At 43.9% G+C, this 144,179-nt stretch overlaps 2 protein-coding genes and 4 pseudogenes across 10 annotated transcripts; 3 read left to right on the plus strand and 3 right to left on the minus strand.

The window, feature by feature from the left end:
- The first annotated feature begins 32,740 nt into the window (after positions 1-32,740).
- LOC142423948 (26S proteasome regulatory subunit 6A pseudogene) lies at positions 32,741-33,959 on the plus strand (annotated as a pseudogene).
- A 6,592-nt stretch (positions 33,960-40,551) lies between these two features.
- Positions 40,552-75,993, plus strand: NFE2L2 (NFE2 like bZIP transcription factor 2). 3 transcript variants are annotated; one of them, XM_075528850.1, is made up of 5 exons: positions 40,552-40,729; positions 71,816-72,082; positions 72,955-73,047; positions 73,647-73,838; positions 74,251-75,993. In XM_075528850.1, the coding sequence occupies exons 1-5, from the start codon at positions 40,685-40,687 to the stop codon at positions 75,475-75,477; spliced, it is 1,824 nt and encodes a 607-aa protein (XP_075384965.1). In that variant the 5' UTR covers positions 40,552-40,684; the 3' UTR covers positions 75,478-75,993. The 3 variants fall into 3 exon arrangements, with proteins under 3 accessions (XP_075384965.1, XP_075384966.1, XP_075384967.1); XM_075528851.1 differs by lacking the exon at positions 40,552-40,729 and adding an exon at positions 41,689-41,837; XM_075528852.1 differs by lacking the exons at positions 40,552-40,729; positions 72,955-73,047.
- On the minus strand, positions 63,802-63,978 carry LOC142425033 (U2 spliceosomal RNA; annotated as a pseudogene).
- On the plus strand, positions 64,046-70,017 carry LOC142423784 (pterin-4-alpha-carbinolamine dehydratase pseudogene; annotated as a pseudogene).
- Positions 64,165-64,242, minus strand: LOC142425053 (U2 spliceosomal RNA; annotated as a pseudogene).
- On the minus strand, positions 74,610-90,971 carry HNRNPA3 (heterogeneous nuclear ribonucleoprotein A3). 7 transcript variants are annotated; one of them, XR_012779344.1, is made up of 13 exons: positions 90,794-90,952; positions 88,731-88,853; positions 88,497-88,643; positions 88,208-88,418; positions 87,808-87,897; positions 87,623-87,718; positions 87,450-87,530; positions 86,292-86,432; positions 85,141-85,266; positions 84,987-85,056; positions 82,332-84,892; positions 82,173-82,246; positions 74,610-78,942 (listed from the first exon to the last, which is right to left on the minus strand). XR_012779344.1 is itself a non-coding variant. In XM_075528853.1 (11 exons), the coding sequence occupies exons 1-10, from the start codon at positions 90,863-90,865 to the stop codon at positions 85,004-85,006; spliced, it is 1,140 nt and encodes a 379-aa protein (XP_075384968.1). In that variant the 5' UTR covers positions 90,866-90,952; the 3' UTR covers positions 74,610-82,246; positions 84,987-85,003. The 7 variants fall into 7 exon arrangements, 1 of the variants encoding a protein (XP_075384968.1); XR_012779343.1 differs by having other exon boundaries at positions 74,610-82,031; XR_012779347.1 differs by having other exon boundaries at positions 74,610-82,246; positions 90,860-90,971.
- Positions 90,972-144,179: the final 53,208 nt, after the last annotated feature.

Raw genomic sequence — 144,179 nt, forward strand, 5'->3', positions numbered from 1 at the left:
AAAAGCTAGCCTTCTCTTTGATGGGTAAAAGTAGAGGAAACCTCCCTAAAGTTAGAAATAAGACAGGGGTGCTTATCATTATTATTTAAAATTGGGCTAAAGATATTAGCAGTCACAATTTAACATGATAAAAATTAAAGTACAAAAAAGGATAGGAAGAAACTAGTTTTGTTATTTACAGGTAGTAAGATTGTATGCCTTTACACATAACAAAGTCAATGAAAAAGCTACTATAAAAAATAAATTCAGTATTCGGTAGAAAAATTAAGTTATGGAAGCTAATAGATCTCATATATAAAAACAATGACCTATGTGGTAAAGGTTTTGTAAAAATTTGGCTGGACCAGAATTCTCAGTAGTTTGACAGTTGAGGACTCCCCCATATTGTGATCTCACATGATGTAATTATCTCCTTGATGGGATCTGCCGTGAGCCAAGTAGTTTCCCAGGCCATAGCCCTGATCTCTCTTTAAGGGTGTGCTCCACTTGGTATTTAAGTCGTCGGTGAAGAACTTCACACGTCTTGCTGCCCTGGATTTCGCACCTGTCACATCCACATTGTGTTCTTGAGCCAACTGCCTGCCTTATTGCCTGCTGGCCTGCAGAACCTGCAGACCTTGGACCCATTTGATGATGCCAGCCACAGACCTGCTATACTGACACCTACAAGCCCATGGTGTTCCTGCTCTGTCTTCCTGCTTCCTGATCTGTTGGCTCCAGAAGCTGCCACCAGACCAATAGTTCCATAAAAACCTCCTTCTTAACATCTGATCCATGGACTCCAATCAGACCAGACTTACCCACGCCTACAACTGTGTGATCCATTTCTTTTTATATAAACTTCTTTCTTTATATGCCATATAACTGTCACATACCTATATATCTGTCACTGGGTTTTGCTTCTCTAGAGAGACTACTCTAGCATAAGCCATTGGAAGATATAGGAGGAAAAGCTTTTATTTAAAGTAGTAATCAAAAACAATTGTTAAAAAATGTACAAGCCTTAAATAATAAAATGCAACATTTTAAAAACTAAAAGACATAACCTGAATTGGAAGATTTTAAATTGCTAAAATGTCACTTCTACCTAAATTAATTTAAAATTTAAATGCAATACCAACCAAAACACCAATATTTTATTCTTTTGAACTTCACAAAACAATTTCAATTTTATATTCAGGTTGAAGAAGACTAACCAGAAATTTCTGGAAAGAAAAGAAACATGTATGTGTATGGGAGGAACTGGGATGGTTAGCTCAATCAGATATTAAAATGAATTTTAAAATCTCAATTACTAAAATATTATGGTTCTGGTCTGAAGAAAAATGAGGTTGCTGTCTGCAAGGCACATAATACTTAAACTATCCAACTTTGACAAAAAGGAGAAAATCATGAGAGCAGTTAGGGAAAAACAAGCAATCACATATAAAGGTTCCCAAATAAGAATATACTCAGACACGTCAGCAGAGACTATGAAGAAGAGGAGAAAGTGGAGTAACATATTCCAAAAATTGAAGGAAAATAATGCAAACCCAAGAATACTCTATCCAGCCAAATTATTTTTCAAGATAGATGGAGAAGTAAGAATCTTCCCAGACACGGAAAAACTTAAAGAATATGTTAGAAGAAACCCAGCCCTACAAAAGATCCTTGCCGACCCAGTATGGGCAGAAGAAACAGCACTCACCAAGCAAAAATAAGAGACTGCCACATAGGAACAACCCCACCCAGAGGACAAAAAAGAGAAAATAGCCCCCAAGATAGCATTGGTTTAAGGATGGAAAGAAGTCAAGAATGAAACACACACGTGCGCGCACACACACAAGCACAACACACTGATAAGAAAGGGATAGGAAAATATCCAACACAAAAGGTATAAGATGATATCACAGAGTCCAGAGATGGAGATAATAACCCTGAATGTCAATAGACTGAACTCAGGCATTAAAAGACTGAGGCTAGCAGACTGGCTTAGAAAACACAGCACATCAATCTGCTGCCTACCGGAGACACATCTCAAGGCTACAGACAAAAATAGACTGAGAATCAAAGGCTGGAGAAAAGTATACCAAGCAAACAGTAATTCAAAAATAGCAGGGGTTGCAATTCTAGTCTCAGATAAAATTGACCTCAAAGTGCAAACCATAAAAAGAGATAAGGAGGGACACTATATAATATTCAAGTGAAAGGTAGACAAAGAACCACTAATCATTTAAAGCATACATTCCCTGAATGAGAGACTCACTGAATACATCAACCAAACACTCCAAAAGATGAACAAGGAAATCATAGCCTCAAAAATTATAGTAGGTGACTTCAATATATGGCTCTCTGAGAAAAATAGATCACAGGGAAAGAAGCTCAACAAGGAGGCTAGAGATCTAAACTTTACAATTAGACAATTGGACCTGATAGATATTTACAGAGCTTTTCATCCAAATACAAAAAAATTCACATTCTTTTTAAGCCTACATGGCATACATTCAAAGATAGACCACATGCTGGGGCATAAGGTGAATCTGCATAAATTTAAGCTCATTGATATCATACAGACCTCTCTTTCTGACCACTGTGCTATAGGGCTGGAAATCAACAAAAGGGAGATGAAGAAGCAAAAGCAAACAATTGGAGGATGAATAATTCTCTATTGAAAAAGGAGTGCGTACTGACCCAGATCAAAGATGAAATTAGGAAATTTCTAGAAACCAATGAGAATCAGAACACAACCTACCAAAACTTATGGGACACAGCAAAGGCACTTATCAAAGGAAGTTTCATAGCAATACATGCACACCTGAGGAGAGACTCATGATTGATATGCTGGCACAAAATTTACAACACCTAGAACAGAGTCAGCAGGACAATCCTACTAATAGCAAAAGAAAAGAAATCATTAAAATCAGGGCTGAGATTCAGGAGAGGAAAAATAAGAAAACTATGGGGGAAATTAATGCTACTAAAAGTTGGTTCTTTGAAAGGATTAACAGAATCAACAGACCCCTGGCAAACCTAACCAAAGAAAGGAGGGAACAAAATTCAATAGCAAGGATGAGGGACGAAGGAGGGGACATTACAACAGACCCTAATGAAATCAAAAGGATAATTGCACAGTACTACGAAGGATTGTACTCCAATGATTTCAGCAACTTGGAAGACATGGACAAATTCTTGGATAAACAATCCCTCCTTAGACTATCCCCAATGGACATAAAAAATCTCAACAGACCCATAGCAATAGAAGAAATAGACAAGGTTATCAAGGGATTGCCAACAAAAACATCCCCTAAACCAGATGGCTTCACAGAAGAATTCTATCAAGCATTCAGGGAAGAACAGACACAAATCCTACACAAATTCTTCCAGAACATAGAAAACGGCGGCAAACTCCCAAGCTTCTATGAAGCTAGTATAACTCTGATACCAAAACCAGGCAAGGATCCCACAAGAATCGAGAACTACAGACCAATATCCCTAAAGAACATCGATGCACAAATCCTTAACAAAATACTGGCCAATAGCATACCAAAGTATATAAAACAGATAATTCACCATGACCAAGTGGGAATCATACCAGGGATGCAGAGATGGTTCAACATACAAAGGACCATCAGTATCATTTGCCACATTGACTTGAAAAACTATAAGAGCCACATGATGACATCAATAGATGCGGAAAAAGCATTCGACAACATCCATCCTGTTTGAGACACTCGAGAAGATAGGAATGGAAGGAAAATTCCTCAAGATAATACAACTTATATATGCAAAACCAACAGCTAACGTGGTAGTCAATGGACAAAACATGAACACAATCCCACTGAAAAAGGGCACCAGACAAGGATGCCCTTTGTCCCCACTCTTATTAACATTGTACTGAAGGTTTTAGCTAACAGCATAACGCAAAGAAAAGACATCAAAGGTATTCGCCTGGGGAAGGAAGAGGTGAAACTATTGTTATTTGCAGATGATATGATTTTATATATGGAAAATCCCAAAAGCTCCACAAGAGGAATACTGGAAGCAGGAATATGGCAGAGTGGCAGGATACAAGATCAACAAACAGAAGTCCATCGGACTGCAATGCTCATCAGATAAGGACCACAGAAGAGGAGATAAAAAAGGTGGTACCCTTCACAATGTCCAAGCACAAATTGAAATATCCAGGGATATACCTGACTAAAAAAAGGAAAGAGTTGTATGAGGAAAATTATAGAACACTATTATAAGAAACCAAGAGTGACCTCAAAGATATCAGTTCTGTCCAAGGCACTATATAAGTTCAATGCCATCACGATACGAATACTGCCATCATTCTTTAAATAATTGGAAAAACTGATTACCAACTTCATATGGAGAGGGAAGAAAGACAGAATTAGCAGAGAACTCCTCAAGAAGAAGGACAAAGTGGGTGGGTTTTCTCTACCTGACTTTAGCACATATTATATGGTCACAGTTGTCAAAACAGTGTGGTCCTGGTATAATGACAGATATTCAGACCAATGGAAAAGAACTGAAACCCCAGAAATAAAAACATCAGCATACGGGCAACTGGTTTTTGATAAGGGCCCAAAAATATCAAATGGAAAGCAGCTGCTCTCTTCAATAAATAGTGCTGGAAAAATTGGATATCTACCTGCAGAAAAATGAAGCAAGACCCTTAACTCACTACATGCACAAGAATAAACTCAAGGTAGATCATAGACCTTGAGGTAAAACCCTAAATAATTTGGGCCACTAATGAGGAAATTGGTACAAACCTTAGAACTTTGGCACAGGGAATACATAAACTATCTAAAAAAGGGAAGGATACAAATACAGAGCAGTCGCAACCAGACAAGCGGAATATACTGAAGATAAATCACCTGTGTACATTGAAAGAATTCGCCAAGAGAGTAATAAGAGAACCCACCAACTGGATAAACATCTTTAGTAATGACACATCAGACAAAGGCCTTATTACTAAAATCTACAAAACTCTGCTAGCTTCCAAAAAGGAAAAAAAAACCTAATTTCCCACTATGGAGGTGGGCAAAGGACCTGAACAGAAGTTTCACAAGGGCAGAAATCCAGATGGCTAGTAAACATATGAGAAAATGTTCCCGATCATTAGCCATAAGAGAAATGCAAATTAAAACAATAATGAGATACCACCTAACACCCTCAAAGATAGCCCAATTCAAAAAATCAGAAAGCAACAAGTGTTGGAGGGGCTGTGGTGAGATAGAAACTCTCATCCACTGCTGGTGGACCTGTAGGTATATACGTACAGCCCCTATGGAAATCTATTTGGCGATGTCTAAAACAGATAGAAATTGAGCTACCATATGATCAAGAAATTCCCCTATTGGGCATACACCCAGAGGCAAGAAACAAACCAAGGCCAGACATCTGTGCCCCAATGTTCATCGTGTCACAGTCCACAATTGCAAGGCGTTGAAACAACCCAAATTTCCATCAATAGATGAATGTATTAAAAAAAAAAAACCTGTGGTACATATATAAAATGGAGTACTACACATCCCTAAAAAGCAGTGATGAAAGCATGAAGCACATCACCACATGGGAAGAACTGGAGGAAATTATGCTAAACAAAGTCAACCAAGCACAAAAGGACAAGTACACCATGAGTCCGCTGAGGTAAGCTTTAAAAAAAAAAGAAAGAAAAAGGGCCCAGGGAAAAAAACTACTATTTACAAACATTCCTGGGGTAAGGTCCAGGTAGCATGGCAGGGGCCAGGCCAAATCTCAAGATACATATGGTAGCCAACTGAAAAGGGGGGGGGGTGCAGAAATGGGTAGCGGGGAACGGGGCACTAACCCACTGAAGGGGGGGGTATTGTTTATATCATCACAAGAGGGACCAGACTTCAACCCGGTGTTCCAAGATGTGAATGCAACCTGCTGGCATGAAGCAGAGAACCAGTAAAGAGGTCTGAGGGTCCAGCCCTAATCCCAACTATGTGGACAGCCGCCCTTCCCCCAGAGGAATTTACTTCAGAGGACAGCACTGTAGCTACAGCTCAGGGAGAGGGACATGTTTGATCAGAGCACACAGGAGGAAATGAAGGGGGAGGAAGAGAGATTGGAGCACATCCTGACGCGCCAAGCCTTGAGGATGACATTCCTGGTCAGAGCAGCCAATGCATGGAGAGGACCATATGGTGGGCCTCACTATGAGACATGACATCCCTCACTGGTACATACCCCTACAGGGGACAACACTGGAGATCCAGTGTGGGAATTGTGCCCCATTTGACCCCACTACACTGAGGCAAAACACTAAAGGCGTGCAACAGAACAGCTAGGGGAGCAGAGTTAGGAAGTCCTGAGGGAATACCAAAAATAGTCTTTGGGGTCAGGGCATGGCACCCCATCTGACTCCACCAGAAAACACTCCTAAAAGTCAACAAACGAAATTATTTACAGGCTTTTCTCTTTTTTTGTCATTGGTTTTTGTTGTTTTGCTTCCATTTCTTGCATTGTTTTGCTCTATGTTGTTTTTTGTGTGCATATTATTATCTATGCAGTTCTATCTAGACAAGATAGGCGGGATAAACAATCTGGAGGAGAAAACAATGGGACTGACGGTTCAGGGGGACTGGGAGAAGGGGAGGCAGGGGAAAGGAAGGGGGTATTAACAAACCCAGGGACAAGGGAACAACAACTGATCAAAAATCGGTGATGAGGAGGATATAGGAGGCCTGGTAAGGCTTGATCAAGGGCAAAGTAACCAAGAGGAATTACTGAAACCCAAATGAAGGCTGAGCATGATAGTGGAACAAGAGGAAAGTAAAAGGAAATAGAGGCAAGAACTAGGAGGCAAAGGACATTTATAGAGGTCTAAATACAAGCATGTACACATGCAAATATATTTATATTTGAGGATGGGGAAATAGATATATGTGCATATATTTATAGGTTTAGTATTAAGGTAGCAGAAGGACATTGGGTTTCCATTCAAGTACTCCCTCAATGCAAGAACACTTTGTTCTATTAATCTGGCATTTCATGATGCTCACCTTCCCAACACAATCATTGAAGACAAAGTGGTTAAGAAAGCTCATGGTACCTGGCTATCAAAATATATAGCATCTGGGTCTTAAAGGCTTGAAGGTAAACAAGCGGCCATCTAGTTGAAAGCAATAAAGCCCACATGGAAGAAGCACACCAGCCTGTGTGATCACAAGGTATCAAAGGGATCAGTTATCAGGCATCAAAGTACAAAAAATTCATTTCATTATGAATGAGGGGGAATGCAGAGTGGGGACCCAAAGCCCCTCTGAGGGCAACTGGACATCCTTTACAAAGGGTTCACAGGGAGGAGATGAGCCAGTCAGGGTGCAGTGTAGCAACGATGAAACATACAACTTTTCTCTAGTTCTTTAATGCTTCCTCCCCCTCCCCCACTATCATGATCCCAATTCTACCTTACAAAGTCTGGCTAGACCAGAGGATGTACACTAGTACAGATAATCACTGGAAAAACAGGGCATCCAGGACAGATGAACCCCTCAGGACCAGTGCTGAGAGTGGTTTATACCAGGAGGGTGGAGAGAAGGTGGGGTATGAAGGGGGAACCGATCACAAGGATCAAAATATAACCTCCTCCCTGGAGGATGGACAACAGAAAAGTGGGTGAATGGAGATGTCTGGCAGAGTAAGATATGATAAAATAATAATAATTTTTAAATGATCAAGGGCTCATGAGGGAGGGGATGGGGAGGCAGGGGGAAAATGAAGAGCTGATACCAAGGGCACAAGTAGAAAGCAAATGTTTTGAGAATGATGAGGGCAACAAATGTACAAATTTGCTTGACATATGGATGGATGGATTGTGATAAGAGTTGTACGAGCCCCCAACAAAATGATTTTTTTAAAAAAGAAAGAAAAAGAACATTCTGCTATTGACCTAAATACATAAGAACTTATGACAAAAGTTTCAAAGCAAATCAGTAGGAAAAATGAAGAATGTTCAATAAATTGTGTAGGGATAACTTAATAGCAACCTGGAATAAACATAGATATATATGTCACATTTTATACAAACACAAACTATAGGAACATAATGGAAAATTAAATCAAGTGAAATTATTAGAAGAAAGCACAGAGCAATCTCTTTATAATCTGGAAAGGTGTTTGTAAATGTAACTTAAAATCCAGGAGTCAGTTCTTAAATTGATGAATTCAAGAACATAAAAACAAGAAAATTACAAGTGGTAAAAAAAATCATTGTAATCAAAATTAAAAGACAAATGATAAACCAGGAAAAAAAAGTATTTTCAACTCACAGATAAAGGACTAATATCCCTAATAAATAAATACTTCTGGAAATAGATTAAACTATTTAAAAATCAATAGCCAATAGAGAAATTGGCAATAGTTATAAATAAACAAATCGCAATTCACAGAAGAGTTTACAAACATTTGAAAAGATACACAACTTCACACAGCATAAAAGAAGTACAAATTAAAGCTATGGTGATATATTATTTTTCACACATCAGATTTTAAAACATCCAGAGGAATCATGGTCTTAGACTGCATTCTTTAGAGAAAGGAAATCAGTGAGCTTATACATGTATATACAGAGATTTTTCTCAAGGAAATGGTTCACCCTGTTGTAGAGGCAGGCAAATTCCAAGTCTGTGCGTCAGGTATCAGGCTTGGAAGAACTCAACACCCACGAGTCAGAAGGTGCACCGCTGACTGGGGAGCTGAATGAGGCCAAGGTCACTAGGTATGAGCTGAATGAGGCCAAGGTCACTAGGTATAAAGGCAGGCTTCTGACTCTCAGGCTGCAGAAGCTAATGCTTCCCCGGGCTGGAGGTCAGACAATGACAAGTCAGAGACAGTATCCAGGTCTAGGAAAAGGAGAGCTTTGCCAATATGTCCATAATTTATATTGGAAGTGAGCCACACCCCTGAGAAAACTCCCTTTTAATTGGCTGGCTGCTCACCGCAGACATTGTCATATAGATAGATGACTATATTCTTTTTATTTCTTTATTTATTCATTCATCCATCCATCCATTCATTCGTTTATTTATTTTTAATGTTCTTTTTGTTGCATTCATTTATTTATTATTTTAAAAAATCATTTTATTAGGGGCTCATACATAACAATCCATACATACATGAATTGTGGAAAGCACATTTGTACATTCATTGCCCTCATCATTCTCAAGACATTTGCTCTCCACCTAAGCCGCTGGCATCAGCTCCTCAATTTTTCCCCTCGCTTCCCACTCCCTCATGAACCCTTGATAATTTATAAATTATTGTTTTTTCATATCTTACACTCTCCGACGTCTCCCTTCACCCACTTTTCTGTTGTCTGTCCCCCAGGGAGGAGGTCACATGTAGATCCTTGTAATCGGTTCCCACCTTCCATCCCACCCTCCCTCCACCCTCCCAGTATCGCCACTCACACCACTGGTCCTGAAGGGATCATCCGCCCTCGATTCCCTGTGTTTCCAGGTCCTATCTGTACCAGTGTACATCCTCTGCTCTAGCCAGATTTGTAAGGTAGAATTGGGATCACGATAGTGCGGGGGGGTAGGGGGTGGCGAGGAAGTATTTAGGAACTAGAGGAAAGTTGTATGTTTCTCATTGCTACTTCGGACCCTGACTGGCTCATCTCCCTGAGACCCATCTGTAAGGAGATGTCCAGTGGCCTACAAATGGGCTTTGGGTCTCCACTTCGCACTCACCCCTTCATTCACAATTATATGATTTTTTTGTTCTTTGATGCCTGATACCTGATTCCTTCAGCACCTTGTGATCTCACAGGCTGGTGTGCCTCTTCCATGTGGGCTTTGTTGCTTCTGAGCTAGATGGCTGCTTGTTTACCTTCAAGCCTTTAAGGTGCCAGACACTATATCTTTGGATAGCCAGTCAGCATCAGCTTTCTTCACCACATTTGCTTATACACCCATTTGTCTTCAGCGATCATATCAGGGAGGTGAGCACACAATTATAAGATTTTTTGTTCTTTGATGCCTGATAACTGATTCTTCGGCACCTCATGATCACGCAGGCTGGTGTGCTTCTTCCATGTGGGTTTTGTTGCTTCTGAGCTAGATGGCCACTTGTTTACCTTTTAGGACCCAGACACTATATATTTTGATAGCCAGGCACCATCAGTTTTCTTCACCACATTTGCTTATTCACCTGCTTTGTCTTCAGTGATTGTGTCGGGAAGGTGAGCATCATAAAACTCCAATTTAATAGAACAAAGTATTCTTGCATTGAGGGAGTACTTGGGTGGAGGCCCAATGAGATGACTACATTCTATTAGATCTCATCATGGGAGTAACCATCTCATAATTGCCAAACTGCTGAGAACATGACCCAGCACAATTGGCACACAATCTTAACCACAACAATGTATATCATCTTTATTTATATAGAGCTCTCTCTAGATTATATCATTAATTTTGTATGACTGTAAATTAGTGTAATTTCATGTAAGATAATTTGGTGAGATCCATAAATCTTAGAAATGCACTTATCTTTTGACCCAGTAACTCTCTTCAGCAAGTGTATCACTTGTCATGTTAAAGGTCCTAGACCCAAGGTTACTCACTGCAGCGCAGCAAGACTGAAAGCAACCCAATGTCCTTCAGTAGGAGGTTGGTTAAAACATCACGATCCATAAAACAGAATATGATACAGAATCATAAAAGACAGAGACTGAGTGTGCTGTCTCTGTATTATAATGGTATAGAAAAGCTTCCAAGATATTTAATGCACAGACTATATATTAGTACATACATGCGAGAAATCAGACCAAACCTATTTCCATCATATCAATTCCCATTCATAGCAACCCTGTAGGACAGAGTAGAACTGCTCCACACGGTTTCCAAGACTATAAATCTTAACAGCCTCATGCTTCTCCCTTGAAGCAACTGTTGAAGTTGAACCAGTTACTTCACAGTTAGCAGCCAAATACTTAACCCACTGCACAACCAGAGCTGCTGTACATACATATACCTGCTGCCATCAAATCAATTCCAACTCAAAGCAAGCCTTTATAGGATTTTCAAGCCTGTAAATCTTTTTTTTAATCATTTTATTCGAAGTTCTTACAGCTCTAATAACATTTCATACATCAATTGTATCAAGCTTATTTGTACATATGTTGCCATTTTCATTTTCTATACATTTACTTTCTATTTGAGCCCTAAGGCTGTAAATCTTAACCTGAACAGATAACCTCATCTTTCACTCTTGGAGCAGCTAGTGACTTTGAATTGTAGTGGTTATGCATTAGACTTCAATCCATGCGACCAGCGGTTGGAAACTCCCAGCAGCTCCTCAGGAGAAAAGACTGGGCTTTCTACTCCCATAAATAGCTACAGTCTCCCACAGGGGGTCACTTCGAGTTAGCATTGACCAGATAACAGCAAGAGACCTCCTTGCTATGAGTCGGCACCTGACAGTGAAAACAACCTTTTTGCTCCCAGCCTAACACCTCACAACACACCACTAGAGTTCTTTGTACCTAAGAAGCAACCAGGAAATACTGCACAAGCAACCAGGAAATAATGCACGAGAAACCAGAAACAGTAGCTTGTAGGCAAAGGGAGGAGAGTGGTCTGGTCTAGGTGAATGGGAGCCAACCATGGGATAGAAACTTTTTACCTTTTAGAATTTAAAAATGACAAGTATTCCCATGGATATATGTATGTATTGTGATGAGTTGTTCGAGCACCCGGTAAAATGATTTTTTTTAAAGACAGGCTCTAATTATGTATATGAATGATTAGATTCAAATATTAATTTTTATTTACTTACTCAATGTTAATTTTAATTAAAAAGTACTCCAGTATTCTTTTAAAAATAATTTTATTGGAGGCTTATACAAATCTTATCACAATCCATATATCCATCCATTGGGTCAAGCACATTTGTATATTTGTTACCATAATTATTCTCAAAATGTTTTCTTTCTACTTGAGTCCTTGGCATCAGCTCCTCTATTTAAATTTTTTTAAAAAATCAAACAACACATAAATATATAAAGCACAAAATGGATGTTTTCTACTTCTAAATCTACCACCCAGTGATAACCAAAGTGAACTGCCTGCTGTATATCTTACGGGATTTAATCACTGAGAAACAGATAGGACACTCCCACCCCCCAGGCAGGAAGGGTGTGTTTTCTTGATCCCTGCATTCAAGCTTCTCTGGCAGCGCCAAATTCACTTAGGCCAGAGATAACAGGCTGAGATAAATATTTTGATATTCTGCAGGCTTACCAGTGAGCTTCTTGGCCTCCACAGCACACCAAATCCTAGGAGAATTTGACTATAGGTAAAATTGGAAGTGGAAAATCATTCTAAGCGAGGTAATCACTTCAAAGTGTATGGTAGAGGCTATTAGCCTTGATGCATGAAATGGCGTGGATCTGAAACGAAAACATTCACATTTCAACGATGAAAGGTTTCTGTGGTCTACACATTCTTGGCAGGGATGCCACAGAAACCAGCCAGCAAGGGCTCCTAAGTTACAAACCAGAAAACTTGCAGCAGACATTAAACATAATTCCTTATTTCTTACAGCCATTATTAAAAATTGTCAGAGACATTTTCTAAAGAGAGGGTGGCTTTAAGCCAGTGCAAGAAAGCAATGAAGAACACAGCTTTCCCCCGGATCCTGGATGCTTCCTCCCCCCAACTACCATGATCCGAATTCTACCTTGCAGGGCTGGATAGGACAGAGGCTGTACACTGGTGCATATGAGGGTTGGAGGTACAGGGAATCCAGGGTGGATGATACCTTCAGGACCAAGGGTGTGAGGGACGATGCTGGGAGAGTGGAGGGTGAGTGGGTTGGAAAGGGGGAACTGATTACAAGGATCCACATGTGACCTCTTCCCTGGGAGAGGGACAGCAGAGAAGGGGGGAAGGGAGACTCCGGATAGGGCAAGATATGACAAAACAACGATGTATAAATTACCAAGGGCATATGAGGGAGGGGGGAATGGGGAGGGAGGAGGGGGAAAAAAAGAGGACCTGATGCAAGGGGCTTAAGTGGAGAGCAAATGCCTTGAGAATGATTGGGGCAGGGAATGTATGGATGTGCTTTATACAATTGATGTATGTATATGTATGGATTGTGGTAAGAGTTGTATGAGTCCCTAATAAAATGTAAAAGAAGAAAAGAGAAAAAAATGATTAGGGCAAAGACTGTACAGATGTGCTTTATACAATTGATGTATATATATATATATATGAACTGTGAAAAGAATTGTATGAGCCCCAATAAATTGTTAAAATTTAAAAAAAAGAGTTGTATGAGCCCCTAATAAAACGTTTTTAAAAAAAAAAAAAAAGAAAGCAAACCTGACATTGCAAAGACACTCTCATGGTCATGTTCCTTGGCCTCTGAAAATTCCTTGGCAGGTAGAAAACATATGAAAAATATCTATTCACAAAAGAAAAACACATACAAAATTAAACACACAGTCTTTCATTTCTGCCTAAGTGCCAAGGTCTCTTGCCAAACCAAAAATTTTAAAAATACATGTATCCTATGACAGCACAACACAACAGCACTTGCACAAAAACATACATAAAATCAAATAAACAGCCTCTCCAATTCTTTAAAGGTATAAGGGCTCACACAAACTACAATGGATTTTCTAAATATATGTGCCCTATTACAACACCAAAAAACAGTGTTTATACAAGGGTCCCCCTTTCCTGCCATGTCCTGATATAAGCAGTTTATCATCATGGAAGAGACTTTAGAAATCAACAAGTTTACTCATGTAATCATTCACCCTTTAACAAACATTTTATCAAATATCTCCATCTCAAAGATTAAGTAAAAATCAAGATGGCTTAAGAAGATGACAAACACGGCGTCCGGCCTTGAGGAGCTTAAATCTAAACTAAGCCCCTTATTTTATTTATTTACATGTTTTTAGCCTCCAAAAGACTTCATTTGGTGCTGAGCCTAGCTCTGATGGAACACACACACACAAGAAGTGATGGATTTTTTAAGTGGGTCTAATTTCCAAAGCGTGTCCATTTAAGACTCAATCTAATAAAGACCCTGAAATCCAAATTACTCCAAATTCTTTACAGCGCAGAATGATATGCAATTCACTCCGCTGGGCTTCTATGGGCTTAAGAACCAAACACAAAGCAGCTGGGCCTTTCTGACAATGAGCTGATGCACTTAACAACAACAACAAAGGCACTATAAATGGAGCAAACAGGTCTCTACTCTTCTCAGTGAACACGTGTCCAGAAGGAGAATGAAATGGAGTCTCTGGGAAAGAGGATCTTCCTGGGACAAATATGACGCGGCGTGTCCCAAAACAGCATGACAGTTCCGGGCACACAGCAAGCCTGTATGCCCTACACCTGAATATGGCCGCCACCACGACACACCCTCCCTCATGAGAGATGCAACGCCAAATGCCACAACATTTTTTATCACTTCATTTCTCAAAATGCAAAAGGCAGCAAGTGGATTCCGACTCAGGAGTCCTATGGAGCTCCGTAGGACCTGCAGGTTTCTGATTTCCCGAAAATCTTTGCGGGAGCAGAAAGCTTCATCATTCCCCAGTGAAGCCGTCATTGGGCACAGACGGCTGACCCTGCAGTTAGCAGCCCAGCGCAACCCACGGCCAACCCCCCCTCGCCCCCCGCCCCCGGGCACTTAACTTAGGGCTGGAAACGCCTAACAACAACCGTCATCTGCCTGCATCCCTCATTGAATCAGAAGTGCTTTTTTTTTTTTTTTTTTTTTTTTTTTTTGCGGAGTATAAATTTCAATTCAGTCAGTGCTTTTTTAATGAAATGATTTAAAGTTGTGGCAAATGACCGGATCAGGTAGAAATTCCCAAAGCTGGGAAAGTTCTTCTTCTACTGGTCCAGGCTCTCCCCTTTGTTACAGTGCTGTCACCAAAAGGTATGTGGAGACGGAGGCGTGTGTGTGTGTGTGTGTGTGTGTGTGTGTGTGTGCAAGTTCTTTGTGACCAAGCTTTGGCAAAAGTCAATCAATGAAAGAACACTATAAAGGTAAAGCCATTTTTGTGAGCAACCTCTTCCAATTGCAGATGTGGGGGTGGGGAATAAAAGAGGCATGTGCGCGTGAAAGGGGGGAACCCCTGTGCAAAGCTTTGGTTCCTAAACTGCAGGTGCTCCCCTTCAGACTGTCCATGAAGAACCGCGCAAGACCCTTATTCAGATGGGAAGAAGAAAAAGTGTCCATTTTCACTTACGTGTATCAAAAGATTTCATCTAAAGAGTAAAAAGAGAACCCACAGGCTGGGAAAGAAATTTTCGTAAGGACACATTGGACAAGGGACTAACCTAAATCTACAGAACACTTCAAGTCCTCAGCAAGGATGCATAACCCAATTAAAACCTGGGCAGAGGATGTGAACAGACTGTTCACCAACGAGGACCGTCAGGGTGCCAACAAACTGATGAAGAAATGCTTGAGGTCACTAGTCATCCCAGAGGTGTGATCAAAACAACCACAAGGTACCGTCTCCCCCCAGCATTGAAAGTCAAGTTCAGATAAGCAGAAAACAACAAATGCTGAAGAGGATGTGAGGAAATTAGAACCCACATACACTGCTGCTGGGACTGGGAAACTATTCAAGCACTGTGCAAAGTTATACAGAGTTTCCTTTAATAACTGCGAATAGAAATACCACATGACCTAGCCATCCCTTTCCTGGGCATATATCCTGAAGCAATAAGATCCATCGCACAAACAGATACAATCAGCACTGCTCATAATAATGAGAAGATGGGGGAACTGATAACAAGGATTCCCATAGAACCCCCCCCCCCCGTGGGGGACAGACAGCAGAAAAGTGGGTGAAAGGACATGTAGGACAGTGTAAGACATAACAAAATAATAATAATTTATAAATTATCCAGGGTTCGTGAGGGAAGGGGGGAGGGAGGGGAGAAAACGAGGAGCTGACACCAAGAGCTCAAGTAGAAAGAACATGTTTTGAGAATGATGATGGCAACAAACGTACAAATGTGCTTGACACATGGATCGATAGATGAATTGTGATAAGAGTTGTATGAGCCCCCGATAAAATGATTTTTTCTAAATGAGAAGACGGAGACAACCTAGATGCCAATCTGTGAAAGAGAGGATAACTGAACTTAGGTGCAGACGCACAACGGAATCCTGTGCGACAATAAAGAACAACGATGAGTCTGTGACACTCCTTATGGCATCGATGAGCCTGACATTACGCTAAACTTAGTGAATCACAAAAGGGAAAAGGTTGTATAAGATCACTGCTATAAAAAAAATCAAGAAAAGGTTTGCCGACTAGAAGAAACAAACAGGTTTTGGTGGTTACTGGGGCTGAGAGGGGAAGGGAAGGGAGGGGGAGCGACAGGCTAAAAAGGATGGACAGGTGTTGACTTGGATGAACGGGAAGGCAAGACCAACAAAGAGGTGAGCACAAAATGGTAGACATGGGGCAAGACATTGAGAGGCTTAAGGAGCTGTTGAGTATAAAGCTGGTGAGCTGCTCTGTAAACCTTCGCCTAATTCACAATAAAAAACAGTTAGAAGAGAGAAGACACGGAGCCTGAACACTTTGGAGCCGGCGCTCCTAGATGTGTCTTCTGCCCGAGACTCTTGCACCTCTTCAGCCCAAAGCAAGGGCCCACCTGACTTAAGCTCTCCCGAGATGACCGAGCAGCTTGACCATGACCTGGAGACCATTGAGGACAAAGCAGAATCCACCCTCGCCAACTTTACCAATCACCCCTCAGCCCTGCAGGGCAAGCCAGCAGACAAATCAGCAAGAAATAGCCCCAGTGATGGCTGCAAATATTTTAAAATAATGGAAGTCTCCCACAAATTTTTGAAGCCCCCTTGTATATCTATCACATGACTTTTGCCTGTTCAATTATTTACAGGTTTAAGCCTTATTGGCAGCAATTAAAAGAATGTTTGCAAGCGTACTATTCTATGATCCATGTAGCTTTTCCATCCCCGCTATCCTCCATCCCCACTTTCTATATACTGACCCTGGAAGCCACTCTGAACCTTTGACATCTACAAAAAAAGTTCAGAAGAGAGCGTCTACTTTGACATTTGACAGTTTATATCCTTCCTAACAGGAAGGCCTTGAAGGAGAATGTGGGGGCTAGAGGAACACATGTTTGTCTTCAGGAGTCAAACCTGTTTGCCTTGTATAGAAAGGCTACCTTCCGTGAGGGTCAGGTGCAAGCGCTGGCTGTTGTTGCTGATGGGTGACAATGAGTCCTAACAACTCCATGTCAAAACACTGCCTGGTCCTGAGCATCCTTACAATTCTTCTTGTGTGAACATGTTGTGGTGGTCATTGTGCCATCTGTCATGAAGAAGGCCTTTCTCTTTTCACTCCCCCTCCACGTTACCAAGCACAGTGTCCTTCTCCAGGAAATGGTCCCTCCTGATAACATTCCCAAAGTATGCGAGACAAAGCCTCGCCATCGTTGCTTCTAAGGATCATCCGACTGTACTTCTTCCAAGACAGACCCGCATTCACTAGAGCCCCAGCACTATTACAGAGAGCCAGCGCTAGAAGACCACAACTGAGCTCAGTTGGAGAAGAGGAAGCCACTTTCCAATGATCCCCAAGTCAGAAGCCCTAGCCCCCAGTTCTTCCCCAACACCACCATTCTCATCAGCGACTCATCTCTTGCTAGCAGGGAGCACACCAAATCCTAAGGCCCTCCCCGCCCCTCCTCTTCTTTCTCTGCTGAGCTTCCAGTCGTGCAGAAGCTGAGGTCTGGATAGAAAATGTTATCTTCCCACATCCATTATGTATGTGAACATTAAGAAGAAATAAAAACGTCCAACAAGGTTTCCTCATGGCTCATGGACCACAGAACCTCTGGAGATATAGCTGAATCCAAACATAACTGAAGATAAATAACAGGCCCTCCATTGGGTTCCAACCAAAATGGTACAATCATGTCTCTTCCCCTGGGCCGCGGGATGCAGTGCTGGCCTAATCAGAGAAGTCATTAGCAACCGCACATCCTCTGCTAAGCCCGTCCCCCTGACGCAAAGTCACTTCAAGAGGAGCACCAGTAGATGGAGTGCTGGCCGCCCACGAAAAGCTCCCACTCCGTGTCATGCTGAGTACTGATGTAAGACTATGAATGGACATAATAAAGGAACTCTGTCTCTGGACCCGCAAGAAGGCAGTGATGGCTCTCCAGATCTGGAAGTGACAGAGACAGGCATGAGTTGACGGGCTGATGAGGTAACTCTTTGGGAAGTAGATCGCCAGGCCTTTCTTCCTGGGTAGACATGAACTACCAACCTTTAGTTCGTGGCTTTCACATTTATTTGCTTTGTTTTGTTTGGGTCCATAGTTGCAGAGGCTCCCGCTCATCATGTTGACAAGTACCTGTCCATACATTATGCCAGCTGTCCTCGCATCAACTGCCAAATGACTGGATGCTCTTAGTTTCAGGCATTACAATACTCTGGAAGTAAAATGATCAATCACGGGTAGTCCATCACATTTCCTCACCATTATTCCTCATCCTTATATTACAGCCTTGCTTTCTGGTAAATTGAAGTGTTGTGCTCTGCATATTTTGAATCTTTAAAGACATTGTACTATTCAATTTTATATTATTTTTATGCATTTATAAGTACCAGGTTTTCCTTTTTTTAACTACATTGGTGTGATTTGTCCGCCTCACAAACTCTCTCCTCTACTTCCGGGCTTTCACGAAATGTGGCTATCACGTCCTACAGGACATTGTTTGTTCTGAGGAGGGAACAGATTTTTACAATCAGGAACATGATCTTCACAAAAGAGATCATTTAGATAGAGTCCCAGGATAACATCTGGCAGTGATTAGCAGTTAGCTTTAAAGACTTGGGACCAAGGAGTCAGACCATAACATCTGAATAAGGTTTCTTAGAATGACGTGCTTCACTTGTGAGGCACTAGAAATCAGACACAAATTTTGAGAAGCCCTTATAATTTCCTTTCTATGTATTTATAGATTTGGGCTAACAGTGGAAGGATAGTAAGCAGCAGGCAAGAAAGGAAAACAAATGCATGAATATCTTAAATTGAATGCTGATGAGAAAATGTGGCCCAATTTACATAACTCCTTCATATCCCAACAGCAGAAACGTATGCCTTATCTTTCAAATTAAGCCGTACACATAAATGACACTGAGCAGAGATGATAGTATAGATCATGGTCCCTACAATGTTTAGCAGTTCAGAACCCATTTGTAACTTTCTCAGAACCGATCTTGGCCTAGTGAAAAAAATAAAGGGTTTAGAATCAACTAGGATCTCACCCAAGTTCTGTCAGGAAACTCCAGCCATGTTTCTGAATCATGAAGCTGTGTTTCAGAATCACTGGACTCGGCTCCGTTATCTCTAAAGCAGCTTCTGTACAGACTGATAATGACATCAATGTAGTACCTGGGAATCGAACTTTGCACAATAAACTCGTCTCGCACACTGCACACTCACACACTACCACACTTTGATTTAACTTCTTAATAAAGCAAAGGAGTGTGTATTAGCATTAGCTGACCTTCCCACTGAAGAGGGCATTTGAAAAGACATATTTAAATGCTGACTTTACAGTAGTCACTTCCCCAGGAGGCTGGATGGAGCAAACTTTAACAATAAATGTCTCCTAATGGAGAAGTCGATAATACAGGAGGGGGTGGGGAGGACACTTCCTCTATCTTAGAAGTCAGTAAACATGAAGCATATCCACTATTTAGTACTTTGCCTATAGAACATCACTGTCCTTCCTCCTCAGGCTAGTTAGTTAATAGATTGTTAAAACCAATTTGATTAAAGGCATTTATGATAACAAGTAGGGAGAGGAATCAGGAGAAAAATTAAGCAGGTAACGATTGTTCTAACTTTACATCTGCATCGCCTCAAGGTTTTGCTTTTGTTTCCAATCATGAGGGCCACATCAGATCTGAAAGAAGGATCCTTCTAATGCACGCCTTTACACTCAGCCACTTCTGTTGCCGATAAGCATCTGAAAAGGACTGATCTGAGCAATGGTGCTCTACGTAACCAGTAGTGAATTCTGTGGCTAGGTTAGCAAATATTTCTACGCGGAGTTGGTTAGTCTGAAAGCGCTATAAGCGCAATATGTAAAGACACGTCTGTCGGCTGTTGTACTGTGGTGGCTTGCGTGGCGCTGTGATGCCGGAAGCTGAACATTTGAAACAGCAGGCACATCTGTCTGAGAGGGGTGTAGGTGCCTAAGGAATGGTGCACAGGGGTCCTGGTCCTCACAGTGGTTACTTTGTGGCCCTCAATATTGTGAGAGTCCCTAATGGAGAAGGCACGAGAGGTGCCCTCCTATGACCATCCCAAAGTTGCTTGGATGATAGACCTCTGTACCACAGCCCCAAGATGACCCTAGTGTTTAGACAAAGACCTATGGAGCTATTTAGACAAAGCACCCCACCAGGCCTGTCAGGAGAACTATCAAGGATGCTGTGGCAGTTATGTATATCCAGTCAACTTGTGAAGGAGTGGAGTCTAACCTATCAATCAGTCCATAGCTAATGAGGCCTCCATGTGGGTATGGCCTACTCCTGAGGATTCTGAGAACTCCTGTATTCTTCCCTGGAGGCAGAAGTCTCTCTCTGCTTCCTCTCCCTGTGAGACATTCCTGCTGACAAGCCACATGGAACTACATGCTCATAGAGCCAGAGCCATGGAGCTGGAGAAGCCACGTGGAGACCCATACCAGTGCTGAGATGCTTTCACCACCACTGGATCTACAAGACTTTCCAACCACTGGCCTGGGATCTTCCTGCATTTGGCATCATTGCATGTGCTGTGTGAGTCTGACGAGGAATTTATAGACTGGTATCAGACATATGGGCTAAGATTGGACTTAGAGACTTGATCTGAACTGGGCTGGGATGTTTTCTTAATATACAATTACTCTTTGATATAAAGCTCTTTCTTATACACATGAGTGTCTGTGAATTTGTTTCTCTAGTCAACCCAGACGAACAGATCTGATGCAGCTGTGTCAAAGAAAGCCTTGATTTCCTACAAGCCATTTGCATCACTGATAGAGACCTGAAGTCAGAGAAGGTTCTGGTGACAAGTAGTGAGCCAGTCAAACTGGCCCACTTGGACCTGGTCAGGATCTATAGTTACCAGATGGCATTTACACCTGTAGTGGTTACCCTTTGGTAACCTCGCTCCCAAAGTTCTTCTGCAATGTGCATGTGCTACTCCTGTTGACCTGTACAGTGTTGGCTATAACTCTGCAGAGATGTTTCCTTGGAAGCTTCTCTGGTGTGGAAATTCTGCAGCTGTCCAGTAAGACAAAAATTCTTATCTGATCAGGATGCTCCCAGAGGATGACTGGCCCCAGAGATGTGTCCCTAACCCAGGAGCACCCCAGCCCCCCAAGGGCCTGCCCAGTGCAGTCTGTGGTGCCTGCCGTGGAGGAGACTGGAACACAGCAGCTGCTGGAAATGCATGTCTTCTGGGCCCTGCAGCCCTCCTATCCACAGGAGGGGGTTAGGAGGGGGCCATGGAGTGGCTGGCTGGCACAGGACCAAGAGAGCAGAGGAACGCTGCCATTTCCCTTCCTCTGGACACTGGAGTGGAGAGACCTCCTCCTTGCTGGTGAGGCAATCCCTGCCTTCGCCTCAGCTTCACCTCCCGGCTCTGTAGACCCCCACCCGCCCTCACCTTTTGACAGAGATACTGTGCTGCTTTCACCATACCCCTTGGACGGCCACCCCGCCTTTGGAGACATAGTCATCTCGCCCCCCTGTTTCCCTACCTTAAGGGGGATGCCTTGCTACTCCTCCTACCAACCTACCTTGATCTAATGGGTTCCTTAACAGAAAAAGGAAAAGGGAAACACAACAAAAGAAACACAAAACACACAAAGGGAAAACTCACTTGTTCATAGGTGGATAGACTTATTTCTGGGTTCTCCGTTCTGTTCCTCTGGCCTTTTCATCTGTCAAGTTTCTGGACATTCTGATTTCTGTCCCTGCATGGTGGTGCTTTGGGTTAAGCATTGGGCTACTAACTGGAAGGTTAGGGATTCAAATCCACCAGCTGAAAGTTGTCTGCTCCTGCAAAGACTTGCCGTCTGAGAAACGCTCTGCAGAGTCCCTGCAGCTGAAATCCTCTCTCGGGGCAGTCAGGTTTGCTTTGTGGCGTATTTTGAGATTAGGGAATGTGAAGCTTTCTACTTTGTTCTTCGGTGTTGCTGTGGCTGTCTGGGGCCTCTTTCCATACAAAGTTGGCAATTGGTTTTCCTATTGCAGTTAGGAATACGGCTGGACTTTTTCTCAGCATTGCATCCTATCAGTAGATAACTTTGGGAATCCTAATATTTTCATGTTAATTCCTCTGATGCATGAGCATGGAATGCCCTCTCGTTTGTGTCGGTCGCCTTCAGTCTTCTATAGTTGCTTTGTTAATTGCCAATATATTCGTCTTTTTACATCCCTGGTGAGGTTTTTTCCTAGGTATTATTTTATCTTCTGAGATGCTATTATAAATGGAATTACTCCCTGATTTCCTTTCTGAAGTGATCCTGTTAGTGTGAAGGAACCCAACTGATGTTTGTGTGCTGATCCTCTAGCCTACAATGGCATTGGATCCTTCCATCTGTGGCTGTTTTGTAAATGAATAAGTTGTCTAGATGTATTTGGCAAAATCTGTCTTGGAAGTAGTATAGCCAGAATGCTCCTTAGAAACACGGCTGGCAAGATTTCGTCCCATGTAATCTGGTTACGTCCTTAGAGAGAGGCCGGTCCCTGGAAAAGGACAGCCTTCTTGATAAGTAAAGGTTCAGTGAGGAAGCGGAAGAGGAAGATGCTCAACGAGATGGATTGGCACCGTGGCTGCACCAATGGGCTCCAACAAAATGATTGTAATGGCGGTGCAGGACGAGGTAGCTTCCTTCTGTCACACAGAGGGTCGCCCTTAGCCACACCAACTTGAAAGCCTCTAACAACAACTTCTTGGCAAAACAGGTCTACTCAGATTTTCTAGCTAGCCCTCACACTTTCTATCAAAACAAACAAACCCACCATGCAAAGCAACTTAACTCCACTTATTAACTTCAGAGTCAGAATAGCATGCTCAGCTAATTACTGACTGCTTGACCTTAGATTAAATTACTTATCCTCTGTAGGCGTCCATTTCCTTATCTATAAAGGTGAGTAATATTGAAAACTATGCTATTGGTTTTCTGAGAGGAGTAAATGAAAGCATTCATTGAAAGTACATGCTCTCTAGTGAGCATTCAATAAATATTTTGGGTTTTGTGCTGTTATTCATATGTCTAATGTGTAACAGAAGACCACCTAGTGGTGCAAACAGTAAGTGCTTGACTATTAACAAAAGGTCATGGGTTGGAACACACCTAGAGGCTCTGTGGGAGAAAGACCTGGTGATATTCTCCCGTAAAGGTTACAGTGAAAGAAACCTTATGGGGCAGGTCTATTTTATCTTACAATGTCACTGGGAAAATAGCATGGCAGCCACACCTGACCTGCTCTGGATTCAGTAGGGAGAAGGAGAATCCAATTCCAAGCCAACTCAAGACCAGTTTCCAGTAGGCAGAGACCAGATGGGCCTCTGCCTTCCAACTCCCTTTACCCTGTCCTGGCATCTACCATCCCTTCCACCCTGCAGAACTCCTCTGCTGAGTTTGACAGTTCACTGCACTGGCCCAAAACACAGAGCTCCCAGACAAGATCACAGTTATGAGGGTTTATTGGGGAAGATCATAGGTTCCCATAAGTCAGGGTCAGAAAACATTAAGAATACAGTCCTTTGGTCCGCAGTGCCTCTTCTCAGCCATGCAGGCAAGCATGGTCCTTGACCTCTCAGCCACAAGGTGCCCTGGCCTCTGCCCTGCTCCGGTAAGTGTTACAACGTTCTGTTGGCCGCAGAGCATCCCATCCTACAAGGCAGGATTCTGCTTATTCCATGGGCTGGGAAGCCCACCGCTGGGTCTCGGTGGTCTCAGTGTGGCTCCTCTGCTCCATGGGCCACTTCAGGCAGAGATCACACATGCGCTCGGCTAGTGGCTCTTCTTTCTGGATGGTCTTGGGAGTCTCTGTTCCTGTGTCTGAGACGGATCACTCTTCCACCCAGCAAAATGCAAAGCTAGCCAATCTCCTGAGTCAGAGTCTTCCACACCTAGTTTACGTGCTCCCAGGCGGTCATTTGTTGGGAGTCACAGAGGATATGGATAGGAGCCATCCCAAGTAATTTCAGCTCACTACAATTGCTGTGAGTCGAAAGTGACTCACCTCCATGGCAAACAAGCGCACCAAATGTTTTATATAAAAAAGCATCGGAACACTAGTGTTAGACTAGTAAGCACACAATAAATGTTGGGAAAAAAGATAAGTGAATTCAGTTACCATCACAAACTTGAAGTTTTATAAATGCTAAAGAATGAAATACTCTCCTGCTAGCTCTCAAGAGCCTGGAAATGTGATGAACCGGCGCTTAAATGTTGAAGGACAACTCTGGATGGGTTCTTGAGAAAGTCAGAGACTTATCCTCTACTGTTAAAATTATGCTTCTGTTTGATTTTTTTTTTTTTTTGGTGAGAGGGGAACATTACCAGAGGAATTTAACTTATTGGAAGAAGCATGGACCATAAAATACCTTATAGAATGTTTAGTACCATTGATAACTAATTCTTAGACCCTTTCATTAAAATGAAAAATATGAAGCTCAGTTAAAAAGAATTGCTACGAGCCCATAGACACCTTCCTTAAACAAAGCTATCAAAACATGAAGCGATCACTCCTCAGCATAGCCTCCCTCTAGCTCTCACCATTCCCGAAGTAGCATTCCATCTCTCGCCCCTTCCTTGGGGAACTCTGCTCCCCTTGATTTACACCTCATCAAAACGGCCATTTGGATGTCCTTGGCGGACTAGATTCATGCTCGTTCGAAATGTTCTCTGAGGCTTTGGAACCAAAAGAGGTCCAAAGAGGCAAAATAAGGACCGCAGGGTGGATGGAGTAAGTTGTCCCGACAACATTGTCATAGCAGAGTCCCCAGCTCTTGCTACCCTGGGGAAAGGAGCAGATGCATCCCTCAGTCCAACTTTCCTGGGCTTTTTTTCCCCACCAATGCATTTTTCAATTTTCCTAGGATTTCTTCATAATGTGATCATCTGTGTTCTTGGAAAAACTCTACTGAGATTACCCCACTTAGGAGTCCCTGAAACAGTTGCCATAACCTGCTGAGCTGACCTCGCTGTCACTATTTCGACGGGCCCTCTTTCTCTTAAGAACCCTAAAGAGACTAGGACAAGTGTATTGCTGAGAGAACATGTCCGTACCATCCATCTGTTGAAGAGACGTGTTAAAACAGATTTATTTAGAACCTTAGTAGCAATACTTTTTAAAAAATCATTTTATTGGGGGCTCTTACAGCTCATATAACATGCCATACCTCAATTGTATCAAACCTATTTCTACAAATGTTGCCATCATCATATTCTAAACATTTACTTTCTATTTGAGCTCTTGGTTCAGCTTCTCTTTTGTCCCCTTCCTTTCCCCACCTCCCTCCATGAATTATAAATTATTACTGTTTTCATATGTTACACTAACCCCTGTCCCCCTTCATCCACATTTCTGTTGTTCATCCCCCTGGGGGAGGTGGGGTGTTATGCATCGATTGTTCAATTGGTTCCCGCTTCCTCCCCTCCTCCCCTGACCTTCCCCCTACCCTCCTGGTATCACTACTGTGATAGTTAAGGTTCATTGTAACAACCTGGCAGATAAACACATGTGGGATTAATTGAAGGGTGGAGAGTGAAATGACTCAGTGAGCCTCGCCTTTCTTGTTCTCGGGTCTCTTGTTCTCTGATGGTGGGACCCGTGTGCGGCTGCCTTAGCTAGTTCTTTGCCTCAGTTGGCAAGGCTCACTTCCTGTGAGACATCCCTGAGGAGAAGCCACATGGACCTACCCTGGTGCAGCCCTGGGTGCTGGAGCAGCCGCGAGCAGCCATGTGGAGACCATTGCCAGCGCTGAGATGCTTACACACTCACAGATTCGGCTTTCCTCCTGCAGTCGGCAACATTGTGTGTGTTTTGTGAGATGGAGAAGGACTTTGTAGATCGGTGTCGGACATATGAGCTAATGTCGGACTTATAGACTTGGACTGGACTAGGTTGGGATGTTTTCTTAATGTATACTTACCTGTTATATAAAACACTCATATACCTATGAGTTTCTGTGGATTTGTTTCTCTAGTCTACCCACACTAACTCAACTACTCACAATTCTGCTCCTGAGGGGTTTATCATCTGACCTGTATTCTGTATGCCCTGAGCGCTTATCTGTACCCGTGTACATGCTCCATTCTAGCCAGAACTGAAAGGCAGGATTGGGGTCATGATAGTGGGGGGGTGAGGAAACTTAAATGAACTAGAGGAATATCGTGTGTTTCATTGGTGCTATAGAGCGCCTTGGTTGACTCATTCGTCTCTTCCTTGTGATCCTTCTGTGAGGGGATGTCCCATTGTCTACAGATGGGTTTGGGGGTCTCTGCTCCAACCCCCCTTGTTCTCAGCAATATGTTGGGGGGGGGTGGTTTGGGGTCTTCAGGTGCCTGTTACCTGATCCCGTCGACACATCATGATCACAACCGGTTGGCTGGTTGCTTCTTCCATGTGTGCTTGTTGCTTCTCTGCTAGATGGCCGCCTGTTTAACTTCAAGCCTTTAAGACCCCAGACACTCTATCTTGACATACCCTTGTATAACTCTGCCAGGAGATGAAAGGCCAGAGTTGTAAATAGCCCGTGTCATTTCATTTTTCCGGTCTTTATCGTGCGTTGGTTTTGTTGTTGTTGGTTTGACAGCTTCACAGGACTGGAAAACCCTGCATTGCAAACATGGGGTCAGCATGAATCAGAATGCACTCGACAGCCACTAACAACAGGAACCATGAGATATAATTTACATACTATTCACACACAGAATCGACATCCATTCAACACATAGCCACAGATATATGCAACTGTACCACAGTCCATTTGAGAACGTTTCCCTCACTTCATCCAGAAGTCCTGTACCTTTGACCTGTCATTCTCCTGGTCCTTCACCCCTCCCCCCTCCCCACAGCCCTGACAAATCAGGGGTCTACTTGCCATTTAGAGTTTTCCATGTTCTGGACATTCTATATAAACAGGATCAGAAGATATGTGGTTTTTTGTGACAGGCTTCTTTTAATTAGCATGATGTTTTCAAAGTTCATCCACGTTGTAGCTTTTATTAGTACTTCACTTATTTTTATGGCCAAATAATTATCTTGACATACCATGTCTTGCTGATCCACTCATCAGTTGGTAGGCATATCTGGGTGGTTCCCACACCTTTGGGTTCTTATGACAAATGCCGGCATAACACTTTGAAATTCTGACACGCAGAAACCTTGTTCTCATATTTGTTTTGTAAGCTTTCTCTCTAGTGAAAAATATGTTATCATTCTGTCCATGGGGAATTAATTAAACAGAATGTGGAAAAATGTAAACCTCAGGGGGTTTCGCTACTCACAGTAAATACAGCACAGGCCAGGGGACTCTGCAGATGCCTGACCTCGAGTGGGCTGAACCTGAGCTTTGGAACTGATCTTTTTTAAAAAAAAAATAATTTTATTCAGAGCACTTACAGATGTCATTACAATCCAGAGTTCCATTGGCTCAAGCCTAATTGTACAATAGCTGCCATCATAATTTTCAATACATGTTCTTTTCTTCTTGAATGCCTTCATATCAGACCCCTTTATCCCCTCCCTCCCCCACCCTACCCCCCTTGATCCCTCAATATATTATGCATTATTATTATTAGGCTACTTGGGGGGGGGGTCATAACTTCCACCATCCCACTTACCTAATTACCTAAAATTCGGATGTTTGTTCCCTTTAAGTAGAGTTACAGTCATTTTTGCTATCAGTTCCCCCTTCCCCCATGACCTTTTCTGATATTTTTCTTTGTTTTTTAAAAATCATTTTATTGGGGCTCGCTCTTATATCTCTTATAACATTCCATATATGTTGTATCAAGCATATATGTATATATGTTGACATCATCATTTTCTAAACATCTACTTTCTATTTGAGCCCTTGGTATTAGCTCCTCTTTTTTCCCCTCCTTTCCCAACTCCAACCTTATGACCCCTTGATAAATTATATATTATTATTATTGTTTTCATATCATACACCGACCGCTGTCTTCCTTCACCCATGTTTCTGTTGCTCATGCCCCTGGGGGGAATTATGCATCATTCATTGCATTTGGTTGCCCCTTCCTCCCCTTCTCCTCCCACTTCTCCCCAACAATAATTTTCCTAAACTTGAAATGAGTTACTTAACTGTTATAGTTCTCTGAATTATGTTTTGTAGTCTCTGATTTATGACATTGGGCCTAATTCTATCATCTTAATTTCTAGAAAATGTTTACAAAATATATTCAATAATTATCATTAATAAACTGGATCATTAATCTCCTCCAAAAATTAATGTGCTAACACATGAATCAAATCTGTGCCTGAACCTTAAGGTCTGGCCTAATGCTATATTTGTCTCCAAAAGTTTTCAAAATTGTTATGTTTAACAATCATACCAGGAATCAGGAAATGTTACTCTATTCCTAGTTCTGCCATTAACTAGCTCTTGATCTTTGGTCATGACTCCATTGATCAGTTTCCTCAAATACAAAGCTAGATCAGGGAGGAAGAACGTTTGGTGGTGCTACCACTCCCCTCACTCTTTGTGCAGGGCAGGCATTATTAATCGAGCACGAACAATCTTTCTATCAAGTTGGGCAGGTGCCTCTGACTATTTCTTGCAAAGTATTGTATGTAGGCAGGTACTATCAATCACTCAGAGTTGGCAATCACAGTAAAGCCTATTTTTCCTCTCTGGGTCAGAAAAGCTATAAGGGTTCTTTTAAAACTAAATTTAAAATTCTAAATGAAAAGGGAAAATTGAGAGTCCTCCAAAGAGGGAATATTAGAAGAGAACTCCCTGGGAAAATCCTACCTCCCGACGGTTATAGTCTCTGTGGACAAGGCTCTCCCATTCCTTCCCATCTGCTTTTCACTTCCCCCGAGTGGAAAGATTTTGTTTGTTGTTTCTAATAGAAAAACCCCTACTCTAAAAATGTGAACAACACAGCAAAATACAAAGATGAAAGGGGAAATGATCCATTTCTCGCCCTGAATTACTAGAATGTTAGAACACAGACTGGTGGTCCAGACCCAGGAGCCTCTCCACAGAAGAAAACGAAGCTGCCTGCTCCCATAAAGATGTGCAGCCTCCAAGACCTAAGTTGGGGGCTGTGAGTTGAAAATGACTTGCTGGCAGTGGGTTTGGGGGTTTTGTTATTAATGCTTGTTAACTGGCCTTGCAGACATGGGTCCAGGCAGAAGTGATGTCCTGACCCCTCACAGCAATGTGAGATACTGGCATTCATGTCTTAGCACTTAGGGACTACAATTCGTAGGTGGCTATAAAATGCGCTGGTAACATTCAGTCTTCCTCGGAGGTTTCCTATCCTGCTCCTAGTCTTTTCTTTGTAAAGAACAGAGTGAAGGAGAAAGGGTCTTTGCACTCTTCTCCCAGCCGCGTGCCAGGTCAGATGGTGGGCTCATCCTCGAGGCTCCACTCGGGTCAGGTGGCTGCAGGACGGAAAGGTTTGCACAGCTGCCTTTAGAAGTCCACTTGACGGTGAAATGGAGAAAAGCAATCGCTCCTTCCTCCCCCCCCCCCAGCTCCCCACTTTCCCTCTTAGTACACAAATGATGTCTATTCATTTAGGAAAACACAGGCCAGCAAAACCGAGGAAAATCCATCATCAGTCATCCAACCAGTTCGAATAACTGTGGTCCCATTTTGAAAGATGTACTTTCAGTCTTTTGGGCTATGTTTATATATTTATGTAGACATACAACACACAATTCAGAACCGTTTGTACAAATCTGTTTTTCCCCTTTTACTCGTTGCATAGCTGCTGCTACAAGGCACACTAGTACTATTTCCCTGCACAGGTGCAGCGTGGCTTTGTGAAGGTGCATCTCTTTAATAGAAGCCGTTTGCATAATGAGTTATACACACCGGAGATCCAAGGTTATGGGTGCATTTTGAAATTACTACACCGATTATTTTGAACACCACTGAATGGGAGTTCAGTTTATCCACTGGCCTGGATCCTCCTCAAGTTCAAATCCCCTCAGCAGATACTCAGCAAGTACTATATGTAACTTATATAAATGAGGTCATTCTAGGGTCAGAACCTCTGTGTCATTTATACCTCCGACTTAATTGGTGAAGTATCTGTGCTCTTTAATTGTATGTTGATAAAGAAGATGTTTCTTCATCCTGCAAATAATGGTATGGGGTGGGCTGGGGTGAGGTGATTCAGAGGTAGAATGCTCTCCTTCCATGCAGGATGCCTTGGCCAGTCCCAGCCAAGACACCTCGTGGGCAACCTCTACCTACTGTCAGAGACTTGTGTGATCTTAGGATGCAGAGCAACTTACAGCGGAGCTTCCAGACTAAGATAGATGAGGAAGAAACATCTGGCAGTCTAATTCCAAAAATCAGTTGATGAAAACCCCATGGATCCAAACTTCTGCTCTACAACTGACCGATCAAGGGGATGACAGGAGACCTGGTAGCGTTCCACCCCATTGTAAAAGAGGTGCCCATGAGTCAGAGAGCCTATGTGATGGCAGCAGCTAGCAATAGCACGTACTGATAGGGGCACTGATGCATGTGTGATGGAGCAATCTGCTTTGTATGCAGCAATAAAGATAGTATCCTCATTTCCGGGGAGGTCAAGTAGCTGCTGAGTTTCTCAAGAAGTGCTGTCGCTGTCTAAGTGCTCCCAGTCATCATCAACAACCACGAACAGCCAGGAGAAACTTGCCTTTGATATTCTGTGTACATATACGATGCTGCAGGCCCTGGTGGTGCCATGGGTTAAGTGCTGGGCTGCTCACTGCAAGAGGGAGAAAGACAAGGCTAGCTGCTCCGATGAGGCTTTCCTTGTTCACTGCCATCGAGTCCATCCCACTCACTGCAACACGGTAGGACAGGTTAGACCTGCCCCTGTGGGTTTCCAAGACCAACTCTTCATGGGCATAGCAAGGCTCATCTTTCACTCACAGAGCGGCTGGTGGTTTTGAACTGCTTACCTTATGGAGCAATTCTACTCAGTCCTATAGGATCACTCTGAGTCAGAATCAACTCTATGATAGGGGGTTAATGTATATGCTACTTTGGTTATCTATTACTGTGAAACAACTCCAAAATTTAGTAGTTGACAAGTTTATTATGCTTTCTTACATTTGGGGAATGACTGGGTTCAGTCAGGCAATCTTTCACAAGTCTTGCTTGCTTGTAGCCTCTCTGATGTTGCCATCAGATAGCAGCAGGGGCTGGAGTCCTCTGGTAAGTGTGACTACCAGTAGGAGGTCTGGAAAGTTCAAGGTTGTTTCTTTTTCCACTATATAGTGCCTTGATTCATGCAGCCTCTTTCTCCTCTGGGAATTGCTTATTCTAGCGTTTCTTTCATAGCCTCTCCCTACCCATGACGTAATGAAACTCTTACTTGAGGGCTGACTTTCAAGAGTGGGACCCTGAAAGTTGCTAGACTTTTTTAAGGTGGAAGAGCAGACCCAGCACAAGGTCACTTCTGGCCTCCTTCTAGGGCATTGGTTGGTGTTGATACGTGCTGTGGATCTGGTCTGAGCTCATAGCAACCCTGGATCCAACAGAATGGAATGTTGCTCAGTCCACTGCTGTGCTCACAGTCGTTGCTATATTTGAACCCATTGGGGCAGCCACTGTGTCAATCATCTGCCTAAGAGTCTTTTTCTTTTTTGCTGCCCTCCATTTCAGCAAACATGATGTCCTTTCCCAAGGACTGGTCTCTCCACAGTATGTTAGATGAAGTCTCTCCACCTTCACTTCTCAGGAGCATCTTGGCTGTGCTTCTTTCAAGAAAGATTTGTTTGTTTTTCTGACAGTTGATGGTATAGTCCATGTATTTTACTGACACCATAACTCAAATGCATCAGTTCTTTGTGTTTCCTTAATCATTGTCCAGTTTCCCCAGGTGTACATATTGGGCAATTAAAAAGATTCACTCAAACTCATTGCCACTGAATTGATTCCGGGTCATAGCAACCCTTTAGGGCAGGGTGGCCTGCGCTTGTGGGTTTCTGGGATTGAAACTCTTTCCTGAAGTAGATAGCCTCATCTTCCTTCCTCAGACTGGCTGGTGGTTTTGAATTGCTGACCTTGCGCTTAGCAGCACAATGTATAACCCACTCTACCACCAAGGCTCCTTTGAAAACACTCCTTCCTCTCACTGCCATCAAGTTGATGCCAACTCATAGCAACTGATGCCAACTCATAGCAGCTCAATAGACTCTATAGAACAGGGTAGACATGGCCCTGGGGGGTTGGGAGACTGTAACTGTTTACCGAAGTAGAAAGCCTGGTCTTTCTCCCTCAGAGCCATTGATGGTTTTGAATGGCTGACCTTGAAGTTAGCAGCCCAACAAGTAACCACTATGATACCCGAGCTCCTAGTTTGAAAATAATGAGGGGGGCATTCTTCGGTTGTCGTCTCTCTCGAGTGAATCTGATGCCGGAACTCAAGGATGCGGTGACTCAGCAGGAGAAAATGGCGATCGTGAGGTGCTCACAATGTCCACAGAGGAGATCATTAAGCGCACATAACTGCTGGACAGTCAGATCAAGATCATGAAAAGCGAGGTGCTGCAAGTCACACATGAGCTGCAGGCCGTGAAGGACAAGATCAAAGAGAACAGTGAGAAGATCAAAGTGAACAAGACCCTGCCGTACCTGGCCTCCAAGGTCATCGAGCTGCTCGATGTTGATCCCAGTGACCAAGAAGAGGATGGTGCCAGTATCGACCTGGACTCTCAGAGGAAGGGCAAGTGTGCAGTGACTAACACCTCTACCCGGAAGACATACTTCCTGCCTGTGATTGGGTTACTGGATGCCGAAAAACGGAAACCCAGAGACCTGTTGGGTGTGAACAAAGACTCCTATCTAATCCTGGAGACTGACTACTGAGTGGGCAGTGACTCAAGAGTGAAGGCCATGGAGGTGGGCAAGCGGCCCACAGAGCAGTACAGTGACATCGGGGCCTGGACAAGCAGATCCAGAAGCTGATGGGGGCCATCGTCCTGCCAATGCACCACAAGGAGAAGTTTGAGAACTTGGGGATAGCCAGCCTCCAAAGGAGGTGCTGATATATGGGCCCCCTAGCACCAGGAAGATGCTGCTGGCCAGGGTGTGCGCTGCACAAACGAAGGCCACCTTCCTCAAGCTCGCTGGCCCCCAGCTGGTGCAGATGTTCATCAGGGACAGCGCCAAGCTGATGCAGGATGCCTTTGCGCTGGCCAAGGAGAAGAAGCTGTCCATCATCTTCATGGACGAGCTGGACGCCATTGGCACTAAGCGCTTTGACAGTGAGAAGGCCGGGGACCGGGAGGTGCAGAGGACGATGCTGGAGCTCCTGAACCAGCTAGATGGCTTCCAGCCCAACACTCCAGCCAAGGTTATTGCAGCCACCAACAGGGTGGACATCCTGGACCCCATCCTGCTGCACTCAGGCTGCCTAGACCACAAGACTGAGTTCCCGATGCCCAATGAGGAAGCCTGGGCCAGGATCATGCAGATCCACTACCGCAAGATGAACGTCAGTCCCAATGTGAACTATGAGGAGCTGGCCCGCTGCACAGACGACTTCAATGGGGCCAAGTGCAAGGCCGTCTGTGTGAAGGTGGGTATGATGGTGCTGCGCAGGGGCTCCAGGGAGCTCACCCACGAGGACTACATGGAGGGCATCCTGGAGGTGCAGGTCAAGAAGAAAGCCAACCTGCAGTACTACACCTAGCAGCTGCCAAGCCACTCCCCAGCCTGCAAACCAAGTAATAAAGATGGCTTCCGGTCCCCGCCCCCCCCCACACCCCCAAAAAAGAAAACACTAAGGGGATTCAAAACAGTTTATGGAAAAATGGAATTAACATATAATGGATTTTTTTCCCCCCATGAACTTTGAAGTCCTCTCTTCTATAGCTTGGATCAGGCATACCTTAGTCTTCAAAGTGACATCATTGCTTTCAAACACCTTAACGGGCTCTTTTGCAATAGATTTGATTTCTTGGTGACTGTTCCCATGGGCATTGATTATGGAGTCAACCAAAATTAATTTCTTGCCAATTTCCGTATTTTCCTCACTTCCCATGATGCTGTTTTAGGTCCAGTTGTGAGGATTGTTACTTCCTTTACTTTGCGGTGTGATCCAGACCAAAGGCGTGCTCTTTGATCATCAATGAATGCTTCAAGCCCTCTTCACTTTTACCAAGCAAGGTGTGTCATCTGCATGTTGAAGGCTGCTAATGAATCTACCTTTGATCAATCCTGATGTCTCATTCTTCTTCATATAATCCAGCTTCTGAATCATTGCTCAGCATCCAGATGGAATACGTGTGGTGAAATGATACTGCACTGATACACACCTCCGTGCATCACCCCCTTGTTCTGTTTGAATGGCTGCATCTTGGTATGCATATAGGTTCGGAATAAACACAATTAAGAGCCCTAGTATTCACATTCTTCTATATTTATCCATAATTTTGCTATGATCCACACAGTCAAAAGCCTTTGCAGAGTTAATGAAACACAGGTAGACATCTTCCTGAGATTCCTTGCTTTTAGTCAAGATCCAACTGACATCAGCAATGATATCTCTTGTTTTGTGTCCTATTCAGAACCCAACTTGAATTTTTGGCAGTTTTCTTTTGGTGTATCGGTTTAACCATCTTTTCTTTATTCTCAACAGATCTTGTCATGTGTGTGTTATTAATGATATTGACTGATAATTTCAGCATTCTGTTGGATCATCTTTTCTCAGAATGGGCAGGAATATAGATCCCTTCCAGTTGGTTAGCCAAGTAACTGTTTTCCAAATTTCTCAGCACAGACTACCTTTAGTTCTGCATCCTCGCATATGTCACAGGACCAACATGATGTAGCGTTGTGGGGAACCACACACATGTATCATAACCAAGAAGATCTTATTGGATGCCATCTTTGGAAACTCCATATGCTTCAACTAAGTTCAACAAAGTAGAGTTTCAAGTGTAATTGCAAGAGATTCTATGTCTCTAGCTCAAATACGGAGAATATCCTATGGAAATTGAGAAGTGGGAGGAAGGAAGTCTCAAGGTGTTGAAGGATGTTGAAACAGTTGCACCCACATTTTAAATATATATATGAATACATTATATACACTCTATGTGCGAGCGCACACACATATGCATATGTCTCGGTTTGAACTAGACTGAACTGGTTCAAATCATTCATTAGGGCAGGGAAAAGGAGGGGAAATAAATGGATGAAAGCATCACCATTATCCATTACCCTTTGTGTACTCAGAAATCTTACTTGATAGACAATGATGATGGCAACAAATGTACAATTATATGCTTGATACCATTGATGTATGGAATGTTATCAGAGCTGTAAGAACTCCCGTTCAGATGACCTTTTTAAAAAAGACAACTCTCACCTGAGGAGCATTCTGGAGAAATGGATTGCAATTCTGGCCCAGTTGAAACAGATAGGGAGAGCTGTCTTCTCAAAGACAGCAAAGAATTTAGACATCCATTGGATGTAAATGACTAAGGGAACAATAAAGTAGGGGACTAGGAGGGGCGGCCATAGAAAGAGCTCCACGGTTCCTGGCAGAGGAGAATAACCTCTCTTCTTTCCTGTCCCCTTGGAGTTTCTTGGCCTGTAATATCTGTGCTCCACGGCACAATGTGTATGTTTTGAGGGCAGGGCAAGGCCCTGGGTTCTCAAATGAAGATAATCTCATCTTAGCGTCTACAAAGCTGGGACCCTCTTGGAAATGGGTGACCTAAGACTGAGTTTCCCTTTCCTTGCGTTGAACAACACTGTTCAGTGCCAACCATCTTTCCCTTAGTGTTTATACTTCTTGAACATGTTCCAACTCTTATCACATTGTTCTCCTCCCTTTGAAAATATGTACTCTGCAGGTGCATGAAATAATACACTAGCAAATTCAGGTTTTGAAAAGTAAAGATTATTTCATTCAGTCTAAACTCAATGGGAATTTTCTTGCTTAACAAGGATATACCAAATACTCGATAAACTCCTTGCAGGCAACAACCGTGTCATGTAAAAGACTTTTGTTATTCCTGTGTCCTGGATGCTTTTGTTACTCCCATGTCCTGGATGTAGTAGTTTTAATAAGTAACTTGAATTTTTTTCTTTCATGTTTTGAGATTTAAAAAAAATTTTAAGGTATGCACCTTTTTGGCATTTTCTTTTTTAAAAAATCATTGTATTACGGGCTCTTACAACTCTGATCACAATCCATCTATCCATCCGTTGTGTCAAGTACATTTGTACATTTGTTGCCATCATCATTCTCAAAACATTTGCTTTCTACTTGAGTCCTTGGAATTAACTTCTCATTTTCTCCCCCCTCCCCCCCCCAATGAACCCTTAATAATTTATAATTTTTTTAATGTCTTACACTGAGTGATGTCTTCCTTCACCCACTTTTCTGTTGTCCATCCCCCTGGGAGGCAATTATAGGTAGATCATTGTAATTGGTTTCCCCTATCTCCCCACCTTCCCCTTACCCTCCTAGTATCGATACTCTCAATCTTGGTCCTGAGGGGATCGTATGTCCTGGATTCCCTGTGTTTCCAGCTCTTATCTGTACTAGTGTACATTCTCTGGTCTAGCCAGATTTCTAAGGTAGAATTTGGGTCATGACAGCGGGTGGGGGGTGGGGGGAGGCGGTAGGAAGCATTAAAGAACTAGGGGAAAGCTGTATGTTTCATCAGTGGTACACTGCACCCTGACTGACTTGTCTCCTCCCCGAAACCCTTCTATAAGGGGATGTCCAGTTGTGAATTATTAACAATATTCTTGTGTTTCCTGCTCATTTTCTTCTTCTTATTTTCCTTTTTCCTTTCCTTTTTTAAAATTATCTGACACACAATTTCATTTCACTATTATGTCTCTGCAGGTTCCATGTCAGGTTCTTTGTGAATGATTTCTCCAAAGCCTGCTTGCAGTGTGCAGATCATTTTGCCAGCTTTTCGCATCCCAGCTGAAAGGGTTTAATTTAGGTTGAAGACACTGGCTTGAGCTATAATTAATTAATTTAGGCTTCAGTATCTCAAGTAGTTGGAGATATTAATTTACAGGTAAATTCTGGGAGTGTCAAATTACACAACTGAAAGAAAACAAGTGCTTTTCAGTTTATTGGGCACTGGTATGCTGTCATCAGGCTTTCTTTTTCTTTTTCTCAGTCAGGGTTTTCAATCTATCTATTTATATATTTGTCTATTTTCTAAGCTTTTATTTGCTGAAAAATTTCAAAGGTAGAGAAAAGTTGAGAATCAGATACTGAACTTCCACCAGTAGCTCACTATTGATTGTGCTGATCTTTAGCACACTATCTACTTTTATGCCCCCAACTGAGTTGTCTTGAAGTTAATACCAGATAATATCTTTTTGTTTCTAAATATTTTTCAATTTGGATTTCTAAATGAAGAGGGTTTTTTGTTTCTTTTAGGAACTGTATTTCTACTTTTGGGGGGGCAGCTTTTAGAATTTTATTTTTGTCTTTTAAGTTCTTAGATTTCTTTTTTTTTTTAATCATTTTATTGGGAGCTCGTACAGCTCTTAACACAATCCATACACCCATTCATTGTGTCAAGCACATTTGTACATATGTTGCCATTATCATTTCCAAGACATTTTCTACTTGAGCTCTTGGTATCAGCTCCTCTTTTTTTGCCTCCCTCCACCCACCCCCACCCCATGAACCCTTGATAATTTATAAATTATTTTTATTTTCCTATTTTACACAGGCAGCTGTCTCCCTTCACCCACGCTCCTGTTGTATGTCCCCCTGGCACGGGCGGAGGAGGGCTTGAATGTCACAGTAAAACCACAATAACACTCTTTCACCTGGTTTGGAGTAATTTCAAGAAGCTAGAAAGTGACAGACAGGTTTGTTAAAGAGTCAGACAGGTTGTTAATACATCAACGGGGCAAAAACAAAATATTCCACTATCTCCTTTTAAATCGTGCACGTTTCATAATATTGTTGATTTAAATACTAGGAGATTCCTGTGGGCAATGATTTTTGAGTAACTGTTTTTGTGTTTGTTCATTTGTTTTTATTTTAAAAGTGAATATCTTTCCTAACAAGTACCACAACCGAGTTTTTTTCGGAAACAGAAACTCATTTTCTCACGGTTTAGGAGACTAATATTCTGAATTGGAGGTGCTTGGCTGGAGGTCGAGACCGTCAGCTCTGTGGAAAGGTTCCCTGCCCTTTGGCTTCTAGTCCTGGGCGATCTTCATGCGGCTTGGCATCTCTCTTGGCATTCCTCTTTCCCCATCTCTTCTCTCATTTGTTTGTTTAATCTCTTTTAGAGCTCAAACAATATTTCCTCAAAAGACACGTACACCAAACCTGTTTCCTGTGTCCTTGAGTGAAACCTGGCTGTAGTGACCCTAGAGAAAGAGCAGAGTGTGCTGAGACTCTGTATGGAAGCAAACTGCCACACCGTTCTCCCAGGACTGGACCAGCAACCATCTGCTTTAACCACTGCACCAGTAGGGTTCCTCAAGCTCAGGTAGGTTTAGAGGTGGGAGATACAATGTAACACATTTAGAGGTGAGGATTTACAACACATATTTGGGGGAGATACAATGTAATCCAAACACATATTTGGGGGAGATACAATGTAATACAATGTAATCCAAATTCAATTTGGAGGAGATACAATGTAATCTCAAATATTTGAGAGTAAGTCAAAAAATATTGGTACTAGAGTCTCAATTCATATATGCACAACTTGGCTGCGGACAAGTTCTCTTCATCAGCGTCTTTGGAAGGTGTTTTAAGAAAATGGAAAAGGCCAGGCGTTGCATGGAGGACTTTTTTAATTTTTTTGGTATAGCAACAATTAGGGGTACCCTCTAGACTCTCCTTAGGAAGCCTGGTCCCTTCAGACTCCTTTTTACTCCCCAACTTCAAAAAAAAAAACAAGCACGAACATTAAAAGAAACATGATTTCAGTCCCTTAAGGATATCAAAATTGTCTTTTGACATGGCACAAATGTAAGAATAGAATTCTTCCTGAGAAGGTTAACAAAACCCACTGTCACTGAGTCAGTTCTGACTCAGGCTGTAAATCTTTACAGGAGCAGAAAACCTTGTCTGTCTCCCTTGGTGGGGCGGGTGGGCTCACGGAGCCGCACTTGCTGTGAACAATCCCACGTGTCACCCGCTGCATCTCCAGGGCTGCTGTGGGAAGGGTCAGAGAGATGCTCACGCCGCCTTCAGACAGACCTAGAAGGTGATCTTAAGAAACAACAGCTTCACGTTTTTTTATATTTTTGCCTAGTAAAGGTTTCTATGTTTTTGTAACAATACTTTTTAAATTACTCTCATAAATACATTGTAGATTTAATGGATACATAAAATAATAAAATATGTTCATGATTCTGCAGCTATTAATATTTTGGTGGTTCTCCTTTTATATTTTTCTTGTCACTTAAAAAAAAGGCCTATCACTCCTGAATTGTTTTGTGCCTTTTTTTTTTAACTATGTGGTGAATACACTTTTTTTAAAAGGCTTTTAAATATTATGGTCTGTCACAGTCACAAGACTCCCTCTGTGGTGAGGTGTGAAGAGAAACCTTTTGGGGACATGAAAGGTTAGGGTGGGCACAATACTGACCACTTTGCAAGCCCACGAGACTTCTCCTTTTGACCTTGGCCATGTGACCCCAACAGGCGTGGGCGTAAGGGGAGGGCGTTTCGGGTGACGGTGAGCACGAGGTCCCGGCGCGGCTCCCCTGACCCCGGGCAGGAACCACTCGGCCCAGCTCCGTCGGGAACGGAGGGCCAGAGAGCAAGTTCGCGGTGCGCACGGGCTGCGCTCCAGCCTCTTACCCCTCTGCCCCCCCTACCCCGAGCTGGCGCCGCCATGGGGCGGCGAGTGCGATAAAGCGGGACAAGGTTCTGCAACTTCAGACCCGGGAGGCGCAACTCCCCTACCCGCGCCTCTGCCTGGTCTCCGGGCGTGTTTGTTCCGAGTGTTTAAACTGTGTCCAAACGCCCGTGCCCGCACGACCTTCGCCAAACAACTCTTGATCTCTCGGGTGCGGAGCGCCGGTTTGCCTTGCGGGCGAGAGCAACCCGGGCGCGGGCACCGGGGAGCGGCTCGCAGTCCTCCCTCCCCCCGTGCCCCGGTCGGGACCCCGGTCCTCGGCCCTCGCCCACCCGCGGGCCGCCGGCTTCTTGCGTCACCCGGGCGGGGGTGGGGGTTTTCGGAGGTGCCCGCGCGGCCGGCGGGGTAGGAAGGGCCCGCGCCTCGCCCCGCCCTCGGAGGGCGGGAGGCGGAGCGGGGCCGGAGCGCGGCGGGCACTCGGGCCGTGTCGCCCAGCAGCCGAGCGCTCGAGGTCCGGGAGGAGCCGCCGCCAGTGCCGCCCTGTCCGCGCTCGGGCAGCCGGGACGGGCCGCCGTCGGGGAGCCCAGCGCGCCGTCCTCAGCTCAGCATGATGGACCTGGAGCTGCCGTTACCGGGACTGCAGTCCCAGCAGGTGCTGTCCCGGTGCTGGGGACGCGCGGGGCGCCGGGACGAGGGCAGGGTGGCAAGGGGACCGCGGCCGCGAAGGACCGTCGGTGGCCGGCGCCGGAACTGCAGCGGCCGGGAACTGGAGCCGCTGCGCTTGCGCTGGGGGCCCGGCGGGGGGGGGGTGTCGGGGACCCCGGGGGCCACGCGACAACTGCGTGCCCAGGGCCCCCGAGGGCCACAGCGGGACGGGGTTCGAAGCCCCCCCGGCCCCCGGCGCGCCGGACCCGCCACGCCTCTGCCTGCACCCCGCCCGGGAGCTGGACGCGGAGCCCCAGGCGGCCGGGGGCCTGAGGGCCTGGGAGGCGGCGGGGCAGGAGGCCGATCGCGGCGGTCGGAGCCGGGCGGCCCGGTCCTTCCGCTACGGCGCAGCCTCCCCGCCCCAGAGTTGCCCAAAATGTGCCTAGTCACAGGGGCCGCTTTCGGGGGAGCTGAGGTCGTCCCCGGCTGCGACCCAGAGCCTGCCTCGGCCGCTGCCCGCCGCCCGGGATCCTAGGACCTAAGCGGGCCGGGGGACCCGGGCCCCTGCGCGGCGCCCTCACCCCACCGGGCTGTCTCGGGGTGCCGCTTCGCCGGCCCGGCCCAGTCGTCCGTCCCTCCACCCCCTCTGGGGGCCCGGAGCTAGCACGCCCACCCCCGGGGCGGGAGCGGTCTGGCGGTGCCCGTCGCGTGCGGAGCCCCGACGTGTGGCGGCCCGGCCGCGGGAGAGGGTGGGCTGGGGGCCGCGGGGCAGGCGGGCAGCCCCTCGCGGGCCGTGGGAGTGCGGGCTGTGGACTGGGCCGTGGGAACCGCGCCGCGGTGCCTCCTGCTAGCGCTCGCCGCGTGCGTGCTCCCCACCCACTTCGGGCTCCGTGACAGCCAGTGGCCGGTTGGCTGTCACGGCGGCCCTCAGTTGGCCCTTTCCTGCTTTATAGCGTGCAAACCTCTTCGCTCCGGGGCCAAGGGACAAGTTGGAGCTGTTGATCTGTTGCGCAATTGTTCTTTTTCCCCAGAGCGGCTTTGTCTTTGGATTTAGCGTTTCAGACTTGCAATTCCAAAATGTGTAAGGCAGGATATTCGGCTCTGTGCTGCCCAGGGTAAGATCGCGAGTGTAGATTAGAATTTCTATAGCTTTGGTGGTGCCACACAGTTCTCTGATTCCAGATATTTATTCCCCTCGTGTGCTTTGTGTGTGTATATAGATTTCTCCTTTTCTATTTGAGAATTTGCCTCAATTTCTAAGTATGTTGCCTTCTCTTTTTTTGCTAGGGCAGAAAGTGGGACACTTGTATTTCTTAATGTTTTGTTCACAGCTCTGTCAATTGTCATAAAAGGAAAAAAGTTTCTATTTAAACTTCAAGGGAGTTTTTAAGGGCACATGTATATTTACAGATTGTTTCTTTTCTTGTGATTGAAATAAATATTTGATTCAAAGAAAGGTGTTACGGGATAGGCTGGTCAATGTGTTATGTTTGTAAATATGATGTCTTAGGCAGATCCTGGGTATCTAATGTAAGCTTATATGTCATTGACGCTGTGTTGTTATTTATTGTGCTGTTTTTTGCTTTAAGGTGTTTTGTCTTGAATTTCCCCCAGTGGTGACTGGGTTTGTATCCTCCCGGTTCCCACCAGTATGAAAGAGTGAATTCCTCTTTCCGACTGAGATGCTGTTCAAGCGTAATCTATTGGAATACTTCTTTGCTCCAAAGGCTCTATGAGCTAATGGACTTTAGTTCTCCTAAATACAGGAGTGGTGTCTAACGCCTTCTCTTAATTAAAAAATTCCCTTTATTGTGAACATTCCATATACAAACTGTACAGAGTATTGTGCTGCTTTCTCCGTGGTGACTTTTACAATTATGGCGGATACAATTGCTGCATTTCCATTCTTGTTATTGGGAAGAGTGCATGTTTGAAGACTATGACAAGACAATGGAGTAACTTCCTAATGGATTTCATGTTTATTACTTTGACATAAATCATGTTCAGTGATTGTAGTCCCAAGAGATTTGAACTGAATTGAAAGTGGATTCTGAGCATTTGTCAATGAAAACTCCAGCTGGGAAACTCTTGGGGGCATGGTCTTTCACTCTGCAGAGAGGAGGTGTTGATGACCAGGGCTTCCCAACCCATCTGGTACTCTTCTTACAAGTTCTTTTGAAGATGAGAGATGAAGTTGATGTTGAATTAGAGTGACAAAAAATTTTTTAAGTCTAAACATGAAGAGAAAAAGAAAATTGGCCTCTCCTGTCCTGAACGAATGTTAAGCAAAGAGCAACTTGGCTTTTGAGATATGTGAAAAAAATCTCGTGAGAGTGTCAAAGCAGCATGTGATATAGGCTATGTTGAGCCTACAGGTCTTGTTGAATCAAAAAAAAAATACCTTAGCCAGTTTGAAATCATCCTTTCTCGCTAACTTGAGTTCTTATAAACAATACTTGGAAAAAAACATACCTGTTTGTCTTTAGGATTGCCAGGAAGAGTTGAAAGTCAAATTTATATTTCTTAATATTTTATTTTTTATTCAAGATGAGTTGTTGAGTTAAACTTTTTAAAGAAGGTTTTGTATGAGTAATCTTTAATTTCTCCATGAACTTGGGTTAACATTTCAGTGCAGACTCTCGAGTATAGAAAGAATTTGGCACAAAGATGATAATAGATAAAGTCATCATGGGGCACTTCCCTGTCTGCCAGGCAGTGCGGCAATTGTTTCACATTCATAATTTCACAGTGACCCCATGGTGAAGAAGGAGCTAGAGAGAGGGAGAGGCCAGGATTCCTACCTAAAGTGACTCAAACATTGAGTGACAGAGGTAGTGTTTAAACATGGCCAGTCTATCTCTGTAGGCTTTTAATCATTTCCGAACTGGGCCATGCCTATTGCTACAGAAACAAACACACTGAACCGAGTCAGTAGCAACCCTATAGGACAGAATAGAACTGCCCCTGTGGGTTTCTGAAACTGTAAATCTTTATCAGAGCAGAAAGCCTCATCTTTTGCTCTAGGAGCAACTGGTGGTTTTGAACTGCTGACGTTACAGTTAGCAGCCCAAGGCATAACCCACTACACTACCAGGCCTCCTGCCTTGTTGTCAGGCACTGTCAAGTTAATTCCAACTCAGGGGGCATCCTAGGCTGGCATCATGATGGGAGCAGGTCGCCGGGTCATTTTTTCCCCTTGGAGCTGCTGGTGGGCTGGAACAAGCGATCTTTTGGTAAGTAGCCGAGCACTCAACCACAGGGTCACCAAGGCTCCCTCATCCTTGGAGAGTGGATAAACCCAGAAAACCTGGTGGGAGAGGAGACAAGAATGAAAAGATAAATGTCCTCACTTTTTCCCATTCCAAGGCATTTGGTAACTATGCATGTGATTGGCGGAGATGGACCATATGAGATAAACTGAGAGCAAACACAGCCCGGCAATGGAGTGATCACATGTGGCCCTTTTAAGGCAGACAGAAAAGCCTAAATGGGTTTAGTTGTGAAAGGCAAGGCCACTTCTTAATATAATAATAGTTGGGTTGTCTTTTGTTTGTTTTTTAATTTGTGGAATTTCAGCAGTGCTTATGATAATGCTTCCCAGGTTTTAGGGCCCACTTTTCTTTTCATTAAATCTCCTGGTGGCAGGATATTGTGTGTCTGTGTTTGCCTTGGTTAGTTGGTGTACTCTCCTGTCCCATTGGATCTTTGTGTATTTTTAATTTAAAGTAGTCGTCCAAGGTCAGGTAGGAGGTAAGAGCACGCGGAAGAGCAGGACAAACTATGCCAATCCATTGCCGTCAGGTTGATTGTGGCTCACGGCAGCTCTGTGTCTTCCAAAGAAGACTTTTTTTTAGGGGGGGGAGGGGTTATTTTCTTGTTTTAATCGTAACAAAGTTACAAAAATTTACCTCCTATTCAATAAATTTCTTATTTAACATTTTAGTCACCAGATTCTTTCCCAGAAGAAGACTTCTTGACTGTCATTCTTGTGGAAGGAATCCTTGGGTCTTGTGCATGGTTATGCACTGGACAATTACCCCAAACTCACCCAAACGCATCACAGAAGAATAGGCTGGCAGTCTACTTCAGAAAGGCCACAGCCCCAAAAACCCCAGGAAGCAGTTCTACTCTGTACACAGGGGGTCAACTCACAACATCAAACTTTATGGATGGCCAGGCCTTTTCTTTTGCAGCACAGCTAGGTGGGGTCCGACGGTCAACCTATAGGTGAGTAGGCGAGCACAAACAGGTTAACCAGGTTGAAGGGAAGTGGGTGGGATGGGAAGAATAAGTTGACTATCGCTAGCAGCAAGCTGTTGGCTCAAATGGACCACTAATCCCCTATTTGGGCACTTTGTGAATGGGAACCAGGGTAAGGACTAGAGCATGTCTAATTGAGGATAACCCAGGGCTTTGAAAATGGTACATATCAAAATTACATGTATTTTATTTCCTAGATTTTATTGCTAAACAACTTGTCTTCGGTACTATTGCTTTATTGGTCTAAGATTGCTTTGGGAGTTTTCAAATCCAATGGACGAGTTGCCTGGGTAAATCCAGGCTATTTAAATCTTCGTAAGTGCCTCACCTGGCTGCTTCTGCAAGCTTGTTGATACTTCTTGCACACCAGGGTGGAGGAGGAGAGTTACGTTGAATGTAGTATGTAACCTGTTCTTTTCATCGTTGGTGGTAGACATGTATGTGTAAGTTTGTCTTGATATCAAGAATAGGGTTTATATTTTGATAATCTCATATCTAGGAGTTAGGGAAATTTTCAGCGCCATCTGCTTTTTTTTTAGATTATTTTATTCGGGGTTTTTACAACTCGTGTTACAATCCATACACCAATTGTACTGAACGTATTAGTACATATACTCCATCGTTCTTTTCTACACATTTGCTTTCCATTGAACCTTTGGGATCAGCTCCTCTTTTTTTTATCTACTACCCCCCCCCACCACCAACCTGCTTCTTAACATAAGCTCCAGTAAACATTTAAACATTTACTAAAAGGGGTCTTTGGTTTAGAATATGACTTCTTCGCTTCATAATAGTTTCTTTTGTAGAAACAAAAGCAAAAGTATGTTTAAGAATATCATTTATATTCCCATTTGGTATTAGAAATACAAGGGGGCTTCAGAAAGTTCATGGAGCTTTCATTTTAATTCTGTTTTTCCACCAAGTGTTTGAAGCCCCCCTCATAAATGCATGATATTACATTAGCCTCCCTGTTTTACATTACCCCTCTCCCCGCCCCCACCCCCCTGCAACAGAACAGGAGACTTGGTATGAGACTGCTAAAGAGAAGTCCTATCCCACCTAAAATTGGATTTGGTGTGTGTCAGCTATTGTCACAATAACAATTAATATTAAGAATATTTGTAGCTATAAGAGTGGGAAGTATAAAAAAAAACAAAAAAAAGAGTGGGAAGTATAATTAAGTGACATTTTCAAGGTGTGTGTACTACAGTATCTGTGCTTTGAAGTCTGATCTTTGAGTGTGTGTGTGTGTGTGTGTGTGTGTGTGTGTGTGTGTGAGTTCATTTGGCTCAGACTCTGGTTTGAATAGAGAAAAGACTCGTGGAGACAAACACCGCATCAGAGGCTCTAGAGACCCAAGTTCGCTGTAAAGGCCCCGTTGAGAAGTGGCTCCCCGAGTCATCGCGCCCCCAGCACACGTGTACTCGAAGGATCAGAAGTTCCTTCTTTCCACAGGCTGGGAAATCGAGACGTGCGGGTGGTAGTGTCCACAGCACGCTGCTGCCCAAGCCAAACTCCCCTTTGCTTTTTCACGGCAGAGAAGAATCACAAAAAGAAAAATACGAGATCACTTTACTGCCTCTTTCTGAGCTTATAGATTTTATGTTTTGTATTACTTTGGGGTCAATTTCTTTAGTTGCCTTTAAACTCTTTATTGATACAAATTAGTATTAGACCATTTGTTCACCCCCAAAAGAAACTTAATACCCCCAACCCTCAGCCCAAGACAGCTATAAATCTACTTTCTCTCTCTAGAGCTGTCTGTCCAGGACATTTTACAGAAATGGCAACATGTTATCTCTTGTGACTGACACAACCCGTCTTTCCCCTAACGTCCTGCTTTCCTGCGTCTTCTGTGTAGTACAATGGTAGCCAGTGCTCCTTAGAAGCAAGGATGGCAAGACTCCCCTCCTGTGCTTTGGACATGTCGGAAGGGACCCATCCCTGGAAAAGGACGGTAAGTTTGGTACAGTGGAGGGCCAGCAAAAGACGAAGGCTGGCAAGATGGATGGGGCATAGTGGCCAAAGCAATGGGCTCAAGTATCCCAGCAATGGCGAGGATGGCAGTGTTTATTATGTTGTACATAGGGGGTGCTATGAGTTGGAACCAATGAGATGTCACTGAATAGCAGCCGCAGGAGCCTGTGTAGGACTTATTACAATATAGCCTGAAAAATTCAGAACCTGTGCGAGACAGGAACTTGGGCGAGAAGGAAGGTGCAAATCTTTTCCACCACAATGAGCTGTAGAAACGTGGCCCTGTCACAATCAGACTATGTGGGAGCCCGGAGAATGCAGGCAGCCCTGCTGCCTGCCTTTCCCTCTCCCAGGCCGCACTGTGTGCTTTAGTAACACCTGGTGGGGATGGTTTACCAGAACCCGGTTAAGGAAGTGCCTTTATGTTTGATCACTGACCTTTACATCTTTATGATTAACACCTAAATCTGTGTTTTAAGGTGCCAGGCGTATGCTTGAAATTCAATAAATACAACTTGAGCTCCTTAATCCCTTGTGGAGATAGGTTTGATAACTGTGTGTCCCAAAGGCTTCTCCCAGAATGAGTCAGAATTTCCCCCGTGTTTTGTCAGGAATGTAGGCTGATCATGTGCGATCTAGAGTGCTCGGGGATGGCACGAAAGAGGCAGGTGTGACAGAATGTTCTACATAGGGGTGCATGACACTTGTTCCCCCGTGACCAACCATGATTTCCAAGGAGGGAAGGCCTACAGGCCAGGAGAGGAGACTGCCCAGGGCCCTGCACGGACTTCCCAGGACTTTTTGCACATTCCCTGCATTCCCAGGGCTCATTTTTCGCCATTAAAAAGCAAAAGCAATAAGACCTCTTGCCATTCCAACCCCTCCCCGCCTCGGCAGACACAGGAGGACTAGCCCCATGGGGTTTTCAAGGCTCTCCTCTGTAAGGAAGCAGATTGCAGTGTTTTCTTCCTGGAACACATAAGGGGGTCAGACCACTGACCTTTCACTAAGCAGCAGAGCACCTCACCGTTGCGCCACCCAAATCAAACCGAACTGCCAGTTGCTCGCTCAGCTCCTCCCCATAGCACCCCACAGGAAGGACAGAACTGCCCCCCTAAGGTTGCCAAGGCTGATTTGCATGTAAGCAGACTGGCAGCCTTTCCCTCAGCTTTATGGGACGGCTTTGAGTTGGCATCGACTGCTTGGCAGGGAGTTTGTAAGAGGGACAGAGACGTGGTAGTGTGGGGAAGGGGTCTGAAAGCCACAGTGAGCTACCAGCACAGTCAGAGCTGGTGGGCCTGGATCCAGGTGTGGAGCCCTCTTTAAGAGGTCTTCAGAGCCCTTGCACAGGACGGGGATTTGTCTTAGAGACCCGCCCCAGTCCTGCTTTGGAGGGTGGAAATGCAGAGTTGCAGCCTGGGATGCGTACATCCACAGGGGGAATGAGATGGCGGTGATCAGTTGGGTCTGATTTTCCCCGGAACATTTGATAGTTACAGATTCCTTTTAGTTAATGGAGCTGACATAGATACTCCTAGACTCATTCAATAATAATGTCATCCCAGGAATTCTTCCACAGGTGGAGATGTATGTAAATGAGGCCCTCTCCTCATCTTAAATTTCCAATTTAAAAAAGCATTCCCGCACAGAACTGATCGCAATGATGGACACATCACTGCACCCCATACCCCACCCTGAGGGGGACGAACAAGAAATCATGGGGGAAGGAAGACAGCAGTGTAAGATATGAAAATAATAATAATCTGACATTTATCAAGGGGTTATGATGGCAAGAGAGGGGGAGGGATGGAGGAAAAGAGCCGATTCCAAGGGCTCAAATAGAAAGTAAATGTTTTGAAAATGATGATGGCAATATATGCACAAATGTGCTTGAAACAATTGATGTACGGATTGTTATAAGAGCTGTAAGAGCCCCCAGTAAAATGATTTATTTAATAAAAAGTATTCTCACAATTGGTAGGTCCTGTGCATCCCACCAGCTGCCTCTTGGGATGGCAGGATAGAGTTGGATTAGATCCTTAGCCTTCTCGGAGGAAACCACCAATGTCTTCTCATTGATCCTGATTAAATCAAGCCTATCTCCCCAGAGAGATGCGGGTAGAAGTGACTCCCCTAGATAAAAGCTCATTCATCCCTTCCTTTTGCCCCTGCCTGGTTGACTCTCAGAAGCCTGGGCTTAGGGAGCACACAGCTCTTGCCCTGTGCTCTGAATTTTCCAAAGTTCACCTGATAGCAGTACAATTGTGCTAGAAAGCTTCCTGATGATTGCGTGTGCCAAAGATAAAAAACGGAGTCAGAGGAAACAATCAGTCTTGCGTTTCCGCTCCTGCTACCCACCTACTTCTTAAGTTGTGCAGAACCAGCCCTCTGGTCTTCGACGACTTCTAAATACAAACAGAACTGTTAGTTTTAGTGGGAAGAAGAGGGAACAGAAACGTGGCAGCTACTAAAAGCCTGCTCTATCGTACTGGACCCTAGCCATACCCTTGCTTGATCTTGACAGTCTGTGGAGACTAAAGCTATCATCTCCTTTACCCCATTCACGGAGGTTAAATAACCCTACCAGAGCCATACTACTGGCACGTGCAGAACGGATAACCTTTAAATGTCTGTAAGCCCTATTTTCTCCCTTCCCCCCACCCTTTGCGCCTCCCTTCCTTCTTCCTTTCCCAGTGACTGTGAGCATTTTACTGGGTGTGAAAGGAAGAGGGGCGCCTTGCAAAATGACTACATGGGGCTCCTTGCTCCAGGCAGAGAGGGCACCTAGTGTGGAGGAGGGGTCCACCCGACAGGATAGTTGGCACGCTGGCCCTGCCTTGCCTGTGGAACATCCTCATGCCCCGGTCTTATTGGCAGCCAGAATGCTCCGCATCCCAGTATCATTCCAAACGCCCCCAGTGGCGGTGCCAGCCCGGTGAACCATTGTGCTGCATTGATTCTTAGGGACAATTTGAAGAATCAAATGTTCCAGGGAAAATCAGACCCAACTGATCACCGCCATCTCATTCCCTCTGTGGATGTACGCAGCCCAGGCTGCAACTCTGCATTTCCGCCCTCCAAGGCAGGACTGGGGCGGGTCTCTAAGACAAATCCAGGATATTGCTGTGGGCCCTGTTCTTTGTGAGGAGGCCCACCATCTCCCCAGATGGCAGCTTGTTCACATCTTTTATTCTAAACTGAAAGTGGGTAACGAAAGACAACATTGAAATTGACAAAAGTGCTAGAAACCAGAAGGGCTTGCTCTATTTTGTTTACTCAAGTCAAAGGATCCAGGCCAATGCTCTTATCACTTACTGGGATGCAGTTGTCACTGGGATTTACCATTTCTCAGATATCCAATTGGAAGGAATTGGGTATAAAAGTTAAGTTAATCTTCATTTTTGGTTTGGTTTTTAAATTTTCAGGGAGACAGAATTAAATAGCTACTTGCTATACCTCTATACCCCTCTGCATCTTCACAATCTTTCCTATGGGGTACTTTTGGACCAGGTCTCCAAACTAGGGTGAAAGAATAAAGGAAGCTGAAGAGGCTGAGACACTATGGTGCACTAGCGTAACATTTTAGGGAAAAGGTCTAGAAAATAGAGCGAAAGTAAGATTGCCTACTTTCTTGTCCCCCCCCCCCATTTTTGACCATTAATTTAAAGGAAATAACTAATAATTTCTAAGAAAATCACTGTAATTCAGCATTTATATTGCTTGATTGCTGTAATATCCAGATGGCAAAATTCTTAAAAGGCAATGTAAGATATTGTCACGTTGTTATCGTTCGGTGCCTTCAAGTTCATTTCGACTTACAGTGATCTTATACAGAACAAAACCCTTCTTGGCGCTGCACCATCCTGAAAAGTGTTGCTAAATTTTAGCCCACAGTTGCAGCCACGGTGCCAATCCATCCCCTTAGGTTCTTCCTCGTTTCCTATGCCCCTCCACTTTACCAAGCACAATGTCCTGCTTAAGGGACTGGTCTCTCCTGACAACATGACCAAAGGACATGAGATAAAGTCTTCCATCCCCATCTCCAAGGAGCACTCTGATTGTACTTCTTCCAAGACAGATTTGTTTGTTTGTCTGGAAGTTCTTGGTTGCTTTCAATATTATTCATTGACATCATCATTCAAATGTTTTTGGTGTTTAAAAAAATCATTTTATTGGGGGCTCGTACAATTCATATCACAATCCATCCATCCATCCATTGCGTCAAGCACATTTGTGCATTTGTTGCCCCCATCATTCTCAAAACATTTTCTTTCTACTTGAGCCCTTGGTATCAACTCCTCATTTTTCCCCTCCCTACCCTCCCTCTCTCACGAACCCTTGATAATTTATAAATTATTATTATTTTTTCATATCTTACACTGACCAATGTCTCCCTTCACCCACTTTTCTGTCGTCCATCCCCCTGGGAGGGGGTTATATGTAGATCATTGTGATCAGTTTCTCCCTTATCCCCCTACCAACCCCTTATCCTCCCGGTATCGCCACTCTTACCACTGGTCCTAAGGGGTTCATCTGTCCTGGATTCCCTGTGTTTCCAGTTCCTATCTGGACCAGTGTACATCCTATGGTCTAGCTGAATTTGTAAGGTAGAATTGGGATCATGATAGTAGAGGGAAGGAAGCATTTAGGAACTAGAGAAAAGTTGTATGTTTCATTGTTGCTACACTGCACCCTGACTGGCTTGTGTCCTCCCCGAGACCCTTCTGTTAAGGGGATGTCCAGTTGTCTACAGATGGGCTTTGGGTCTCCGCTCTGCTCTCCCATGGATTCACAATGATATGATTTTTTTATTCTGATGATGCCTGATACCTGATCCTATCGACACCTCATGATCACACAGGCTGGTGTGCTTCTTCCGTGTTATTCAAGTGTTATGAATCCTCCTCTAGTCTTCCATATTCATTGTCTAACTTTTACATGCATAGGAGGTGATTGAAATCACCATGGCTTGAGCCAGGCGCGTCATAGTCCTCAAAATGATATTCTTGCTCTGCAACATTTTAAAAGGGCTTGTGAGGCCCATTTGCTCAATGCAGTGCATCGTGTGATTTCCTGACAGCTGCTTCCCTGGGCATTGATGGTATAACCACGTAATAGTAACTCTTTGACAATGTCATTCTTTTATATTTAATTTATCATTAAGTTGCTTATGGTCCAGTTGTGGGTATGTTTGTTTCCTTTACATTGAGCTGCAACCCAGAGGGAAGGCTGGAGTCCGTGATCTCCATCAGTAGGACCTTCAAGTCCTCTTCCCTTTCAGCGGGCAAGGTTGTGTGTGCTCTACGTATCAGGTGGTTCGTGAGCCTCTCTCCAGTCCCGCTGCCCCGTTCTTCCTGTAGTTCGGCTGCTCAGGTTATTTGCTAGCACAGAGACTGGATAAATGGTGGAAGGAGGTAACCCTGACACACACCTTTCCCGTTTTTAAAGCGTGCGGTCTTCCCTTGTTCCGTTAGAGCAGCTCCTCGTAGTCTGTGTACAGGTCCCACAGGAGCACAACGAATTCTTCGGAAAGTGCTCACCGTGCTATTCGTGACGTGTTATTATCTGCACATCTTGAATGATTTGCATAGTAATAGAACACAGGTAAATATCTAGTAGCCTGTGCTTTAAGGCAAGGTACATCTGATATCAGCAATGATATATGCCTTGTTCTGAATCTGATTTGCATTTCTGGACGCTTCCTGCTAATGTACTGCTGCAACTATTTTACCTCACTCTTTCAACAATTCAATTTCTGCTAACCTGAAGGTGGGCATGCATTTGGAGTCCTTAAGATAAAGTATTGTCTTTATAGTCTAGTACTCAAAGATTAATTTTTAAGTATTGTTACTGTGAGTGAGGTTAAATAAATTTCTTTAAAAATAAGTAAATAAATAATTTCCTTATGAGTAGTTGAAGCATATGTGATGTAAAACATATATTTTTATATTTAAGTAATTAGACCTCTTTAACCCCACTCACCTGAGATAAACAATGACGAATTTGAACTCTGAGCCTATATACTCTGTACTTATTCATCCAGCAAATATTTATTAGGTATTGATCGAAGATAGGGAGCTTTTAAGATATAAGGATGCTGTGATCTCCCAGGTCAGCAGTACAAGTGCCGTTCTCCTTGAAGGATAGTTATTTTTCAGGTTTGCTTTCCCCTCATGAGCCAATTCTCTAGTTCTTTGGAGGCCATGTTTCATGGTGTCATAGTAACTGCTAACCATCAGGGCTGCTAACCATCAGGTCAGATGTTCAAAACCACCAGCTGCTCTGAGGGAGAAAGATGAGATTTTCTCCATTATCCAGGGGCAGTTACACCCTCAACTGTAGGGCCCCTGTGAGTCAGACTCGACTCAATGGCAGCAAGTTCTGAATTTTGTGTTCACACCTGTCTGTGCTGCAGATGCGATTCCTGTAGGCCTCGAGGTTCCCAAACTTGCTTGGCCTACTGCCTCTTTTCCAGGAAAAACCAACAGCTCAGTGCCTCCCTGACTTTTAAAAACGTTGATGAAGTATAGGTACCTGCATTTGCAGCTCCCTGGATTGTTGCAGCGCCTGCCCAGAGAGCGGTGTCACCCAGTTAGGGAGCTGCTCAGTGGTTGTTGTGATTTGCCCTCACGGTAGACTCCGATACATTGCCCTAGGTCTTTCCTCCAGCACAATCACTGAGCGATTCAAACTGCTAACCATTGAGCCACCAGGACTGCTTCTCCAAGAGGGAAAGTGCTACATTTTATAATTTTTGTAAGACTGATGCTTACTTTCTAACCCAAACCCAAACCCATTGTTTAGAGCTGATTCTGACTCCGAGCCTGCGCTCCCAGGGTTCCTGCTTACTTGGCAGGGGCTCAGTACCTGTGAGAAGGTGGCGTAGTCCTTCGCAGGGAGCTCGGTGTTTAATAGAGAAGATGCCTCAGAAGATGGGCCTCGTGATTTGCTTCCAGAAGACCCTGTGGAGCAAGCAAATGCCCTCTGCACACATGGGGCTTCGGCTGGTTTGAATCAACTAACGCGCGCACGTGTGTGCGTGCGTGCGTGTGGGTCAGTAGCGCTGAAAGGTGGAGTTGGGGCTGATCCCAGAGGATCTTAGTTCCTGCTCAGGGTTTCAAGTTAAACAACCCCACACACCACCACTGCGCCGATTCCAACTCTTAGTGATCTGGGACAGAGTAGAACTTGAGGGCTTCTAAGACGATGCATCTGTACGGGAGCAGAAAGCATCATCTTTCACTTGGAGCGGTAAGTGAGGTTCAGTCTCCAACCTTGTGGTTAGCCGCCCGGCACCACTGGGGCTCCTTAAGGTGACAGGGCATCTGGAAGCCACGGGAGTTTGGGGAAAGGGATATATATGCCAGGCGCTGTAGGAAGCCCTTGCAGGGGTGAGGGGGAAGAGAGATAAGTTAGTTGGTGGCAGGGAGGCGGGGAGGGGGCGCCTGCTGTGTGGGGAGGGATGAGTCTTACGCCTAGTGGTTTGATAATTGGCAGATTATTTATCTTAATTTTATTGAAAGATTTTATTGGAGACTCTTACAGCTCTTTCCTTTGCTCTCCTGTGAGCTTTGCTTGCTAATGGGGGAGGGGGGGCGGCAATCTTATGGTGCTGCCAATGGCAGCTGCCATCTCTCCCCAGTTCCCGAGTGCCAGGGCTTGGCCAAACGCTCTCCTCCCACACAGTGCTTACTCTGGGCGGTGATCTGGGCCGTGAAGTGAGGCTCAGGGCCCCTGCTTGCTGGTGAAGAACGGCCTCCTGGCGAAGCTAAGCTGGTAGCTGGGCAGGGAGTTGATCTCCATTTCATCATCTTTGGAATGTGAGGAGCAAACTCATGTCACAAGGTTGCTGGAATTAAATTTTATCAAGAACAGTACCCGGTCAACAAAAGATAGCTGTTGTCATTACTATCGTAGGCATAGCTCTTGTTTTTCAGGCCGTGTGTGGATGGATGTGTGGGGAGCTAGGTCTATGGCCTACTGGAGAGGAAAAACAAATGCCTGCCTTGAATTCCAACTAAACACTCATGCCTGGTTTTGCTTTCCTTGCTGTGAGCTTCACATGCTCTGTGGCCTTCTCTGTGCATGTCCCTGGCCTTCCATGAGGGTTTGATGGTCAAGACTGAAGCTCCTTATGACAGAAAGCTGACCCGCAGTGGGGCCAGAAAAGTCCCACAGCCGGGAGCCAACAAAGGGAACAGGCCGGAGGCTTGGTATTGGGACAGCAGGAGCTTGAGGAGAGGGAGTGCAGTCATGGAGGGTAAACTGCAAACATGAGTGGAGTTGGCCCCGAATGGCCTTGGCTTTTGCCCATCTGTTAGTCTGTGAAGGCTCCCACAGGTCCCTTGTGTGGTGACTGCACTTGGAAAACGTGGCCTTCAAAGGCAGAGTGATGAAGGGACCCTTCAGGGGGTGTCGGGGTTGAACGAGTTCGCGTTCACTCCCCTTTCACATTGCCCTGCACGTGTCGACCCGTGTAGTCAGCAGGCCCAAACCCAACCAAGCTCGACTCTAGCAACCCTATAGGACAGGGTAGAACTGCTCCTTGCAGTTCTGGCCACAGGAATAGAAAGCCCCGTACGGGCAGCTGCTGGTTTTGAACTGGTGACCTTGAATACTGCAGCCGGACAGGTAACCACTATGCCACCAGGACTCCCGTCAGACTCACAAGCTTAAAAATAAATGTTAAACTCTCCGTCGCCCTGTCTCTTTTCACAGCTACACTCCAATACTGTATGTTCTTAGTCACCATTTATGGCTCTTGACTACTTGAAATAGGACTAGTGTGGTTGAGAAATGGAATTTTTTATTTTAATGAGTTTTGACTTAAATTTAAAAATTGAACAAGTTAAAATAGTTCTCTGATAAATAAAAAAATTATTATTTGGATAGGACCAAACTTCAGCTATCAAATTGTATAACATGCTACTGTACTGTATGTTAATGTGTCTGTCAATTCTAATATCTTACTAATAATTTTTAGGTTGATTGCATGTTAAAATCGTGATCTTTGGGCTATGTTGGGTTAAATAAATGTATTATTAAAATAAATGTCAGCTGTCCTTTTTTCCCCCAAGATGAGACTATTTAAAATTACCAAATGTGACTCACATTAGGTTTCTATTGAAGAGTCCTGTTTTAGAGTACCTGTGTGCTCAATTAACTGAAATTTGTCAATTAAAAATGATGTGTTTCCAGGCTCATACTTTAAACTTCCTAGCGTCAGAGACAGATACTTTAGGGGTGACCTCACCTAACCTCAAGCTTTTGCAGGTGAAGAAACTGAGGTAAAAGTTACTGCAAAACATTACAACCTCAAATGGGGAGCTGATACCAGGGGCTCAAGTGGGAAGAGAATGCTTTGAAAATGATCATGGCGGCATATGTGCAAATGTGCTCGACACATTGGAGGAATGTAGGATTGTGATAAGAGATGTAAGAGCCCCCAATAAAAGTATTTAAAAACAAAAAACCAATCTGACCTCATCCCAAGGTCCTTCATCGTCCGTCACTTGGGACCCTGCTTTTGCCTGGCACTGGGAATGCAGCGGGCAACAGGGATTAAAGAACTCACGCTTCCACCGCACTCACACGGAAGAAAATGCCTTTCACAAGAAATGCTCTCAGGTGGAAAGAAAAGAGTGTGGTGCTCGGTGTATGACATGCATGAGCGCTCCTTCCGAGAGGGTTCCCACATGAGTCTCTTCCAAACAAAACATGTTTCAACATGTCCCTGCAGTCAGTGGATGGCTGCCGATAGGTTCTCTCCGCGAGACAAAGAGTCCGATTCCAACTGTGGCCCTGAGGGAGTCTGTGGGCCAGTTCCGAAGGTCATCAGGACTGCCTGTGGCATCCCGAAGGGATAATCCTGATCATTTTTCTCAAAGGACGAAGGCCATCATGGGGAGGTGAAATTTGTAGAACACGTTCCCCAAACTCGAAAAACATTGAGAAGGATCATGATTTCAGTCCCTCCTTCAACAATGCCAGAACTGCTGGTTTGACCTGGTGTAAACCAGCGAGCACAGACTTTGCCAGAGACGAGTTAGGAAGCTCTGCATTCACGGGGGGGGGGGGGGGGGGGGGGGGGGGGGGGAGGTGAGGTGAGGGGGGGCAGGCATAGCAGGCATAGACATAGACATGGAGGGGATGTTGAGAAGCAGTAGCTGCACATTGTTATGTTTTAGGTTAATAAAGATTTCTGTGATTGCAATGCTTTTTTAAACTTGTTCTTGTATTTTTGTTGGGCAGTGAAATAATACTTTCTTGGGAAATCGTAATAAGGAAAAATACTCCCACGCTCTGTGTGCGCATTTACTTCGGAAAACTCTATTCAGCTGGCTTTCATATTGTAAGAAGTGCTTTACTCAAAGGCAGATGTCTCAAACCAGCCCCACAGTATCTGTCCTTGAGAACAGCACAGAGCAATTGAGTCCGTGTGTGTATCATTTAGGGTTCGTGTGTGTATTATTTAGGTAGGCCGTCTGGGAACATTCAGGCCTGTTTGGGGTATTATTTTCTTGTTAGTGTAGCAAAACTGATCTAATAAAGACGCACGCCAATTCTAGTGAACACCCAGAATTGTTATTTATTTTGTGAAGGTTTAGGGTGGGGTGGGTGCAGCATTAGGATTAGGCTGGCTGCGTTTACTTTTTCTTTTAAAAGTTTACCTTGTGCCTTAGAGATAGTGAGCTTGTTGACTGTCTGTTGTGCTTAAAGTGCTCAGCTCTTGAGCCCTCGGTGCCCCTGCCAGTGTTGTGCCAGCTCCTCAGGCGAGGCCTGAAGGCACAAACCAGGTGAGGCTGGCTGGCTGAAGCTGGGTGTGGTCGGTTAAAGAAATCCTGTGTGCTGAACAACTGGCGCTTGTGGATGTGAAGTTTATTTTCTTTCTTAGCTTTCCACTGTACAGTTAAAAGATACTGAGAGGGGCCCACTATTGAAAGACTTCCTGGACATAATAGACAAGACTTTGTACAAACAGTACGTGTTTATTGAGTGGGAGCCAGAGCCTTTTTAATTTTACCGAAACAGTGCAAAGGGGAAAAGCTAACCTCCCAAATCAAACCAAAAGCACATCCAACCTAACACAGCACCAGTGTATTGTGTGCCCACAGTTGTATACCATGGTGGCGCGATGCTGAGACACCAAATGTCGCTTCTGGCCAAGGAGCTTGGCGACGCCACTCCCTGCTCGGGTGCATGCGTGCCGACTGTGTAATGGCTCACTGCAAACACATTCGGACTGCTAACTCCGCATTTGGCTGTTTAATTTTTAATTTTGGTAAAAGTGAAGATTCCCCTTCCGTTTACTTTCAGTGAGACAAACAGATCCTACTGCAGGTCTTCACAAAAGCAGAGGGAAGCTGGGATATCTCTCCATAGCAGCGGTTTTCATCCTGCCCTGTCCCACGTCTCCCTTCACCCCCTTTTCTGTTGTCCGTCCCCCAGGGAGGGGGTTATATGTAGATCCCTGTGATTGGTTCGCCCTCTCTACCACACCTTCCCCGTACCCTCCTGGTATCATTATTGGTCCTGAGGGGTTTATCTGTCCTGGATTCCCTGTGTTTCCAGCTCTTATCTGTACCAGTGTACATCCTCTGGTCTAGTCAGATTTGTAAGGTAGAACTGGGATCATGATAGTGGGGAGTGGAGGGAAAGCATTAAAGAACTAGAGGAAAGTGGTATGTTTCATTGTTGCTACACTGCACCCTGACTGGCTCATCTCCTCCCCATGACCCTTCTGTAAGGGGATGTCAATTTGCCTACAGATGTGCTTTGGGTATCCACTCCGCACATCCCCTCATTCACAATGATATGATTTTTTGTTCTTTGATGTCTGGTACCTGATCCTATCGACACCTCATGATCACACAGGCTGATGTGCTTCTTCCACGTGGGCTTTGTTGCTTCTCAGCTAGATGGCCGCTTGTTTATCTTCAAACCTTTAAGACCCCAGATGCTATGTATTTTGATAGACAGGCACCATCAGTTTTCTTCACCACATTTGCTTATGCACCCACTTTGTCTTCAGCGGTCGTGTTGGGAAGGTGAGCATCATGGAATGCCAGTTTAATAGAACAAAATATTCTTGCATTGAGGGAATAGTTGGAAGCCACTCTTTTAATTGATCCTTTCTGTCTGGATTACAGTAATAAATCTGAAAATTCATCCCCAATTACAATTCATTCCGTAAAGTCTTCGTCATTAGCTGTGAGCTTGCTTAAAAGACTGATGAAAATTCCAGCTCTTTGACCTAAGAGGTCTTCCCACAGCAGCTTTGGCACGCATTGAGCCAAAGCTTGCTGAAGCCAGATGTTCACTTGAAATTGGAACTACCAACCCATGTAGCTACTGTCTCCTTCCACCAGCCTGGATTTCAGCCATGGTTTCTTCATCCATCAAGGTGGATCATCTTCCCTCTCTTGGTTATCTTTGACAACATCCTGACCTTCCTGGTAAATGTGACCTCTCTCTCTCTCTCTCAAAACTGGCCTTTAACATGGGGGAATCATTCCTGTAAATTCATTGCAAAGCTTCAGTGATTGGGAAAATCGCTACTTAACTTTTGTTGACCTCAAAATCTTTTTAATCCAATGGCACAAAAAAAGTGTCCCCCCCCCCTTTTTTAACATACCCCTTTTATTATGTGGGTGGGAGAATGGTGGAGCTTCCTAGTCTCATAAAGAGTGACAGTCTCAGAAGCCCCTGGGGACTGTCCTACCCTGTCTCCTAGCGTCACTGTAAGTTGGCTCAAATCTTTGGCAGTGAGGATTTTTGTTTTTATTTTTAGTTTGGTTTTTTTTTTTAGTTTTTTTTTTATATGGACAGATAGACTAATGATCAATTTTGGGCACTAGGTACATTAATAATCTTTGTCTTGACCAGTACCTTGCTAAATACCATACTAGAAAAACAAAACTTTAGACCTTAGTAATTTATTTTTTAAATTTATTTGTTTTTCAAGTTTACCAAGTTTTATTCTCAGAATTAATGAAGGCCTATGCCCTTCTCTTCAGCTTAGAAATTGAGAGAGAAGTTATTTGTCTAAGATAGATTATATTACTTTCCTCTATTTGATATAAAATTATATGCCATCTCTTCACAGAAGATATTTTAAATACATTTCAAATTATTGCTAGGAGATAGAATTATAATAGGACAACTTGTGGTCATCAATGGTGTTTATAGTAATAATGAAAACATTTTCATGCCCAAATCTTAGTTCAGAAAAATATTATTGAAGTCTTCTGTTTTCTTTCTTTTTAAAAAAAAAAAAAAAGAACAATGCAGCAACTACACTTTTCTATGTAAAAGGATACCTACCCCTGTGTGTTCTATATCAGGCTCTTGATTCATGCTAACTTAGTAGTTTATTTTTAACACAACTTTTGGAATCATCATATATATGAATAGGATCTACATTTACAAAGAAAAACTAAATGTTTTAGACAGCCTCACTCTCTATATATGCATATGGAATATGTAAACATATAAACATACAGATATCCAATATGTAAACATATAAACATACGAATGAGCCCTACAGGTGCAGTGATGAAAGCAAACAGTCTGTGGTTCACACTCACCCTCCACCCGCAGAGAAAGATGCGGCACTCTGCTGCTGTAAAGACTTACCGCCTTGGAAACCCTCTGGGGCAGTTGCTACTCTGTTCTCTCTGGGGTCTGTGAGTCTGAATTCACTGGGCATCAATGAGTTTTGGCCTCTAAATATATGTACTTAAAATTCATCACCACCACCATGAGCACACAAGGTCTTTGAGTAGCCTAACAAGCAACATATTGTACTTAACTCAGCCCCCAATTCTGGATAACTGTCCTGATCCCATTTTTTGTTTGTTTTTTAAAGCTAAGCGTAGGTGGTTACGTCTGAAGAGGCCTTGAAGAATTAACTTAAAAAATATCTTTCATAAATGCAGTATATCACCTTTGGAGTGGGTAAAGGTCCACTCAGGGAGTTGACAGAAGTGGCTGTGTAGAACCCCTGCTGTGGAAACACATCCCCTTCATTGGGAAGGGTGCACCTGAAGGGGGAGGAGCCTTGGAAATTGGTCAGCAGGATTACTTAATAACAAAATATATAACTGAGAGCCACCTGGCGAGTGTACAGGCCATTAATTTAAGTTAGATGATTTAAGTATATAAGATAAAATCGGTTAGGTAGTTAAATTCATTACTCCTTCAGAAGGCTCTGTTGGTTTGCGGGGTGGAGGTGTCTCTCTTTTCCTGTGGGATCATTCTAAACACCTATTCTTAGAGGCGAGGCATTCCTTTGAGCACAGCAGCCCGAGCTGAACACCTGCCTGGGCTGCTCAGAAGAGTAAGAGACTAGGAAGAGCATATCCTACAGCCTGCTTGTCAAACCGAACCTAGCCCTTGCATCCGTCCACTGAGGTCTGGCAGCAGCATTCTGCACAAACAAAGAAAGCCCCACACACACACACCAAAAAACAAACAAACAAAAATGATTCTATTGGAAACCAGCTATAAAACCTCATGGAAAAGCCACAGCAATGTACTTTTTATATCCAATGGAGTCCTATACTGATCAGAGCTGTAGGGTCCATGGGTAAGGCTTGCCAATGAAATTCTCATAGGACAGCCCTCGCTAACCTGGAAGAATGAGTTGGTGCATTGTTGTGATAGGAAAAATGAAAAATAAAAGTTCCTTGGTGCAATTTTCCTGGCCTTTTTCTCACTAATGCAGTTTTCAATTTCTTAAAACTTCTTCCTAGTAAGCGCCCACAATGTCTTATGTCCTTTGAGACAATCTATTCAGATTACCTTTGGGGATTCCCCCAAACAGTTGCCACCACCTTCTGAGCTGACCTGCCTGCCTTGCATTCAACGAGTCTAGCAGATCCCCTCAGAGTGGCCCTTTAGTAGGTAGGTACCCTGACAACACTAGACAAGTGAGTGGCATCTCTACAAGCCTCAGATGATCGCAGAGGCATGTCTGAACATGTTTGGTTTGGAATGAAGTGGTATAAGTATGACCCCTGACCCTCAGTGGCAATACTTTTTGACCTAGCTCTGTCTATGTTTCTTAAGAAAATAAATAATCCGCGTCACTGCTCTATTCACTTTCCAATTTTGCTGTAGCTTTGCATCATGCCCCGCAGTTTACAGACCAGCAGCCGCGGGGGTGAGAGTCCAGCAAAGTGGCTGGATCATATTTCTTAGACTGAGTCACTGCGGAGAAACATGTCTGTAAACAGGAAACACCTCGTGAAAATGTCTGTCCATCGTAGCAGGCCAGAATACGAGGAAATGGAACCACTTTCTAGCTGGAAGATCGGAAGGGTACAAGGATCGTTCCGCAAGCTAGGGAACAGGCAGTTTGTGGTCTAGAGTCTTAACTTTCCATAGTTCTCCTGCTGTGGTGTGTTTAAGAACTGTTTTTAAATTTTACTATTACTGGAGATGGAAAAAAAAGCCTTTGTAAGATTTCTCTTGAAAGAGAACTTGGATTCATGGTGACTCAAAAAAGAAACTAGTTCACTGCGATCAGGTTGATTTTGACTCAAACCAGCCCTGTGGGGCTGAGCAGAGCGCCCCTCTGGGTTTCTGAGAGAGAAAATCGCTATGGGAGGAGAAAACCCTGTCTTTCTCCCAAAATAGTGGTTAGAGCTACTTATAAGGAGCCCTGCTGCCCCATGGGATAAGCCAAGGGCTGCTAACCATGAGGTCAGCAGTTCAAAGCCACCAGCCACTCACTGCACAGGGTAATGGGCTGGCTTTTCATTCTTCTTGGTTTGGGTGGGTTTTTGTTTGTTTTTTACTGCCTATTATAGGAGTTTCTGTTGATACAAACAGCAGGTTGCTAGACGAGTTATTTGCACAGAAGTAAAGCCGCAACGTGTAGACTTGGCTAAGATGTTTCTGAGCACCTGTAAGGCCATGGGGATGGCGTCGGACCCCCATTAACTTCACGATGGGAAGGCAAATCAGAGTTAACACTTCTCAATTCTACTACCAGCCCTCCCCTCCCAGGGCACTGTAGCCACTGCTGCTCCTGCTTTGCTTGCAGGGAGCACCCTGGACTCAAAGACTGTGCTGAGGGCTATCGTGCTCTGGTTAGGACAGCCTCTTCTCTGCTGTGTCCACAGCCAAACCTCTTTGGCCCATAGTTCTTTGGCCTGACCCCTCTCTGCTAAGGCGATGTTACAAAACTAATTTAGCTCTGCCAATTAAGGGCCCAGAGACACCCCACTCTGCCATAGGCCTCAGCCCCAACGCACTCAGTTCTGGCTTAGAGAGTTAGCAAACCTAGCTTCTCTGAGCCAGTGCCTGAAGGAACCCTACCCAGAGAGTAAGCCCCAAAGCAGGCCGCTGCACTTGCTCTGTGGCCCGGGAAACTGCTCTTCTGTCGTTTGCTCTGCCGCTGCCGCCGCCACTGTTCTGTCGGAGTCATCGTTCTGTCTCCTGGACCTAGGAGGGCCTGTGTGCAGGGTCTGCGCATCCAGAGGGCAAACCGCACTCCTCGGTCCCCTTTCATGATGGTACCGAGACCCTCACCCTCCTGCTTCTCAAATGGCTCATTTCATACCTAGCAAGGTGACAAAACTGACCAATCTCCACAGTAGTGTACCACATTTTAAAAATAAAAGTGTTATTTATCAGAGGAAAACAGTGACTTAGGAAAAGGACCGCACCCGTATAAACACTGGATGAGCTAGGTTGTGTGTCACCCACTCCTCTGCAGTTCGAAAAAAGACTGTTTCTAAATTATGGAGTCTTTCTTAATTGTTGTAGGACGTTTTGTAATTATTTTCATGTAATACATTGCAAATGTTGGTGAAGGTAATTATGTGTTTTTGTTTTTTTTTGTGCACCGTTCCTGGAAGTACTGCAATACCAGGCCGATGCATGGAGTGGACGGAGCAAGCTCCTATTCCATCTCCTAATTCCAAAAATCCATTCAATATATTGTCCTCGGATAGAGGACGTATCAGATATTAAACTGATAAGAACAGATACTACACTTTTTTTTTCTGATCTTTTTTTTTTTTTTTTAGTATTTGTTTTAATTTTTTTTTTCTCTTTTCTTCTTTTACATTTTATTAGGGACTCATACAACTCTTACCACAATCCATACATATACATACATCAATTGTATAAAGCACATCCATACATTCCCTGCCCCAATCATTCTCAAGGCATTTGCTCTCCACTTAAGCCCCTTGCATCAGGTCCTCTTTTTTTTCCCCTCCTCCCTCCCCCCAGATACTACACTTGATCTTAGCCAATAGGCCGAGAAGCAATAAAGGTAATTATGTTTTGACTGCTTGGGGGAAAGTATTTTTGAAATGTGTTAAAAAGTTACCAAAAAACAAAAACCACCTCACTGCCATCAAGTCCATGCTGCCTCATGATGTCCCTATGGCACAGGGGAGCTGCCCCTGTGGGTTGCTGAGACTGTTACTGGGTTTTTCTGTTTTGTTTTTTTTAAATCGTTTTATTAGGGGCTCATACAACTCTTATCACAGTCCATACATACATCAATTGTGTAAAGCACATTTGAGTGTACCATATTTTTATGACCACAGTTAACCCGGTGAACAATCACTCACAACATTGTCCCACAATCTATCAGCATCACCCCCACCTTCTCTTTCCTAGACTCAGCAAGAAACGTCGTTTGGTGGGAGTTATAAAGACTATAGCTAGAGGGGCCATATGGAGTCATTCACGGCACCACAGGACCTTTCCTCGCCAACATTTTATGATTTCAAACTTTTAAAAAATATTTTATTAGGGACTCATACAACTCTTATCACAATCCATTCATATACATACATCAATTGTATAAAGCACATCTGTACATTCTTTGCCCTCATCATTTTCTTTGTTTACATTTTATTAGGGGCTCATACAACTCTTATCACAATCCACACATGCACATACATCAATTGTATAAAGCACATCCGTACATTCTTTGTCCTAATCACTCTCAAAGCATTTGCTCTCCACTTAAGCCCTCTGCATCAGGTCCTCTTTTTTTCCCTCTCCCTCCCCACTCCCCCCTCCCTCGATTTCAAACTTTTAATTACTCGTTTCAGTTACTGTCCAACTTGCTTTCTTTAGATATGTCATTAGGAGAGGTCAAGCACTAGAAGAGGCGTCATCTTTGATGATGAAGAGACAGACCACAGGCGGTGAGAGAGCCTCGGGAGAGAGAGACACTAGCTCGATGCTGACGGCTTTGTGGACGAGCCAGGCAGAGTTTCCTTCTGCTTAAGTCAGCTGGCTGTGAGTCGGATTCACGACGATGTCATGATGATTGTGTTTGTGATCGAGAGTTAGCAAGGTGGTCCATTGGATCCAAAGTGTTTCGGTGCGGGAGAACTTTCAAGAATGATCTGACATCTGTCCCGTTAAGAGGGAACGGCCGACGTTGTTTTGTGTACCTTTCTGTATGGGAACTAGGAAAGAAGCCAGGCAGTGTGAAGGTGGAGTATAATTGTAATCAGCGGGACGTATTTTAAAAGCACACCTGCTTGGACTCATTGTTGGACTCATTGTTCTTTATTTAGCAAGGATGGTGGCTGCAAAGGAGAACCTTGTGAATCAAGGAGGGCGGAGTTTGTGGTTCTGTCAACTCTTCAAACTTCAAACACACCCTCAGTTGCTTTTATAGGCTCTGCCAACTTTTACTTTGATTTATACTCATTCAGACAGTGGGAACCAATTCATGTACCATCCAGTTTTTTAAAAAGATCTGGGCAGCTTCTATGAAATAAATTAAATGAGGCTTAGCTTTTAGGTGAATATTATCATCACCTGCGCGTAATATAAGACTAAAATTAATTAAAGGAAAACATTACCAGACTCTGAGTGTTCGTGATGGAAGAGAGGGCCTCAGGGGGGATAAATGATAAAAATGACTTACTGCTTCCTTAATGGGAATAACTGACTAGAAGAAGGAATAATTTGAGGCACTGTCTTACCTAAACACTGTAAAATTAGAAGTATCAGTTTTCATTATGTTTGCAAGTTGAGTCATCTGCGCTCTGTACCGTATTTTGAGAACTAGTTGGTAAAATGTTATCCATAGGAGGAAACCTCCTATCCTCTGCCATTACTCGTGGGGCAAAGTATGGAAAGGAAGAAGGAAGTTACAGATCTCATGACCATAAGACCTCCCCTCCCCCCCCCGCCCCTTTTCAAATGCTTTCCCCAAGCCTCAGTTTACTAAGGAGCTTTAACTCAGAGTCCTGGATTCTGTTGTTGCTGCTCCATCTTCCTGTATCTTTTTGGCTCATCTCAACATGTTAAAGTGCTACTTTGTTGAAGGAACTAAAAACTGTCCTTCAAAAGACATCTATAATACGGATTCCATGTTCCAGGTCTTCTTTTTTTTATTTATCCTGGTACAGAGATGTTTATTTTAGAGCGGTATGCGCTAATAACCCAACATCAGATTTCCCACAAAATGTGTAACAGATTACCCAGATGGCAAATGATGATATATACATTTTAAACATGAATCTTCCCATCAGCCAGATGGTGATTTAACACAAATTGTTGAACATTTATGTTTCTTATTAAACCACCTTCTTTTGTGTAAGCCTGGCTAGCAGTGTAATATGGAACACACTCCGGAATCAGTGAAGAACAAAGGCAACACCTCCCCACCCCCTACTAACTGGCAGTGGGCCTTGGCTCCACAGGAAGGCACAGAGAGCCAGTGCTTGCCCTGCCCTCAAGAAGCAAGTTCCCTCGTCTCAAAGAAAGAGCTTCTGGGACGATGTGAAACCCCACTGCTCTGCTCGGTTCTCCCTGTGCAGACCCTCCTGACCAGACAGGGTAGCACTGCCCCATAGCATTTCCAAGGTGCCCGTGGGAGCAAGATGAGGCTGTCTGCACCCACGAAGATTTTCAGTCTCAGCAATCTTGTATCACTCTGAACCAGAATTGACTTGATGGCAGCAAGCTATTTGGATTTTCTAGAGAGTGAGTGTCCTTGGGTGGTACTAATAGTTACCCTCCCTAGCTGCTAACTGAAATGTTGAAGATCCGAGGCTACTCAGTCACCTTGATCAACTTCAGACAAATCAGCCACTGGTTACTGATTTTTCTAAAGTAGATCAAGGTAACTCTAGACAGCCTCAAACCAATAAAATGAGCTGGAATTAACTTAACTGAAACTGGTACTTAAAGGGAGAGAAACTAGAATTCAATGGCATTTGGTAGATATGACAGCATTAATTACCTCTTCCATTTCTTGGTCAGATAGCACCATTGTGGTGAAAAATGTATGTGGAGGGCACTAGTTCTGTAGTTTCTAATTTCACTGAAAAGAAGTGCCCTCAGTGGTAAAATAAGCACAATAACATCTATCTTTACATCGTTGCTTTCAGGATCAGTTTGCATACATAAAGTACAGAGAGCAGTACTTGCAGAAAAGCAGCTTTGAATAGATACTGGCTTAAAAACGATCTTCATGTGTGCCTTAGGCAGTCTGAAGGTGATCGGGTGACTGCGTGAAGGCTAGCTACACCATGCACACCCACTCCTCACTGGCATGGTGTACTTCCAAAGAACAGGTCACTACAGGAAAATGGGTTTCATGCAAAAATGGATGGTGGCCACATCAGATTACAAAATGGAAGACAACTGCATCATTGCATGACTGCCAGATTTCAGTATTACATAACTCCCCAATTATCACATTCCATAACTGACAACCCACTGAGAATCACAGCCCAGCCAAGTGGACGCTTAACCTTCACTAACCGTCACAGTCAGCATGACACTTGCCTCACGCCTCAGCATTCCATTACTACCTGACAAAGGCTGTTAGGGTAGAAAATAGATTTGTCACTATGTTGTAAATGCAAGATGTCAGATAACAAGGTAGTCGATGAGTGAGAAGGTGCACTGTATTCTCCCAGCCCACCATGTTGAACCCCTTGGACAGGGTTTCACAGCATGGAAGAGGTCAACACCAACGTTGAGTCGAGCATCCAGGGGGCTCTCAACCCTTCCAGCAAGCTGTGCTGAGTGGCCTGGTTCTGCTTTGTTGGGTAAAAATAGTTTGACTGCTCATTGGAGCAACAACTGGTATTATTTTTACCCTTGAGAGGGTGTGCAGAGCTCTACATATACTGGACGGGCCAGCACTGTCAGCCACAGGGGAGCAGAGATGAAGCTTTGAATCTGTGCCCATTGTAGCCATTGGCCTTCAGATTCCAAATCCCATTCCCCTGCCTCTTGATCTTTCCAGAACCTCAATTTCCTCTGATTAGTTGTAAGATAGATGGCTTGTTCAATGAAAAGCAAAATGGATTGAATGACGTCCCCATACCTGCAGATGTAACACCATTCGGCACAGGATACCTGCTATGTTAATGAGGCCATTATCAGTGTGTAGAGTGTTGTAGCTTAATCACCTTTGACCTTTAAAAAGAGCAGATCCGGAGAGTAAAAAAGTAGGTCAAATGGGAAGGTAGATGTCACATTATATGTAGATTTCCAAGGAACATAGACAGAAGCTGGAAAGAGATCTTCCCCTCAAGCCACTACCTTGAATTCAGACTTCCAGCCTCACAAACTATGAGAGAGGGGGCAGCCCCAGCGAGCCGCTGGCCCTTGTCCCACCGTGCTCCGACATGGCCGGGAAAGCACACAGGCTGAGTGCCGAGGAGAGGGACCAGCTGCTGCCAAACCTGAGGGCTGTGGGCTGGAATGAACTGGAAGGTCACGATGCCATCTTCAAGCAGTTCCACTTCAAAGACTTCAGTAGGGCTTTTGGGTTCATGACCAGGGTGGCCCTGCAGGCGGAGAAACTGAACCACCATCCTCAATGGTTTAACGTGCACCACAAGGTCCACATCACGCTGAGCACCAATGAGTGTGCAGGCCTCTCGGAGCGGGACATAAACCTGGCCAGCTTCATTGAACAAGTGACAGTGACCATGACATAGGGCCTGCCCCTCCTTTTCATTCCTCAGGGAAGAGGGGGCAGCTGGGGCGCCCTGGGTCCTGCCGAGTCACCTCACCCAGTCCATGTTGCTGTGCTGCCCATTGCGGGTGGGTCCTTGCTGTGCAAAGACCTCCTTCGCTGCCAGCCCCCTCTGCCACTCCCTAGTTTCCTCCCTGGGGGCCTGTTAGTACCGATTTGAAAAAGCTCTTCCCATTCTTTGCAACTCCAGCAAGTCCTGCCTTTCTTGCTCAGCTCGGCCGGTCTAAATCATTTCCCAAGAAGCTGTGATGGGATGGGGATGGGGCATGGTCTTATCTAGGAACTAAGGCCCAAGCCAAGTGACAAAACCCTGCGCTTTCCTGCCCCCCCCAAAAAGTTAGTGTCACTCCCAAAAAAACCCCACAAGAGATTGTTTCTGTTCATTAAAGCCATCTACTTGTATTTGTTTGAACTTTTTAATCATTTTATTGGGGGCTCATACAACTCATCACAATCCACACATAGTGTCAAGCACTACTGTACATTTGTCATCCTTTATCATTTTCAAAACATTTGTTTTCCACATAAACCCCTGTCATCAGCTCATTTTCCCGCCTCCTTCCCCACTCCCCCATCCCTCATGAACCCTTAATTCATAAATTATTTTGTCATATCTTATACTGTCCATGTCTCCCTTCACCCACTTTTCTATTGTCCGTCCCCCAGGGAGGAGGTTATATGTAGATCTCTGTAATCAGTTCCCCCTTTCTACCCCACCCTCCCTGTATCGCCACTCTCACCACTGGTCCTGAAGGGATCCATCCTGGATTCCATTTCCAGTTCCTATGTGTACCAATGTACATTCTCTGGTCAAACCAGATTTGTAAGGTAGAATTAGGATCATGATAGTGGGGCTTTGGGACGGGGGTGGAGGGACAAAGTATTTAGGAACTAAAGTTGCTACACTGCACCGACTGGCTGGTCTCATCCCCGTGACCCTTCCATAAGGGGATGTCCAGTTGCCTACAGATGGGCTTTGGGTCCCCACTCCACCTCATTCATAATGATTTTTTGTTCTTTGATGCCTGATACCTGACCTCGTGATCACCCGGGCTGGTGTGCCTCTTCCATGTGGGCTTTGTTGCTTCCAAGCTAGATGGCCACTTGTTTACCTTCAAGTCTTTAAGACCCCAGATGCTATATCTTTTGATAGACGGGCACCATCAGCTTTCTTTACATTTGCTCATGCACCATCCATCTGCCTTCAGTGATCGTATTGGGAGGTGAGCACACTTAAGATTTTTTGTTCTTTGATGCCTAATAACTGATTCAATTTGTGACATTTCTTATAGCTTCTCTAGATAAGACATAAATTAATTTGAATTTCCTACCATTGTATAAGGCACCCTAGTGGATTACCACTGGGTTGCTAACTTCAAAGCCAGCAGTTCAAAACCACCACTCTGTAAAAGATGAGGCTTTCTAATTCTGTAACGATTTAATCTTGGAAATCCACAAAGGTTCTGTTCTATCCTATAGGGTTTGCTATGAAGCAGAATTGATTTGATGGTAGTGAGTTTGAGTTTCCTTGGATGACTCTTTAGATTTTAAATTTTGTAGGAAAATTTTGAGTGTTTAGGGAAACGTGGATTTGATACCTACCCTGGTTATGTAATCCAAAATTCTCATCTTTAATTAAATCAAAATTAACCATTCCCCCCTTAGAAAAATCTCATATCTTAGAATATCAATTATCTATAATCAGTCCTTCCCTAGAACATTTCTTTAAGGGAGGTCATTTATGATTTCTGAGGAATGAGCTTGGTAATTCAGGAATGAGGCCCCTCCTCCAGGTCCTGATAGTTACCACTTGTCACACTTGAGTTTTTGGGTTTTTTTTTGGGGGGGGGGGATTGTGAGCCAGAATTTCTCGTTGCTGTCTTGCTTTCCTTGAGAGCTAAAAAGCAAGTCAAGAGGAAACTGCCTTAATAATGGAGCCACATAGTAGTAAGAAATGAGGTAATTTATCCAATGTAAAATAATGGCTTTATTCTATAATGGCAGGATTGAGTTTAACATAGAGATCTTAGCCAATGTAAACTAGGTACTTGCCAAATTGGTGTAGACATAAAGTTTGTCTATTCAATCCTGTCTCCAACCTGCATTTCTGGCAATAAATCAATGGTGTCGAGTGCTCACTCTCAGTACTCAAGTACAAGGTTTTCATTCACTTAAATGTGCAACTTTGGTTTCTTTGCTCTTTAGTGACTATCACCCACCCATAAGGGTAGTGGTGGCTGCATCAATGGGCTCAAACAAGAATTGAGAGGATGGCAGCGCTCATTCTGCTGTGCATGCTATGAATGAGTCAGCACCGACTCAATGGCACTTCAAAGTTTGTGACCAGGTTTAGACATGGACAGAGGAGTCACAACAGCAACTTCACCTAGTCATTAGCAAACCAAGTAGTGAGTGATAAACTGGATGGCTGTTTTTGCCTTTTCTTCTTTTAATAAACTGATTCATCAAATCACATGGCATCTTCTTAGAACATTGGATTTATGGTCCCATTCAGGCTTTATTTGTAAATTCCCCCCACCCCTTACCCCCATCAACAGTGGCATACTGGGGGGAAAGCTCACTGCCATCAAGTTGATTCTGACTCATGGTGATCCTATCCTATAGGACAGGGTAGAACTGCCCCTGTGGGTTTCCAAGTCTGCAACTCTTTATGGAAGTAGAAAACCTCATCTTTCTCCCTCGGAGCAGTTGATGGCTTTCAACCACTGTCCTCAGGATTCGCAGCCCAATGCGTCATCCTGGCACCACCATCGCTCCTATCAGTGGCAGTGTGTGGATTAATTTCTGTATCTGGCCCTTGATAACCATTGACCGTGATCTTTCTCCTCTTTTTGTGTGTCTTCAACATAGGACATGGATTTGATTGATATACTTTGGAGACAAGATATAGATCTTGGGGTAAGCCGTGAGGTATTCGACTTCAGTCAACGTCGCAAGGAATACGAGCTGGAAAAACAGAAAAAACTTGAAAAGGAAAGACAAGAACAACTCCAAAAGGAACAAGAAAAGGCATTCTTCGCTCAGCTACAACTAGATGAAGAGACAGGTGAATTCATCCCGATTCAGCCAGCCCAACACATCCAGTCAGAAACCAGTGGATCAGCCACCTACTCCCAGGTACAGAGGACTCAGTTCTTGGAAAAACCTATGGCGGGATTTTGGGGAAAGATATTATCAAAGGAATTACACATCAGGACTTGAGGCCCAGCTTGGCCTCTTAAACTTTGTCAGCTTCCCAATCTCAGCCTCCAGATCAGTTTATCACCTCCTGGGGCCACTTGCCTCATGGAGTCATTGTGGGAATTGGGAGGACATAAAATATGTATGAGCAAGCTTGTGAACCGTAGGAATGGAAGGACCAAGTGGTGGCTACGATAGTGAATGGCAGCTGGAAAGCTAGGATAAACCAAGCCAAGCCCAACTCACTGCCACCAAGTCTGTTCCAACTCATAGCAATTCTGGGAGAGAGAGAACTGCCCTGTGTGTTTCTAAGACTGCAAATCGGTACGGGAGTGAAAAGCCCCACCTTTCTGTGACAGAGGAGTTGGTGGGTTCAAACTGCTGGCCTTGCAGTTACCAACCCAATGTGTAACCCATTATGCCACCAGGACTCCTTAGAACTAGTGATAGAGATTACTTATGGTACAATGCTCCAGGCACTCGACGTAGGAGTGCAACTGATTCAACATAATCAACTATATGAATTCCGTACATTTTCCCCATTGTACCGCCAGATGAGCAGTCAAACCTCAGATAGGTTAAAAATGCCTAGGACACTCCAACAGTTGAGGCAAGGGTAGGCATGGCAGCTAGGATTTGAACCCCAGGTCTTCTGGTGTTAGTCTGTGCTCCAAATTACTACTGTACTTCATGGGTTTGTGAAGTCATTTGCTGCGCTACCTTGTAAGCTTTTTGTGCTCGCCAATCATGAACCTCTCGCTTGGCAGTAGTGCGTTTAACGTTCTTCTCCGTGTGCCTCTCTTACCCAGGTTGCTACTCACAACCCCAAACCAGATGCTTTGTACTTCGATGACTGCATGCAGCTTTTGGCAGAGACATTCCCGCTTGTAGATAACGATGAGGTATACAACATGGTTCACTGTGAACCTAGAATGAAATCTAACAGGCCCAATGTAGGTTCCATCTCTCCAGTTTTAAAAAAAAAAATGAAGGGGGTGGGGGAAACCTTATTTTCAAGGAAGCTTTTTGTCAGGGGAACCTTGCAGTTAAGACAAAAAAACAACCACCCTACACACAAAACTCAAAACCTTTACTAGTTCCTAGGCAGAAACATGGGTCAGCATAACCATGAACACATTTGTTGCAGGCACTTACATTTTTAGGCGAGTAAAGAGCAAGCTTGGTAATAAACCAATCCTTGTTCAATAAACCGATTGTCAAAACCTTATTCTAGTTATTAGACTGATTTATGTCAAATCCTGACATACTAGCATAAGCTTACCTTCAAATGCAGACTGAATCAAGTAATTTGGTAAGGACTAAATTTGGAGTCAGTAGGTAAAAATAAATTGTTTCCCGAGGCAGAAATAGGGGCCCTAAGTGTCAGTGAGTTCTGTAGATTGAAGCTGCTACCAGGTGAAGGAACCATGGTATTGCTGTGTTCACCTCACTGTTGGTAGCAGACTCAGGTAGACTGCTGACTCTTATTTGTCACTTTTAGGTTTCTTCAGCTCCATTTCAATCACTTGTTCCTGATATTCCCAGTCACGTGGAGAGTCCAGTCTTCATTGCTCCTAGTCAAACTCAGTCACCAGAAACACCTGTCCTTCAGACAACCCTTCCCCATTTAGACAACATGCTGCAGGATGTTGATCAGGTTTGGGAGGAGCTGCTATCCATTCCAGAATTACAGGTAACTAAGGTCTAATATAACGCCTTAGACTCTATTTTATACTGTCTGTAGTCATTCATTATTTATCTGGCTCCTGCTAACAGAAAGAATTGAAGGGTATTTTAAAGTTAGTCATGAGGGTGGCCCAGGATCTTACTGTGAACTTTTGTAAGTCAAATGGACGAGATATGTTGGGGATGGATCAGGTTATAAGCCTTAAGTCTGATCTAGGAACTCTGAAAATACATAGGCTTAGGTATAAAATTATAGACCAGCTTGGAGAGAAGGGGTTGGGATGGGGTGGGGTGGGGCTGGGGCTGGAGGTGGGGAGTTTGCCTGAACTCACAGTAGCTATGGATTATCAGCTATTAAATGGTTTAAAACCACCAAGTCTTGGTATAGTTACTGTACTCTGAATTTCTTTTTCATGCAGTGTCTTAATATTCAAAATGACAAGCTAGTTGAGACCAGCACAGTTGCAAGCCCAGAAACGGAACTGACAGAAATTGACAATTATCATTTTTTCCCATCGATCCCTTCAGTGGAAAAAGTAGGTGACAGCAGTCCACATTTTGTCAATGTTTTTGAAGATTTCTTTGGCAGCGTCCTACCTGCAGATGACCCCAACCAGCTGACCGTGAACTCATTAAATTCAAACACCACCACAATAAATTCTGATTTTGGTGATGAATTTTATTCTGCTTTCATAGCAGAGCCGAGTACCAGCAACAGCATGCCCCCCTCTGCCTCTTTAAGCCAGTCACTCTCTGAACTTCTAAGTGGGCCCATTGATGTTTCTGACCTGTCACTCTGTAAAGCTTTCAACCCAAACCACTCTGAAAGCACAGCAGAATTCAACGATTCTGACTCTGGCATTTCATCGAACACAAGTCCCAGCATGGCATCACCGGAACACTCAGTGGAATCTTCCACCTATGCAGATACACCTCTCGGCTTCAGTGATTCTGAAATGGAAGAGAGAGAGAGGACCCCAGACAGTGACAAGCAGAACGCTCCTAACACACAGCCGGGGCAGTTTTCTGGGGAAACAGCCCAAGCCCTGTCACCCTCGCCAGGGCACAGTGCTTCAGTGCTTGAGACCCAGGGGGAAAACACCCCCCAAAAAGAATTGCCTATAAGCCCTGGACGTCGAAAAGCCCCATTCACAAAAGACAAACACTCAAACTGCCTGGAGACCCATCTCACAAGAGATGAGCTGAAGGCAAAAGCTCTCCATATTCCATTCCCTGTAGAACAAATCATCAACCTCCCTGTGGATGACTTCAATGAAATGATGTCCAAAGAGCAATTCAATGAAGCTCAACTTGCATTAATTCGAGACATACGTAGGAGGGGTAAGAATAAAGTGGCTGCTCAGAATTGCAGGAAAAGAAAACTGGAAAATATAGTTGAACTAGAGCAAGATTTGGATCACTTAAAAGATGAAAAGGAAAAATTGCTTAAAGAAAAAGGAGAAAATGACAAAAGCCTCCACCTGCTGAAGAAACAGCTCAGCACCTTGTACTTGGAGGTGTTCAGCATGCTCCGGGATGAAGACGGGAAGCCGTACTCCCCCAGTGAGTACTCGCTGCAGCAAACTCGGGATGGCAACGTATTCCTCGTCCCCAAAAGTAAGAAGCCAGATGTTAAGAAAAAGTAGATATGGGAGGATGTGACCTTTTCGGAGCTGGTGGGTTTCTTGTTTTTGTTTTGTACTGTTATATTAAAAGCTCCTACTGTGATGTGAAATGCAGAAATACACTTTTAAAGTAACTCTATGCAAGATTATAGCCAAAACTAGTATAGGCAATATAAAACTGTCATAAGCATTAAAATAAAAGTTTCCAGTAGGTTGAATCAGTAGTTTCACTTTAACTGCAAACTTAAAGTTTCTTATTAAACCCTTTGGGCTATTCTCTGTATACGTGTAAATACTAGAAAACTTTATTTATACTATTCCTATCTCATTTGTTACATTCGTAGATTTGTATGGTGATAAGGTATCTCTATCTGGCAAAGAGAAAATTGTTGCAAACCTAACCACTGTATACTTTTTATAAATACTATATGAACACAAAAAATGATTTTTATATTAAATTGTTTAGCTCTGGCAAAACAAACACCCCATCATTTTAAAAGCTGGTTACTAATAAAGGGATATTATGACTGAATTTAATTTTTATTCATGCATTTTCTACATTAAATACATTTAACAGTTAAGACTGTTTACGTTTCCATCAGGTTTACTTGAAAATATAAACATTTTATACTAAACGTATGGTGCCATTGATGTAAGCAGACATGTCTTACAAGAACATGGTATACCTTGATAAGAACACATTCAAGAGATTCGTGTGTTGGGCACAATGGACAAAACAGAAATGGCTGCCTTCAGGGAATAGACATGTGATGTCGGAGGCGAGGGGACAACACACACACTAGTGGAATACAAGAGGATTGAGAAGGCCGATGGAAATCCTACAACTTAAATTAGGGTTGTAAATAGAATAGTAAGCACTATTGTGAGCACTGCAGACAGAATACAGCAAGTACAGAGGTTCTGCGTCCTGTTAGACATGACTACAAAGAATACGGACACGAAGTGGGTGCATAAGCAAATGTGAAGCTGGATGATGCCTGACTATCAAAAGACATAGCATCTGGAGTCTTAAAGGTTTGAAGGTAAACAAATGGCCATGTAGCTGAGAAGCAACAAAGGCCACATGGAAGAAGCACACCAGCCTATGTGATCATGAGGTGTTGAAGGGATCAGTTATCAGGCATCAAAGAACAAAAATCATTGAGGAGGGGCAGTGTGAAGAACCCAAAGGGTCGTGAGGGGGGAGACAAGCCAGTCAGGGTGCAAATGTAGCAGATGAAACATACTTTGCTCTAGTTCTTAAAATGCTTCCTTCCCGCCCCCACCCTGGCTATCATGATCCCAATTCTACCTTACAAATCTGGCTAAACCAGAGGATGTACACTGGTACTGATAGCAACGGAAAAAACTGGGAACCCAGGGCAAATGAACCCTTCTGGATCAGTGGGGAGTGACGATACTGGGAGGGTAGAGGGAAGGTGAGGTAGGAAATGGGGAACCGATCACAAGGATCTACATATAACCCCCTGAGGAATGGATACCAGAAAAGTGGGTGAAGATGCTGGACAGTATGAGACATGACAAAATAATTTGTAACTAAGGGTTGATGGTGGGGGGGGGGGGGGAGATGAAAGGGGGCAGGGAAAATTGAGCTGATATCAAGGGCTCAAGTTGAAAGCAAGTGTTTCTGAGCAACAAATGTACAAATGGTGACAAAGTGGATGTATGTATGGATTGTGTTAAGTTGTACGAGACCCCAATTAATTTTTAAAACAGATGCTAATGTAGATTTATCAAACTCAAATCAAAATCATTTGCAACTCAGTGACCCTGGGTAATTGCCGAGTATCTTTATGGAACAGCCAGCCTCCTTTCCCCAGCAGAGCAATTGGTGGGTTTGAGCCACCAGCCTTAGCCCACTGCCTAACCCAGCAGTGGTTCCTCTTGAAAATAAAAGCACAAAACAGAGTCAATGCAGAAGCAAGCAAAGGTGTAGAAAGCCGCCTTTCCTTCACCCTAGCTGATAAGGGAGATCAGGGCCAGGGCAGGGGATGAGTGCCTTAGGAGTCTGTGGACTTGCCAGGTGTCCCAAGTCAACTTTCAATTTACAGCAACCCCAGGTGACCATACTAGGCAGGAGTTCCTAAACTGCCTTCCCTAAGGTCGAGTGGGAGTGTACAGGTAATGGAAATGTTTTCAAGTTCCCTGATTTATGTGGAAAATAACCGCCATTGAATTGACTCACAAGACCCTTTTGTACTCCCCCACAATTTCAAAGGTGGTAAACTTTTTATTTAAATCATTTTTATTAGGGGCTCATATAATTTTCACAACCCGACATACATCATTTGTGCCCAGCACATTCGTACATGTTGCCATCATCATTCTCAAAACACCTTTCTACTTGAGCCATTGGTGGTAATGCTCCCAACACACACAATTCCCCCTTGATCATGTGATTAGCCATTGCATTTGTAACCCAAAAGGTAAAAACTTGAAGACCAATTGGGTGGCGTCATAGCCAATGAAATGGCAGCTCGTACCAGGTGGTAGCAGATATGGTGAGATGGCACTGTGTTCGGAGTATTCCAACATTTAAAGTGCTGAAATAAGATTTGATTGAGGGAGGGATCCCTGGTGGCATATTGGGTAGCGCTACTAACCAAAAGGTCTGCAGTATGCAGAAAGGAATAGTTTTCTACTCCTGTGAAGATTCACCACCTCAGAAACGCAGTTCTCTTATGGTCACAATGAATAGGCATCAACTCAATGGCAGAGTAGATCAAGGTGGTTCAAGTAAAAAGGCTTCTGCACCTAACTCCAGCAAGCACATTACACAGTAACCAAATCTTCACTGACGGCCAGAAAGGGGCTCCTCCCAAGTTGCCATTTAACCAATACATGCTCAATGTGCCTCTTCAGACCTGGCCATAATCCAGCATCAAGCACCTTTTCAGTCTCCAAGTCTCCCATTCCAGTCATCCTGTTACTCAAATATATAGAAAACTAATCTGGATTTTCAACATTGTGTCACTGAAGATCAGGACTTTGTCCATACCAACACTAAGGGTGTGAACCTAGTTAGGAGCCACACAGGATTTCAGGAGCCTACAATATTGTTGAAAATCAGCATGTAACTATTTAAGCAATCACATAAACATCTGCAGGCTTAGTGATGCAAATGTTTCCTTTCACTTCTTGCCATGGAGTCCCTCTGCTCCTATAGGACAGAGCAGAACTTCCCCTGCAAATCTGACAAGCTTTTGCGCAGAACACTTCCTCGAACAGCTTGGATAGTTTTGACTGACCTTGTGGTTAGCAGCCTGAAGTATCACCCACAAGGACCCTGTCTGTAACACTGAGTACTACTAACTGTACTGAATTGGTGATCTATTTCTAACTCAAGTCAAACTTTTTGTAAAAGAATTTGACTCAAAAGTTCTTAAGTGTTAGATCCAGGGATTGAAGCATGAAGATTCTGCATCCTGAGTACTTCTGGTGAAGAATTTTCTTCTCTGCAGGTTGCTGGAATGAACAGGTCCTTGAATCATTACTTTCCCAATTGAAAAACAATTCCCAACTGCTCACCCTTGGGCAGAAACTGGGATCTTAGGTCTCACACACACAAAAAAACCCCAACCCTTATCAGCTACATTCTCTGGAGCACTTGAAACCAGCTGTCTTTAAGAAGGGTGGGGATGAGCACTTGAAGCAATTCCCAATTTGTTGCAATGCCCATTCTAAAAAGGGTGTTTTGACTTTTATGATACTTGAATTTTGCTTCCTGTTTATGTAGTCCATTTCCTTAAATGTCTTTGCAAAGTCCGTACGTCCCTATTTCTAACTTGGGAAGAGGACCACACCACTGTAAGTACCATCAGGACTCCAGAAAATACCTCATTTCACTTTACAATACACACAATTTACATTGCTGCTTAATAAGACTTCAGAACTAGAAAACTTTCAGGAAAGGAACCTTAACATTTAACGGAAATTGGCCTAAGGATAAATGGTATTCAATCTGATCAACTTCAATAATAACACTGCAAATTATCCCAACATTAATTTTTGTATTAAGTCCACTGGTGTTCAATCGACATGGGGAACTGCATAATATTAAAACGTTGCTCAGCCACTCTCATTGAAGGGCATTGTTTGAAAAGCGCTACTTTGTATTTTATGCATAGAACTACTGCCACAGGAAGCCTGGCATGTAGGAACCCAATAAACTTGCTAAAGATTCTTAAAACTTGTACTTAATTTCATAATGAAATTAAGCAAAACCCATACCACATATGTGCATATACTCAATTGGGGAAAAAATTGGGAAATCAAGCTTTTTAACTACTCCCTAGTAAATATTGACATAAAAATTTAGCCCACCTCTCATCACCGAGTACTGACAAATGACAACCTATATTCATTCTCACCCCTAGCTACTAGAAACACCTGAGAATTCCCTCACCTTTGTAAACAGTGGCTGTGTAGAAATGAACGCAATAGAGCTTATTTCAAAATTTTAAAGAATTTCAAGGCTATCATTCTTGCCCCAAACACCTACTCATTTCTATACAACAGTGGTTCTCAACCTTCCTAATGCTGCCAACCCCCCCCCCCTTTCATACAGGTTCATGCTGTAGTGACTCCAACTACAAACATCGTCATTGCTACTTCCAAACTTTGCTACCGCTATGAATTGGGTAACCCAGTGACAGGGTTGTTGGCTCTCCCAAAGGGTCACGACCCGTAGGTTGAGAATAGCTGCTTTGGAATGAGATTTCTGGAATAGTATGGCTAACATCTATTCTTTCACTTTTAACTGCAACCACATGAATGCACTTCATTGCACTTAAAACTTGGAAAACACTCACATGAGCATGACTTAACATTTCAAATATTCTGTCAACCTATGTAAAAGGTGCAAACTTTTTGCAACGAGGAAAAGCTTGAGCTCTCTGCCCATGACGGGAACATGCGGTAGTTTGTTGCCCAGCTTCTAATGCTTTCGTTCTGATACAAAGGTAAATTGTTCTTTGGTGGAAAGTAGCCTTGCTCTTCAACTTCATTACTGCTAACGTTTGGAGACTCTTGTATTTAAACTACCAACATGGCTTTAATTCACTTGAAAAATGGGCCCAATTTACCTTATAAGCTACTGCCTCTCCCCACCTTTGGACTGACGTTCAATTTGTCTTAAGAATAGTTAATTTTTTAAGTCTCGACACTACTTCTACCATCTGGCATATTCAACCTTCTTCACCAATTCACTCAGTAGCCTACTCTTTTAAGATTATCAAGCAAATCATTTTCTCTAGAAGACAGGACTCAATTCCTTTTATGCAACAAATTTTGTTTTTAAAGTTTAAACCTTTAAAAATTTTTCAAGTTTGATAATGCACATTATCCTTCCATCCATGTTGACCTATACTATCCTAACAAATCCTCACTCAGAAATTGTTATCCATTCACTTGTAGTGTACTTTATACTAATACCGAAATTGTTTACATTGTAAAGCAAAACATTTATAAAATTTTAATGAAAACTTCCCTGTAAACATTTCCATTATACTACAAATGAACATTTGAATCCATTAGACCTTTGAAATCTTAAAAAGGCAGACACCAAAGTTTTAAACGGCATTTAACCATGTAAACAATCCTTAACTAACCTTTATTAGCATACTTACTCAGTAACATGACATTTTCTCCAACTCTAGATCAGTAGAAATGTCTCAAATTATATATATTTCCAAATGTTTAGAGCCTTACAAAGTGGTCCTAATCAGCACATATCAACATTTAGGACTAGACTGAATTCTAAAGCTGTAACTTTATAAACTTTATTCATTTAAAACACCACCCCCGTTTTCCCTATTTGCTGTTGCAACTGAAGGAATATTAAGAGGTAAGATTTTTCAGAAATGACAATGGAAGTCCATTTATGCATAATAATTTTATTCTAGAAAGGATGGGAAAAGCACCTTTGAACCTTAAAGGAAAATGACATACGCTGCACTGTCATGTAGTTAACTTTTTCCACATGGTGATGTGAAGTGCTATTTTCAAACAGAAATGTTATTTTCTGAGAATACACGCCATGGTAAACTATCTGCGTTTATGTAGGTATACTTGACTTGATTCAGAAACTAAGTATTTTCAAGCATTGCGCTCCCTGCCCCCAGTGTTAAACTCTTAGTGATTTGTCATGTTTAGCAAAAGTGGACCTTATGAAAATATGCAATCAACCTGAGTAATATTTATCCTTTTTTAAAATGAAACATTAGTGTAATTAGGTTTCACGGGTTCTCTTGTTAAAAATTCACCACTTAAATTTATAACCAAAGGCACACACATGAAATGAGGCCACCTGACTGATGACCATGTACATAGACGAACAATTTCAAGTTCTCCCTCAAGATGTTATCCTACAATTGGGATTGGCACCAATACTTGTGCTACCACTTTGACAATAAACCTCTCTAAAAGGGACTTGACCCTAATTAAAGTAACAAACTCCTACATTTGGGCAACAAAGGGCGGTGGCAGTACAATGAACACTCATGGCAATTGAAGGGACTTTTAAAATCCACCCATGTTCAATGGTGAGATGATTCCTAGAAAAAAAATTTCAAATGATGCAATTGGCCAATGCATCTATTGAAGAGGAACAAATTGTTTTAAAGTATGTAATACAGGTTAAATTTATAGGCAAGCAAATGGTGTCAACAGCTTTTACTGTAAGCTACAAACCTTACCCAGCCAGAAACCTTCGTATTTAAGACGGTAGGAAAGACATTCCTCATTTAGGCAAGCAGGGTTCTCATTCAACCTGCAAATCAAAAAGATTACTCTTACCTTGCTTACAAAAAATTACTCTTTAATTAGTGAAAAAAAAATTCAAATTCAGGCCTTACCTAATGCTTATTGCCCTTCCTTTCAGGTCTAAATGCTAGACCTAGAGCTGTAGCCACTATCTCATTGATGCTCCAAAAGGCGAAGGGCTCCTGCTACTTTCTTCGTTATTTCGGATGTAATAAGCAGATTAACTAGCCTTGGGAAAGTCGCTCACTATCACCAGTATCTTATGCCTCCACTTCTCTGTAGTTGAAGCTCTTGCTGCTGCCTTGTCATTCTTTATTATGCTGACTTGTCCATACTCAAATGGCTGCTGGCGTCCTGAGAGTCCTGTCTTAGGGAGTTTCCTTTGAAGCAGTGCTTAAAAGCACATCCTGGGTCCTTTACAGCTGGTTAAATCGCTCTCCTCATGGCTTACTTTTCCACTCTTCACAAGAACTAAGCTAATACAACTTATAAACAGGTCACATACACAAGCTTCACCTGCTTATAGGTTGCAAACACCAACTTAACGGATTTCAACTATTAAACTAGTTTCCAGAACAGAAAGTTTGTTAGCAATACAATTAACCTCTTGTACCATGAAGAAAGGATACTGTCAAGGTTGTGTCCAACAACTTCACAAATAAGAAAACAAAATGTTTGTCTTTCCCCCATTCCTCCAACCTTTATTATATGAATGAAAGAACTTGAGACAATTTAGCTCACTTTTAATAAAATGCTTCCCAAAGCATTTTTACCAGATCCCCAAGGTGTGTTATGAACATTGACAGTGTCCAGTTATAAAAAGGCTTTGAAGTTGATACACACTTTTAACCATTTTCTAATTATAACCTATTTATCTATGCTGTTTATTCACATATGTCCATAACAATGGAATGTTGTCTGTTACATTGATTGGTTTGTGAGTGTTCTGGAAAATTGTATTATCCGTGAAGACCGATTCCCATGCTGGCATTGCATGCACCCAAGTATTTATGCACAGAATTAGAGCAATGAGAGAGCATACTCAAACACTAACACACCCCATTCCCGTTTTTATTGCTTTTTTTTGCTTAGTACTACTTAAAACATGAATTTCTGAATTCATCGTTCAACTGTCCAAGGAAAATTAACAGCAGGGCACAAATTTAGATTTCAAATCAAATTAAGCATCACTAGCGGGCGCAAAGCAGACACATTCATTTATATATGTGATCTGAAACTCTTCTCACACCAGGGTCTTCCAAACACATGGGTAACTCATACCAACATCATTTAGGTTGTAACATACATGTGAAAGAACAAGTGTGCTCTGTGAATTTATGTGATGACTCAAATTTGAACTCAAGTCGATTTCGGGAAGTGAGAAGCTTGTACTAAGCAACCGTGCTACATTTCTGCTGCAGTAAATGCTTTCGGATGATCACACCTAGACTACACTTGATTCCATCCAGTAAAATGCAGAGTGCAAACAGGAAAGCATACCAGTCAGTGAAGGGTTCAACAATGCATGATTTTTATTCTCTTGCTCTGTGAGCTTATCAATTTTTTTAAAAAATTAAGTCATGGGAAAAAACTGAAGATTTGTTATGCCTCTTGTGCTTCAAAAAGAATGTTTGTTTTTTTTAAAAAGATAGCCACTAATGTGCTTGGGTACAGCAGTTTTAGTGGTCTGTTGCTTTAAAGTTTAAAGAATGGTTTTTAAAGTAAGAAGAACGGGTAAAAAAAAAACCACTGCTCCATTCCAGAATTTAAGCAGGGGGCAGCGACAGTTACACTCCAATAAAATTATGGCAGCAGTTCAAATGTGACCAAAGTAAATGTGTATTTTCTGAACACAGCTAAGACTCTTAGCAAGGCTAACACTAAATCATATCTGAAATACAGTTTTAAAGAAAATCCACAAAAACCAAATAGGAATTTTGAGATTTTTTTCATTGAAGGTAAATCTTAATGCTATTAAATTCACAAATATACTAATTGAAATACCCAATCCTAGTTGTTATCTAAAACACACATTGCAAACATACAAACATCTATTCTCTCCACGTGTCAGCGCCCATTCGTATCATGGTTTGGAAATGGAGAATAGATTCCCCTTAAGCTGCAAGTCAGCAGGTGTTTCTTTACAGTTAACTTTAGCAAAATTCATACAAAATAGTGATTAACAATGATCTTCTTTACTTGTTAACTCACAAGGAAACACCTTCAAAACTGCATTTTGTTAAAGTTTCTGTACTAAAATGTAGAAAAACTGAACTACACAAATATTGAAAAGTTAAAAATTCCTTAATTTTTTATTCCTGGTACCACTACCACAATTTACAGGGCAATATACCTGATGTAATGAAAAGAAAAAGAAAGACAAAGCTACAACAGATAAAAGACCTCAGGAATGTACATCTAATTGACACTACATTGCATTAATCAATAGCTGCACTTTTTGCAAACTGTGGCTATGACAGTCCTGAACAAGAAGGGTTTCCTGTTTAAGCTGCAGTAACTTTCTGACTATGGATCATCGCTCCTTCTGTGGCAGATTTTTAGAGTTCCTCTAACGCATTTGGGACGACTGTCTCAAAGTAACCTGCAGCTTTCCTGACAACTCCTCGCTCTCTCTCCTGCTAAGAACTGTAGCCTGTTGAATAATACAGGATAAAAAAATTATTACACTCAGTGAACAATTCCACAATTTTTTATCATCATAAAAAATATTGAAAAGATATACCTACCCTTTTCTTCTGAATTTTTAGAACCTTCTGCTACCATATCCACCACTTCCACCACCAGATCCATAACCACCTGGAAATAAGACAGGCGGTGTTTTTAAATCAGTTTTCACATTAGAAAAAGGTTCTGAAACTTCTGATGGTGCAAAAAACTTACCACCATAAGGACTGCCAGAGCTTCTTCCACCAAAACTACCCCCCCCTTTCATGGGTCCATAATTTGATTGCTGTTGTCCACTGTAATTTCCAAAATCATTATAGTTCCCACCACCACCATAGTTACCTGAAATTACAGAAAAGTTTATTTGTGGTTGACCCCTACACAATGGTTATTTTCAACATCCATATTAAGTCTGCATTATCTTTTGTCATTTTGGATAGCCGACTCCCACACTTCTAACACAAGCCTCCAGAGACTTGAGAACTTCCAACACCCTCCACCACAGATACTAGCAGATCTAAGGCATATATGGGAGAGGGGGAAGATACCAAAACCCAGCAGGGCTAGCAACTGCATTTCTGGTGAACACCAGCCTATTTGAGGAACATCACTATCTGGTCTGAGAGATGCTATACCCCAGCACATGTTCTTACCTCCCCCTCACTAAAAAAACAATTGTCCACATCAACATCACAACTGTCACTGACACACTGTAGCCACCCTTTCACATCAATTCTAGAGAAAATATTCCTAATCCACAAAGTGATTTTTTGTCCCCAAAGTATGAGCCAAAAGTTAAGATAGCCAAGTTTTCTATCTATAACCCCAACTCCACTCAGTTCATTCCAAACTATGTCAATCCTACACAAGAGCTATCCCAGTTTCCCAGGCTGTAATCTTTACAAGAGCAAACTGGCATGTCTTTCTCCTACAGCACAGTTGGTTTTATCTACCAACCTCCAGTCAGCAGCCACGTGGCAAACTACTTTGTCACCAAACGACTAAGGTATATAGAATGACTCGACAGAAAGCATTTGAATCTCAAGTAATGCCATACTTACACAACTTTACCAAGTGGCACAACTTACTATATGGAGTATCCAAACAATTCTCAGTTCCTCCTTGTCCAGATTTAAAGTACTTAGATTTAAATATTCTTAAGTCATAAATTTAACAACTTAATGTCAAATATTAAAAATGGCAAGCTGTCCACCACTAGGAATGAATATTTTACTCGTAACAAATAACTTAATTACCAAACACCTGATTATATTTTCTAAAATTAGTGCATAGAATTTGATCAAATATTAACTTTTAATATACATCCATCCCAAACGTTAAACATTAAGAACTTGTGAATAGCTTACCACCGCCAAAATTTCCTCCTTCATTGTAGCCATCATATCCTCCACCTCCACCATATCCACCACCTTGGTTTCCATATCCTGGTCCTCCACCACCATAGCCCCCTCTACTGCTATAACCGGGACCTCCGCCATAGTTGCCACCTAGAAAAATAGAGGTCATACACAAACATTATACATGCAGTCTGATAACACCTGATTAAACTGGGCTGGTAAGACTACAAATGCTTTAAATGTCTTTTCATATCACAATGAAAAAAGTTATTCTTACACTAGGAAAAAATACCCCCGTCCCAAGACAATACATAACTGCTAATTCCTCAAACTGTTTATCAATAAAGCAATTGCCATCAAGAGAGAACTCAAGGTAATTCCAAGTGTATTCATTAGGGGTATAACTGGTTCGTAATGTGAATGGCAGACTTCCCAGATCAAGCAGCACTTTTCTGTGTTACCATGCAGTTAGCTACAATCCCCAGCCTTTCCTTTAGTGGTTGGAGTTACTCTACTTTCACAGGCAATCCAAACTGTTGCTGTCCAGGACAATAGACAAAAACATTGCTTCTACTAAGTTCTTAGGTTTCAAGCTGCCAACATTCTGGTTGACAGGCAAGCATCTAACCACTGCATTGCCAAGACTCATTTCTCTGAACCAGACCCAAACTCACTTGCTGTCCACTTGATTCCAATTCTAAAGAACCCCATATAATAGACCTGCCCCAGAGTCTCTAAATCTTTCCAGAAACAGCTCTCCAATGGAGCTTTACACTGCCAAGCTTTGAGTTAGCAACTGAGTCCCCTTAAATCAACCAGGTACTCCTAATTATAGTCAATAAGGACCACCCCCACCCCAAACAAAACTAAACCCACTGCCAACCCTCTATCTCATTTCCAAGGCTCTAAATCTTCACTGGAGCAGATTTCCTCATCTTTCTTCCTTGGAGCAGCTGCTAGGTTTGAACCACTGCCATTAGCCAACAGCACCCCGGGGCTGCTTCAAGAAAGACTAGCTAATGTCAAACTTCCCAGGGGGAAAAGCCTTTTTTGTTTGTAATTAAACGATATTTTAAAGGCAGGTTTTAACATCAAAATATCACTAAAGTGAGATTAAGTGTAAACAATGATAGGTTACAGAAACAAGCATCAACTTAAAAAACTTACCATCACCTCCAAATCCATTATAACCACCATCACCTCCTCCATAACTCCCTCTGCTGCCACCACCTCCACCACCATAGCCTCCTGCGGAACAGTAAAGACAGTAAACATTATAAAATCAAACTCACCAATCATCTTAGGTACTCAAGTCCTTGATAACACCATAATCACCATACCTCTTCCACCAAAGTTCCCACCACGGCCAAAGTTCCCTCCACCACCTCCAAAGTTTCCTCCACGACCCATGAAGTTGCCCGATCCACCTCCACGACCTTTAAACAGAGAACCACTTTTTAGACTCTTAAAAGCACCACATTTAAAAAATCCATTTTGTGCCCCATGCTTCTGTGGGCCTACTCACCTCTCTGTGATCCAGCAGACTGCATCTCTTGTTTGGAAAGAGCCTTTTTCACTTCACAATTATGCCCATTAATAGTGTGGTATTTCTGAACTAAAAAATTTTTTAATCAAACAAGTTATTATGTTGTTTGAGAAATCACACAAATGATTCCCTTTAGCACAGTGTAATTAACTCATTAAAACACCATCAAAAATAGTCACTAAGCACAAGGGCTTATTTTGGAATATTAAAAGCATACATGGCTGGACCCAAGTGGCTACACATATGCAACTACTTTGTAAAAACTGAACTCTTACTACTGTATGTGCTGGCATGCACACTACACAATCACAAGCAACTCAGCAATACAATATTGATCAAGAAGCCATTTCTGCCACATTTCCAATAAATTGCTACTTACCAACAATTTTATCAACTGTATCATGATCATCAAAAGTTACAAAGGCAAATCCTCTCTTTTTCCCACTCTGCCTGTCCTCCATGACTTCTATGGTTTCAATCTTGCCATACTTTTCAAAGTAGTCTCTCAAGTTATATTCTTCTGTGTCTTCTTTTATACCACCAACAAAAATTTTCTTCACTGTTAAATGGGCACCAGGCTTTATAGAATCCTACAGAATTAAAAAGCATTAAGTCAAAAGGCCTATTTGGACAACCATTTCAACCATTACAGATTGTTACTAAAGTACCTCTCTGGACACAGCTCTCTTTGGTTCCACTACACGCCCATCAACCTTGTGTGGCCGTGCACACATTGCTGCATCCACCTCCTCAACACAGGAGTAAGTCACAAAACCAAAACCCCTGGAACGTTTTGTTTGGGGGTCTCTCATCACCTACAAAATAAAGAGTTCAAAGCATTGAAACACACCGCAGGTCACTTACTAGCTGCCCAAGGTATTTTCATTCTTTTAGCAACTTACCACACAATCTGTGAGTGTGCCCCATTTCTCAAAATGTTCTCTTAAACTATCATCTGTAGTTTCAAAGCTCAGACCACCAATAAACAGTTTTCGCAACTGCTCAGGTTCCTTTGGATCATGACCCTGAGGAAAAGAAGCAAAGTCTTAATATATCCCATCATTTCTCAGCCTAACGCCCAGTCTCATTAACGGAAAACAGCATGTCAACATTAAATTTCTCTAACATTTACACTTTGCCCAGTTAAAAAATGTAGTAGAAACAGTAACTGACAAAGTTAGGTAAAGAAACTAAATAGTACCAACAACCTTATCCAAATGTTAACATCACTTTCAATGAAATTGCAATCTAATGCTTCCAGAAGACAATTCTCATTGTCGTTTAACCAAAAGTTAGTGTCTTGGGGTAAATTACTTTTCAAAGTTGTTTATAAGGCTACTTTCTAAGAAACAAATGTAACAAAGCAGTGAGTGCCCTAACCATTCTTTCATATCCCTTTTTTAGTCTACATTCCACCAAGCTCTAAATAACAAATCTAAAATTACAAGTAAATAGCAAATTTAGAGTTCACTAGTTTTAGGCAAAGGAGAATTATTAAAACAGGTATTACTTGGGCTCAAGAAAAGGCCAAACCTATACTTCCTCGCAGGCAAAAAATCCCCATTACTTATTTGATAACTTTCTGTTCCAGTTTCCTGCAAAAATCATCATTTTATACTTTTCTCATATGGCAACAATTTCAGATACAACACATTTTCACTGAGCACATTGGGCTTACATAAGACTTGCCATTTTAACCAGAAGACACAGTAAATTGAGATTTGTCTTAAATACTCTAGATGTGGCCTGAATTATCTAATCAAAAGTTTTAAATTACACAAGCTGCCATTTAGAGCATGCATTAAGATCTTTTTCATCCAAAGGCTTTAAATAAACGGGCTCACAGTCTAATGTCTTCCTACTGTATCTTCTAGAAGTAGAGATGTTAAGGCATTTATTTAACCGAAGAAAATCACGCTAGAAAAAAAGTTATAGGGTTAATAGCCTACAGCATGGTTAATTTCATCCTCGCAAGTTAAACTGATTACATTCACAAGTGTCTGAATTCTAACCCGTGACCTTACGCACAAAAATGGTTTAAATCCACATAAAATCATCATCACCATTATGAGAATTTCAACTGTGGTTGCGGTTTTCCAAACAAAAACTCGGGAGACTACAACCAGAGCCGAATCAACAGTGAAGCACGAGGACACGTGGAGATAACATTTTTAAGTTCCTCATTCCCATCTACATTCAAAGGAGGAGTATTTAACCCAAATTGCAATTTGTAAATTATTCTAAGAACGGTAGGGTCACTAAGTCTTTTTTTTTTACAGGAGCAAACTTTCTCAAAAGCCTCATTTTCAACTGGGTACTACTCAGAAATGAACGGGTCGGGGAATTTAAGGACTCCTCCAAGCTGCTGATAAATCTCTTCGGGCCTGGAAACAAGCCGGCAGAACTTGGGCGAAATCCCTAGGCTTACAGCCCGGGAGCCATTTTGCGGCGCTTTCGGCCGAGCCGCCTACTTCTTCCCTCCAATCCCGCGCGCTTCCTGCCGGCGGCGGAGCGAGGCGGCGGCCATTGCGGGCCAATGCGCCATTTCGTAACGCGGCAGCGGATCAATGTCAATGTGGCCGCCGCCCGCCCGCCCGCTCGCCCGGATGTGCCTGCTCGTCCCCTCCCCTCCCCCACCGCCTCCTCCCAACCGCTCCCGCCGAGGCCCGCCATGCTGCCCTCGGCCTACGATCCGGGGCCGCGCGGTCGGCGGGCCGATTTCCCGTCCGAGGCGCCCAGAGCCACGCCAAGCCTTCGCGGAGTCGCCTGCCGCGGCCTAAAGAGAAGACGAGGCAAACGAGGGACCCCGGGGCGGCCTCCGAGGCCCGCTCCCCTCCCCCCCCACCGCCGTCTCCGCGCCGAGCGCGGGACGGCCGACCCCGTCCACCCGGCCTCCCCACTCCCACCGAGCCAGGCCCCCCCACGCCGGCCACTACCCAACATCCCCCCGCTCGCCTCCTAATACCTCCTCCCCCCGGCGGCGGCGGCGACGGCCGGAGTCGGGCTGGGGGCGACCGGGCGGCGGTTTTACCTCCATTTTGAGACCGGACTCGCCTCTTCCAACTCGAGTTCAATATGAGACCGAGAGGAAGAGGCGGGGCCAGTCGTCACGTGACGCACTTTCCGCGCGCCGCCGGCCTGACGGAGGAGGGGCGAGCTGAGAAAGAGGCGGGGCTAAGCAGGCGCGAAGAGGGACTGGCTGAGCGGGTTGGCGGGCGGGCGGAGGGCGCGCGGCGGGTCGCGGGAGCGCGCACACCTCCCCGGCGTCCGGGGCGGCACCGCCCTTGCTGCGGTTCGCGCCGAGCGGCTGCCCGGACGTCAGCTCGAGCGCAGCCAATGGCGAGCGCCCACGTCGGGACCACGCCGCGTGACTGCGCGTCACCCGAGCGAGAGGCCTTTCCTTTCTTCTCGCGCCTCTTCCCCTCCCCCCGCAGGCCGCGGGGTCCCTTTCTCCTCATTCTTTACCCCCGGTTCCGCCATAAAATGAAAGCCACGGGCTCTCCTTTCCTGTACCGTGAGGCCACAAGAACTCTTCCTCAGGCCCATTTCTAGGACTGCCGTGCCTAGCTACCGGCCCGTATTTAAAATCCCTGCAGTTCCCACCCGGTGAATTATGGCCACCTTGGGAACGCTAGGAAACCCTGCTGCCGACTCTTTCCCTCAGAACGAGCTGAGGCAGAACTGGTCGAGGTCCCCTCAGTAGGGACTCGCCGATCGCAAGAAATCTGTCAGCACTGTTTGCTAACGCTTTTCCACTTCCTGTTGGGAGACCTTGTGCTTCTGTTCCACTGGATACATTTTAAGGAACTGAGATCAAGAAGCAGGGTCGCCAGATCTGCTACTGTTTTGCGAGTTATTTTTCTTCCATGTGATCATTGGTGTTCAATCGCAACATAATGAACAGAGTGAATTAAAAACTTAAAAACAGGAGATGGGATGGGAAAAACGGGGATGGGATTAGCTGCTCTCCCAAAAGCACAAGTGCATATTCAGTCCCGAAACAAAAATGGCTGATGAAAATAAACACACTAGACAAATATCCCTACCCAGCTAGAAGCTGCTTTTCATTTTAATTTAGGAATCCATGTAAGAAACTTTTAGAATGGGCTTGGCCTTCTGGCAAAGTTTGAAATGATAACCAATTATATTGTCAATTCTTTGGAACAAAAAAAATTTACATTAACAAATGGGGCGGAGTCTGAGAAAAGAGAGGGCAACAAGAAGAATTTGTTGATGTTTATCTAACATTCCTCCAGGGGGACGGGATTGAATTTGGCAAATATGAACAAAAGATACTCTGTTCTGGGACAAAAAGCCACCGCCAGACCTAAATGCTACTTGGGAGAAACAACCTTTCATTCTACCTAGTCTTCTCTTGCTCTAGTTCACAACTGAATTTTAAGGTATTTAAACAACTGATTGAGAAAACTGGAAAATTTTATATTCTTAGGAGCTTGTTAATATATCAAGGTTTTCTGATAGATTATTCTGATGCATTTTGATGACTATGAAACAATCTTGGGAAATTGATCAACACTGGGTTCATAGGAAAATTGCAAAATCAGGGACTTTAAGGAGATGGTAAAATAAAATTTCTAAATTATCAGGGGTTCATGAGGGAGGGGGAGCGGGAGGGAGGGGGGGAAATGAGGAGCTGATATCAAAGGCTTAAGTGGAGAGCTATGTTTTGAGAATGAATGTACAAATGTGCTTCACACAATGGATGGATGTATGGATTGTGGTAAGAGTTGTATGAGCCCCCAATAAAATGATTTTAAAAAGAAAGAAGATGGTAACCGGGAACGTATTACAAGCATTTACATATAACTGCCTCCCTGGGGGACAGACAGCAGAAAAGTGGGTGAAGGGACATGTCTGACAATGTGAACCTATGTATGACAAAATAATAATTTTTGAATTATGAAGGGTTCATGTGGGAGTGGGGAGTGGGGAGGAAGGGGAAAAATGAGCTGATATTAAGAGCTCAAGTAGAAAGCAAATGTTTTGAGAATGATGATGGCAACAAATGTACAAATGTGCTTGACACAATGGATGGATGGATTGTGATAAGAATTGTACGAGCCCCCAATAAAATTATTGAAGAAAAAAAAAAGATGGTAAACTACACTAAAGTCCTCTTCCAGGACATTGCAAGAGTGATGAAAAAGAATAACTATCTTCACTTCAAGACAAGGAATCCTGGTGCCATTAACGCAAAGGCGTTGGGTTGCTAGCTGCAAAGTCAGCTACTAGGAACCACTAGCTGCTCTGCTCTGCAGGAGAAAGACGGGGCTTTCTTCTCCCATAGAGTGTTGTTGGTTGGGTTAGGTGCCATTGAGTCTGTTCCACCCCATAGTGACAAACACTGCCTGTCCTCCTCCATCCTCACAATGGTCTCTATGCTTGAGTCTGTTGTACCACTGTATCAATCCATCTCCTTGAAGGTCTGCCTGTGTCACTGCCCCTCTTCCAAACACATGTCCTTCTCAGTGGAGACTGGTCTCCCCTGACAACATGTCTAAAGCATATAAGATGAAGTCTCGCCATGTTTACCTTTAAGGAATACTCTGGCCTTACTTCTTCCAATACAGTTTGGTTTGTCCTTTTAGAAGTCCACAGTACTTTGAATATACTCCAGCACCACAATTCAGATGTATTGATTCTTCTTCAGTCTTCTTTTTTCAATGTCCAACTTTCACATGCATGTAAGGTGATTAAAAATATCATGAGTTGGGTCAGGCATTCCTTAGCCCTCAAAGTAACATCCTTGCTTTTTCAATACTCTGCAAAGGTTTTGTGCAGCAGATTTACCCAATGTAATTTTGTCTTTTGATCACTTGATTACTGCTTCCATGAGCATTGATTATGAATTCAAGCATGACAAAATCCTTGAAAACTTCGACCTTTTCTCCCTTTATCATGCTGTTACCTATTGGTCCAGTGAGGAGGAGTTTGGTTTTCTTTATATGGAGTAATAATGCATGCTGAAGACTGCAATTCTTGATCCTGCAGAATTACCGTCTCATAAACTCACTGAAGCAGTCCTCCCCTGTCCTATAGGGTCACTGTGAGTCAGCATGGACTTGATGGCAGTGAGTTCAGTGTTTTTTGAGTTCTCTGCAGGGCGTGTTTATCTAGGTGTTAGCTAAAGTCAAGGAGCCTAGGCTGTGTTGGGCTGCTAACCATTAACCACAAGGTCAGCAGTTTGAAACCACCAGCCAGTATGCAGAAGAAAGGAGACTTTTTTCTCAAAACAAGTTAGTCTTGGAAACCCTTGGAAGCAGTTCTACTTTGTCATATGGTGTCACTGTGAGTTGCAATCAACTTGATACTGAGTATGATTGGGTTTGTGCTTATGGCAATAATTTATGTGTTTTGTTCTTTCTTTTTGGGATTGTATTACTTTTTTTTAAATTATTTTTTTATTAACAATTTATTGGGGCTCATACAATTCTTATCATAGTGTATTACTTTTTTATATCAATTTGAGGAATGACGACTCACTCATTTGCTGTCTCACTCACTCACTGTCTCACTCGCTCACTCACTGTCTCACTCGCTCACTCACTGTCTCACTCGCTCACTCACTGTCTCACTCACTGTCACACTCACTACTCACTGTCTCACTCACTGTCACACTTGCTCACTCACTGTCTCACTGTCTCACTCACTGTCACACTCACTCACTCACTGTCTCACTCACTGTCACACTTGCTCACTCACTGTCTCACTCACTCACTGTCACACTCACTCACTGTCACACTCACTCACTATCTCACTGTCACACTCACTCACTGTCTCACTCGCTCACTCACTGTCACACTCACTGTCACACTCACTCACTGTCTCACTCGCTCACTCATTGTCTCACTCACTGTCACACTCACTCACTCACTGTATCACTGTCACACTTGCTCACTCACTGTCTCACTCACTCACTGTCACACTCACTCACTGTCACACTCACTCACTATCTCACTGTCACACTCACTCACTGTCTCACTCACTCACTCACTGTCTCACTCGCTCACTCACTGTCTCACTCGCTCACTCACTGTCTCACTTGCTCACTCACTGTCTCACTCACTGTCACACTCACTCACTCACTGTCTCACTCACTCACTGTCTCACTCGCTCACTCACTGTCTCACTCGCTCACTCACTGTCTCACTCACTGTCACACTCACTCACCGTCTCACTCACTCACTAAAAAATAAAAAACTAAAAATGTTGAGGAATGACAGAATGGAATACTTAGTTTGTCCATCCAAAATGTATCTGTCCACTTTTGAAGTCTTGTTTTTTTGTCCTTCTCCATCCTTTCTGTTCTGATTTGTTGTTGATCTAGACAGTTTGAGGTTTCTAGACATTAGCTGTTTTTGTCTAAGTGTACACTCCAGCCATGGAGCCACATGGTATCTTAGATACAAATACTCATGCTCTTACTTCTTTTTTTCCCCCCTACAACCTTTTTATGTTTTATGGGCATATAATTCACTTGACATATAACTTAATAGTTCAGTTACATCCAGAAGAGTTGTACAGTCAGTTTTAGAACACTTTCCTTGTTCTTGTACTTATCATGATTAACTCTCCATTTCCCCCTACCCTCCCCTGCTATATGCCCAAGGAACCATTAATCCAATTTCTGTCTCTATAGATTTACTAATCCTGGATCTCATATATAGAGAACATTAATTTTTAAAAAGCTAACAATTAACAAATATAGAAAAATAAGACAAAAACCTTAATCCAAAAGAAAGCAGAAAATATTAAGGACTAAAACAAATTTTAAATGGATCAAAGGGGAGATCAAATGATAAGGTGTTAATTTTTTAACATAATTTCATTTGCGTTAATCCACTTTCCATTGCATTCTGCATGATAGCAAGACTATTTACATCCTGGTCTATGGTCAGAGGGGATTCACCAGAGGCTTAGTCCAAGTGTATTGCCCCTTTACTTTTTTTTTAATGGAAACAACTAAAATAGGTCAAAAGGAAAAAGAAATAGCTCCAAAGGGAAATCAACTGATAAGCTATTACATTCTAATCTAACTCCATCTGCCATAATCGACTTCACAAGGCTCTCTGCTCACAAGGCTACTGCCCCCCCTCACTATGGTCACAGGGACTCACTTTAGGCTTAATCTACGTGTGGACCTGCAAGTAGATTTCAGGCTTCCACTTTCATCCATAGCCTTCTGCAAACCAGGTGTTCAGAATGTAAGCTCTGATACCTTTTCCTCTTTCGGATTTAGATTTTATTATTTACAATCCTTGGATCACACCCTGTGGGATACAGAAAGGTTTCCCCCCAGGTTGTCTGCTGCCTGCTAATGCAGGAGAGGTCAGCTGCTTAGAGGTATTCTCCCTGAGGGCATCAGCCATATAGGACAATAAGACACTATGGTCTGTCCCACCACCCACAGGTGGGGCCCACTCCCTGCCGATAAGGAGAGTGGATTGCTTTCCTGAAGGAGAGTTCAGAATAGGTCAAGCCATCTCAAGGAGGACCAAGGTTAGTCTGCCATCTTGAATCTAGGGTCCACCATCTTGTCACATGTGTACCTGTAGTTCCTCCCCTTCCTATTATGTGTACACCCCCTAGCTCAGCCCCTGTGGTGCATATGCCTATTGGACAGCCCCTTCCTGTGACGTATGTGGTTACCTACAATCAGGAGGGCTTGCAGGCAGTATAGATAGGCCTTGTCAGAAATAAAAAGGGTCTCCTCTCAGCCTCCCTCTCTGCTCAGACGTGGCTGCCCTAGAGATGAGCATACTACTATGAAATGTGTCTGACTCCTTTATTACTCTCCTATTTCGCCTATGACTTTATGACCTTAATATATTATAGCCATACAATTGCGCCTACCACCCCCACCCCACATGTTGTTAGCGACTGGTTTACTCTAACAGCACCCTACTCTTCTTTCTCGACCTGCGGGGCACAAACTTGATTTCTAGCTGAACTTACAGTCCTGGCTGTCTTTGGAAATGAGAGAAAAGACTATGGAGTTGAGAAGAGGGAATGCAGGCCCTAGAGTAAATTGGGGTAGCAGACAGACTTTTATAAATAATCCTTTCCTATCATGGCACATAGAGGAAATGATCATTTTATGGCACATTATTAGGGTAAACTGGAAGAGATTTGTAAGCATCTCCATCATGGTTGTAAGCATCTCCATAATTTTCTTTAAATTATAATTATGATCAAATAAAACAGGGTATTAGGAAATATGTTAAATATTGAATTTGCATAAACATTTCAAATAAAATTTTTTCCCTTTTAAATGATCAACTTGAACTTGTCCCTATGAATGTAATATTTTGACATTAGATTTTATGGTTGAAATGGTTTGTGCAGTTTCTGATGTAGACTTTTTAATGATGAGCTCTTTATACTGTGAATAGTCTATCAGTGTGGAATTCTGCTCATATAAGTAGGTGATAAAATATTTAACACCATTTTATACAACCATTCAAAATTTACAATTGTAATTATATTTAAAGAATCTAACAATTCTTTATCTTTTATTGACAAATGTAATGTTGCCATTTCATATGATAATGCAAATGAGTGTCAAACCCTAGAATACAATTCCATCTCAAGTTACCCACATTGACGCTCTAGTTTGCATATGCAGCGTCAGCAGCTAGCCTCCTCCCGATGGAAAGGGCACGTTGTCACAAAGGGATAGAAATGGCCACTATTTTGTTGTTAAGGCAAATATTAATGGACACTGTCTGGAACTGTAAGGAGTCCTGGTGGCATACTGGGTAGGAGTTGGGCAGCTCACTGCAAGGTCAGAGATTCAAAACCACCAACCACTCCCTGAGAGAAAGGGCTTTCTACCCCCATAAACAGTTAGTCTCCTGGAAACTACCATGTCCCATGGGGCTGCTATGACGTGGCGTCGACACAATAGGATTGTGTTCGTGCTTTGGTTTGACCTGGAGCTGAGCTCACTGAGAAGCCTGCTCTGTCTCTGCCCCTCTCTCACCTCCTGACAGACCACCTCTGGGGCTGTGTGCCATGCCCCAGGGGCATGTTGATCACAAACTCTTGCAGCAACTCCAGAGTCTGGTCTACTCTGGGCAGTAGGGAACTTTGCAGATGCCCATATAGCAGGCACCTCCTTGGCCACACATAAAGAGCTGCTATTTGAGGTCCACTGTTCTTACTGCCTGTTTGCCATGCACCCTGACCCTCACTCTGCACAGGCTGCCTCGAGGAGCCCTAACCAAGGCTGCTTATGGCCAGAGGTATTGGGTAAAAGGACTCTGGTTGCCACATATGCCTCTCAAGGGCCCCAGTGCAGAAAAAGTCCATTTCTCCTCACCATTCAGGCCCTGGTATATGAAAATCCACTAGTGGGAAGAGCTGCCTGGGCTGTGTGTCTCATTTCATGACTGAACAAACTTAAGGAGAGAAGAGAGCTGATGTTTTCCCAAGGGCTCATAGCTAATATGGCAGAGCCAGGACTGAAGATGGAGAGTGGAAATTAAGTCGAGATCAATTTAAGACGAGACCTTAGTAACTGTTAAAGGGAGGAATAAACAAAAAGTTTTGAAAACCAAAAAAGCCGTCACTCTATTTAGAATATGCCAATAACTTTACATCTTGGTTTTTAAATGAGAACATCAAATAAAAAATAAAAATCTCCTCAAATCCTGTCTCACAGATTTTACCACAGTCAATGATGTAGGACATACACACCCATTTTACCTGACTTCTAGGCCTGAGTCGAGCTATAAGTTTATGAGTCTGTATGTGTGACCACAAGTTTAATTTACACAAAAATGCATCAACGATTCGAATTGATTTGGAATGTTCTCCCCTCTCCTTCAGATTCAACACACTGGTCATTAAATTAAACTACTGTGTGCTCTTAGTGTTGCCTGCCACTGATTCGCCCCCAACACACAGCAGCCCCAGCCCAACAACAGGGAGTGCTGCCCAGCTCAGTGCCATTCCCACGAGAGCTGGCTGGTCTCTCGGGGTTCTCCTTAGCTGACTTCAGAAGTCATTCACAGGGCCTTTCCTCTCTGTCTTCTCCTGGAAGCGCTGTTGAGTGGGTATCATAGCATCATACATGCCTCCCCTGACAGATCCTGGCCGTACAGAGGGGAATTTGAACCCAGCTCTTCCACACGGAAGGCAAGAATTAGACTATTGAACCATGATTGCTTCCCTCCAATGCTAAAAAACAAAACAAAACCCCACCAAACTCACTACTACCGAGTCGATGCCAACTCACACTGACCCTATGGGAGGGGTAGCAGTGCCCTTGTGAGCTTCTGAGACTGTAGCTCTACAGGAGCAGACAGCCTTGTCTGTTTCCTGTGGACTGGATGGTGGTTTCAGACTATGGATCTTGCAGATGGCAGCCCAATTGTAACCATTAGGTAGCTACCACAGGGATCGGGTGATGTTTGCACATGCTCAGAGGTTCCAGCTTCCCATCAGGAAGGGATGGTGCACCTAGGTGGGCATTACACCTGGACTGGCCCACCTGGGCCAGGTAATTCAGTTCAGCCAATGGGGTCAACCAGGATCGTCGACCACACCTCCCAGCGGAGAACCTGAAAAGTCAGAATCCAGAGCCTTGGGGACCCTTCTGCTTCTCAAGCTGCTCTTTGGTGACCGTACACGGATTTCTTGTGGCCTCAGGACTCCACGTGCGGGGGGTGGGGGTGGTGGTGGTGGTGGTGAGGGGCAGTTCCCTGAGGGTGCCTGTGGAAAACCAGAAGCTTCTATCCTTTATAAAACCACTTGGATCACAATCCAGGCTTCGGAGTGAATTCTTTCTCCCGAGAAGCCAAGGACCAAGGTATATTTCTCCAACGAGAGATCTAACATAACCACTATACCACCATAGCACCCCAGGTAATGCTAAGTGCTGGATATTAACCATAGTCATTGATATTGTCACACTGTAAAAATTAATAATTTCCTAAAGCCATCTAGAAGGAGACCTGGTAGTGCCATTTGGTAATATTGGACTGCTAACCTCAAGGTCAAAGTCTTGGGAACCTTGAGCAGTAGGTTAATGTCATCTAATAACCAGTCTACAGTCAAAGTTCCCCAGTTGTAAAGAGATGGTGCCAAGTGAATTGTAGGCATGTCTTTGAACATTTTAGGCTTGGCTGATTGTTTTTTCCAGATCCCTTTAACTAATTCTCCATCCCCTTATTTCACATAAACTAGAACCGACTTGGACTTGATGGCACCTAAAAATAGCAACAACAGATAATGGTGGCTGCAACAATGGACTCACCAGGCAGCGGGGCTTCTGTTGTGCAAAGGGTCAGGACCACACCTACCAACAGAAGATCAATCTCAACCTTGATTAGACTCATATTTGTGGGAAGCAGAACTAGGAAGAGAGTATGTGGACACATTCTCTACACTCCTGTTTATTTAAGGACAGATTCTGGGGGAGGAAGGCCTTCACACTCGTGACTGGAGATGTATTCCAGCCACATTCTCCTAAGTAAAAGTTGTTCCCCATGATGTCCCCCCAGCCCCCAGATTTAATACCAATTATAAGGTGCTGCCTGCAAGCACATGGTGGCTTACTATACACTTGAAGGCTATCTGCCTACAGGTTGTCTGCCATCAAGAGCACTCAGACCACCCACCCTGAGTACAGCCCACTCCCCTCTGATAAGGATCATAGATTGCTTCCCTGGAGAAGAGCTCAGGGACACTTAAGGTCAAGGCAGCTCAGAGAAGGCCAAGTTTAGGCCAAAATCTTAGCTATAGAACTCGCCCAGCTTGTTATGTATGTACTTCTGGCCACTTGTACACCTAGTTAGCCCCCTTCCTGTTACCTACAGGGAGTTGGAGGGGAGGGGAGTTAGCACCCAATGGCATCCCCTCTGGCCTCAGTGAAATTTGCTATAAAAGCAGTTTTGCTGGAACTCAAATTTTTGTGATAGCCAATTTAAGAGAACAGTGTGTAGCTGTGAAATTTTGTTTCCTGTTTGGGGGAAAATGCCCCACAAACTGTTGTGATGTTGAACACAGCTCACAAGGACAGTGCTGTGGGGAAAACTCAAGTGTATGAGTGATTTTCTCATTTCAAAAAAGGTGAAATGTAAATGTGTGACAAACCTTGTTCTGAACATCCATCAACTTCCCAAATGGACAAAAATATTCACTCGTAGTACATTTGTAGCTCCTCCCATCGGGTCAGACTGTTAAACAAACTTCTATTTCAAGGTTCTGAAAAGATTGTGTAACCGTGTGAGTCAAAAAAGGCCTGATTTGTGGCAGAAAGGAGACTGGTTTTGCCACCATGACAATGCACCTGCTTATGCAGCCATCTCAGTGTACCAGTTTTCTGGGGAAAAACAGCATGCCTCTCTTGCCCCATGTACCTGACTCACCTGACCTTGCTCTGTGACTTTTGGTTCTTTGGATGCAGAGGGACATGAAACAACAGCAATTTGAAGACATAGAAGATGTGAAGAAAAAACGAGGGAGGTACTGTCAACTCAGTCATCCAAACAGAGAAGTTTGAAAAATGTTTCCAAGAATGGAACTGCAGCTTTGACAAATGTATTAAGTGTAATGGAGAGTACTTTGAAAGTGATAAGGTTGTTTTCTAAAAAAAATTTAAATACATAGCTGTGAAAAAAATTCTGTTTTTTCCTGGGTACTTTCTGATATATGTATGATTAGATTTGCATGCCTTAGATTATATAAGCTTGTGAGAGAATACATTTGCCCCTCTCTCTGGTTCCAGTTATCATGGAAGAGGTGAGCTCTTGCATGCCTTGTCTGATGTTTCCTTAGTTTATCCTTCAATTACACAACTTCCCCCTAGGACCGATTCAGTTGTAGAGACTGCATACACACCCACACCCTACACACACACACAGATTAAACATTTGGGGCAAGAATACATCACAGGTACTGGGGATTGTTTCATATGACCAGTTGCTCTAGGGTTGACTGACTCATGGCGAAGTCATGGGGGTAGAGCAGAACTGTGTTCCATTGGGTTTTCTTTCTTTAAAAAAAAATTTTATTGGGGGCTCATACAATTCTTATCACAATCCATACATCCATCCTTTGGGCAAGCACATTTGTACATTTGCCGCCCTCATCATTTTCAAAATATTTTCTTTCCTCTTGAGCCCTTGGTATCAGCTCTTCATTTTCCACCTCCCTCCCCCACCTTTCCTCCTTCATGAATCCTTGATAATTTATAATTTTTTCATGTATTACACAGACGGATGTCCCCCTCCATCCACTTTTCTGTTGTCCATCCCCCAGGGAGGAGGTTACACATAGATCCTTGTGATCAGTTTTCTTTCTACCCCACCTGCCCCTTTCCCTTCCCATTCCCCTCCTAGTATCACTACTCCCATTATTGGCTCTGAGGGGTTTATCTGTCCTGGATTCCCTGTGTTTCCAGCTCTGATCTGTACCAGTGTACATGCTCTGGTCTAGCCAGATTTGTAAGGTAAAATTGGGATCATAATAGTGGGGGGAGGAAGCATTAAAGAACTAGAAGAAAGTTGTATGTTTCATCATTGCTATACTGCATCCTGACTGGCTCATCTCCTCCCGGTGACCCTTCTGCAAGGGGATGTCCAATTGCCTATAGATGGGCTTTGGGTCTCCACTCCACACTCCTCTTCATTCACAATGGTGTGATTTTTTTTGTTCTGGGTCTTTGATGCCTGATACCAGATCCCATTGACACCTCATGACCACACAGGTTGGTGTGCTTCTTCCATGTGGGCTTTGTTGCTTCTCAACTAGATGGCCGCTTGTTTATCTTCAAGCTTTTAAGACCCCAGATGCTCTATCTTTTGTTAGAGCCGGGCACCATCAGCTTTCTTCACCACATTTGCTTATGCACCCACTTTGTCTTCAGCAATCATGTCTGGAAGGTGAGCATCATGGAATATCAGTTTAATAGAACAAAGTGGTGTATGTATGGATTGTGATAAGAGTTGTATGAGCCCCTAATAAAATGATTAAAAAAACAACAACAAAGTGTTCTTGCATTGAGGGAGTACTTGAATAAAGGCCCAATGTCCATCTACTACCTTAATACTAAACCTATAAATATATGCACATAAATCTATTTCCCCATCGTCATATATAAAAATATTTACATATGTACATGCCTGTGTTTAGATCTCTATAAATGCCCTTTGCCTCCTCGTTCCTTCCTCTATTTCTTTTCACTTTCCTCTTGTCCCACTACCACGTTCAGCCGTCATTTGGGTTTCAGTAGTTCTTGGTTACATTGCCCTTGATCAAACCCTACCAGGCCTCCTACACCCTTCTTGCCATCAATTTTGGATCACTTGTTCCTTGTCCCTGGGTTTAACACCCACTTCCTCTCCCTGCCTCTCCTCTCCCATGTCCCCCATAGGTCCATTGTTGTTTTCTCCTCCAGATTGTTTATCCTGCCTATCTTGTCTAGATGGACCTGCAGAGATAATCATATGCATAAAAAAACAAGACAAAGCCAAACAAACCAACAAAAGAAAACAAAAAAACCAATGACAAAAAAAAAAGTGCCTGCAAATAGTTCCAGGTTTGTTTGTTGACCTTTAGGAGTGTATCTGGTAGAGTCTGATGGGTTGTCACACCCTGCCCCCAAATTCTATTTTTAGTATTTTGCTGCTCTGTTCCCCTTGCTGTTCTGTTGCACTCCCTCAGTGCTTTGCCTCAGTGTGGTGGGATCAGATTGGGTGCAATTCCCGCACGGTGAGGGAATATTGTTCTCAGGGATTGGTGGGCCAGGATGTGCTTCCCTCTCCCTTCCTCCCTCTTCATTTGCTCCCGTGTGCTCTGATCAGACATGTCCCTCTCCCTGAGCTGTAGCTTCAGTGCTGTCCTCTGAAGTGAATTCTTCTGCCGGGAGGGGGGACTGTCCACATAGTTGGGATTGGGGCCGATTCCTCACTCCATTGGGTTTTCAAAGACTGCTTTTTCTGCCTTATGAAGAATCTCTGGATGGACTTGAAGCTCTAACCTTTAGGTTATAATCAAGTACGTGAACCTTTGTACCCTTCCGTGATGGTATATGCTTAATCTACCTCTTGCACAACGTCCACCTTGGGTCAACGGAGATTTGCATTTTGCTATGATTCTGAACAGGTTTCAATGGAGTTTCCAGACTAAGATCAACCAGGAAGGTCTGGTGGTTTACTTCAGAGAGTCAGCAAATGAAAACTCAATAGGTCACAACAGTCTAACTATAACCAGACATCAGGATGGTGGAGAACTGGGTAGCATTTAGTTCTATTGTACATGGAGTCACCATGAATCAGGGCGCCCTGGTTCTGTGGCTATAATAACATTTAGTTGTCTGTGATGTCCTCGGTGTCCTAGGCCCATCTTAACCTTGGACATTTTCTTTCCTTCTTTTTGAACACCAGATCCCCCCAAAGCTCCATTGTTTTTCAGATGTCAAAGGCAGTGAAAGATTAAAATTACTTGTGTACTTTGCTTGTTTGTAAATGAAGAACTGTCTGCTTACCTGTGTTGGACATGTGAAGATAACTACGGCCTGACTATAATTCATAAAATTAAAGGGATATATTCATCAGTAGCAATAGAGGATGCTAAATGAAGAAAGATTAATGTGAATGTGTATAGATAATGTTAATGCGGATGAAGCTTCTGACAATTGCTGAGAGGAAGCCGACCCATGAGACTCTGCAGGAGGAAATGTAGCTGCTCTGCACCTTATTCCTTCATGCCTTTCTGCACTCGCTTACTAGATGAATGGATTCCACAGGTCCGGGTTCTCTTAACTCTCTTAGTGGGATCTAGTTTTAAGAAAATTCCTTCTGACAATAATACTTGGTTTAGGGTACAAAGGAGACCTAAATCTCAAATCTAATTTGAGGAGAACATTTATTAAGTCTTTTAAGGGGCGTAGACAACATGAGGACACAGACACATCATCTGGATAAAGGAAGCCATTAGCATGAGGTCATAATGATGACCTCAGATTCACAGTCAGGATGCTAAATAAGGCATGGAACAAAGGAAATTGACAAATTCATCATTGGATGATTGGTGGCAGATCCATATATTACAGTCACAGGAGGGATTGCAAAAGCCAGAACAGGACCAAGATTGGGACACATACATTATGTTCAATAGAAGAGTTTACAAGACTGATTCAGGGTTTTCAGACCAAAGCAGTCTAATCCAGATCAATAGGGCATGACTCATGACTATGTGCCCTGAGGTACTGTCCCCAGTACAGAGATCTCCATCAAGGACACACCCTGCCAAGCCCTAAGAGAGACTGCTCCTCCCTGGACTGGTTGGAGAAGAAGGGTGGAGGTAATCCACTTTCCAAATGCACTCTGCCTGAGGGCAAGACGATCTATTACAAAAAAAAAACAACCCAAAAACTAAACTCACTGCCTACAGACTCATCACAACCACCGGACAAAGAAAGCCCAGTCTTTCCCCCACAGAATTGCCCTGTGATTTCCCACTGCCGACCAACCAAGCAGCTCACAGTCCAACTGGTAACTGCTATACCACAGGGGGGTATATCCTTGGTAATTAATCAGGAGTATAGTGGAGGTTTAATTTGCATGAGGACTTTGCATGTGGATTTTGGGTTTCCACTATCCACAGTCTTCTGCAAATAAGGTGGTCAGAATTTAAGCTCTCATACATTCCTTATAAGAAGATTGAGTGTTCTCCATTTAGTTAAATTCTTGGAACAAAAGAAGTTGTTCTGGAAATGCAGTGGGTTAAGCATAGGGCTGCTAACCACAAGGTTGGTGGTTCAAACCAACCAGTTACTGTATGGGAGAAAGATGAGGCTGCTTGATGGCAGTGTGCATTTGGTTTGGAGATTTTAAAAAAATGAAAAGGAATTGCTTAGTCTTATTACCTATAAACCAAACCCATTGCTGTTAAGTCCATTCTTAATGTAAAATTATACACCACCTTCCAAAACTAAACTCACTACCATCGTCAATTCTGACTCAAAGGACAGAGTAGAATGGCTCCTTTGGATGTTCGGGACTAAATCTTTACAGGAGCACAGCTTCATCTTTCTCCCTTGGAGTGACTGGTAGGGTTGACTGCTGGCCTTGTGGTTCACAGTCCGGTGTGTAACCCACTACACCACAGGGGCTCCTGACACCACCTTAAAAACAAGTAATTTCTCAATTGACCAGGGGTCTAGTATTGGGAGTGCATAGAGCTTACATTCTGAGCACCCCTTGAAGAAGGCTGTGGATAACAGTGAAAACCCAATGTCCATCGGCAGAGTCCACACAGGGACTGTCTCCACTGGATTCCCTCTGACCATTGATCAGCTGTGAATCATCTTCCCCCCAGGGTGCACTAGAAGGTGGATTACCTCCAGCCAGCTCAGGGAGGGACAGTACACTTTAGGGATTTGCCTAGGTCTATCCTTGACATAAATCACCTCACCATCCTGGGGGTGGTAGTTGGAGTCACATAGCCATGAGTCATGTCCTGACTGCCTGAAGTTTTTCAAAGATACACTTGGGTGAGAAATTGTTTATGGAATGCAAAGACATGAGACTTATTTTCTTTCATGATAGTGGATAACATGAGGACAAGTGGGAAAAGGTATTGCTACTGGGGTTCCAGGTGGTACATTCCGAGGCTTATTCCGGATAAAACATATTTATACATGTGTTTTAGTTGTCTATGCTCCCATAACAAATACCCCAATAGGTGGCTTTAACAAACAGAAACTCACTCTCACCGTTCAGAAGGCTAGAAGTTTGAATTCATGGGCTCAGCTCAATCAGAAGGTTTTTCCTCTCTCCTGGTTCAAATGTTGAAGGCGGGTGGGTCCCTGTTTCCTTTCCCTCCTAGGCCTGCAAGTTCTTGGGTGTCTCCCTGTGTCTTGGCATTAGTCTTCTAGGTTCCCAGCAAAGGGACCCTGGGTCCAAAGGCTGTGCTCTATTGTGAGCTTGTCCTTCATGGCATAGGGTGTCCCCCTTTTCAGCTTGATTCTTTACCCTTTCATCTTTCATAAGATAAAATTGTGTTGCAGGCCACACCCCTGGGGCACTCCCTTCATGTCTGATAAGAAGGGATTAAGGGAGGGAAACAACTCCCTTAATCCCTTTTTTTTAATGGTCTTTTAAAAATTATTTATTTATTTATTTTTAAACGTTTTATTAGGGGCTCATACAACTCTTATCACAACCCCCTTAATCCCTTTAAAGCTGGTTGGTTTATTACATCAGCTGGATGACATCATGGGAGAGCATTACACAACTACCAAATCACTGAGAATCATGGCCCAGCCACTAGACACCTATTTTAATGAGAGAAAATTCAATCCATAGCAGTACATCTCTGGGATCCATGGACGGCTGCAGACAAGTTCTCACAGTAATGCAATTGTCTTCAGTCTCAGTACTGTGACTTCAATGAAAGTCCAATCGAAACTATGGTTCCTGAGGTCAGCTGGGCCATTAGAATCAAAGCAGACAAGTCTGCTCAGATGGTTATGGCAATTATTTTTTGGAAACTCAAAAAAAGGCAATCTTGGTAGAAATTTCTGGAAGGACACAAGACAATATGGGGCCTATTAGGAAGAAATTGTATTAATATTGAAAACTGCACCGGTGAGGAAAAAGTCAGGAATGTTATATAGAGAACATTTTTCCCCATCTTGATAAAGCACCTGTTCATTCTTTAAAGGTAGGAAGGCTGTCCTACAAGAATTTCATTGGGGAAGCTTCCCCCACCTCCCCTACAACGTCAAACTTGCCCCTTCAGGCTTCCTTTCCCACCTAAATATCAAAGAACAACGATGGAGAACACAATCTGAGTCCGCTGAGGATGCCAAATGTGCAAATTGAGGAGGCTTACATTCTTTGGGGGAAGAGTTAGGCGTTTCTAGAACTATCTAAGCGTACAATTGGCATAACATGGTTCACACAGACCTGGTCTGCATCTTAACATGGTGGAGAGCAACTGGGGCATTCAAGGCTCATGAGGAGCCATCGAAGGTGCCAGATGGTCTTTCCCCATCCCGAGGAAAGAAGAGTGATGAGACTTAAAAGATACATGGAAGCAATTAGTCCAATGGACTCATAGATCATTCAAACATCCGTCCAATGTCAGAAGAATTAGATGGGGTCATGCTACCACACCAGCTTCTCTGAAAAGACTCGCAGCCAGAGCTGCATCGGGGAATCGGGGAAGACCTCACCTGCTCTGGCTTCCAAGCCCATCCTTTACCTATTCTGACACCAATTGTTTCCCCCATGTCTCTCTACATCTATGCTGGGTTCCATAATTCATTGCAGTAGCCACAGAAGCCTCACAGATAATATGATTAAGGATATTTATTGGGGGAAGTTACTAGGTTACCACAAATCAGGAGCAGTAAGCAGCAAAGATAAAGTTATTGATTCACAGCAACACCCCTCTTCAGCCAACTCTCTCTCTGGTCCTCAACCTCTCAGCCCTGTGGTCCCATGGCTTCTGCCTTTATGAACCAGCCCACTTGTGACTTGCCTCATGGTCCCATCATCTCAGGCCGGGTGAGAAGGCGGTACCCAGTGCCTGTTCTGGGCCTCCATGCCTCCTCAGTGGCGCTCCTCTGAGCCTCCATGGTGCATGTGGTCTCGGTGGCAGCTGCCACTTCAGACAAAGATCTTGGCCCTAGTCATCCAATGATCCTTAGGATGTCTCTCTGTGTCCCAGATAACTCTCATACATGGGAAATAACTTTAATAGAGGTGTGTTTCCCAAATAAAATAAAGAATATTGTCTTAGATAAACAAGTGGCCATATAGCTGAGAAACAAAAAAACCCACATGGAAAAAGCACACCAGCCTGTCCCAACACGATCACTGAAGACAAAGTGGGTACATAAGAAAATGTGGTGAAGAAAGCTGATGGTGCCCAGCTATCAAAAGATATAGAGTCTGGGGTCCTATGGGCAGGAAGATAAACAAGTGGCCATATAACTGAGAAACAACACAGCCCACATGGAAGAAGCACACCAGATTGTGAGATCACAAGGTGTCGAAGGAATCAGGTATCAAGCATCAAAGAACAACAACAACAAAAATCATAGCACTGTGAATGAGGGGGAGTGAGGGATGGGGACCCAGGGCCCATCTGTGGGAAATTGGACATTCCCTTGCAGAAGGGCCTTGGGGAGGAGATGAGCCAGTCAGGGTGCAGTGTAGCAATGATGAAACATACAATTTTCCTCTAGTTCTTGAATCCTTTCTCTCCCCCCACCTCCGACTATCATGATCCCAATTCTATCTTACAAATATGGCTAGACCAGAGGATGTACACTGGTACAGATAGGAACTGGAAACACAGGGAACTCAGGATGGATGAACCCCTCAGATCAGGGGTGAGAGTAGTGATACTGGGAGGGTGGAGGGAAGGTGAGGGATAAAGGAGAAACAGATAATAAGGATCTACGTATGACCTCCTCCCTAGGGGATGGGCAGCAGAGAAGTGGGTGAAGGGAGATGTTGGACAGTGTAAGATATGACAAAATAATAATAATTTATAAATTATCAAGAGTTCATGGGGCAGGGGGGAGCAGGAAGGGAAGGGAAAATGTGGAGCTGATACCAAGGGCTCAAGCAGAAAGCAAGTCTTTTGGGAATGATGAGGGAAATAAATTGTACAAGCGTACTTGACACAATGGATGGATGGATGAATTGTGATAAGAGTTGTATGAGTCCCCAATAAAATGCTTTTAAAAAAAGAATATTGTCTTTAGTCACAGTCCCTAGTAAATCAGTTTTAGAGATATCTCCAAGGAAATAAAGGGTATGATTTGGTGTACACCTACTCAGGTTCACAACGTAGCCCCATCTTAATCCTGTAACAGAGCACTTCCTTCAAAAGGCAGGCTGTAGCCACAGGCATAAAGTTCAGAATTATAATTCATTGAATTAAGAATTATGGCTCTCAACTCACTGCCATTGAATCAATGCCAACTCATACCGACCCTATGGGACAGGGGAGGACTGGTGAGGTGCCCAAGACTTTAGCCCTGAATGGAAGTCATCTCTGTTAGAATAATCAATCATTTAAGATCAAAAGGGCAGCATTTATCCAAGGGCAAAGTTCAAAGAGTTAGGAAAGAGAGAGCAATAGAAATAGGAGACACAAGAATTGTACACTGAAGGGATTGCAATGGGTGAGTTAAAATAAAAACATGTGTCATGAAATGTTGAATGTAAAACTATGACCTCATGCACAATAAAAAGTTTTGATTTGCTTCTCATAGTGTATAGGTGGCATAAATGTGTGCCCCTTCTATCCATAGTTTCTGTACTCCCACCGGTCACTACTTGCAAATAGGGCATAGGCGGCTAACTTGGGGATTGGTCAGTTTTGCCATTCCCTGGGAATGAAAGTGAGAGATCTCAGAAGCAGAAACGGAGGCTGCCTGTGACTCTTCAGAAAGAAGGGGCATGCGTGATGTGAGATCCCTTCCTGAAGAGTGGAGGGAGCAGAGGAAGCATGGAAACCTTGTGTCAGGACAGGGGGGGCAGCACAGAGACCATCAGGCAGAACAGTGGGCTTCCCTATCCACGGAGCAAGTAAAACTGAGCACGTATGGGCAGGAGGCTGGCTTGCAGATTAGATTGTCATTTGAGTATTTAGTGCCACTAAACATATTTGATAACACTTGCCTGAGCCTGCCAGCAGCATAGCTGAGAACAAAAGGACTGCTTCTTTATGCCTTCTGATCCTGGCTTGTTCGTGTCCTGAAGAACCCCCAGAGCATAGTATTATCTGGATGCTCTGTGGCCGTTGCAATGGATTATGGAACCTAGAAGGCAGGGTGCCGTAGCGGGATGGTTGGTGTCTGGCATTGGCCTTGTTGGATGTGGGTTTGAGCTGCGGTGGAGCTGGAGTCTCCTCCTCCCTGTGTGGCCTGTGGAGGTCTGGTCTGATATGACCTTCACACCATTCACTCAGTTGGCATCAGGAGTGAGATGCTTGCAATGCCTTCAGGCTAATGGAAACACGGGGTTTTGCAAGGAAGAAGAAAGGGGCATGGCCAGTGAAACTTTTGATGCTTAGATGGCTACTTTGGTAGTTCTTACTTGAAATGGCTGAAAGGAATGTAAGATGTCACCTTGCAGCCAGGGGGAAACTGCGCCTCCTGAAGTGGCCTGGGGCAAAAGCCAGGCCGGTTAAACAAGATGGTTAGTGGGAGGCAGGCTAGGGCCTGCGGCATGACTAAGCGCAGGTGCTGCATCTTTAATGTCTTCTGATCCTGACCTGTGGTAACCTGTTTACTTCCCTAATACGCCCCCATCATTATGAGTGCTGTCTGTGAGTTTGCAACAGGTTATCAAAACCAGGAGAAAAGCACAGTTGTAAGAGGGACAGCTGATGTCAGAAGAGGGTGAAGAAGGGTGGCAGGTGGAAGCATTGCCAGCCCTCTGCCTGGTGGTAATCGGCCGTGGGCTGGTGTGGAATTGGATTCCCCCACCCCCTTATGCAGCCAGAGGAGGTCAGGCGTGGCCTCCACACCATTTCCTCACTCAAGAAACTACACCTTCACATTTTGATATTTTTGTTTAGTAAAGGATTTAAGAATTCGTAGCCATGCTTTTTTACTTAACATCTTTAAAATAAAACCCATTATTGTACCTTTCTCTTTTGCTTTACGTAAAGCATAATCTTATCCTTTATTGGCATGGTTGTCGGTCTGACTGGTCAAACTGGGAAATTAGGATTTCACATAGAAAAATGCAGGAAGAAAAAGCTAGATGAAACATAGCTTCTGAATGCAGAAAAACATTATGCATAAACCAGTAGCTACGCAAACTGAGTTCTTAATTTAGGAGAAGAATCTCCACTTTCCTTTTCCTTATTAATATACCATTGATGAACAAAAAGGAGCCCCAGTGGAGCAGTGGGTTCAGCACTGAGCTGTTCACTGTAATGTTAGGGTTTCAAACCAACCAGAGGGAGGAAGATCAGGCTGCCCAGTGTAGTACAGTCTTGAAAACCTTCAGGAGCAGTCTACTCTGTCTTACAGCACAGAGTCCGTCTAATGGCAGTGGGTGGGCTGGGCTGAACCAGGAGGGTCCCCAGGATACTCTTCTGTTTATGTTACAGTTTTATTGTTTAATAGCAAGAAAGGGAAATAGGTTAAGTCCGTCTCCAAATAATCCCCCTCCTACTCCCACCAAAAAAGCCCAGACCCACTGCCATCAGTTGCTTCTGATTGATGCCATCCTGAGAGAGGGTTTCTGAGGCTGTAAGTCATTGCCAGACCAGATTGCCTCCACTCTCTTCTGTGGAGGTGCTGTTGGGTTTGAACTTTTGACCTCATGATTAACAATTCAACTCTTAAAGTTGCTCTCTCAAAGTAAAGGAATCTTGTCCTACCATACGGTGGTCATTCCAAAGCAGTGGAAACCTAGGAAAGCCTGAAGCCTCCAGGAAGGCCTTGGTTTGTTCTGGCTCTCACAAGTTTCTGCCTGTGGCAATGTGCAGTCTTACCACTTTTATATCATCTCCTATTAGTGGAACCTGACAGGTTCGCATCTTGCCGAGATATGGCTTTGGAAGATTTCACTGTACACCTCCTCCTCATTTGTCGACTGTCTTCTTGTCTGACAATTTGCATTTGTGACAAAAGGAAAAATCTGTGAGGAGGTGAACTCTTTTAATATGACTTTTTTATCCATGTCTCTGTAATTCTCTCCAAATGATTGGGTAAGACCATGAAAATAGGGTGTGAAACACACACTCATAGAAGGGATTGGTTCATGTGAGTTGACACTCCTCCAGGTACTTGAGGACTCAGGTGCACCTGGTCCACACCCTGGCATTTTCAGTCCCCTCATGTGCAAGTTGGACCATGAATAAGGAAGACCAAAGAAGAATCGATGCAGCTGAATTGTGGGGCTGGAGAAGAATATTGAAAGTCTCGTGGATGCCAAAAGGACAAACAGATCTGCCTTGGAAGAAGAACAGCCAGAGAGCTCCTTAGAGGTAAGGATGGCGAGCCTTCATCGTACACACTTTGGACAGGTTGTCAGGAGAGATCAGTCCCTGGAGAAGGACACATGCTTGGTAAAGTAGAGAGGCAACCAAAGAGGGGAAGGCCCTCAATGAGATGGATCGACGTCTTGGCTCATGAATAGGAACAATTGTGAGGATGGCACAGAACTGAGCAATGTTTCCTTCTGCTGTCTACAGGGTCGCTATGGGTCAGAACTGACTGGATGGCACCTAACAACAACAAAGCCTGCACTGTGAGAATGTGCCCTGTTAAGAGGCATGAACAGACAGAATTCCCAAATCATTAAGGAAAACTCACTAGTGGAGCACAATGGAAATCCCTGCTGGAGTGGTGGAAGCAGCAGACACCATGCCAAGCTGAGATCAAAGACTGAGCCAAGGAGACCATGAGACAGAGCAGAGGAGCAGCGAGGAGACTCTGAAGCTGTGAGTAAGTGCAGTCAGTGGAATTCCTGGCCCACGAAGACTGAGGCCAAAGGACCACTTGGCTGAGAGGCTAAGGGTCAAAGAGAAAGACTTGGCTACTGGTTGTGGAGAGGGGCTGCTGTGTCCTTACTGTTTCCTGACCTAACTTATGGTAACCTGCTAATAACTCTAAAACTCCTCATGTTTGTGAATTTTGTCTGTGAGTTCTGTGTGGTTCTTACGAGAGATCATTGAACCCAGTAGAGGAGGAGCATGTCATGGGAGGAAGTGCTGGTGTCCGAGGAGGGTAACAAAGGACGGTGGTTGGAGGCATGTCTGACCTCTGCCTTGTGGCAGTTGGCCGTGGGCTGATGTTGAGTGGAAGTCTCCTTTGTGTAGGAAAGGGGGTCAGATGTGGCCTCCATGCCGTTTCCCATCTTCTCCCCGACCGTTTTGCACAATAACAGTGTACATCTGGCAGTAATGAAGGCTGAAATGTGAGGCGAAATAACTCTGGCTGTGATAGTTAAGGTTCTTTGTCAACTTGACCACGATCCTCAGTTCGGCAGTTAAGTTAGGATGTCATTTGGCAATTATGGAATGATATAGTCGCTCTCCATGTTGTGATTCGATGTAGTCTTGCTCCATCTTTGTATCAAACCACTGATTTTTCACATAGTGGTATGACCCTTGGCACCTCAGAATACCATGGAAGGGTAGGTATTTTACATGGCATGGTATTACAGAGGTAAGTGCCCTTGTAAGGACTGGACTGGGTGGCTGTGAGTGAGATCTGGTCTCCTGTGCTGTATTCCCAATGGTGCTTCCCTATCCCAGATGGCTGCTGAAATGTTGAGTGCCAGTGAGCAGAAATGAGGAAAGAGGGAAAACCTAGGGCACATGGCCTTCCTCAAAGGACCCTTCCAGCAAATGTCACAATATATGTTTCTGTACCATTTAGTCATATGACCCTACCTAATGCAAGGGAGCCCACTTACATAGCCTATATTTTCTGAGCAGTCATTTATATCCTAAAACTTAGGACGTCTGAGACTAAGGACAAAGGGACATACAGATATGGGGAAATAACAAATTTGGGTCCCGAGTGAGGTGGTTTGATGAATGAGACGTCAAGCTAGGGGCAGTGCAGAGTGGAACACGGTGCTGTACATGAACCTGCAAACTCTTATGCTGAGTGATAGAAGACGGACACAAATGAACAAATCTTGTGTGATCCCACTTGTGGTAGTGACAACTGTTTGTCAATTTGAGGATTAAGAGTGAAGGAGTGGAGTCTAGTCTGTCAATCAGGTCATAGCTAATGAGGCCTCTGTGTGGGCACGGCCTTCTGAGAATTCTGGGAAATCCTGTATTCCCTCTTGGAGGCGGGAGACACAAGCACATACTCTCTCTACTGACTCCCTGGGAAACACTGCAGCTGACAATCCACATGGAACTAACTAGTGCCCTGAGCTGGAGAAACCACATGGGCCTACCCTGATGGAACCAGACCTTTGAAGCCTGAGAAGCCACATAGAGACCCCTGCCAGCACTGAGATGCTTACAACACCACTGGATCCACAGACTTTCTACCCACGGGCCTGTGATCGTCCTGCATTCAGCAGCATTGCCTGTGTTTCATGAGTCTGAAGAGGACTTTATAGATTGGTATCAGACATATGGGCTAATATCAGATTTATGGACTTAGACTTAGCCTTGGTTGGGATGCTTTCTTAAAGTACAATTACCCTTTATATAAAACTCTCTCTTATACACATTTGGGTGTTTATAACTTTATTTTTCTAGTCTACCTGGACTAACATACCAATTATATGAAATCTCTAGCATGGGGAAATATATAAACACCACAGTTAGTAACAGAGACAGGCAGGCTAGAGGGGAAATGAAGAGGTATTACTTAAGGGGTCCTAGTGATGAAAAAATTTAGAAAGAGATAGAGTTGAAACCTGGCCTAACACAGAGAGACTCCAGGTAAGGCTACGAGGAGTCAGGAAAGGCCTTCCCCAGACCTTTACTATTGGACTTGTCACCTGTGAGGACATTGTGCTACCGGTGAGCTGTAACGGGTAATTGGGGATTTGTGTGCTCTGGGGCCTTCTGTTTTAGAAAGCATTTGTTGTGCTCTCTCAGAGACAAACTCACTTGCCAGCAAGTCAGTTACAGGGGAGAACTGCCCCTGTGGGTTACCGAGACTGTAGCTCTGGGAGTAGAAAGCCTCATCTTTCTCTGGAGAAGCAGGTGGTGGTTTTGAACTGCGAATCTTCAAGTGAGCAGTTCAATGCCGAACCCACTAAACCACCAGGGCTTTAGCCTTCAATTTCTCATCACATAGGCATTCAACCCAGTGCTATGGGGTCTATTTAAATTTATAGAGATCCTAGAGGGCAGAATAGAACTGCTCGACCCAAAACCAAGCCCACGGCCATTGAGTTGATTCTGACTCATAATGACTTCATATAGGGTTTCTGAGGCTGTCAATCACTAAGGGCAGCAGACTGTGTTATTTTTCTCCTTCAGAATGACTAGTGGACTTGAACCGCTGACCCATCGCTTAAGAAACATATGGTGTGTATTTACTGTAGCCTGCCATGATCTTTTAAAGTTGCAGTTAAAATATTTTAAACTATGCCTACTAGTTATACTAATAAACCAGATGAATTATTTTCCATTTATATCCATGTCTTCCATTTTTATTATTTTAATTACTCACAAGTTGTAATTATATTCCTACTGTACTTTCTCCTCCCCTAGCAAATTAATTCTTTCTTGGTGAGTTGGCCCTTAAATCAGATATCATATGAGCCACATAAAAAGAATAATGATAAACACTCTAATATGCAGTGATTTAGGTTTAAAGCAGTTTTAATGACTTCTGGAAATGAAATTTATATATTACTTCATTAATACTGTTTTATATTCAAATTCCTTTTTAATCATTAACTATTACTGTTAGGTATAAGATAATTGAAAACACTGGAGGTATTGTTCTTAAACAATAGAGCAGCAAAAAGTACTAAATAGTGACCCAAGGTGGATCCTATTTGAAAAACCATTTGACATTTCCGCTGCTGTCAAAGTGTACCTGTTTCTCTCTTTTCTTCCTTATTTTTACTCAAATAAAAGTTAACACGGAATTTCTAATTGTAGTCACAGATCAGCCATAGAGGATAGAGCAAAACTGCGAAATAACTAGAAATTTAAAATCCTAAAATCAAAGAATCAAACCCTAGAATTTTAGAGCCCAAGGAGTTTTACAGGTGTTTTTACTTCCACCCTCTAATTTTACAGACTCACAGAGCAGAGAAGCGAGCAATTCAAGACCACACAGAGCACTGGGAATGTAGCTGGAGTCCTAGGCACGGTGTTTTCACATTCACGGATTTCTCAAAAGTGCTGTTTAGCAAACAGCTTGCATTAACAGAAGAGACCAATCAAATGGGATGATTCAAAGATTTTTCAATGTTGATATTTGAAAATTTCAACAAATTCGCACTGACTTGTCTGGCTCTTTTGAGTTACTCTACTTCCCTATGCAACCACGAAATCCCGAGCAGCTCCAAATCCACCAAGGGGGAATCGCCTGATTGAATTCCTGCGGCAGACTCTACACCTCAGTACTTCACTGTAGCTTTAAATCTCTTTACATTACTTAGGAATTTTTATTATAATAGCATTTCAATTAGATCTGGAAGGGACCTTAGAAAGTATGTAGTCCAAACCCTTTATGCTTCTGCTTAATTTAGATCCTGTTTTATGCTTCTCATGATTGATATAAGGAGCCCTGGTGGTGTAGTGGTTACGCATTGGGCGGCGATCCACATGGTCGGCAGTTTGTAACCACAAGCAGTTCCCTGGGAGAAAGACTAGGCTTTCTGCTCCTGTAAACAGTCTCAGAAATCCAGAGGTGGGTCGCTCTGAGTCACCATTGACTCGGTGGCAGTGAGTTTGGTTTTGGTGGTGCTGTGGAGTAGGCATTGAACTGCTAACCCCAAGATGGGCAGTTCAAATCCACCAGCCACCTCACAGGAGACACATGATGCTGTCTGCTCCCGTAAAGAGGGACAGTCTAAGAAACCCAAAGGAGTAGTTCTATTCTGTCCTACAGGGTCGCTGTGAGTTGGATTGGACTCAATGGCAAAAGGAACTATTGATATAGCATGGTTCTGAGATGGCAAAAAGGAATAAGAAAGCCTAGGGCTACATACAATTGAGCACTTTTTAAGAAAAAATGAAATTCAAGTGAGGCACCATGTTTATCAGTGATGCTTTATTCACTGAATGCTAACTTGCACTGGGCATTTGATGGACTTTTCTTTTGATTTTTGCCTTCCCTGAATCAAGCTTCGGCAAGGGTTCCCCACCTTCCTCATGCCACGACCCTTTCATACAGTTCCTCATGTGGTGGTGACCCCCCAACCATAAAATTGTTGTCATCGCTACTTCATAACTGTCATTTTGCTACTTTGATGTATTGGGCGACCCCCGTGAAAGGATCATTTGACCCCCCCCCAAGGGGTCGCAACCATCAGGTTGAGAACCGCCGATCTTCAGCGCCTCAAGATGAAAAGGTTGCCATGCTTATGGCTTCTATGACGGGAAGGGAAACCAACTGGGAGTGATTCTCCTTCATTGGTAATCAGCAGAGGACCCCAGACTCCCAGATGATATTGCTGCTGCTGGCATTTTTTCATGTAGGAAACCCTTCCAAGTTCACGTAAAGATGAAAGGCCTCACAATCAACTCTGAACTCCTTTATGCTCTTTGATAACAAAGGGTTTATTTCTATCACACCTGCATTCAGTGCTCATGAAGCACCTCCACGCTCTGCTTCTGAAGGTGCGATGCTAGCTGTGACGAGCTCTAAGGCTAAAGCCCCCACGGCCAACACTGCACGATTGTCCACCTTTAGGGACCACACACCTTTGGCGACTGAGAGGAGCCTTTCAGGATAATGGTAGAAGGGGCCGAAACCCGCCATCCTGAGGTGCCAAGAAGGGCCCATTTTAGTCAACGCATATCTTTACAAGGTAGGATGAGACCAGGTCCCATTGAAAGCATCCCTGACTGTGTGTAGCAAAGGTTTGTTTCTAGGATGTGCTCACAAAGCCGATTTCTACGTAGTTAAAATCAAAAGGATTACCAATATTTAAATGGATTATTGTGAATTAGGAGGGGTTCACATTTCAGGTGGTGCCCTGCTGGCGCAATGGGGTGCGTGCTGGGCTGCTAACCCCAAGATCTACTGGTGGCTCTCAGGGAGGAATAGTGAGACTTTGAACAGCCGTGACGAGTTCCAGTCCCCAAAACACACTGGGGGCAGTTCTGCTCTGCCCTACAGGGCCACCATGCACCAGAATTGACCTGATGCCGTGAAGTTTGTCTTCTGATTTACATTTCAGATCTTGATTTTTGAATTCAATGGCTTCAACAATGTATCTAACCTCCTAATAGCTTGCCTGTCTGCTGCCCCTCCTTTCTTCCACCATCTCCCTCTTGAATATTGTCTTTGCTTTTACCCCAACACCTCTCCAACCTATTGCTTCCCCTGCCCTAACACCCCTGGTAACCATCAAAGGCTGTCAAAGGGTGTTTCTTTTTGGTATAAAAACCTTTATCTTTCCCCCTCCCTGGGGGGTGGACAACAGAAAGGTGGGTGAAGGGAGACATCGGACAGTGTAAAACATGAAAAAATAATTTATAAATTATCAAGGCTTTGGGAGAGAGGGAGGGTGAGGGAAGGAGGGAGGGGGAAAATGAGGAGCTGATGCCAGGGGCTCAAATGGAAAGCAAATGTTTTGAGAATGGTGGTGGCAACAAATGTACAAATGTGCTTGACACAATGGATGGATGGATTGTGATAAGCATTGTACGAGCCCCCAATAAAATGATTAAAAGAAAAACAACAAAAACCTCTTTATCCTGATTTTTTTCTTTCTTTTTTTTTTTGTTTTTTGTTTTTTTGGTTTTTTTGATTTTTTTCTTTTATAACAGTCATTGCGTACAGTATTTGTCCTTTTTAAAAATGGACTAACTGCACTCACAGTGAACTTATAGGACAGAGTAGGACTGCCGCTGTGGGTTTCTGAGACTGTAACTGCTTAGGGGCAGAAAGCCTCATCTGTCTCCTGCAGAGTGGCTGGTGGATTCCAAACTGCTGACCTTGTGGTTATCAAGCCAGTATGTAACCCGTTAAGCTACCAGGCCACCAGGGCTGCAGGATCACCATGCATTACAATCCACTCGTGTCAGTGAGAGGTGAGTGTGACTGCACTCAGCAGGACGTCTCCAGATCCACCCATGCCGTGCTTCGCAGTTCCACGATTATGCCTCAGCAGGAGGAGTATTCCATTGGGTGTATGTACTTGGAGACCTTACTTTGACTGCAAGCCCACAGCTGAGGAGGTTCTGACTCAGAGCTAACCCATAGGGCGTCCTGAGAGTGGTCAAGGCTGTAAAACAGTGCTTCTCAACCTTCCTCAGGCCGCGACCCTTTTACAGTTCCTCATGTGGTGCTGGCCCCCAACCATAACATTATTTGCATTGCTACTTCATCACTGTGATTTTGCTACTGTTATGAATCGGGTGACCCCTGTGAAAGGGTGGTTCAACCCCCAAAGGGGTCACGACCCACAGGTTGAGAACCGCTGCAAAACTTTAACTCTATGAGCAGGCAACCTCGGCATTCTCCCTTGGAGGGGCTGGTGGGTCTGAACCATCAACCTTTTCGTAAGTAGCACAATGCTTAGCCCCCTGCGCCACAAGGGCTCAGTCTAAGATCAAATCCATTGTCATTGAGTGGATTCTACCATATTGACCTCATAAAGGGTTTCAGAGATTGTGGACTTTCATTGGGATGAAGACAACCTCATTTTTCTGTCCCTTTATTGACCATAAACCAAATTAAACTGATCAGAGTGTTATGGAGTCAATTCTGACTCATCTTTATGGGAGCGGACAGCGGCCTCGCTCTTCTTCAGAGCAGCTGATGGGTTTGAAACACCAACCTTGTGATGAGCAGCATAATTTCTGACCCACAGTGCCAGACAACAGCTTAGGTCTCGTTAAAGCTTTGTGATTAATAAAGGTGATTTCTATTCCATGGAAACTGTAATTTTCTGATATAAAGGCCATACCTGCCCAGGGTACTTTATATCCTATTAAGAATGTAAAGTGTAATATTGAAATCCTACTTTGATTAGCACTTTGGATGTGTTACCCAAAGAGAGGCCTCTCTGGAGAAGGACGGCATGCTTGGTAAAGTCGAGGGTCAGCACAGGAGAGGAAGGCCCTCACTGAGGTGCATTGACAAGGACGGGCTCGGACAATAACTGCGAGGATGTCACAGGACCAGCCGGAGTTTCACCCTGTGTGGGCAGACCTGTTATGAACTGCAGTAGACTGGAGGGCACCCTGCAACAGGAGCACCTCACCGTGGAACCCCCACGTGGAGTGGACAGATCACCTAGGCGCCAGTCTGGGTGCTATGTGTTTCTTCTGGTGAGTTCAAGGTTGGTTTCTCAAACGTTTTTCTCCATTTGATTCTTTGCATGAAGAGGAAGATCCGTTGTGAAGGATTCAGAACTAGCTTTTAGTACAGAATTTTTCTTCTTTTTCTTTTCAGAGTAGTATGAAATTTAGATGTTAATTGGATTTTGTTCATCTAATTAGATGTATGAGTTATGGAGTATAAAATAAGCCACACTAGCTACTTCCTCGCAAGTTATAATAAATCTCTCAGAGAGAAGAGCAAAATGGTATAATCTATAATCAAAATAGTGTATGATATCACTTTACGCCGGAAGTATGAATTATTTCCAAGGAGTCTTCCTGAGAAATTAGCTTGGGAGATTGGCTAAATTTTCAGATCCTTCCTGCTTTTTCTTCCATGAGGTAAACAGAAGCAGGTATTGCAAGGCACAATTTAAACTGCAGTTATCACTGGCCATCTCTCATCAGATGATTCCTAACATCTGACACCAGTGGGCTTTGGTATTCCTCTGCTCAAACGAAGCTCTGAAGTAGAAAGTATTACCTATTGATAATCACTTTGTTGGCTAGGTTACACAATAGGATCACAAAAGAAAACTTGCTATCCAACAGAAAACAATCTTTGATCTCTCATAGAAATGTGTAGCCACCCACACCTAGGTGGCCGCATATCATTTTCAAGGTAGCGGTAATGACCCCGCTCCTGGGACTCACTAAAGGTCTCCAGGCCTGAAAAAGAGCAGAACCAACCCATTGGTCTCAACAATTCACCAACCCCTCTCGCTCACTGCCACCCAGTCAGTTCTGACGCACAGAGTCTAGAGGACAGAATAGAACTGTCCCTTTGGGTTTCTGAAACTGTAAACCCTTATGGGAGCAGAAAGCCTCATCTTTCTCCTGCAGTGCAGCTGGTGAATTGGAACTGGTGACCTTGTGATTGGCAGCCCAGTGCATAATCCATAAAGCTACCAGGGCTCCTCCAATTACCTACAGCATAGGTCCCAAATTTATTTGGTCTACTGTTCTCTTCTTAGGACAAAAACCAGTCTGTCAATGAAACCTTTAGTACTCTTGCCCTCAATCCAGGGTCAAGTATAGCTATCTGTTGTGGCAGCCTCCCAGGATCATTCCAGTGTTCCCCAATCACCCACTTTGGAAAACACTGACCTACAGCAACCTCCCCCACTCCTCCAAAAACAAATCAAAACACCTCACTGCCACTGAGTCTATTCCAATTCATAGTGACACTATGAAGGGTTTCCCGGGCTTTGTAAATCTTACAAGAGGAGAGAGCTTAATAGTTTGCCCACGGAGCAGCAAGTGAGCTTGAACGGCTGCCTTGACAACACTTACATACAGTAAGAGATACAATATTGTGATTAAATTGCTTTTTCTTTTGGGAAACCCTCTTTCTAGACTACCAGTAGCGTCCAGAGGCCTCTAAGTTCCTTGCCTATATAGCCTGGACCACACATCAGGGCCAGGAGGTGTCGCTTCATCTCTCCTCCCTGAACTGTACTGTTCCCCTGGTGTGGGCCCCTTAGATCACCAGACTGAGGTTTTCAACCTGAACACTACAGAAATTCATTTGTGAAGAGCAGGTAGGGAAGCCTGCAGGCAACAACCTCCAAATGTCTTCTAACCCCAGGCTCTGTATTTATTACCTGTGCTCCTGGATGGGATGAGTGTGGGCTTGCTCCGTTCCTGAAAGGATGGAAAGCTGGTAGTATCTTGAAACTGAAAATATTGTTTTCTCTTAAAAAAAAAGTGTATGTAGATAGGTAGATAGAAAGATAGATAGATAGATAGATAGATAGATAGATAGATAGATAGATAGATAGACATACAGACATATCTGAGTTGACTCCATGTGTGTCAGAGTAGACCTGTGCCCCGCAGGGTTTTCAATGGTTTGGTTTTGGAAATATACTGCCAGACCTTTCTTCCAAGACACCTTTTGATAGACACAAAGCTCCAGCCTTCTGGTTAGCAGATGAGCATGCTCATCCTTTGTTACCAGCCCTGAGATTGTGCCTGCCAAAGAACACAATAGCTCCCAATATGCCTCAGACTTTGTTTTCTAGTAAATTGAAACAGGGGCCTATTTTATGAACAAGGGAATGATACCTACTGAGAAGTACATAGGGAGCAAACCTAGGTGGTTTTAGGAATTAATGTTAAAGACCTGTTTTTATATCAATATCTCACTGTTACATGCATATTAAATATTTCTTTATGATTGTAGAAGCACGATGGTGCATGGATATAAATTTTGTTTCTTCTTTCTCACACTCATATGACTTTTCTCCCAAATAAATCAAGGATTTATCGATCATTTGTGGGATACAGAAAGGTTATGCCCCAGGTTGTCCCCCATAATATATGCCAACTCTGAGATGCTGCTTGCTAACACATGGTCAGTGGCTATTCACTTGGAGGTACACTGCTTAAAGGTTATCTGCCTGAGGGTTATCAGCCATATTAGAGCAATCCGACCCTAAAGTCTGCCTCCCTCTAGGTGGGGCCCATCGCCTTCTAATAAGGACAGTGGATTGCTCCCCTGAAAGAGAGCCCAAAGACAAGGTCGAGCCAACTCAAGAAGGATCAACGTTAAGCTGCTATCTTGATTTTAGAGTCCACCTAGCTTGTCACATGTGTACCCCTACTGCCTCCCCTTCCTATTGTGTGTACACTCCTAGCTCATCCCCCTCCTATTGCACATATGCCTATTGTACATCCCTTTCCTGTTATCATGTAATTAGGGGGCCTTGTACATCCCTAAGTGTATACAAGCTGTGATTTCAAATATATATGCTCTCTCTGCGTGGACCTGGCTGCTGAGATCATGGCGGTCCCAGAGGTGAGCGCTTACATGCTTTATCTTGTCTGATGTCTATTTAAATTTACCCACAATCACACAACTGCCCCTGGGACCCGTTTGATTGTGGGGGCTGGTTCCCCACAATAATTTACCAGTAGTGGTACCATGTAGTTCTGGCCTCATGTGAGTGTGGCCGTGGCTTATGTAGACTATTAGTCTTGGGCACTAATTTCTTCTTGGACCCTGATCTCCTTCCTCATCTCTGGATTCATAGAGCCCCATCGTTGTATCTTAAATTGGATTTGTTTTCTTTAACAGAATCTCAGTTTCAGCAAAATTTCAAGAACTCACTGAGAGTCATAATTTAACTGTTTTGTTTTTTAAAAGAAGCTGAATATAAACTTTAAATTTGGGTCTAAGCAAAAATGAATTTTCAAAAGCGTTTTCTAAATTTTATCTTAAAGTAAGCACATCTAAGTCACTCAGGGTTCAGTGTAGAAACAATGAAACTCAAAACCTTCCTCTAGTTCTTGAACGCTTCCTCCCCCACAATTATCATGATCCCAATTCTGCCTTGCGGACCTGGTTAGGTGCAATAGGGATCTGGAAACACAGGGAATCTAGGACGGATGCACCCCTCAGGATCAGTGGTGAGAGTGGCGACACAGGAGGGAAGGGGGCGTAGAAAGGGAGAACCGATCTTGGGGATCTATGTGTAACCTCCTCTTTGGGGGATGGGCATTGGGAAGGTGGGTGAGGGGAGACGCTGGGCAGTGTAAGATAAGACAAAATAATAATTTATAAACTATTAAGGGTTCATGGAGGAGGGGGGAGGAGGGAGGGAGGGGGAGGGGGAATAAAGGAAAATGAGCTGATTCCAGGAACCCAAGTGGAAAGCGAATTTTGAGAATGACAAGGGCAACGAATGTATAAGGGTGCTTTACTCAACTGATGTATGTATGGATTGTGATAAGAGATGTATGAGCCCCAATAAAATGATTTATTAAAAAAAACATAAAAACTTTCACAAAAAAAGTAAGCACATCTAATGGAAAGGACTTTCTTGATAACTAGGCCTAGAGATTTAATGAATCAATACATATTAAGTAGAAGAAGGGTTGAAAAGCAAAGAAGTCATTTGAGGAATAAGGTGAATGTAACCCAAGTCATGGTATTTTCAAATAGTTCACGGGCATCAAAGCTGGACGATGAAGAAGGAAGACTGAAGACCTCTGAAGCATTTGAATTATGGTGCTGGTGAAACATGCTGAACGTGCCCTTGACCAATAGGAAACCAAGACATCTGTCTTGGAAAAAGAACTGCCAGAATGCGCCTTATGAGTGAGGCTAGTGAGATGTTGTCTCATGTGCTTTGGCATGTCATCAGGAGAGACCGGTCCCTGGAAAAAAAGACATCCTGCCTGGTAGAGGGTCAAAACCAAAACATCAGGCAGCCCCTCCATGAAGTGGATTGGCACAGTGGCTGCAGCAATGAGCGTAGACAGCAGGGCATGTGCAGGCCTGCGCCAGTGTTCCCTTTGTCTTACAGGGAAACAGAATCCCTGGCACCGAACAACAAAATAGATTCACACAAGCATGGAAGCTGAGATAATGACGATTTACTTTCTGGCAATATTGGATTATGGGATCCCCTGGGAATAAGTGAATTAAGCTCCTTGGCACAAGGTAATCTTTACCCTTATTTAACATTCAAGATTATAACCAATACAATTTGGTTCGTCTGGGAGCCAGATTCGGGAATTTGATTACACTGCGAATTCACAACTCTGCATAAACATTTGACATGAACTTGAAGCAATGTATTTATTACAGTTTTGGAACAAACAAAGCTGAATAAAGACAAACTCAATAAGGGAAGCCGAAATGGAGGCGAACCTTCTGAAGACTCAAGGAGAAACTTAGTTGTTGGTGAGGGCAAGGATTGTGTTCTCCAAAGACTGATCAGCTGCACATATCTCCTCTTCGTAAGTGGGATTAAATGGCAAAGATTTGCTATCTGAAGTATAGACTGGTGTTGTTAGCTGTTAATCCAGTCGCCGATTGACTTGGGCGACTTCACCCACCATAGAGGGGGTTTTACCACCCCCTCGATTAATGGCTTATGTGTAGGTGGTTTCTCTCAGCCTGATGATTGTCGTTGCCGTGTCTTTATAAAGGGGACTGTATGAAATACAGAAGCCCCGGTGGCGTAGTGGGATATGTGTGGGACTGCTGACCGAAAGGTCAGTTGTTTGAAACCAGCAGCCATTCCTCAGAAGCAAGATGACTCATTCGACTCCCATAAAGATTTACCGTTTGGAGCCAGGTGCATTCCACTCTGTTCCTAGGATCAACACGCGTCAGCTTGACTTAATGGCAGTGAGTGAGCATAAAATAGATTTGAATTTGGGGTCTTTTTCTCCTACAGCAGGCCCCTCCAGGCAAAGAAAAGACCTGTGGTGTATCCCTGTGAAGATTACAGTCTAGGAATCCCCATGGGGCTGTTCTACTCTGTAATACAGGGGCACGATGAATCAGAATCAACTGGACAGCACACAACAATAACACATTTGTAGTAGCTAACCTCACTGCTTTCCAGTCTTCTCTGACTCCTAGTGATCCTGTAGGACAGCTCAGAACTTCCCTTTCCCAACATTTTTAAATGTGCAGTGAGACCATTCTCCAATTTAATTAGCCCTGAGTAACCCTGTGAATTACCTAACTTGCTCAATATTGTCATAGGATGTTGAAATACATATACCTCATCTATTATCCATATCTAATCCATTCTTTCTTTCCTGCTCACCTGTTTCTTTTTAGCCCTTTCCTCCTAGGAAAGTATCCCACACAGCAAATGAGTATTGGTTATAACCAGATCTGCATCACTAAACATTGACAAGAAGACCAGTCAAAACTTACAGTTGGCCCCTCAACAAAAGAACTTTGGCCAAGGAACAAAAAGCCAATGCTACCAGACCAACTTAGGCAACATTGAGAAGCAAAGGATTCAATAAACCCATTTCCTGGCCAAGAATCATAAACTACTCCAATGAATATTCATGACCATTTCCCGGAAATATGTTACATATTCATAATCCCCTCAATTTACAACTTAGTCAATTTACTTCCTGGGGTAAGATGATAAATCTCCTTTCATTTGCAGCTTGCCTTGGCTGTAGTCTGCAGTTTGCTCCTTGCTTGATCAACCAAACAAATGCTTTCCCCTTTCACTTTATTTTTTAAAATCATTTTATTAAGGGCTCATACAACTCTTATCACAGTTCATACATACATCGATTGTGTAAAGCACATTTTTACATTCATTGCCCTCATCATTCTCAAAACATTTGCTCTCCACCTAAGCCCCTGGTATCAGCTCCTCAATTTTCTGTCCCTCCGCCCAATCCCCTCCTTCATGAACCCTTGATAATTTATACATTATTATTTTGTCATATCTTACACTGTCCGACGTCTCCCTTCACCCACTTTTCTGTTGTCCGTCCCCCGGGGAGGAGGTCACATGTAGATCCTTGTAATCGGTTTCCCCTTTCCAATCCACCCTTTCCTCTACCCTCCCAATATCACCATTCACACCACTGGTACTGAAGGGATCATCTGCTCTGGAGTCCCTGTGTTTCCAGTTCCTATCTGTACCAGTGTACATCCTCTGGTCTAGCCAGACTTGCAAGGTAGAATTGGGATCATGATAGTGGGGGAGGAGAAAGCATTTAGGAACTAGAGGAAAGTTGTATGTTTCATCATTGCTACATTGCACCCTGACTGGTTTGTCTCCTCCCCGAGACCCTTCTGTAAGGGGATGTCCAGTGGCCTACAAATGGATTTTGGTCTCCTCTCTGCACTCCCCCTCACCCCACATTCACTATGATAAGATTTTTTGCTCTGATGATGCCCGATACCTGATCCTTTCAACACCTCGTGATCACACAGGCTGGTATGCTTCCTCCATGTGGGCTTTGTTGCTTCTGAACTAGATGGCCGCTTGTTTACCTTCAAGTTTTTAAGACCCCAGACGCTGTATCTTTTGATAGCTGGGCACCATCAGCTTTCTTTACCACATTTGCTTATGCACCCATTTGTCTTCAGCGATCGTATCATGGAGGTGAGCACACAATGATACGATTTTTTGTTCTTTGATGACTGATAACTGATTCCTTCGGAACCACGTGATCACACAGGCTGGTGTGTTCTTCCATGTGGGCTTTGTTGCTTCTGAGCTAGATGGCCACTTGTTTACCTTCGCCTTTAAGACCCCAGATGCTGTATCTTTTGATAGCCGGGCACCATCAGCTTTCTTTACCACATTTGCTTATTCACCTACTTTGTCCCCTTTCACTTTCATCCAGCTCCACCAAGTGGACCGGCAACAATGGGAGCAGACAACCTCATCTTTCTCCCATGGAGTGGCTGGTGGGTTTGAACTTTGGACCTTATGGTTAGCAATCAAACAGTGCCATCAGATAGTAACTGATAAATCAGGTCTAAATTTCTTTGTTTTCATCAAAGAGTTTTAAAGTATGTATTAGGTAATTTCTGTCACCTAATGTATGTTTCATGGTTGCTACCCTCCACCCTGACTGGCCCATCTCCTCCCTTCAACCCTTCAGTAAGGGTATATCCAATTGCCTACTGATGGGCTTCCGGTCTCCACTCCACACTCCCCCTCATTTACAATGATAATTATTTTTTGTTCTTTGATGCTTGATACCTGATCCCTTCGACACCTCTTGGTCACAGAGGCTGGTGTACTTCTTCCATGTGGGTTTTGTTGCTTCTGAGCTAGATGGGTTTATCTTCATAAGACCCCAGACACTATATCTTTTGATAGCCCGGCACCATCAGCTTTCTTCACCACATTTGCTTATGCACACATTTGTCTTTGGCAATCTTGTTGGGAAGGTGTGCATCATGGGATGCCAATCTAATAGAACAACGTGTTATTGCATTGAGTAAATACTTGAGTGGAGGTCCAATGTCCTTCTGCTGCCTTAATACTAAACCTATAAATAAATGCATTTACATATGTACATAAATACATTTACATATTACATAAATACATGCCTGTATTTAGAGCTATAAATACCCTTTGTCTCCTAGTTCTTTCTTCTCTTTCCTTTTACTTTCCTCTTGTTCCACTATCATGCTCAGCCTTCTTTTGGGTTTCAGTCATTTCTCTCGGTTACATTGCCCTTGCTGAAATCCTGCATAGTAGGATTCTTGATACTCTTTTTTTAGGAGAAAAAAAAAAGGCTCATCTGTTCTCCCGGAGCAGCAGGTGGGCTCATTGTGCTGCCCTTGGGGTAGCACCCCATGCACTAGTCCACTCGTAGCAGGGCTCTGTAGGACCCAGGCGAGTTGGGATGAACTCAGCCATACTGGGTTACTTTGTTTTGATGGGATTTGGAGGGACGGTGAGAGATGAAGCACATGGTGGACATGGACTCTGTTTGAGGCATGGACTTTGAGCCTAAATTGGGAGGGAGGCGTATTGCTTTGAAATAAAATATGACAATCCTCTCGATAGGAACTATACTTTGAGCTATGCTTCCTTTATATGGACTTACCTGCACGTCTCTCACATCCTGCTTCAGGAAAAGTCAGGACACCTTGGTTAGCATCCTGCTGTTGAGCAAATATGATGCTTTCAGTATTAAGAAATTAAACATTTAATTTGCTTTTAGTTACAAGAACAAAAATGAAAACTATCACGGTTTCATTTTGTTCTGCTGTCAGGTGCCTGCCATAGAATTGAATTGAACTGAACTGAATTGAGAGACCCGTAGTGAGCACACATTTTCTATGCTAGATGCAGATTCTTGCCAGGTCTGAAACTCGTAAAGCTGCCGGGTGGCTTTGAACCACCAATTTTCCAGTTAGCAGTTGAGCACTTAACCAGCAAGCCACCACAGCTCTTCTGTGGTGCTTCACAACCATTTATGATTATTTCCTCACAACTCAGTCCGAAGTGCTGCCTCTTCAATGGAATTTGACCAAAGTCTAATTGCTTAATACTGGCAAAGCCCTAGTTAAAGTTTCATGTCTTTGATTTCTTAGCCCTTTTGCGTTATCTCTTTGACTTCACAGAAGTTACAAGATAATAAAAACGTGTTCATGGAAGAGCCAGTAGCAGATTCCTGGTGGAGTGTTTCTCTAGCTCCATGTGACTGAGATGGGAGGGATGGCCTGTTGCTGCTGTACTTTCTTGAAATGCATCTAGTGGCACGCTCTGTCCGGGCTGGCTGCTTCCCTTCAGCACACTAGTACACCAGCTTGTACGTGAAACAAGGGAAGGGCCGCATATTTTTAATCTATGTGTCCTGGTTTCCTACACACACCTTCTTAGGACAGATTTTCAGCCCCAACTGGCGTCCTTGGCTTCATCCTCCACAGGGGGATTTCTGTGAGGGTCTGACCGCTAGTGTTAGGTAAAACAGGAAATCTGACTGAGAAGATTCATCTTCACTTTTAGTGCTTTTTAACCTAGTTGTCAGCTTCATCAAATGTGTACACTAGTATCTTCAAAGAATTAAAATGTGAAGATATACATATAACCTCCTTCCTTGGAGATGGACAGTGGAGAAGGTGGGTGAAGGGAGATGTCGCTGTAAGATATGACAAAATAATAATTATAAATTATCAAAAGTTCATGGGGGAGTGGGGAGAGGGAAGGGAGGGGAAAATGAGAAGCTGATACCAAGGACTCAAGTAGAAAGCAAATGTTGAGGGAAGCAAATGTACAAAAGTGCTTGACACAATGGCCTCACTCGGATCCCTGGGTCAAACTGCGGACTTGTGGTTAGCAGTTCAGAGCGTACCCAAGATGCCACCAGAGCTCCTGCCAGGCTGGGTATACAGTCACAAGCTATGTTAGGTAGCTGCATCGGGGATGGGATGTCCATTGACGCATGCCCAGGAGAGCCCGCATAGCACAAAGCTGGATTTTCCCGCCGGTGGGCGCGGATGGGCATTAACCTGGATCAGCCCACCTGGGCCAGGTGATTGCAATTCAGCCAATGGGACCGACCTGGGATCGTTCACGACGCCTCCCCCCCCCCCCCCCCCCCCGGGAATCCTTGAAAAGGCAGGAACCGAGAGGGAGAGGGGGTCGTCTTTTTTGGAGGAAAACTTGGGAGAGACATCTTTGAGTGATGTTGAGCAGTCTCTGCCAGACCGCATGGTCAAAAGGAATCCTATGGGTGCCTCGTAAAACCTGATGCTTCTTTAACTCTCATTAAATTCACTTGGATCACAAGCCAGGCTTCAGCGTGAATTCTTTCTCGTGGGGAGGTTTAAATCTAGCCCAGAGATACTGTGCCCTGGTTTCGGACATAGGGGCTAATATTGGACTTATGGACTTGATCTGGACTGGGCTGGGATGTTTTCTCAATATTCAATTGCTCTTTTTTATAAAGCGCGTTCTTATACACAGTAGAGGGTCTCCCTGGATTTGTTTCTCTGGTCTACCCGGACTAACTCGCAGGTAGACCTCCCACAGCCCATGCCATGTCCTGCAGCCCCTTCACCACTAGAACGCTCGCCTCTATTTCCTGGTTGTGAACACTGACCTCAGCAAAAGTTCTTGTTCCACCCTTGCTCCCTGCTTTAGCCATCTAGTCCAAGTTAGGCCACTCAGGATTCTCTCAATTTCCTTTGGAAAGCTGTGATGTCCTTGAAAGTCTTTCCCCCCTCACAGCTCCCCTCCCCATGCCTTCCCCAGGCCTAGTCTGCACCAGAGCACGTTCCAGCTCCCCTTTTCACCTTCGCTTCTCAGTGTATGATTAAGGCCTCAGACACACCCCAGCCGGAGGGGGGCAAAGTACTGAAATGTAGCTTGGAATGAGAATAAACCATTTTGCCCTCCTCCCCCTTCCAAAACACACACACACACACACACACACACACACACACACACACACACACAATCAACTGAGGACATATCAGGGCTTGCTCTTGGGTGGAAATCCCCTCCAGACTGTCACTAACTGTGTGTGGAAGAAGTGACAACTAGTCTCTTGTGTCAGGGCACAGTCTAGGGGGACAGTAAAGTATGCCTCCTGTCTTTAAATAACTCTGTGGGTCAGCCTTTCTACTATTCTGTTAACTTCATCTGCCCAGAGAGCGACTGGCAGGCAAGCACTTCACTGTGGATGCCTATCATGTGGGAGATTGATGGGATTTCTTCTGGAGCAGCGGTTCTCAACCTGTGGGTTGTGACCCCTTTGGGGGTCGAATGACCTTTTCACGGGGGTCGTCCGATTCATAACAGTAGCAAAATTACAGTTATGAAGTAGCAACAAAAATAATGCTATGGTTGGGGGGCCACCACCACATGTGGAACTGTATTAGGAAGGTTGAGAACCACTCTCCTGGAGTTGTAGTCTCAGAAATACACAAGGCAGCTCTACCTTGCCCTACAGGGTCGCTATGAAGGTATGCACTCACCAGAACCCAACTCACTGTCACCATGTTGCTGAACTTGGGGATGGGAGGGGGGATGGGGGGCGGCGGTGGGCAGGGACACTCCTGGTGTAGATGTTATGCATTGGGTGGCTAACCACAAGATCCGAAGATAGGAACTACCAGCCCCTCTTCTGGGAGAGACAAGGTTTTCTGCTCTGATAAAGAATTAGAGCCCCAGAAACTCACAGGGACCATTCGACCTTGTCCTCCAGGGTCACTGAGAATCAGAATTAATGAGAAGTCAGACAGTTTGGTTTGAGCATAGTATACCGACCAAGGTGCGTGGTTCTCCACGTCTCTTGAAACCTGCTGCTTGGGGTCCAGGGGACCCTGAGGCCCTTCTGCAAATTGTCCACCCGTCCCGGCCTGCCCAGCCTGCCCCACCGGTTTGACAAACACGCCCAGACGGGCTTGAAGCCCGGCAGGAGACCATGCATCTCCTATTATAGGAATCAAGGAGGGAAACAGGGAGATAAAAGGACAGAAAGGATGGAGCAGCACCAGAGAGGCCCCTCTCTCCTCTTTAATTTGCATCCCAATGGCTAATTTGGAAGCCCAAATTGCAGACTACTCACTGCCTTATTGTGCCTATATCTGGATCTCCAACCATAAATACTTTGGGGGTGAGGTTCTGTTAGGCAGATAGTGCAGGGATGGGATGTCCGTTGGGCCTTTGCCCAGAGAGCCAGGCACGAGAACAAAGGGCAGCGCACTGCATATGCTCAGAGGCCCAGGTTTCCCCGCCAGTGGGCATGAGTGGGCGCTAATCCTGGATCGGCCCACCTGGGCCAGGTGAATTCAATTCAGCCAATGGGGTCGATCTGGGGTCGTCCACCACGCCTCCTCGTGGAATCCTTGAAAAGGCAGGAGCCCAGAGGGAGAAGGGAAAGGGGGGAGGGGGGAGGGGAGAGGGGGACCTAACAGAGGCACACGGAGAGAGAGCTTTTTCAGTGTGCCAGGCTGCATGGTCGGGAGGAATCCTATGGGTGCCGTGTAAAACCTGAAACTTCTAACTCTCATAAAACTCACTTGGATCATGAGCCAGGCTTCGGTGTGAATTCTTTCTCTTGAGGAGCCAAGGACCGAGATGCAACTCTTATCTCCAAAGAGATCTAACAATTCCTTTGAAACTCCCTGGTCTAGGTGTAGTCTGCTCACTCCAAATGCTGTGGAAACATGCTTCTGGATGTGTGTGTGGCAAATATATGAATATGCCAGAAAACAGCTGCCATTTCAACATTCTGCACAGGTACAGATCATGTGTACAAGGAAGCATTTTTAACGATAAATGTTTTTCTCCCTTTCACATGCAGAAAGGCGACCAGGCCCAAACTGAACCTGTTTCACTTTGCTTCAGACAGAGCGAGTGCAGGGTGGAGAGAAGGGCCCCTTTCCACTCCCTCTGTCACGGGAACCAGATCCATGGTGGGGAGCCCTTTCCAGGAGGCCACAGCTTCTGCTCACAATCAACGGGAAATCAGCTTCCTACGTTACACTTGATCACACTGATTTGTTTTCTTCAGTCCTGGTCTGTGTAAGAAACCATGACTGTACAGCCAAACTCACTGGAAGGAAATTCCCCAGGTGATGCCGAGCTCTCTGTCCCTGCACTTTGTTATTTCTAGAATATGTCACGGGATCACCTGGTTGATGATACAAATTTGATTGTGTGTGTGGTGTTTCTTTAAAAGCATCTTGATGAATAAGTTCCTTCTGTGGTGAAATAGCTCACCATCTTTGGGCCTTGTTCAGTCTTGAGACTCCTTGTAGGCACACTCCTGTGGCCAAGTCGGACCGAGGATTCTAAGTGGAAGTGCTAGGAAGCGGAAAGCTTTCTTTAGAGATGGACCCCATTTGCCCTCTTCATCCTGTCCTCATTCCGGCTGCTCAGAACATGAGCTCTGTAACTGTGGATCATGAAACCACAGCTCTGCAGAGCCAAACAGACAAGCCGAAGGAGCCTGGCTCCCTAAAATCACAGATCTCTGTGTTGGCCCTGGGCTTCACTCCCAGACTTTTAGGTGAGAAGATGGCTGGGGGTGCACCAAACCACAATTTATTTCTCAGTCACACTATGTGCCTGGTTTGGGTCAGCAAGGGCACTCTGCTCATCTCGGCCCCTAGGGCCTCAGACTGGCAGCCCTTCAGCTCAGCCTCAGCTTCAACTCTCACTGAGGCAGGTAAACAGAGTGTGGTGGATTGTGTATGGTTAAAGGTTCCATCTGGAAAGGACACTTCACTTTGCTAACCAATGCAAGCTACACGACCACACTTAACCTCAGAGGGGATAAGAAAGTCCAATCCTACTATGTACCCGAAAGACAGGAGAACCAGAGTATGTGGGCTGTTCTCATGGCCTCTTTAAAAATGTTATAAAGCATCCTGCAGAGTGGATGGTGGGTCTGAACCACGATCCGGCAGCTTGCAGCCCGGCCCAGAACCTCCAAGCCTTCTTATAAACATTAATCCCTGAGAAGCCTGTCATCTCTCTCATATGACCTTCCCTCCTTCACTCTGGTAAGCATTTTCACTTGACCATATTATGCCTTCCAAAATACACGGGCTAGTGGGTTATCTATGTGTCTTGTCTGTATTCTGTCCCCGTTCATCTTTTCTGAAACTTGAACGGCGAGGCTTCTGGTCACACCACTCCGCTGAAATTTCTCGACAGCCATTACATGTCCCCCCCTTTTTAATTAAGAAAGGTTTGTTGAAAACTGGAATTTCCTGGAGATCTGGTTTCATATATTTCATGTAATGGGATAATCTATAGCAGATAAAAGAAAAAAGACTACAGATTGGTAGTAAATAGTAGACCTCCATCAGCATTTGAGTAGTTGTGGAATGCATGTTCATCTGCCTTAGGTAAAACCAGGTCTGCCTGACAACAGACACAGAATTACTTGCAAAAGAAGTTGGCATATTTACTTCCTTAAGCTGGTCCTATGCTGAAGCATCAGGCAGCCTGGTGCTGTCATGGTTACATGCTGGACTGCGACCAGCAAGGCCAGCAGTGGCTCTGAGGGTGAAAGACGGGCCTTTCTACTTGGGTGAATCGCTATGATCTTGAAAACTCACAGGGGTAGTTCTCGCCTGGCCTCCCAGGTCACTATGAGTTGGCATCAACTCGATGGCAGTGAGCTGGATTTTGGCTTAGTCTTCTTCAGCACATGTCATAGACCTGTGATCCAGAGGGCGTATTTACCATGTGTGGGTCCGTGACTGCAAAAGCAAATCTGACTTGGAAGAAGTCTAGCCAGAAGGCTCCGTAGAGGTCACGATGGCGAGACTCTGTCTCACATACTTTGGAACTGTTATCCGGAGAAAGCAGTTCTTGGAGACGGACATCGTGCTTGGTAAAAGAGAAGGGCAGCGAGATCGAGGCAGGCCCTGGGCGAGATAGACCGACACAGTGGCTGCATCAAGGGGCCCCGTTATAGGAACACGTTGTGAGGAGGACGCAGGACCAGGCGGGGCTTCCTTCTGCTATCCACAGAGCTGCTGAGGGGCGGAACTGACTGGACTGAGGGCACCCACACAACCACCACCACCACAATAGGCATGACCCAGAAGACAGCGCAGTTCATTAAACAAACAACAAAACTTGACAAAAACCCAAAATGCACAAACTTTTACCAGCCAGATGAGTCTCAAGGATAACTATGCCAGAGACTCCCGACAGAGGAAGTCCTGACTGCAGACGGGGGCGCCAGATCGGACACAGACTGGATGGCGGTTGCTCTTTTGCAGTCTCGCTCGTCAGCAGGAACACGGAGCTGCCTTCCACTTGAACATGAAGGACACAGCAGCTCCGGAGATACCAAGCAATCGTCTATGTTACAGGTTTAACACACTCATTTCATTTCATTGGGAAAAATAATGAAACTGGCGGAAAGTGTTTATGGAACCCGAGGAGAGCATATTCCGCCAGTTTTCCTTTATGTTTGAAGTTTGGGGTATAGCTCAGCTCATAAACACTGAAATGCCTAGCATAAAGAACGCAGCCTGGGGCACACCCCATAAAACTTACAGTGCAATTAAATGAGCAATTTCCACTGGAAATAAAATGGGCATATTGAGTGGAATATGAATTAAACTCTGCACAGGGCTCGGGCGTGCGAGAGGCCTTGGAGAGAGACCTACCTGCTGGAGCAGCATATTCCACCCCCTGAGGAAGGCAGTAAGTCCCCAGAGATAAGGGTGTCTCCGGGAGAGGCCCAGCCAGAGCAGGACGGAGAGCAAAGGATGAAACCTACTCCTTTACTACACGGCAGGTATGGCGAGCTCCCCCATTGCACTGATGCTACCGATGTGAACCTCTGGGGCGTTCTCTCACCTTCCTTTGACCTTCACCTGCTGAATGTCACCACCAGGCGTTGTTAGACAAAGCTTGGTAAAGGAGATTCCCACAGGAACATGAAACCTATCCAGCACGTGCATTCGTGCGTGTTGCCGACTGCTCTCTGACCCTGCTCATTTCGGGGGCCGTATCTGGAGAGTAGAGGACAATGGGTCACTGGTATCCTAAGAGAAAACTCAGCTCAGAACTGGACACCCCAAGGCACCATAAATATCTGCTGAGCTCATTGAGGTTTGTAAGTATAGAAAGGAAAAAAGAATTTTTTAAGAAGTCATTTGTGGTGTAGAGTAAATCAGCTTAGCATTGTTTCTTTGAGGAAGTAGAGTAAGGGTGAAGGAAGTCAAAGCGTCTCAAGGGCACTTTTTTCCTGCCTGTACAAGTCAGGCGATATCTTGGTCTCTTCTCAGTCTCTCTTGTCCCAAGCACGCCACCCGCAGCCCGCACCACGTGAGCGAATGAGGCCATCGGGACTCACGGTGACCCGCCCCATAGCGGAGTAGACCGCTTCTGGTGACCTGCCCCACAGCGCAGAGTAGAACTGCTTCCAGGGTCTTCAAGCTGCAAATCTTTCCCAGAGCATAAATCCTCATTCTTCTCCCTTGGAGAGGCTTGTGGGTTTGAACTGAAGAACTTGCAGTTAGCAGCACAGGGTTTAACTCACTCCCTAACTCACTATGCTACCAGGGCTCCTTGGGTGAGTTTTATTAGGCTTTAAAAATATTTATAGGTCCAACTGTGGAATATTTCTTTAAATAAAAATTAAGATGTTTTACTATGATTTTACTTGAGTTTACCACCTTTGCCCCCAAATATTTGGTCTCATTAAAAATGAAATAAAATAAATGTTCTGTCTCATTAAATATATGTATATCAAGGGGGCTTCAAAAAACCCATGGAAAACTTCCATTTTTTTTTCCATTTTGCTTTTCCATGAGCTGTTTAAAGACCCCCTTGTATTACATATTTTTTATCCAAAGAGACTCCGCCGGGTCAGCATATGCTTTGAGGAGTTCACATAAGACTCTGTTCTATGGAGACCTTTGTCCAGGGCAGCCTTTTGAAGTGAGCACCATTATGTGCACTTAGATGGCACATTATGTTCCCCACAATAGCACCTACAGCCAGAGAAGAATCTGGAAGGGCCGTGCTCTGTATAAGAAGGAAGGGCCAGGCAGAAGCTCAAAGCTTGGAGCTCTGGACCCGCAGAGGAGAAAGCTGACGTCATTAGGAGGAAGGCGCTTAGAGAGTGACTTCGGAGCTTTTTAAAAGCTGTCATATCGCTTTCCGGGTGGAATCCTGAAACAGACATTGCTGACTTAAGACTCAAGGCATAATAATAATAATAATAATAATAATAATAATAATAATAATAATAATAATAATAATAATAATAATAATAAAAAAAGGCACTTTATTTAGGTTAACAGAGCATTCCAGAACCTGAGATTTTCAGTTTTATCTGTATGGGGAATCACTTGTGGAGGAAACATTTTTGCCTGGTCTTGGCAAACGGGACTCCATTTTGAATCCGGTGCCTTCAGCTTGGCTCTCAGAATTCACCTCTCAGAGACCTCCCTTTCACTGACCTCCCTCTCACTGATCTCCCCCTCCCCTGCTCCACTTTCGAATTCCTGGAGCCGGTTCCTCCTGGAGCCAGAATGTTTTCTGAAGATAAGCACACTCCACTCTAGCCGTCCTTGGCATATAGATAAGGTCAAAGACCTTCTCCCTTCTGAAGCACCTGTGTGCACAGATCCTCCCCAGTTTGGATCCTCCCCAGCTGTGCCTGCCAGCAGGGGTATAAAGACTCAGCCCACATTTCCCAAAGTGCGGTTTCAATAGGCTCAATTCCCTGAGTTGTTGAATCCGCCCGCAAGCCTCCCAATAAAGCCTGCTTCTAAATTTTGCCGATTGGATCTTTGGTTCTGTTTCACGCCCCCAAATTCCTTACATTCTTCCTTTGTTTATTTGGATAAGATTAAAATAATATATTAAAAAGATTTAAATGTATATTATATATGACTATATCTGTATAGTCTTTTATGATGAAAGCTTATGGACATAACATGGAATGGCAGCCTCTTTGCTTTCGTCGTACTACTTGTGCGTGGTTCAAATCATTTCCTGTTTTCTTCTGATGAACGGCCATCAATTAGCAAACGGTCTTGCTCATTAGCCGCGGATGACGCAATGTCTCGCTGCTTCTGTAGGGCTCTGGCGCCAGCTAGTGGCGAGCGTGTGCCGCGCGTCGCTTCCGCCCCGGACGTCGCTCTGACGTCACCGCGCCGGCTCCTGCCCCGCCCCGTCCGCCCGGGCCACGGTCACGGTCACGTCGCATCGCGTCGCGGCGGGAGGGGGCGGACGCGGGGACGGACGGAAGGACGCGGGCAGGGCCGCTCCGTGGAGATGTGGGAAGAGTCCTGCCATGTGTCGCTGAGAGCTGTGTTTGACTGTTTGGGCGCGTGTAGGTGTCCATGTAGGCCTGCAGTCACTCGGCCTTCACCACAAAGACGGCCCTGAGGAGACGTCCGTCTACGCGTGCGTGTCTTTCTGAAGTAGCACGTATTTCTACTGTGAGCAGGCTCCACCACCCTGCCATTGGCACACCTCTAAGATGAGTCAATCTCCCGGGGGAATAACGCAGAAACCTCTGCTTTATTTGTGGCTGGCATCCCACGAAAAAATATAACAATTCCAGGCAGAAGACAGTTTGCTTGGGAATGTGTACACCCGATTCAGGCGTTGAGCCAAATCTATCCTCAAATAGAAATAAGTTACGATGATTTGCAGGAAAACTGAAAATATACAGTGTTTATTTTAAGAACAAAGAATCTTCGGCCAGCGTTTTTCTTTCTTTTCTTCATTGAATGAAGCCATGACTGGTCTTCCCAAGGATGTGAACGGCCTCGTAAAGGCTGATAAGGAAAGCCTGGGGCCGGGCCATTTCTTTCATTGAACAGTGTGGGGCCTGTTTACAAGTCGATTACTTCTCTCCACCAAGGCGCAGTATTAACATTCAAGGTGGGATTTATGAAGAAAGGAGAGACTGGAGGCTGCCAAGCACTTTTCTTTTGCAGTGTCATTCAGAGGCTTGCATCTGTATCTATATTAGTAATGGGAACGGAAACGCCTTGTAATAATATTTTTGGAAGGCAGATCTAATTTAACAGGAGGCTCCAGGAAGGAAGCACTGTCGTGGTTTGACCTCACAGCGTAATTTATGCCTGCTGTGGGTGAGATGCATTTTAAATCTTACCTATGTGAGACACGAGATAGTAAACATATCTGGTCATAGTGTTGGTGTGTGAACTTTTAAAATAAACTTCTATTTTAAGCATATTTTACACTTTAGTTCAAAATTGCATCGTTTGCACTTAAAATTCACCAAATCTTGTTATCAGCCAGGTGAAAAATATTACCATTTTCCTTCTAGTTCTCAAGAGTCCTGTGGAACGAGGGTCAGCTAAATCTAACATTGGAGGGCCTCATCTGCCGTGTGGCCCTTTTGAAAGGAAAACTTGTATCATTGAATAAGAGTTTTAAATCAGAACTTGAAAAGGAGTATTTAAAAATATATATACATTTCATTTAAACAAGGCTCTTTTCCATGACAATGGATTAATCAGAATGGAAGGAAATGATATAATTGAATTGCCATGAAAATGTGAGAATGACAGTGGAGATGAAATCATTTGTGCTCTTTTGAAAAAGCTTTGAAGTGTAACCATGCTTACTTTAAATGCTGTGATCCAGCACTCCGGGTTTATCTTTGAAGCTGCTTAAAGCGCGCTTTAAAATATTTGGTGCCTACTGCAGCCCTCGCACAATTTCCCAGAAGCTACGGAGTAAATGTTTTGAAAAATGTCATAATCATTTGAAATGTACTCACAAAAATCTTATCATTTGAAATGAACTTCTTAATACTTTTTAATATGAAATTTGAAATGAACTATATTGCAAGTGAACATGTCAGACGGCGGAAGGCAGGCAGGCAGGCAGGGAGGGAGGGAAGGAATGAAGAAGGAAAGAACCTGAGCAATATCTTTTTTCCTCTGGCGATTTCTCTGATGACTTAGAAACAGTGATATCAGCCAAATAAAAACAAAACCCCAGTTCAGTTTGAATCCCCCATTTATTTAAAATAATCTATCAAATTTGTACAAAAGATGTCCTTTTCACTCATGGAGGTGGGATGAAGGACCCCGCCCCCCGAACATGACAACATACAAACAAACTCACAGATGAAAATATCCACATACATATTCTGGTGTTCACACGTGACACGACAAGGCATACAGATATATGGATCACGAAAGGTTTGATGTCTAAATTCCACAATCTTCCCTCACCCAGGGATGCCGGAGCCTCCCATTAGGAGACGTTGGCACGGTATTGGGGGGACACATCTGCCAGCGAAGTACTACAGATGGTTCCCCTCATTAGCCTACAGAACTCCTAGCAGCCATCACGGAGGAGGCCTGGGATCTCACTTGGACAAGATGTTAAGCTAGCCTCATGTTCAGTGCCATTATGGATTCTCCCCCAGAAAGCCCTTCGTGAGCCCTGTTGGGCTCAGGCTTGTCCACAGGTCACACTTGGAGAGATCTGAGCTGGTGGTGCGGTGACCAGTTTGCCAAGGGTATCACACAAAAATAGTGAGGTTTGACAAAGTTCCGCAGGACTCAGACTTGGGAGACTTCATCTCCCTGCAGGGGTAGGGCAGGCTGCCTGCTCTCTGCAAACTCCTTAGAGGGGCTTTTGGATTTCCAGGCAATGCTCACTGCCTTTTGCACACTTGTTTATTATATTAAACACACGGACAATCTCATTCCTCCTCTTCCCCGAGACCCACTGATTTATTGACATTGTGGCATTTTAATTTTGTTTTGTTTACCCTTTGTTTATGAATCAGCCTTAAAATCAGGGCACAGAGCCCTGGCAACCGGAAATGTTCGTTAAGTTGAGTCGCAGGAACAGCAGGGGGAGCCCATACTGTTTTATGGCCGGCGGTTTCTCTGGCTGGATGGTGAGCATAGTAATTATTACAGTTGTTGTTTTGCACCGATGTCACAGATATTTAGGAACACAGACCACCAGCACGTGTCAAACCACTGCAATTTCAAGTCGCAGAGGGTCCATTTTTATCCTTCAATTCTGTGAAGCGATCAGGATACCACAGAAAAAACCGATAGGCGAGAATTTGGCAGTAAGAGTTTTCTTCCCCCTTTTCCTGTTAAACAGAGGACAGAATTCTGTTCCAAATTTTGTTATTTCACAGAACATGAAATCAGCCCAAATCTCTGGCTGTTTGCTTGCCTCACCGTTTCCTGGACAGCCCCCACCCCAAAGAGTAGAGATTGAAATGTACTAGCTGGCTTTTTATTTTCTTTTTCCTTTCAAGACTTTGACAATAAAGAGAGCTCCCCCAGAGGTCCACCCAACCATTGGGTGTTCTAATAGGACCCAGACTTAGTTTTTAATTTTGAAGTTAATAACATGCAATGGTTGGTGGCAGTTCATATTGCTGTCTCATGCCTGAGAGGGTCTTTGGATCCATAGGTTTTCACTCCTATAAAATAATTCAGAATCTCTCGATGGTGTTTTACCCACTTAAGAAAACAAAAATAAAACAAAACCAACCCCCCCAAAAAACCCCAACCACTGTGATGTCGATGAGTGTACATGGGGGCTCTTACAGCTCTTATAAATATCCATACATCAATTGTGTCAAGCACATTTGTACCTATGTTGCCATCATCATTTTCAAAACATTTTCTTTCTACTTGAGTCCTTGGTATCAGCTCCTCTTTTTCCCTTCCCTCCCGCAGGGTGTATATTTTATATAGTGTGGCTGATCTGAAATAATTTAGCTCAGGGAAAGAACTCGAGACGGATTCTCAGAGGCCTGAACTGGAGACTTTTGCTGGTTGTATCAGAGAAACCAACTCCCAGTAATGGAAGCCCATGCTTAAAGATTTTATCAATTTTTCTTTTGAATAACTTTGAATGCCATAGGATGTTTGTAACAAAGTACCAACTTTACACGGTCAAGGACCAGTCTTGGTGCCTTAAATGATTGAGAAATTTTGCCCAGCGTAAGACTTAACATTTTGTGATGAATCAATAATTCTGTAGATTAAGATTTCTGGTTCTCTTCCTATTGAAATTAAGAAATGCAATCTCAGAGTGATCAGAAATATCTAGGGAGGAAACAGCTTGAAAATTGAAAAGAAAGTTGTAGAAATGGTGGTGGTGAGTGGTGGTATGTGGTGGGTGGGGGAGTTGTCTGCAGCTGTGGTGAGAAGGGAACATACGAGGTAGAAAGGAGGTCCTTAGCAAATGGCCAGTTTTGGCAAAGTGGTGAGGTGAACCTAAGAGTCCCACGTACACACAGGGGGGCAGCAAGCTGCCTTGCGAACTTTAAAGTCTAAGTAGTTAGGACAGTATTTCACAGGGTGTGGGATCAGGGAAAGGCTTTAGAGGGAGACACAACGGGAAATTATTCTGGGAGATCGATTCCGAGACATGAACAAATTCAACCAAATTTACGCAACAACAGCATTACAAAGCAGGATAAAAAATAATAATTTAATCGTCATGTTTTACATAATTTTAGAAAAGAAGTTAAAGCGTTTTCTCTGATATTACATCTTGCTATTAAAAAACAAAAGCCCAAACCCGAACTCCCTGCCATCGAGTCAGTGCCGACTCATGCCGTCCTACCCTGCCTATGGATTTGCTGTGAGTTGAGCTGATGCTAAATCCCGGGAGCACAAATTCAAGTAGAGCTGTGGGACTATTTCCTTTCCACAACTATTAATAATAAGCATCCTACTTTGATATTATGATAGCTACATTTTAAATTTTGTTCTGTCAAGATCTGGTAAGATGCTCTAACCCGTACTGTGTAAAAATAACAGATATTACATGTCCCTCTCTCCCCCAACTCCTGGACATGATCTCTATTTAATCACATGTGTAAATGTAGGTTTATAGATAAGACTGAAAGTTGATGGCTGTTTCATGGTTGTGTGTGTGTGTGTGTGTGTGTGCGTGTGTGCGTGTGAGCTGTTTATCATTCTAAGGCTATAGTTTTCGGCTAAGCTTTCAGTTTTACTCTGTAGGTTCCTTACAGTATAGTCCCACGCAGGATTCAACGAGGTACAAATAGAGACCACTTTTTGGAGGGAAATAAGGTACAAGAGCATCCAGTTATATGTAAGTGTTGCTTAGCATGGTCTTTTTTGTTGTAAAAGAATGACAATTTCAGACATGGATTAGTAATACTGTATTCTAATTGATCCAGAGAAAACAAAGTATAATAACACAAAGATAGTAATGGGGTGGGGTAAGCTATTGGGGGGAATTTGATAAGCAGTTTAAACTATTGATTAAGAAATCGATGATATAAAGTGTAAAATCTCCACTTAATTCACAATTGTAAAATGATTAAAAAATAAAAGAAATAAGTAAATTAAAACCCAAACAAATCCCTTACCTGACCCCAGGAAAACGGTCAACCCCAAATAAACTCACTGCCATCAAGTTGATTCCAACTCAGGTGACCCTTTGGAACGGGGTTGAACTGCCCCTGGGGATTTCTGAGACTAACTCTCTCTCTTTTTTGTCTGAGGATGTATATTTTATTTTATTTTTCCAAACCATTTTTATTGGGAGCTAATACAATATCATCTTTCCATAGTTCAATCACATCAAGCAGAATTGTACAATTGCTACCAGTTTCAAAACATT

The sequence above is a fragment of the Tenrec ecaudatus genome, chromosome 13 (genome assembly GCF_050624435.1).
Source record: "Tenrec ecaudatus isolate mTenEca1 chromosome 13, mTenEca1.hap1, whole genome shotgun sequence".
Classification (NCBI taxonomy): Eukaryota; Metazoa; Chordata; class Mammalia; order Afrosoricida; family Tenrecidae; genus Tenrec; species Tenrec ecaudatus.

Coding starts and splice junctions, on each gene's coding strand:
- NFE2L2 (XM_075528850.1), top strand. CDS start 40,685: ATGATGGACCTGGAGCTGCCGTTACCGGGACTGCAGTCCCAGCAG. Junction 73,048..73,646: donor CGCTTGTAGATAACGATGAG/GTATACAACATG, acceptor TGTCACTTTTAG/GTTTCTTCAGCTCCATTTCA. Junction 73,839..74,250: donor TATCCATTCCAGAATTACAG/GTAACTAAGGTC, acceptor TTTTTCATGCAG/TGTCTTAATATTCAAAATGA.
- HNRNPA3 (XM_075528853.1), bottom strand. CDS start 90,865: ATGGAGGTAAAACCGCCGCCCGGTCGCCCCCAGCCCGACTCCGGCCGT. Junction 88,854..90,793: donor GCCGCCGCCGGGGGGAGGAG/GTATTAGGAGGC, acceptor TCTTTTCCTCAG/GGTCATGATCCAAAGGAACC. Junction 88,419..88,496: donor AGAGAGCTGTGTCCAGAGAG/GTACTTTAGTAA, acceptor TTAATTCTGTAG/GATTCTATAAAGCCTGGTGC.